Below are 121,739 nucleotides of genomic sequence, written 5' to 3'. Positions count from 1 at the left end.
AGAAAGGAGGTGCAGGGAGGAGGCGCAGGGAGGAGAAACAGGAAGGAGGCACGCAGGATGCGCAGGGAGGAGGCATGCAGGAGGCACGCATGAGGAGGCGAAGGGAGGAGGCGCAGGGAAGAGGTGCAGGGAGGAGGCACAGGGAGGAGGCGCAGGAAGGAGGCACGCAGGATGCACAGGGAGGAGGCGCAGGGAGGAGGTACAGGGAAGGACAGGTATTAGACACAGGAAGGTGGCGCTGGGATGAGGCAGAGGGAGAAGGCAGAGGAAGGAGGTGCAGGGAGGAGGCACAGGGAGGAGACGCAGGGAGGAGGGACAGGGAGGAGGCACACAGGGGGCACGCAGGAGACGCAGGGAGGAAGCGCAGGGAGGAAGCGAAGGGAGGATGCACAGTGAGGAGTCAAGCAGGAGGCGCAGGGAAGAGGTGCAGGGAGGAGGTGCAGGGAGGAGGTGCAGGGAGGAGGCACAGTGAGGAGTCAAGCAGGAGGCACAGGGAGGAGGCGCAGGGAGGAGGTGCAGGGAGGCGGTGCAGGGAGGAGGTGCAGGGAGGAGGCACAGTGAGGAGTCAAGCAGGACGCGCAGGGAGGAACCACAGGGAGGAGGTGCAGGGAGGAGGTGCAGGGAGGAGTCAAGCAGGATGCGCAGGGAGGAACCACAGGGAGGAGGCATTCAGGAGGACAAGGGAGGAAGCACGCAGGAGGGCAAATGGGGGTTTAGCCAAGCTGTGGAAATGGCCATTTTCCCTCCAAACCAACATCCAAAACCAAACAGTGATTTAGCTGTCACAGAGGGGCTGTCATGCCAGTGAACTAACGTTCTACGGCTGCTGCCTGGGGTAGGGAAATAGCAGGAAGGAGTTAATTGATGGGAGGCCCCAGTGCGTGTGTCTCATAGGTCAGGTGTTTGAGCATCCAACAGGCCCGTCTTTGTCCAGTAATCTGATACAGTCAACTCTACGAAACCGATTCTAACCTCGTTGAAGGCTCATTTCATGATTCTCCTATTAGACTAATTGCTTTCATACCGTGGTCAGCCTTGCAGGGCTGTGCACCTGTCTAGTGATGTCTCACAGTAGAACTTGCCCAGAGCGTTAGTGTGATCAGATAGCTACCTGTCATGGCTCCTCTCTGAGTGTCTATCTGTCATGGCTCCTCTCTGAGTGTCTACCTGTCATGGCTCCTCTCTGAGAGTCTATCTGTCATGGCTCCTCTCTGAGAGTCTATCTGTCATGGCTCCTCTCTGAGTGTCTATCTGTCATGGCTCCTCTCTGAGTGTCTATCTGTCATGGCTCCTCTCTGAGTGTCTACCTGTCATGGCTCCTCTCTGAGTGTCTACCTGTCATGGCTCCTCTCTGAGTGTCTATCTGTCATGGCTCTTCTCTGAGTGTCTTCCTGTCATGGCTCCTCTCTGAGTGTCTATCTGTCATGGCTCCTCTCTGAGAGTCTATCTGTCATGGCTCCTCTCTGAGTGTCTACCTGTCATGGCTCCTCTCTGAGAGTCTATCTGTCATGGCTCCTCTCTGAGTGTCTATCTGTCATGGCTCCTCTATGAGTGCCTATCTGTCATGGCTCCTCTCTGAGTGTCTACCTGTCATGGCTCCTCTCTGAGTGTCTATCTGTCATGGCTCCTCTTTGAGTGTCTACCTGTCATGGCTCCTCTATGAGTGCCTATCTGTCATGGCTCCTCTCTGAGTGTCTACCTGTCATGGCTCCTCTCTGAGTGCCTATCTGTCATGGCTCCTCTCTGAGTGTCTATCTGTCATGGCTCCTCTCTGAGTTCCTACCTGTCATGGCTCCTCTCTGAGTGTCTATCTGGCATGGCTCCTCTCTGAGTGTCTACCTGTCATGGCTCCTCTCTGAGTGTCTACCTGTCATGGCTCCTCTCTGAGTGCCTATCTGTCATGGCTCCTCTCTGAGTGTCTATCTGTCATGGCTCCTCTCTGAGTGTCTATCTGTCATGGCTCCTCTCTGAGTGTCTACCTGTCATGGCTCCTCTCTGAGTGCCTATCTGTCATGGCTCCTCTCTGAGTGTCTACCTGTCATGGCTCCTCTCTGAGAGTCTATCTGTCATGGCTCCTCTCTGAGTGTCTACCTGTCATGGCTCCTCTCTGAGAGTCTATCTGTCATGGCTCCTCTCTGAGTGCCTATCTGTCATGGCTCCTCTCTGAGTGTCTACCTGTCATGGCTCCTCTCTGAGCGTCTATCTGTCATGGCTCCTCTCTGAGTGTCTACCTGTCATGGCTCCTCTCTGAGAGTCTATCTGTCATGGCTCCTCTCTGAGTGTCTATCTGTCATGGCTCCTCTATGAGTGCCTATCTGTCATGGCTCCTCTCTGAGTGTCTATCTGTCATGGCTCCTCTTTGAGTGTCTACCTGTCATGGCTCCTCTATGAGTGTCTACCTGTCATGGCTCCTCTCTGAGTTCCTACCTGTCATGGCTCCTCTCTGAGTGTCTATCTGGCATGGCTCCTCTCTGAGTGTCTACCTGTCATGGCTCCTCTCTGAGTGTCTACCTGTCATGGCTCCTCTCTGAGTGCCTATCTGTCATGGCTCCTCTCTGAGTGTCTATCTGTCATGGCTCCTCTCTGAGTTCCTACCTGTCATGGCTCCTCTCTGAGTGTCTATCTGGCATGGCTCCTCTCTGAGTGCCTATCTGTCATGGCTCCTCTCTGAGTGTCTACCTGTCATGGCTCCTCTCTGAGTGCATATCTGTCATGGCTCCTCTCTGAGTGTCTATCTGTCATGGCTCCTCTCTGAGTTCCTACCTGTCATGGCTCCTCTCTGAGTGTCTATCTGTCATGGCTCCTCTCTGAGTGTCTACCTGTCATGGCTCCTCTCTGAGTGTCTACCTGTCATGGCTCCTCTCTGAGTGTCTATCTGTCATGGCTCCTCTCTGAGAGTCTATCTGTCATGGCTCCTCTCTGAGTGTCTACCTGTCATGGCTCCTCTCTGAGTGTCTATCTGTCATGGCTCCTCTCTGAGTGTCTATCTGTCATGGCTCCTCTCTGAGAGTCTATCTGTCATGGCTCCTCTCTGAGTGTCTATCTGTCATGGCTCCTCTCTGAGAGTCTATCTGTCATGGCTCCTCTCTGAGAGTCTATCTGTCATGGCTCCTCTCTGAGAGTCTATCTGTCATTGCTCCTCTCTGAGTGTCTATCTGTCATGGCTCCTCTCTGAGTGTCTATCTGTCATGGCTCCTTTCTGAGTGTCTTCCTGTCATGGCTCCTCTCTGAGTGTCTACCTGTCATGGCTCCTCTCTGAGTGTCTACCTGTCATGGCTCCTCTCTGAGAGTCTACCTGTCATGGCTCCTCTCTGAGAGTCTATCTGTCATGGCTCCTCTCTGAGTGTCTACCTGTCATGGCTCCTCTCTGAGTGTCTATCTGTCATTGCTCCTCTCTGAGTGTCTACCTGTCATGGCTCCTCTCTGAGAGTCTATCTGTCATGGCTCCTCTCTGAGTGTCTACCTGTCATGGCTCCTCTCTGAGTGTCTATCTGTCATTGCTCCTTTCTGAGTGTCTACCTGTCATGGCTCCTCTCTGAGAGTCTATCTGTCATGGCTCCTCTCTGAGTGTCTATCTGTCATGGCTCCTCTCTGAGTGTCTATCTGTCATTGCTCCTCTCTGAGGGTCTATCTGTCATGGCTCCTCTCTGAGAGTCTATCTGTCATGGCTCCTCTCTGAGTGTCTACCTGTCATGGCTCCTCTCTGAGAGTCTATCTGTCATGGCTCCTCTCTGAGTGTCTATCTGTCATGGCTCCTCTCTGAGTGTCTACCTGTCATGGCTCCTCTCTGAGTGTTTATCTGTCATGGCTCCTCTCTGAGTGTCTACCTGTCATGGCTCCTCTCTGAGTGTCTATCTGTCATTGCTCCTCTCTGAGTGTCTACCTGTCATGGCTCCTCTCTGAGAGTCTATCTGTCATGGCTCCTCTCTGAGTGTCTATCTGTCATGGCTCCTCTCTGAGTGTCTACCTGTCATGGCTCCTCTCTGAGAGTCTATCTGTCATGGCTCCTCTCTGAGTGTCTATCTGGCATGGCCTCCTCTCTGAGTGTCTACCTGTCATGGCTCCTCTCTGAGAGTCTACCTGTCATGGCTCCTCTCTGAGTGTCTATCTGTCATTGCTCCTCTCTGAGTGTCTACCTGTCATGGCTCCTCTCTGAGAGTCTATCTGTCATGGCTCCTCTCTGAGAGTCTATCTGTCATTGCTCCTCTCTGAGGGTCTATCTGTCATGGCTCCTCTCTGAGAGTCTATCTGTCATGGCTCCTCTCTGAGAGTCTATCTGTCATGGCTCCTCTCTGAGTGTCTATCTGTCATGGCTCCTCTCTGAGAGTTTATCTGTCATGGCTCCTCTCTGAGAGTCTATCTGTCATGGCTCCTCTCTGAGTGTCTATCTGTCATTGCTCCTCTCTGAGTGTCAACCTGTCATGGCTCCTCTCTGAGTTCCTATCTGTCATGGCTCCTCTCTGAGTGTCTATCTGTCATGGCTCCTCTCTGAGAGTCTATCTGTCATGGCTCCTCTCTGAGTGTCTATCTGTCATGGCTCCTCTCTGAGAGTCTATCTGTCATGGCTCCTGTCTGAGTGTCTACCTGTCATGGCTCCTCTCTGAGAGTCTATCTGTCATGGCTCCTCTCTGAGTGTCTACCTGTCATTGCTCCTCTCTGAGTGTCTATCTGTCATGGCTCCTCTCTGAGTGTCTACCTGTCATTGCTCCTCTCTGAGTGTCTATCTGTCATGGCTCCTCTCTGAGTGTCTACCTGTCATGGCTCCTCTCTGAGTGTCTATCTGTCATGGCTCCTCTCTGAGTGTCTATCTGTCATGGCTCCTCTCTGAGAGTTTATCCGTCATGGCTCCTCTCTGAGAGTCTATCTGTCATGGCTCCTCTCTGAGTGTCTATCTGTCATTGCTCCTCTCTGAGTGTCTACCTGTCATGGCTCCTCTCTGAGTTCCTATCTGTCATGGCTCCTCTCTGAGTGTCTACCTGTCATGGCTCCTCTCTGAGAGTCTATCTGTCATGGCTCCTCTCTGAGTGTCTATCTGTCATGGCTCCTCTCTGAGAGTCTATCTGTCATGGCTCCTGTCTGAGTGTCTACCTGTCATGGCTCCTCTCTGAGAGTCTATCTGTCATGGCTCCTCTCTGAGTGTCTACCTGTCATTGCTCCTCTCTGAGTGTCTATCTGTCATGGCTCCTCTCTGAGTGTCTACCTGTCATTGCTCCTCTCTGAGTGTCTATCTGTCATGGCTCCTCTCTGAGTGTCTACCTGTCATGGCTCCTCTCTGAGTGTCTATCTGTCATGGTTCCTGTCTGAGTGTCCGTCTCTTCCCCCTGGCAGTAAATAACACAGATTAACAGATCTGCTTTTCATTACGAGTTCACATCCCATGTTACACACACACACACAAAGCCTTTAAATTGGTGATTTCTTACAAATCCAAAACGGTATCTAACCTTGTTAACATTGTTGGTAATGTCTTAATGTAATCTAGATGTTAATGTAATCGAGATGTTAATGTAATCTAGATGTTAATGTAATCTAGATCTTAATGTAATCTAGATCTTAATGTAATCTAGATCTTAATTTAATCTAGATCTTTAATGTAATCTAGATGAACATTGTTGTTGAAATAATGTGGTTTCAACCAGACAGCACACAGAGGGAGGGATCTGCTAACAATCACTTTGATTGACAGGTGAGAAACTTTACGGGTGTGCCCCAAATTGCACCCAAATCAAATGTTATTTGTCACGAGGGAAAGGGAAAGGGGGATAGCTAGTCAGACTGCATTCAACGGAAATGTGTCTTCCGCATTTAACCCAACCCCTCAATCAGAGAGGTGCAGGGGGCTGCCTTAATCGACATCCATGTCTTCGGCATCCGGGGAACAGTGGGTTAACTGCCTTGTTCAGGGGAACAGTGGGTTAACTGCCTTGTTTAGGGGAACAGTGGGTTAACTGCCTTGTTTAGGGGAACAGTGGGTTAACTGCCTTGTTTAGGGGAACAGTGGGTTAACTGCCTTGTTTAGGGGAACAGTGGGTTAACTGCCTTGTTTAGGGGAACAGTGGGTTAACTGCCTTGTTTAGGGGAACAGTGGTTTAACTGCCTTGTTTAGGGAGAACAGTGGGTTAACTGCCTTGTTTAGGGGAACAGTGGGTTAACTGCCTTGTTTAGGGGAACAGTGGGTTAACTGCCTTGTTTAGGGGAACAGTGGGTTAACTGCCTTGTTTAGGGGAACAGTGGGTTAACTGCCTTGTTTAGGGGAACAGTGGGTTAACTGCCTTGTTTAGGGGAACAGTGGGTTAACTGCCTTGTTTAGGGGAACAGTGGGTTAACTGCCTTGTTCAGGGGAACAGTGGGTTAACTGCCTTGTTTAGGGGAACAGTGGGTTAACTGCCTTGTTTAGGGGAACAGTGGGTTAACTGCCTTGTTTAGGGGAACAGTGGGTTAACTGCCTTGTTTAGGGGAACAGTGGGTTAACTGCCTTGTTTAGGGGAACAGTGGGTTAACTGCCTTGTTTAGGGGAACAGTGGGTTAACTGCCTTGTTTAGGGGAACAGTGGGTTAACTGCCTTGTTTAGGGGAACAGTGGGTTAACTGCCTTGTTTAGGGAGAACAGTGGGTTAACTGCCTTGTTTAGGGGAACAGTGGGTTAACTGCCTTGTTTAGGGGAACAGTGGGTTAACTGCCTTGTTTAGGGGAACAGTGGGTTAACTGCCTTGTTTAGGGGAACAGTGGGTTAACTGCCTTGTTTAGGGGAACAGTGGGTTAACTGCCTTGTTTAGGGGAACAGTGGGTTAACTGCCTTGTTCAGGGGAACAGTGGGTTAACTGCCTTGTTCAGGGGGAACAGTGGGTTAACTGCCTTGTTCAGGGGAACAGTGGGTTAACTGCCTTGTTTAGGGGAACAGTGGGTTAACTGCCTTGTTCAGGGGGAACAGTGGGTTAACTGCCTTGTTCAGGGGAACAGTGGGTTAACTGCCTTGTTCAGGGGAACAGTGGGTTAACTGCCTTGTTCAGGGGAACAGTGGGTTAACTGCCTTGTTCAGGGGAACAGTGGGTTAACTGCCTTGCTCAGGGGAGCAGTGGGTTAACTGCCTTGTTTAGGGGAGCAGTGGGTTAACTGCCTTGTTTAGGGGAACAGTGGGTTAACTGCCTTGTTTAGGGGAACAGTGGGTTAACTGCCTTGTTCAGGGGAACAGTGGGTTAACTGCCTTGTTTAGGGGAACAGTGGGTTAACTGCCTTGTTCAGGGAAACAATGGGTTAACTGCCTTGTTTAGGGGAACAGTGGGTTAACTGCCTTGTTCAGGGGAACAGTGGGATAACTGCCTTGTTTAGGGGAACAGTGGGTAACTGCCTTGCTCAGGGGAGCAGTGGGTAACTGCCTTGTTTAGGGGAACAGTGGGTAACTGCCTTGCTCAGGGGAGCAGTGGGTAACTGCCTTGTTCAGGGGAACAGTGGGTAACTGCCTTGCTCAGGGGAGCAGTGGGTTAACTGCCTTGTTCAGGGGAACAGTGGGTTAACTGCCTTGTTCAGGGGAACAGTGGGTTAACTGCCTTGTTCAGGGGAGCAGTGGGTTAACTGCCTTGTTCAGGGGAGCAGTGGGTTAACTGCCTTGCTCAGGGGAGCAGTGGGTTAACTGCCTTGCTCAGGGGAGCAGTGGGTTAACTGCCTTGCTCAGGGGAGCAGTGGGTTAACTGCCTTGCTCAGGAGAACAGTGGGTTAACTGCCTTGTTCAGGGGAACAGTGGGTTAACTGCTTTTTTCAGGGAACAGTGGGTTAACTGCCTTGTTCAGGGGAGCAGTGGGTTAACTGCCTTGCTCAGGGGAACAGTGGGTTAACTGCCTTGCTCAGGGGAACAGTGGGTTAACTGCCTTGCTCAGGGGAACAGTGGGTTAACTGCCTTTCTCAGGGGCAGAACGACTGCCCAATGCTCTAAGAGCCGAATACAATTGGTGGCTAGAAAGCCGGTGACGTCGACCGCCCGAACAAGGAGAGGGACCGACTTTGGCGGAAGTCGTGACAAAGAGGACAAGTACATTAGTTTCTAGTTTGAGAAACAGACGCCTCACAAGTCCTCAACTGGCAGCTTCATTAAATAGTACCCGCAAAACACCAGTCTCAACGTCAACAGTGAAGAGAACAATGGCCTCCGGGATGCTGGCCTTCTAGGCAGAGTTCCTCTGTCCAGTGTCTGTGTTATTTTGCACATCTTAAGCTTTTGTTTTTATTGGCCAGTCTGACACTTCTTATGGCTGAAGTCCCGGTAACGGGACCGATATGACAACAGCCAGTCGAAGTGCAGGGCGCCAAATTCAAAAAAACATTCAATTCAAAAAACAGCAATCTCATAATTATAATTCCTCAGACATTCATGTGTCATATCATTTTAAAGGTAATCTTGTTGTTAATCCCACCAAAGTGTCCAATTTCAAATAGGCTTTTCAGCGAAAGCACTACAAACGATTATGTTAGGTCACCACAAAACCACAATAATCACAGCCATTTTTTCCAGCTTAAGATAGCTTCACAAAAACCAGAATAGAGATAAAATTAATCACTAACCTTCGATTATTTTCATCAGATGACACTCATAGGACTTCATGTTACACAATACATGCATGTTTTGTTTGATTAAATTCATATTTATATAAAAATATCTGAGTTTACATTGAGGCGACTAGATTCACTAAATGCAAAAACATCAAGTGACTTTGCATAGCCCAACCTCTCTGCTATCGTTTCAACATGAATACTCATCATAAATATAGATGATAATACAAGTTATACACATGGAATTATAGATATACCTCTCCTTAATGCAACCGCTGTGTCAGATTTCAAAAAAACTTTACGGAATGCACGCTATAATCTGAGACGGCGCTCAAAAATAGCATATCACAGCTGCAAAGATGGCGTAACCATAAACACAAAAATACATGATAAATATTCCATTACCTTTGATGATCTACATCAGAAAGCACACCAGGAATCCCAGGTCCACAATAAATGTTTGTTCTGTTCGAAACAATCCGTTATTTATGTCCAATTGTTAGCGCGTTTGGTAAACATGTCCAAACGCTAATTCTGGTCAGCTTTATATCGGACAAAAACTGTAAAATGTGATATTACCGGTCGAAGAAACATTTCAAACTTAGTACTGAATCAATCATTAGGATGTTTTTAAAGCTTCAATAAAGTTCCAACCGGAGTATTCGTTCTTGTCTGTGTGAGCAATGGAACGTAAGTGGCTTCCATGAGGAAAAAGCATGATCAGAAAATGGCTGCTTGATGGACACCTGACTGATTCTGCTATCATTCTCTTCCACAACATCATAGAAGTCTCATTGGAATTTCTATTGATGGTTGACATCTAGTGGAACCCCTAGGCAGTGCAACATCATTAATAGCTCAAGTGGATTTCTTTAGGGACTCTGGTGAATACACACAGGCTCAGATTTCTGACTTCCTGTTTTGATTTCAACTCAGGATTTTGCCTGCCAATATGAGTTCTGTTAATCTCACAGACATAATTCAAACAGTTTTAGAAAACTTTAGAGTGTTTTCTATCCAATACTAATAATAATATGCAGATATTAGGAACTATGACTGAGGAGCAGGCCGTTTGATATGGGCACCTTTCATCAAAGCTACTCAATACTGCCCCTTCAGCCATAAGAAGATATGGCCTTTTCTTTGCAACTCTGCCTAGAAGGCCAGCATCCTGGAGTCGCCTCTTCACTGTTGACATTGAGACTGTCATTTAAATGACAGTCTCAACGTCAACATTAACAATGTCTACACTGTATTTCTGATCAATTTGATGTTACTTTAATGGACAAAAATGGGGCTTTTCTTTCAAAAACAAGGACATTTCTAAGTGACCGCAAAAATGTTTAAACAGTAGTGTATGTATTTGTGTTTGTGTTGTGTCGGTATGCGTGTGTGTGTTATGTAGTGTATGTTGGTCCATGAAGGCCTTCCAGACACGGGAGGTGAACTGAGGACCACGGTCAGACACGCTGTCCTCCGGGATCCCGTAGTGCCGGAAGACGTAAGAGAAGAGAGCCTCCGCGGTCTGCATGGCCGTAGGGAGACCAGGAAGAGGAATCAAACGACAGGCTTTTGAAAAGCGGGCAACAACAACCTGGATGGCGTCTGTGACAAAGTCCATGGAGAGATGGGACCAGGGTTGATGTGGAACAGGGTGTCCTGGGCCAAGGTGGGCCACCAGTACTTGGCAGAGAGACAATCGATAGTACAGGCTATACCCGGGTGCCCCGACACAGATGCTGTGTGTGCCCAGGCAAGGAGACGGTCCCGCACATCAGAGGGTACGTAGATATGCCCCTCGGGCCCCTCGGGACAGTGGGCAGGTGAGGGCTGGATGTCCGCATCCACATTCCACACGACAGGAGCCACAATGCGGGACAGGGGAATAATGGGTGTCAATATCTCCCTCCGATCCTCTGTGTCATGCACCCGGGACAACGCATCGGCCTTGACGTTCTTAGATCCCAGCCGGTAGGAGAGGGTAAAGTCAAACCTGAAGGAGAATATGGCCCACCTGGCCTGATGCGGATTCAGCCTCTTTGCTGCTCAAATATACTCTAGGTTCCGGTGTTCCGTCCAAACAAGGAATGGGTGTTGAGCACCCTCCAGCCAGTGCCGCCATGTTTTCAGCGCCTTCTTGACGGCCAGCTACTCACGTTCCCCCAATTCGTAATTACGCTCCGCGGGAGACAGCTTTCGCTAGTAGAAGACGCATGGATGGAATTTAGGCGGCGATCCAGTTCGTTGGGAGAGAACAGCCCCTACTCCAACCTCAGAGGTATCCACCTCCAAGATGAAGGGAAGAGACGGGTCAGGATGAGCCAGAACAGGTGGGTTCGTAAAACATTCCTTGAGCGCACGGAAGGCTTTGTTTGCCTCCTCAGTCCAGAGAAGCTGTCGAGGACCTCCCTTCAGGAGGGATAGTTGGCAAAACAAAGGAAGCGCTGCACCGCCTTTATGTTGGATGGAACAGGCCACGACCGTACTGAACTGACCCTCTGCTCTTCCATCTCCACTCCCGTGGTGGTTATTCGATTGCCCAGGAAGGAGACTGCCTGCTGGAAGAAAAGGCACTTCTCCGCCTTGGCGTACAAGTGATGCCCTATCAGCCGCTCCAAAATATATATGACATGAGAGACATGTTGCTCACATGTAGTGGAGTACAGCAAGATGTCGTCTATGTACACACAGCAACCCAACATGTCTCTAAACACCTCGTTAATGAAGGATTGAAACACCGAGGTTGCATTTGTCAGGCCGTAGGGCATTACCCTGTATTCATAGTGCCCGGTGCTGGTGTCAGGCCGTAGGGCATTACCCTGTATTTGTAGTGTCCGGTGCTGGTGCTGAAGGCGGTCTTCCATTCACCCCCCTCTCTGATGCACACCAGGTTGTAGGCACCTCGTAAATCCAATTTGGTAAAGTACTGAGCACCGTGCATCTGTTCATCACAGTGGGTATGAGAGGCAGGGGATAACTGAATTTAACAGTTGCCTTATTCAGTGTCCGGTAATCGATACAGGGGCAGAGACGTCCGTCCTTCTTCTTCACGAAAATGAAGCTGGAGGAGGCCGGAGAGGTGGACGGACGGAGGAATCCTTGGGCCAGAACCTCCTGGACGTAGACCTCCATGGCTTCGTTCTCTGCATGCGAGAGAGGGTAGATGTGCCCCCGTGGGAGGGTAGAACCAGGCATTAGGTCGATAGTGCAGTCCCAAGGGTAATGATGGGGGCAGGCACGTGGCACGAGTCTTCGATAAAGCCACCTGTAGGTCCCGGTATTATAGATTGAGACGTGGGTAGCTTTATCAGATCTTCCACAGAGGAGGCACAGATAGACACAGAGAGACACATCCCCTGACACTCCTGCAACCAACCCAACAACATCCTCTCTGTCCACAATATCCTGGGGTTATGCAACTGTAACCAGGGGAAACCTAAAACTGCAGGTGTGCAGGAGAGTTTAAGATGAGGAAAGTGATGCGTTCATGGTGGTTGTGAGCAACTGTGAGGGAAATGAGAATCGTGGTCCGGCACACCAGTCCTGTTCCTAGGGGACGGTTGTCTAAGGACTGGGATAGGGGGTTGTAAAGGGACTAGAGGAATGCGTAATGATAAGGCCACTGACCGGTCTAGGAAATTGCCTGCAGAACCTGACTCCACTAGGGCAGGACTCAGTGGAGGGGCCAGGATAGTCCAGGAAGGTGACAGGAAGGACGACGGGCTGGGTGGACAGAGAGGAGCAAGGCACGTCCATGCCTACCTGGGAAGGTGCAGGAGCGCTCCTCGGCCTGTCACTTCTCGCCAGGTGTTCCAGGGGTGGTCCGACTCCCCGCAGTAGGAGCAGAGACCCTGTTGACTATGGCGTTGGTGTTCCTCAGGGGGAAGGTGCGTCGTGCCCACCTCCATGGACTCAGTCTCACTGGAGGTTCCTGGGAAAGACCCGAACCCCCGGGATGGGTGACGATGGGCACGCAGGAGATTATCCAGCCAGATGGCCAGGGTGATGAGCTGGTCCAGCATGCAGTCCTCATCGCGACTCGGTCTGTACGTCCGGCTGTAGCCCGCTGCGGAAATCCGTCAACATGGCCTGGTTGTTCCAGCCAGTGGACGTAGCCACTGTCCGGAAATCCAGAGCGTACTCAGATGCTGTTCTGGACCCCTGGTGTAGACAGGGTAGACGCTCACCTCCCTCTCGGCCCTCTGTAGGGTGGTCAAAAATGGCATGGAAGAGTTGGGTGAAGCGTTCATAGGACTGCACTTTTGGACCATCCCTCTCCCAGATAGCGTGCACCCACTCCAGAGCCCGGCCTGTCACCTTGTCCCTCTTGGAGGCCGTCCCGGCATGACGGGCAAGGTGGAGGTCACACTGAAGGAGAAACCCCCTACAATGAGCTCCGGGAGGGGCAGGTGGACGTTGCTGATCGGACCGGGTGATGTAGATGGGGTGGCTGGAACGAACGGGGGGAGCTGGGAAGCTGGGAAGGAGGTGGTGTATGGGCCGGAGCACCTCGTCCATGGCGGTCCCGAGTTGCTCCTATAGCAGAGAGGTTGGGATGTCCTGCTGCTTCCTGTTCCCTTGGGTCGGTCATTCTGTCACAAGTGTAGAGAGGAGTAGGCAGGAGGCAGTCGCAGGTTTAGAACTACTGAATTTATTAAAGCACTATATATACGCTGATAAAAGTGGGACGAAACCCAAAGTGCAAAATAATAAAGTACTCAGGAAATAGTAGGAGAGATCCCTCTCAGGAAAAATAAGCAACATTTACAATTACCAACAAAGACAAATGACAGAGGGAGTATATATACAGTGATAGCTTGGGAATTGGAACCTAGGTGTGTGTAATGATGACGAGACAAGTGATAAGTGAAGGGCGATTGCCAGCAGCCGGTTCGGCATCAGCTCGAAGGCCGGCGACGCCGATCACCTGAGCTGGATAGGAGGGGGAGCCAAAGCCAAGGCTGGTGTGACACCTGTAGGCTGTCTCATTGCCGTCGGTGATCAGGCCTACCACTCCCATGTTGTCAGCAAACTGGATGATGGTGTTGGAGTTGTGTGTGAACAGGGAGTACAGAAGTACAGAAGTGGACTAATCACACACCCCTGGGGGGCTCCCGTGTTGAGGGTCAGTGTGGCAGAAGTGTTGTTGCCTACCCTCAACACCTGGGGGCGGCCTGTCAGGAAGTCAAGGATCCAGTTGCAGTTGCACAGGGAGGGGTTCAATCCCAGGGTCCCTAGCTTGGTGATAAGTTTGGAGGGGACTATGATGTTGAACGCTGAGCTGTATTCTGTGAACAGCATTCTCTCATAGTTATTTCCGATCTTGTCCAGGTGGAAGAGGGCAGTGTGAAGTGCAATTTAGATTGCATCATCTGTGGATCTGTTGGGGCAAAATGCTAATTGGAGTGGTTCTAGGGTTTCTGGGATAATGGTGTTGATGTGAGCCATGACCAGCCTTTCAAAGCACTTCATGGCTACAGGGCGTGAGTGCTACGGGTCTGTAGTCATTTAGGCAGCCTACCTTGGAGCTCTTGTGAACAGGGACAATGGTGGTTTGCTCGAAACATGTTGGGATTACAGACTGGGACAAGGAGAGATTGAAAATGTAATCTGGTCTGTGCTTTGAGACACCCTGGTATTCCTCTCTGGCCCATCGGCCTTGAGATTGTTAACCTGTTTAAATGTTTTGCTCACATGGAGAGTGAGATCACACAGTTATCCGGAGAAACCGGCTTAAAAGGCATTTAGCTCGTTTGGGAGGTCTGCATTGCTGGGCAGCTCATGGCTGGGTTTTCCTTTGTAATCTGTTATCACCTGCATGCCCTGCCACATACGACGAGCGTCGTAGCCGGTGTAATAGGATTCCACCTTCCTCCTATATATTGTCCTTTTGCGTGTTTGATGTCTAGTCGGAGGTCGTTGCAGGCTTTCTTGTCCATGCCTGTGCCTTGTTCCTTCTAAGCGGTAGCTCTAGCCTTTAGCTCAGTGCAAATATTGCCTGTAACCCATGGTTTTTGGTTTGAATACGTTCTTATAGTCACTGTGGGGATGACATCGACTATGCACTAATTGATGAACATATCCCAGTCTGTACAAAACAGTCTTGTAGCCTCGCGTTTGCTTCATCCGACCACTTCCGTATTGAGTGCATCACTGGTACTTCCTGTTTGAACTTTTGTTTGTAAACAGGAAGCAGGAGAATGGAGTCATGGTCAGATTTGCCAAAGGGAGGATGAGGGAGGGCTTGTGCTGTATATGTTTCTGTGGGTAGAATTAAAGTGATCAAAACAGAAAGAAGCCTGGTGCATATAACCCGCCAATTCAGACAAACAAAAAGGTGGGTACACACACAAACAGATCTCATAAAGCTTCATTATTCCATGTTTTAAATGTTTTCTTGCATCAGGGATACCGTACACAGACGTTTTGGCTTTACAGTATGTAGGTATAATATTATTTAATTCAAAACAGCATTTGTTAAGAAAAACCTATGAGAAGCAGGTGCTTGTAATCAGTGTTGCCACTCATCTGACAATCAGTGACACTGCCCCTCTGGTCTACCTATAAACAAATTAGGCACATTATTATTTAACCTTTATTTTAACTAGGCAAGTCAGTTAAGAACAAATTCTTATTTACAATGACAGCCTAGCGGGGATCAGTGGGTTAACTGCCTTGTTCAGAGGCAGAACAACAGCTTTTTGCCTTGTCAGCTTGGGGATTTGATCCAACAACCTTTTGGTTACTGGTCCAACGCTCTAACCCCTAGGCTACCGGCCACACCAAGACAGGGTATGGGAGCATGCATGAAGGGCAACTCATAAATCAATCACCACATGGTGTCCGCTCACCTAAACACATCAATTCATGAGATAGCCCATCAGAAAGGACAAAACCGTCATAAATATGTTGGGCCATAAACTATATGATCTGATATGGACAGTGTTCTTGTTAAACAGTCTAAATGTGGCTGATAGAAAGGAGGAAAGGAAAGGAAACCTTCATTTAAACCGTTTGGAGATACAGAATTTATTTATATATCCACAGGGAATTAAAGTGGTCTATTCGCTCTGGGCAATAATCAAAAGTAGTGCACTATATAGGGAATATGGTTCCATAGGGCTCTGGTCTAAAGTAGTGCACTATATAGGGAATAGGGTTCCATAGGGCTCTGGTCTAAAGTAGTGCACTATATAGGGAATAGGGTTCCATTGACTACATGCTGCAGCAGACTGACAGAGTGTAAATATACAAGTTCCTCATTAGATTGACACGCACGCACGCACACACACACACACACACACACACACACACACACACACACACACACACACACACACACACACACACACACACACACACACACACACACACACACACACACACACACACACACACACACACACACACACACACACACACACACACACACACACACACACACACACACACAGGTCCATGCCCCATAAGCCTGTCTGTGTACAGGCTGTGTTAAAGACTGGTTAGGGTGGAAATGGACAGTGTTTTCTTTGTAACGGTTTATTTATCAGGTCTTCTTAAAAGACGTGACTGAGGAGAGCTGGAAAGATTGGTTATTAAAATTCTTGTCAATATGGGGGCGCTGTTTTCACTTTGTAAAAAATCGTGCCCAAATTAAACTGCCTCGTACTCTATTCTAGATCGTACAATATGCATATTATTATTACTATTGGATAGAAAACACTCTCAAGTTTCTAAAACGGTTTGAATTATGTCTGTGAGTAAAATAGAACTCATTTTGCAGCAAACTTCCTGACAGGAAGTGAAAAATCTGAAATCGATGCTCTGTTCCAGGGCCTTCCTATTCAATTGCTTGAAATCTATGGATATACATGCACTTCATACGCCTTCCACTAGATGTCAACAGGCAGTGGGAGGTGGAATGGGGTGACCACTGAGGTCGAACAAGAGCTCTTGGAATGACGTGACCACAATTTCCTTTGTCTAGCAAGGCGCGGGAAGGACATCATCATTGGCTTCTGAAAAGCGTTCGGTATAGACGGCTAATATCTCCGGCTTTGATTTTATTTGATACATGTGATAATATCATCGTAAAGTATGTTTTTTCAATCGAGTTTTATCAGATTATTCAAAGTTTATCGGGAGTTTTGGAGTTTTCCGTTCTCTGCGTTAGGTGAAGATGGACATCTTCGCGCCACTTGGCTAGCTAAGGTTGCTAATTCGACAGGAGAAGAGGACATTCTAAAACCAAACAACGATTTATTCTGGACAAAGGACTCCTTGTACAAGATTCTGATGGAAGCTCAGCAAAAGTAAGAACCATTTATGATGTTATTTCGTATTTCTGTGGAAAATGTTTAGTCCTATTTTCCTTCCTTTTTGCGGGCGCTGTCTCGCTATAACGTAAGCTGTTTGTTATGGTAAAGTTATTTTTAAAAATCTAACACGCCGATTGCATTAAGAACTAGTGTATCTTTCATTTGCTGTCCAACGTGTATTTTTTAGTAAAGTTTATGATGAGTTCTTTGGTCAGATTAGGTGACTGTCCAAAATATCTCCTGATAATTTGGTGAATCGATGCTACATATTCACAATGTATAACCACGGTTTGCAGCTCTAAATATGCACATTTTCGAACAAAACATAAGTGTATTGTGTAACATGATATTATAAGACTGTCATCTGATGAAGTTGGTCAAGGTTAGTGATTAATTTTATATCTTTTGCTGGTTTTTGCGAATGCTATCTATGCGGTGAATAAATGCGGTTGTGTGTTTGGCTATTGTGGTAAGCTAATATAATGCTATATTGTGTTTTCGCTGTAAAACACTTAAAAAATCTGAAATATTGGCTGGATTCACAAGATGTTTATCTTTCATTTGCTGTACACCATGTATTTTTCATAAATGTTTTATGATGAGTATTTAGTTATTTCACGTTGCTCTCTGTAATTATTCTTGCTGCTTCGGTGCTATTTGTGATTGTAGCTGCAATGTAAAACTATGATTTATACCTCAAATATGCACATTTTCGAACAAAACATAGATTTATTGTATAACATGTTATAAGACTGTCATCTGATGAAGTTGTTTCTTGGTTAGTGACTAATTATATCTCTATTTGGTCGGTTTTGTGATAGCTACCTATGCGGTAAAAAAATTGTGAAAATATGCGGTTGAGTCTTTTGCTATTGTGGTTAGCTAATAGAAATACATATTGTGTTTTCGCTGTAAAACATTTAAAAAATCGGAAATGATGGCTGGATTCACAAGATGTGTATCTTTCATTTGCTGTATTGGACTTGTGATTTCATGATATTTATATGCTAGTATTTACTTGTGGCGCTATGCTAGGCTATGCTAGTCAGCTTTTTACTGATGAGGATGCTCCCGGATCAGGGATGGTGATGAAGTAGAGGTTAAGAAGGCTTCAAACTGGTTTATAAGCATGATACTCTCTACTCTACGGTTCTCTACTATTCTCTAACATTCTATACTCTACTGTTCTCTACTGTTCTCTATTCTACTGTTCTCTACTCTACTGTTCTCTACTATTCTCTACTATTCTCTACTCTACTGTTCTCTACTGTTCTCTACTCTACTGTTCTCCACTGTTCTCTACTCTACTGTTCTCTACAATTCTCTAACATTCTCTACTCTACTGTTCTCTACTATTCTCTAACATTCTCTAACATTCTCTACTCTACTGTTCTCTACTTTACTATTCTCTAACATTCTCTACTCTACTGTTCTCTACTCTACTCTACTCCACTGTTCTCTACTGTTCTCTACTCTACTCGACTGTTCTCTAACATTCTCTACTCTACTGTTCTCTACTATACTGTTCTCTACTCTACTCTACTCTACTGTTCTCTAATGTTCTCTACTCTACTGGTATCTACTATTCTCTAACGTTCTCTACTCTACTGTTCTCTACTCTACTCTACTCTACTGTTATCTACTATTCTCTAACGTTCTCTACTATTCTCCACTCTACTGTTCTCTACTGTTCGCCACTCTACTGTTCTCTACTTTGCTCTACTGTTCTCTACTATACTGTTCTCTACTCTACTGTTCTCTACTCTACTGTTCTCTACTGTTCTCTACTCTACTGTTCTCTACTGTTCTCTACTCTACTGGTCTCTACTCTACTGTTCTCTAACATTCTATACTCTACTGTTCTCTACTCTACTGTTCTCTACTATTCTCTACTTTACTCTACTCTACTGTTCTCTACTCTACTGTTCTCTACTATACTGTTCTCTACTCTACTCTACTCTACTGTTCTCTACTATACTGTTCTCTACTGTTCTCTACTCTACTCTACTGTACTCTACTCTATTGTTCTCTACTATACTGTTCTCTACTGTTCTCTACTCTACTGTGCTCTACTGTTCTCTACTCTACTGTTCTCTACTATACTGTTCTCTACTGTTCTCTACTATACTGTTCTCTACTGTTCTCTACTCTACTGTTCTCTACTATACTGTTCTCTACTGTTCTCTACTATACTGTTCTCTACTGTTCTCTACTATACTGTTCTCTACTATACTGTTCTCTACTGTTCTCTACTATACTGTTCTCTACTATACTGTTCTCTACTGTTCTCTACTCTACTGTTCTCTACTATACTGTTCTCTACTATACTGTTCTCTACTCTACTGTTCTCTACTATACTGTTCTCTACTATACTGTTCTCTACTCTACTGTTCTCTACTATACTGTTCTCTACTGTTCTCTACTCTACTGTTCTCTACTATACTGTTCTCTACTATACTGTTCTCTACTGTTCTCTACTCTACTGTTCTCTACTATACTGTTCTCTACTGTTCTCTACTCTACTGTTCTCTACTCTCCTGTTCTCTACTCTACTGTTCTCTACTCTACTGTTCTCTACTCTACTGTTCTCTACTGTTCTCTACTCTACTGTTCTCTACTCTACTGTTCTCTACTGTTCTCTACTCTACTGTTCTCTACTATACTGTTCTCTACTATACTGTTCTCTACTATACTGTTCTCTACTATACTGTTCTCTACTCTACTGTTCTCTACTCTACTGTTCTCTACTATACTGTTCTCTACTGTTCTCTACTCTACTGTTCTCTACTCTACTGTTCTCTACTCTACTGTTCTCTACTCTACTGTTCTCTACTCTACTGTTCTCTACTGTTCTCTACTATACTGTTCTCTACTGTTCTCTACTCTACTGTTCTCTATTATACTGTTCTCTACTGTTCTCTACTCTACTGTTCTCTACTCTACTGGTCTCTACTCTACTGTAATGTTCTCTTCTACAGACCTGATGTGGATAGTACCTCATGGTGTTGATGAGACAGTAACTTGTTGTCTACAGATGTGGATAGTGTGGATAGTGTGGATAGTGGATAGTGTGGATAGTGGATAGTGTGGATAGTGGATAGTGTGGATAGTGGATAGTGTGGATAGTGGATAGTGTGGATAGTGGATAGTGTGGATAGTGGATAGTGTGGATAGTGGATAGTGTGGATAGTGTTGAGCGTTTCTAACCCAATGTTCCATCTGTGACTGGGTGTTCCGTCTAGGGCCAAGGGTTTTGTTCCGTTTAGGGTCAGAGGTGACGGGTCAAGCAGGTGTCAGTCAGGCATGTGTCCAGGGAGCAGGGGTCACGTGAGAAGGGGGGTAGGTGAGTCTGGAGGAAACTACTTTACCAGGTGGAGGTTGGTCGGGAAGGGAGGGAGAGGGGAGGATAGTGTGTGTGGCCTAGTTCCCTCCATCCTCTGTTGGGGCCTGATGTCACGTCATCCCAGCCAGGTTACTAGTGATACAAGCTGGTATTCAAAGTCCATCCATGTCTGAGAACGTCGAGAGATGGCGTGGAAACCGGCTGCTAGGGGCAACAGTGAGTGCTGTTACCGTCGAGTAAGTTTTGGATTTGCTAGGATGTTGTAGACGGGGATGGCAGATGACCTAAGCATCTGCCTCTGGAGCCAAAGGTTGCATGTTTAAATCCAGCGATAGTAAGTAGTTTTTTAAATAATTTTGCTTCAAGCCCTAACCTTAACAATGAATGCCTAAACTTAACTTTAATGACGCAAACAGCCTTCACACACACATACACAAAGTGGGTTGATAAGCCTGTCAGCACTCAGTTCTGGACCAACAAACACCCTGACCCCAGCTGTCAATCACTGCAGGGTGTGTTCTGTAACGGTTTATCATATGTAGACATACTATTCAACTGGGTTGGGGGATGAAAAAGACCAGAGAATTCTCTTTCACTCTCTCTCCTTTTCTGTATCTCTCCTCTCTCTTTCTCTCAGGAATGATAACCTGTCAAACACAGGAAGCTGGCAGAGGAGAATCCATCTGTCTGAAACAGAGAGAGATAGGAGGCTCCTAAACCGGGTATATCGGGTGTTGGATGAAGGGTGTGTGAGAGAAGGAAAAGAGAACGTGATTTAGTAGTGGCCTGTGCCCTCTTGTCCTGGATGCCCTGGTTCATTCAACTCCGGGGCCAGGGTCGCCCGGCGCATGCCCCAGATGGTGCTGTCTGTCTGGGCTGCTGGCGCAGGATGTGCCCCTCTCACCCCCACCTCCACACACACTCTCACACAGCTAATTGATTACAGGGGGTAGGCCTTCTCACTTCCATACACACACACCGCGGACTGCTGGTCACAGAGACACACACACAAACGTGGCCGGAGCTGGCCTGTCATCGCTAATTCTATTAGAGACGCAGGAGTGTGACTGACTGCAGAGCACTTTACCATCTGCACCACACACACACACACACACACACACACACACACACACACACACACACACACACACACACACAAATCCAGGTCAGAGAGAGACACACCAACTGTCCAGTTACAAACTGGTTGTGTATTCATTAAGAACAGTCCATTAAATGAAGTAATCTCTAAATTAACTTTAGTTAAAACTAAACAGCAGCAGAATGGTAAGGGACAAGGGGAGGGTCTGAGCTCTAAATTAACTTTAGTTAAAACTAAACAGCAGTGGACAAATCAGACTTGTCTGTGCTCATGGTTCTCACAGGTGAGGTGCTCTGCTATCAACCCCCTGAGGTGGGCATAAGGCGAGGGTAAGTGGACGAGGATGTGTCTTTTAAGTGTTTTGACCGCAGCCATGGTCTTGCAGTCTGGCTAGCCTCTGGGACAGATCATCCTGAGTTTGGTTTGTATTTATGTAGCATGTTGAAAGGTCAGGTGTGTGTTACCTGTTCTGTAGACACTGTGCTGATGCTCCAGTCTCTCCCTGAGGCAGCTCCATGGTCAGACCCAGTATGAAACGGCTAGCTAGTTAGCAGTGCATGCTAGTAGTGCTCAATCAGTGATGTCCCCCCCTCTGAGAAGTAGAAGTAGTTGTTTCCCTTGGAGTGACAGGTAACAACACTCTGTGGAGTGACAGGTAACAACACTCTGTGGAGTGACAGGTAACAACACTCTGTGGAGTGACAGGTGTGTGGAGTGACAGGTAACAACACTCTGTGGAGTGACAGGTAACAACACTCTGTGGAGTGACAGGTAACAACACTCTGTGGAGTGACAGGTAACAACACTCTGTGGAGTGACAGGTAACAACACTCTGTGGAGTGACAGGTAATAAGGCTCTGTGGAATGACAGGTAACAACACTCTGTGGAGTGACAGGTAACAACACTCTGTGGAGTGACAGGTAACAACACTCTGTGGAGTGACAGGTAACAACACTCTGTGGAGTGACAGGTAACAACACTCTGTGGAGTGACAGGTAACAACACTCTGTGGAGTGACAGGTAATAAGGCTCTGTGGAGTGACAGGTAACAACACTCTGTGGAGTGACAGGTAATAAGGCTCTGTGGAGTGACAGGTAATAAGGCTCTGTGGAGTGACAGGTAACAACACTCTGTGGAGTGACAGGTAACAACACTCTGTGGAGTGACAGGTAACAACACTCTGTGGAGTGACAGGTAACAACACTCTGTGGAGTGACAGGTAACAACACTCTGTGGAGTGACAGGTAATAAGGCTCTGTGGAGTGACAGGTAATAGGGCTCTGTGGAATGACAGGTAACAACACTCTGTGGAGTGACAGGTAACAACACTCTGTGGAGTGACAGGTAACAACACTCTGTGGAGTGACAGGTAACAACACTCTGTGGAGTGACAGGTAATAAGGCTCTGTGGAGTGACAGGTAACAACACTCTGTGGAGTGACAGGTAATAAGGCTCTGTGGAGTGACAGGTAATAAGGCTCTGTGGAGTGACAGGTAACAACACTCTGTGGAGTGACAGGTAACAACACTCTGTGGAGTGACAGGTAACAACACTCTGTGGAGTGACAGGTAACAACACTCTGTGGAGTGACAGGTAACAACACTCTGTGGAGTGACAGGTAACAACACTCTGTGGAGTGACAGGTAATAAGGCTCTGTGGAATGACAGGTAACAACACTCTGTGGAGTGACAGGTAACAACACTCTGTGGAGTGACAGGTAACAACACTCTGTGGAGTGACAGGTAATAAGGCTCTGTGGAGTGACAGGTAATAAGGCTCTGTGGAGTGACAGGTAACAACACTCTGTGGAGTGACAGGTAATAAGGCTCTGTGGAGTGACAGGTAACAACACTCTGTGGAGTGACAGGTAATAACACTCTGTGGAGTGACAGGTAACAACACTCTGTGGAGTGACAGGTAACAACACTCTGTGGAGTGACAGGTAATAAGGCTCTGTGGAGTGACAGGTAACAACACTCTGTGGAGTGACAGGTAATAAGGCTCTGTGGAGTGACAGGTAACAACACTCTGTGGAGTGACAGGTAATAAGGCTCTGTGGAGTGACAGGTAACAACACTCTGTGCAGTGACAGGTAATAATGCTCTGTGGAGTGACAGGTAACAACACTCTGTGGAGTGACAGGTAATAATGCTCTGTGGAGTGACAGGTAACAACACTCTGTGGAGTGACAGGTAATAAGGCTCTGTGGAGTGACAGGTAACAACACTCTGTGGAGTGGCAGGTAATAAGGCTCTGTGGAGTGACAGGTAACAACACTCTGTGGAGTGACAGGTAATAAGGCTCTGTGGAGTGACAGGTAACAACACTCTGTGGAGTGACAGGTAATAAGGCTCTGTGGAGTGACAGGTAACAACACTCTGTGGAGTGACAGGTAATAAGGCTCTGTGGAGTGACAGGTAACAACACTCTGTGGAGTGACAGGTAATAAGGCTCTGTGGAGTGACAGGTAACAACACTCTGTGGAGTGACAGGTAACAACACTCTGTGGAGTGACAGGTAATAAGGCTCTGTGGAATGACAGTTAACAACACTCTGTGGAGTAACAGGTAATACGGCTCTGTGGAATGACAGGTAACAACACTCTGTGGAGTGACAGGTAATAAGGCTCTGTGGAATGACAGGTAACAACACTCTGTGGAGTAACAGGTAATAAGGCTCTGTGGAATGACAGGTAACAACACTCTGTGGAGTGACAGGTAATAATGCTCTGTGGAGTGACAGGTAATAAGGCTCTGTGGAGTGACAGGTAATAAGGCTCTGTGGAATGACAGGTAATAAGGCTCTGTGGAGTGACAGGTAATAAGGCTCTGTGGAATGACAGGTAAGGACGTTTCGTGGGTGATTGTTTAGAGGGTAAAAGGTTATGGGATAAAGAAAGAAACAGACAAGTGTTCATATTTAATATAAGTCATATTTATTATACTTATCGATGTTATGGATGAGCTCGTTGTTTGTTTGTTCTGTTCCTCTCTCTCTCCGTCTCTGTAGCTTCCAGGTATGCTGGATAAGGACCCGAGCTAAGGGAATTGGGCTGACCTTGTAGTGCCTGTCCCAAATGGCTCATTATTCATGTAAAATGACATATTGAAAGACACCATGTCAGTAGGGATGTAATGTTGTAAATGTTATATTGGGATATTGTTTCAGAAAAAACGTGTTGCAATGTATATACTTTAGTATGTTTAGTTAAATGGAAGATGTAATTGCTTAATTAATTAGGGTAGTAATTGTTCTGAGGGGAGGGGCTAGCCCTACAAAAGGAGCCTCTCTTTCAGTTCATGAGGAAGGCATTTTGGATCGAGCTGTGGATGGGGCAGCATTGTTTTAAGCTGTGGATGGGGCAGCATTGTTTTTAGCTGTGGATGGGGCAGCATTGTGTTTAGCTGTGGATGGGGCAGCATTGTTTTAAGCTGTGGATGGGGCAGCATTGTTTTAAGCTGTGGATGGGGCAGCATTGTGTTTAGCTGTGGATGGGGCAGCATTGTTTTTAGCTGTGGATGGGGCAGCATTGTGTTTAGCTGTGGATGGGGCAGCATTGTTTTAAGCTGTGGATGGGGCAGCATTGTTTTAAGCTGTGGATGGGGCAGCATTGTGTTTAGCTGTGGATGGGGCAGCATTGTTTTAAGCTGTGGATGGGGCAGCATTGTGTTTAGCTGTGGATGGGGCAGCATTGTTTTTAGCTGTGGATGGGGCAGCATTGTTTTAAGCTGTGGATGGGGCAGCATTGTGTTTAGCTGTGGATGGGGCAGCATTGTTTTAAGCTGTGGATGGGGCAGCATTGTTTTTAGCTGGTCCATAAGGTAGACGTTTGATGGCAGTACTGTTGTTTTTGTTCTGGAATCACTTTGTAAATAAACACCTTTGCACAGAATAACTTTTGCGGCTCCGCCATCTTTTTATTTTGATAGAGGTTAGGTTTTCCAGTTTAGCCTTCTGGCCTACTCTACATGACAGGTTGTCATGTGCCTTTTACTGAGGAGTGGCTTCTATCTGGCCACTCTACCATAAAGGCCTGATTGATGGAGTGCTGCAGAAATGGTTGTCCTTCTGGAAGGTTCTCCCATCTCCATAGAGGAGCTCAGTCAGAGTGACCATCGGGTTCTTGGTCACCTCCCTGACCAAGGCCCTTCTACCCCGATTGCTCAGTTTGGCCGGGCGGCCAGCTCTAGGAAGAGTCTTGATAGTTCCAAACTTCTACCATTTAAGAATGATGGAGGCCATTGTGTTCTTGGGGACCTATAATGCAGCAGACATTTTTTGGTAACCTTCCCCAGATCTGTGCCTCGACACAATCCTGTCTCGGAGCTCTACTGACAATTTCTTCGACCTCATGGCTCAATTTTTGCTCTGACATGCATTGTCAACTGTGGGACCTTATATAGACAGGTGTGTGCCTTTCAAGCAATGGGAACCTCCCCAAAGAGGAGAAACAGGTTAAAAAGGTCAGAGATAGGCTTGGTGATGACAGGGGCAGCAACCTTAAAGAAGAAATGGTCTAAACCATCTGACCCAGATGTTTTTTTGGACTCAGTGACTCAGTGACTGTTTTCTCGGACTCAGTGACCGCCTGCAGGGAGACACTTTGTAGTGGGGCAGGGGAAAAAGAGGGAGGAGCATCGGGGCTAGTCGCATTATAAGGGGTGGGAGATGAGGAAATGTTGGACGGGCAAGGAGGCTGAGTCAAATAGGAATCCTGACTTAAGAAGGTAGAGCAGCGCTTTATTATGGACAGACTTCTCCCCATTTTAGCTACTGTTGTATCAATATGTTTTGACCATGACAGTTTACAACCCAGGGTTACTCCAAGCAGTTTAGTCACCTCAACTTGCTCCATTTCCACATTATTCATTATGAGATGTAGTTGAGGTTTAGGGTTTAGTGAATGATTTGTCCCAAATACGATGCTTTTAGTTTAGGAAACATTTAGGACTAACTTATTCCTTACTACCAATTCCGAAACTAACTGCAGCTCTTGGTTAAGTGTTGCTGTCACGTTCTGACCTGAGTTCTTTTGGTTTTTCTTTGTTTTAGTATGGTCAGGGCGTGAGTTGGTGTGGGCAGTCTATGTTTTCTGTTTCTATGTGGGATTTCTTGTTTGGCCTGATATGGTTCTCAATCAAAGGCAGGTGTTGTTCATTGTCTCTGATTGGGAACCATATTTAGGTAGCCTGTTTTGTAGTGTGTTTTGTGGGTGATTGTTCCTGTTCGTGTGTTCCTGTTTTTGTCTGTGTTCACTAGTTCGGGACTGTAGCTTCGTTGGTTTTCGTCTGTTTATTGTTTTGTTCATAATTGAAAAGTATTCTAATAAATTATGGATACGTACCACGCTGCGCATTGGTCCTCCTCTCCTTCTCGTTTCTCCTCGTCAGATGAGAAGAAAGCCGTTACAGTTGCAGTCATTTCAGTCGCTGACGTGTATAGTCATTTGCATGCATAGACACACTGTCTCGCCCTGATCTGTTTCACCTGTCTTTGTGCTTGTCTCCACCCCCCTCCAGGTATCGCCCATCTTCCCCATCATCCCCTGGGTACTTATACCTGTGTTCTCTGTTTGTACGTGGCCAGTTTGTCTGGTTTGTCAAGTCAACCAGCGTTTTGTCTCTGCTCCTGCTTTTCCCCAGTCTCTCTTTTTCTCGCTCTCTTGGTTTTGACCAGTGCCTATCCTGACTCTGAGCCCACCTGCCTGACCACTCTGCCTGAGCCTGCCTGCTGTCCTGTGCCTTTACTTCTGAATTATCGGCCCCCTGCCTGCCTTGACCTGTCGTTTGCCTGCCCCTGTTGCTGTAATAAACATTGTTACTTCAACACAGTCTGCATTTGGGTCTTACCTTGATTCCTGATACACACTGGCCTTACTCAAAGCCAGTGGTATGTCAGTAAAAATTTAAAATGGTAAGGGGCCTAGACAGCTGCCCTGGGGAATTCCTGATTCTACCTGGATTATGTTTGAGAGGCTTCCATTAAAGAACACCCTCTGTGTTCCGTTAGACAGGTAACTCTTTATCCACAATATAGCAGAGGGTGTAAAGACATAACACATACGTTTTGCCAGCAGCCGACTGTGATCAATAATGTCAAAAGCCGCACCGAAGTCTAACAAAACAGCCCCCACAATATTTTTATCATCAATTTCTCTCAACCAATCATCAGTCATTTGTGTAAGTGCTGTGCTTGTTGAATGTCCTTCTCTATAAGCGTGCTGAAAGTCTGTCAATTTGTTTACTGTAAAATAGCATTGTATCTGGTCAAACACAATTTTTTACTAACGGTTGGTAACAGGCTGATCGGTCAGCTATTTGAGCCAGTTAACTTCTTTGGGCTGCAAGCCCGAAGCCGGGCACAATATGACAACAGCCACTTCAAGTGCAGGGCGCGAAATTCAAAATATATTTTTTTGAAATATTTAACTTTCACACATTAACAAGTCCAATACAGCATATGAAAGATAAACATCTTGTGAATCCAGCCAACATGTCCGATTTTTAAAATGTTTTACAGCGAAAACACCACGTATATTTATGTTAGCTCACCACCAAATACAAAAAAGGACAGACATTTTTCACAGCACAGGTAGCATGCACAAAACCAACCTAACTAACCAAGAACCAACCAAACTAACCAAGAAACAACTTCATCAGATGACAGTCTTATAACATGTTATTCAATAAATCTATGTTTTGTTCGAAAAATGTGCATATTTGAGCTATAAATCAGTTTTACATTGCAGCTACCATCACAGCTACCGTCAGAAATAGCACCGAAGCAGCCAGAGTAATTACAGACACCAACGTCAAATACATAAATACTCATCATAAAACATTTCTGAAAAATACATGGTGTACAGCAAATGAAAGACAGGCATCTTGTGATTCCAGCCAATATTTCCGATTTATTAAGTGTTTTACAGCGAAAACACAATATAGCATTATATTAGCTTACCACGATAGCCAGAAACACAAGCCATTTACCAGCAGCGAAAGTTAGCGATCGTAACAAACCAGCAAAAGATATATAATTTTTGACTAACCTTGATAAGCTTCATCAGATGACAGTCCTATAACATCAGGTTATACATACACTTATGTTTTGTTCGATATTTTGTGCATATTTAGAGCTGAAATCAGTGGTTATACATTGTGCTAACGTAGCAGCTTTTTCCCACAACGTCCGGATATTTTTCTGACACTCACATATTCTGACCAAATAACTATTCATAAACATTACAAAAAAATACATGTTGTATAGGAAATGATAGATACACTAGTTCTTAATGCAATCGCCGTGTTAGAATTCTAAAAATAACTTCATTACGACATCCAGCTTAGTTATAGCGAGAGAGTGCCCAAAATCTGGGCGCAAACTACTAGTACAACATGTTCGACAGATATATGAAATAGCATCATAAAATGGGTCCTACTTTTGATGATCTTCCATCAGAATGTTGTACAAGGGGTCCTTTGTCCAGAACAATCGTTGTTTGGATTTAGAATGTCCTCTTCTCCAGTCAATTAGCACGGAAAGCTAGCAAAGTGGCGCAAAGCTCTCCTTCCTGAACAAAGGCACACAACGCAACACGCCTAACGTCCCGAATAAATTTCAATAATCTAATAAAACTATATTGAAAAAACATACTTTACGATGATATTGTCACATTTATCATATAAAATCAAAGCCGGAGATATTAGTGGTTTATAACGACAGCTTTCCAGAAGGCAATCCCAGGCTCCTTCTCGCGCTTTCCAGAAAACAGGAAATGGGTGACACGTCATGCCAAGAGCTTTTATTCCACCTCAGACCAAGATAAACACTCCATTTCTTCTCTCACTGCCTATTGACATCTAGTGGAAGGTGTATGACGTGCATGTATACTAATACGTATCAAGCCCATTTATAGGCAGGCCCTAGAACAGAGCATCGTTTTCAGATTTTCCACTTCCTGATCAGGAAGTTTGCTGCAAAATGAGTTCTGTTTTACTCACAGATATAATTCAAACGGTTTTAGAAACTAGAGAGTGGTTTCTATCCAATAGTAATAATAATATGCATATTGTACGAGCAAGAATTGAGTACGAGGCCGTTTAATTTGGGAACACATTTTTTACGAAATGGCCCCCCCTATTGACAAGAAGTTTTAAGGTGCTCCAAAGCTTTTTACTGTCATTCTTTATGTCATTTCTATTGGTTTCATAGTGTAGTTTCTTCTTTTTTAATTTAGTTTAGTCACATGATTTCTCAATTTGCAAAAGGTTGACCAATCGGTTGTGCAGCCAGACTTATTTGCCATGCCTTTTGCCTCATCCCTCTCAACCAAACAATTTTTCAATTCCTTATCAATCCACGGGGGTTTAACAGTTTTTACAGTCATTTTCTTAATAAGCAATTTCATAAATGTGACAAGTGCAGTGTTATAATAATATAATCAATTGAATAATTGATTAGATGTTAAAATATCTGAGTTATTCGGAAAATTATAACTTTGTAATCTGAAGATTTTCCGTGGTGCCTCGACTTCCTAGTTAATTACATTTACATTATTAGTTTAATCACGTAATAATAATTACAGGGAATTTATTTGATAAAATAACTTTTTATCACTTTTAATGATGCCAAAGACACGACACCGCTTATACACTATATTAGGCCTAGACTTTGGAATTTTGGTTTTCCTAGATATGGCTACTATATTGTGATCACTACATCCTATGGATTTGGATACTGCTTTCAAGCAAATGTCTGCAGCATTAGTAAAGATGTGATCAATACATGTTGATGATTTCATTCCTGTGCTGTTTGTAACTACCCTGGTAGGTTGACTGATAACCTGAACCAGGTAGCAGCCAATGGTTACATTTTTAAGCTTTTTATTGAGTGGGCAGCTTGATGAAAGCCAGTCAATATTTAAAGCACCCAGAAAATATACCTCTCTGTTGATTTCATATACATTATCAAGCATTTCACACGTTATCCAGATACTGACTGTTAGCACTTGGTGGTCAATAGCAGCTTCCCACCAGAATGGGCTTTAGGTGAGGCAGATGAACCTGTAGCCATATTACTTCAACAGTATTTAACATGAGATCCTCTCTAAGCTTTACAGGAATGTGGTTCTGAATATAAACAGCAACACCTCCACCATTGGCATTTCTGTCTTTTCTGTCAATGTTATAACCTTGTATTTCTACCACTGTATCATCAAAGGTATTATCTAAGGGAGTTTCAGAGATAGTCAGAATATGAATGTCATCTGTTACTAGCAAATTATTGATTTCATGAACCTTGCTTCTTAAGCTACGTATATTAACGTGGGCTATTTTAAGCACTTTTCTTCTGGGATGCTTCCTTGCTTAACTGGGAAGCTTAGCAGCAGTAGATGTGCTCATGTTATTTATGTTAGTGGAGGGTGAGCTGCTCAGTGGATTTCCTCCTAGAGGACAACAGCTTAGTGCTAAGAGTATAATTGGTTCATAGGCACATGATTACTGCATACAATAGCTGTAGGATCAGTAGAGGCATTCAGGGCAGTTAAAGGGGCATTCGGGATCGGTGTGTCCCTTCCACGAGATGGTTGAGCTAACGTAGGCTAATGCAATTAGCATGAGGTTGTAAGTAACAAGCAAAATTTCCCAGGACATAGACATATCTGATATAGTCAGAAAGTTTAAATTCTTGTTAATCTAACTGCACTGTCCAATTTATAGTAGCTATTACAATGAAAGAATACCATGCTATTGTTTGAGGAGAGTGCACAATTTTGAACATGAAAAGTTATTAATAAACAAATTAGGCACATTTGGGCAGTCTTGATACAAAACTTTGAACGGAAATGCAATGGTTTATTGAAACGTTGCACATAAACTGATGGCATCTAGTGGCCAAAATCTAAACTGCACCTGGGCTGGAATAATACATTATGGCCTTTCTCTTGCATTTCAAAGATGGAACCAAAAAAATACAAAAGAACGGTTGTTTTTTTCTTCGTATTATCTTTTACCAGATCTATTGTGTTATATTATACTACATTCCATTTCCATAAACTTCAAAGTGTTTCCTTTCAAATGGTTCCAAGAATATGCATATCGTTGCTTCAGGGCCTGAGCTACAGACAGTTAGATTTGGGTATGTCATTTTAGGTGAAAATTGAAAAAAAGGGGCAAATCCTTAAGTTAAATTGTATCTACTGATGCCCCTGGTGTAGTGTACAATTGCTGAAGCGTTATGACAACTCTGCGTCACAATGGTAGGGATTAACTGAGCTGGGCTTGGGTCACTGATAAGTCATGGTCTCAACGCAGCCGTGCTGTGAAAGGATCCAGGAACCCAAATGATTTGGGTGGATCCCATCCTCCTTATAAAACCTGTTATGTTTCCAAAAGATATCAAAATTGTCAACAAAAGTTATACCTATTGAGCTGCAATAATCACGTAGCCAGTTTTGAAGAGAAAAAATCCGGCTAAAGCGTTCAATGCCACGATTCAGAGATGGCACAGGGCCAGATATGATGGGTCTTTTGTTAGTGTTTAGCAGAGAGTCAATTAACTCTTTAAAATCCAGTTTCAACTTTTCAGAACTGCCCTTCATAATGTCATTGAAACCCAAATGGACTAAGATATAATCGATTTCCATGTCCTGGCATAGTACATTCGGAAGCAGCTTAGTAATGGTATTTACTTGAGCTCCATGATAGGACATTGTTTATGCACCAGGAACGATCACATTTCTTTCCATGGAGCTGCTCAGAATCACGGCTGCTCAGAATCACGGCTGAGAAGGACGAGGAAATCCACCCAGGATTCGGAGAACCCTTTATGGACGAGTGAGAGGCAGGATAACTTGAGCCCGTTGCCCCCGGCGCCTGTCGCAGGCCTTAGACAGATGGAGAAGACCCACTCGATCCAGAGCAGGGACAGAAGGTTGTCGACGTCGACTTCGTAGTTGTAGGCACTGCGGCCACAGACACAGGAACCCCCAGCGACGAAGGTGCAGGAAGATCAGGCTCCAGGACTGCAAAACTATTAGTTGTTTGTATCCTCTCCGGGCCTCTCGTTGGGAGTGTAGGCTGCTTTGCGGGAAGTTGCTGCCTTCAGCTTCCACGGCTCGTGACATGCGACCATCGTTGATTGTCTTGCTCCTCTTGCTGTGGTCCTTCATCAACATGATGCTGTTGATGTGAGACATGACCAGCCTTTCAAAGCACTTCATGGCTACTGACGTGAGTGCTACGGGGCGGTAATAATTTAGGCAGGTTACATTCGCTTCCTTGGGCACAGGGACTATGGTGGTCTGTGTCGTGTCTTTGGCATCATTAAACTGAAGACTTATTTTATCAAATCAATTCTCTGTAAATATTATTACGTGATTATTCTAATCATGTAAATGTAATTAACTAGGAAGTCGGGGCACCAAGGAAAATTATCAGATTACAAAGCTATAATTTTCCTAATACAACTTTTCAGATATTTTAATATCTGATCAATTAGTCTTCTAATTTATGAGTTATTCTTTACCTCACATTAGTCTCATTCCAAACGTCGTAAATTGTTGGTTATCTGCACGAACCCAGTCTTCACTATGAATCATCCATACATCAATTGTCTCAGTCATTTATTTATTAACCTCTGTGGTACAAGTGGGACGCTAGCGTCCCACCTCGACAACAGTCAGTGAAATTGCAGGGCGCCAAATTCAAAACAACAGAAATCCCATAATTTAAATTCCTCAAACATACAAGTATTATCCCCCATTTTAAAGATAAACTTCTTGTAAATCCAACCACAGTGTCCGATTTCAAAAAGGCTTTACTGCGAAAGCACACCAAACGATTATGTTAGGTCAGTACCTAGTCACAGAAAAACACAGCCATTTTCCAGCCAAAGAGGAGTCACAAAAAGCAGAAATGGAGATAAAATTAATCACTAACCTTTGATGATCTTCATCAGATGACACTCATAGGACTTCATGTTACACAATACATGTATGTTTTATTCGATAAAGTTCATATTTATATCCAAAAATCTCAGTTTACATTGGCGCTATATGGTCAGTAATGTTGTGCCTCGAAAACATCCGGCGAATTTTCAGAGAGCCACATCAATTTACAGAAATACTCATAATAAACTTTGATAAAAGATACAAGGATTATGCACAGAATTATAGATATACTTCTCCTTAACGCAACCGCTGTGTCAGAAAAAGTGCAGATACCCGCCATGTTGTGGAGTCAGTAAAAGTCAGAAATAGCGTTATAAATATTTACTTACCTTCATCAGAATGCACTCCCACGAATCCCAGTTCTACAATAAATGTTTGATTTGTTCGATAAAGTCCATCATTTATGTCCAAATACCTCCTTTTGTTAACGCGTTCAGTTCACAATCCAAACTCACGAGGCGCGGGCAAGTCAAGGCGAAAGTTCAGACGAAAAGTTCCAAAAGTTATATTACAGTCCGTAGAAACATGTCAAACGATGTATAGAATCAATCTTTAGGATGTTTTTAACATAAATCTTCAATAATGTTCCAACCGGAGAATTCCTTTGTCTTTAGAATTGCAATGGAACGCAGGTCGCTCTCACGTGTACACGCGTGATCAGCTCATGGCACTCTGGCAGGCCTCTGGTTGAGTCAGCTCTCATTTGCCCCCACTTCACAGTAGAAGCCTCAAACAAGGTTCTAAAGACTGTTGACATCTAGTGGAGGCCTTAGGAAGTGCAATATGACCCCATAGACACTGTATATTCGATAGGCAATGAGTTGAAAAACTACAAACCTCAGATTTCCCACTTCCTGTTTGGATTTGTCTCAGGTTTTCACCTGCCATATGAGTTCTGTTATACTCACAGACATCATTCAAACTGTTTTAGAAACGTCAGAGTGTTTTCTATCCAATACTACTAATAATATGCATATATTAGCTTCTGGGCTAGAGTAGCAGGAAGTTTACTCTGGGCACGCTTTTCATCCGAATTTGAAAATGCTGCCCCCTATCCCAAACAGGATAAACAGAGTTATGGTAATGTGGCTGTATTGTCTCTCATGATATTCACAAAATTGTACAAAACGGACCAGTTCGTAGCTGGATTCTCCCCCGACCATGTAAACATTTTCCAAAACATGGACATCGTTCAGTTCTCAAGTTCTATGATGAAGAATGAGGTTCCTTTGTTCTCCTGTGAAACCTTTTCTCGCTACACTGCCTGGCCATGAGGAGAGAAAGTCCTCTAGGAATTTATGACCTGCCTAACAGAGCCTTGGGTGTAGGGGGAAGAGAGAGGTGGTGAGAAAGAGAGGGATGGTGCAGAGCGAGGGGGATGGTGCAGAGAGAGGGGGATGGTGCTCGCTGTACCCAAAGAGGGCCACGTCGTGACATCTGCTTGAAACATTACCGACTCGGTCAGGGAGAGGTCGAAAATGTTAGTTTAGACACTTGCCAGTTGGTCCGCATATGCTTTAAGTACAAGTCCTGGTAATCCGTCTGGCCCCGCGGCTTTGTGGATGTTGACATGATTAAAGGTCTTGCTCACATCAGCTACCACACAGTCGTCCGGAACAGCTGGTGCTCTCATGCATGCTTTCAGTGTTGCTTGCCTCGAAACAGGCATTTGTGGGCTATACTCTGCCTTGTCTCAGGATGGTAAGTTGGTGGTTGAAGGTATCCCTCTAGTGGTGTGGGGGCTGTGCTTTGGCAAAGTGGGTGGGGTTATATCCTTCCTGTTTGGCCCTGTCCGGGGGTATCATCGGATGGGGCCACAGTGTCTCCTGACCCCTCCTGTCTCAGCCTCCAGTATTTATGCTGCAGTAGTTAATGTGTCGAGGGGCTAGGGTCAGGTTGTTATATCTGGAGTACTTCTCCTGTCTTATCCAGTGTCCTGTGTGAATTTAAGTATGCTCTCTCTAATTCTCTCTTTCTTTCTCTCTCTCGGAGGACCTGAGCCCTAGGACCATGCCTCAGGATGACCTGGCATGATGACTCCTTGCTGTCCCCAGTCCACCTGGCCGTGCTCCAGTTTCAACTGTTCTGCCTGCGGCTATGGAACCCTGACCTGTTCACCGGACGTGCTACCTGTCCCAGACCTGCTGTTTTCAACTCTCTAGAGACAGCAGGAGCGGTAGAGATACTCTTAATGATCGGCTATGAAAAGCCAACTGACATTTACTCCTGAGGTGCTGCACCCTCGATAACTACTGTGATTATTATTATTTGACCATGCTGGTCATTTATGAACATTTGAACATCTTGGTCATGTTCTGTTATAATCTCCACCCGGCACAGCCAGAAGAGGACTGGCCACCCCTCATAGCCTGGTTCCTCTCTAGGTTTCTTCCTAGGTTTTGGCCTTTCTAGGGAGTTTTTCCTAGCCACCGTGCTTCTACACCTGCATTGCTTGCTGTTTGGGGTTTTAGGCTGGGTTTCTGTACATCACTTTGAGATATCAGCTGATGTACGAAGAGCTATATAAATACATTTGATAAAAGGCATTTAGCTCATCTGGTAGGATCGCATCACTGTGCAGCTCGCGGCTGGCTTTCCCTTTGTAGTCTGTAATAGTTTTCAAGCCCTGCCACATGCGACGAGCGTATGGCGGAGTGATTTCTGCATAGCGCAACTTTAAGGGTAGCTTTAGTGTTTCTTAACTTCTTCCAGTGGGAAGTAATTGGTCAACTATACTTTCAGAGTAGGTTCACTAACTCCTATTACCTAGTAATTCTATGGTTTCCTCATTGTAACTCACCTCTGTTAGTGTGGATGCAGGATTTTGTTCCAGCCAAGCAGTCACACAACTAATATATTCCTCATTGATGAACAGGATTTGATGATTAGTTGAATCAGGTGTCATTGCTTGTTTGGCCTGCTGCCACACTAATTCTTAGCCCTCTGCAGAGAAGACTGGCACTGTTCTCACAGCTAGCTGATACAGGACAATGCTGACACCTAGTGGTCATAAACATAACTACACTCTTCAAAACCAAGAGACAAAATGGAGCCTGCTCTTCGAACAATCGTTTCCAATGCAATACTTCCTTCAGTTTCTTCTTCCTTCCCTCTTTTTATTTATTTAGTCAAAGGTATCACTTGGTAGATTTATGTCAGAGGTAGTCATGATAGAAATGTGTTGAGCCTGCGACCCAGGCTTTTCTGTGTCTATACAGTGCCGTAGAGCATTTTCCCTAACAGAGCAGCTGTGAGGAGAAATGTGGTTAACATTAAACACTGTCGGGCCTAGTCGTGGACTAAACAGCATGATCAATGGAGAATCCAGGAGTAGTATTAATGTGTTTCCTGCTGGACTGGTCAGAAGCTAGTTCCACAACAGAACTAAAACAGAACTGCAACAGCCTTCACACATAATAAAAACTAAACATTAAGACCCAACTACACCGGGGGATGTAATAATGACAACAGCCTTCACACATAATAAAAACTAAACATTAAGACCCAACTACACCGGGGACGTAATAATGACAACAGCCTTCACACATAATAAAAACTAAACATTAAGACCCAACTACACCGGGGATGTAATAATGACAACAGCCTTCACACATAATAAAAACTAAACATTAAGACCCAACTACACCGGGGACGTAATAATGACAACAGCCTTCACACATAATAAAAACTAAACATTAAGACCCAACTACACCGGGGGATGTAATAATGACAACAGCCTTCACACATAATAAAAACTAAACATTAAGACCCAACTACACCGGGGGATGTAATAATGACAACAGCCTTCACACATAATAAAAACTAAACATTAAGACCCAACTACACCGGGGACGTAATAATGACAACAGCCTTCACACATAATAAAAACTAAACATTAAGACCCAACTACACCGGGGGGTGTAATAATGACAACAGCCTTCACACATAATAAAAACTAAACATTAAGACCCAACTACACCGGGGATGTAATAATGACAACAGCCTTCACACATAATAAAAACTAAACATTAAGACCCAACTACACCGGGGATGTAATAATGACAACAGCCTTCACACATAATAAAAACTAAACATTAAGACCCAACTACACCGGGGACGTAATAATGACAACAGCCTTCACACATAATAAAAACTAAACATTAAGACCCAACTACACCGGGGATGTAATAATGACAACAGCCTTCACACATAATAAAAACTAAACATTAAGACCCAACTACACCGGGGACGTAATAATGACAACAGCCTTCACACATAATAAAAACTAAACATTAAGACCCAACTACACCGGGGACGTAATAATGACAACAGCCTTCACACATAATAAAAACTAAACATTAAGACCCAACTACACCGGGGACGTAATAATGACAACAGCCTTTTGAGGAAGATCCACAGGACTTGTTTTATTGGATAATTCCAGAACATCAGAGGGACAGACAGACACGTCAGAGAACTGCTCATCTAAAAAAAAACATGTGTTTAGAAAACCAGCAAGATGGAGAGCTGTCACACACTACTGCTGTGGTCGCCTAGGAGACACGCATGTCACTGTTACAGGGTCGCCTAGGAGACACGCATGTCACTGTTACAGGGTCGCCTAGGAGACACACGCATGTCACTGTTACAGGGTCGCCTAGGAGACACGCATGTCACTGTTACAGGGTCGCCTAGGAGACACACGCATGTCACTGTTACAGGGTCGCCTAGGAGACACACGCATGTCAATCTGTCCAGAATGTTTCTCATGATCCTCTTCCTCTTTCTTATTGGACAACACACTTAGAACATGTTTCATGTAAAAACAGGAACATTTAGACAAAGCAAGGGAACGTCAGGGAGAACCGTTAATAAACCAGGACTAAGGTAGAACCCTAGGAGACTGTGGAGGAGGGGGGCACAGGAACACAACTCACTATGGGACGGGACACGCTTTGCTTCCTACACAATCATGAAATGCTGTTTAATTAAAAAAGATTTTAGTGTGTTCCTCTTGCCTGCAGACACTTTGTTGATATGACCACTGCAGATCTGTATTGTATTACTCAGCTTTGCTTTGTGCTAAAAATCTGTACGGATAGTAGATAGTATACTTATAAAATCACTGATAAAAATATTCCTCTGTTAACAATATGCCTTGGAGGGGGACCACGAACACTGGGGCAGGCTGGGGGTTGGGGTCAGGGGTCGGCAGTGTTGCTACTCAGACTTGGCTTCCTCCTTCTCCGCCTCGGGAGCATCGTCCATCTGCAGGGTCAGAGGTTAGAGGTCAGTAGAACAACCTGACATTCCTGTTGGTAGTTTCTCATCCTAAAACAGGAGCTCATCTCTGCCATCAAGCTGACCAATGTCTTCTAATGTCCCTTTATGACCAGCCTCATGTCCTCTACAGTCCAGGACGTCTTTCTAGTTCCTCCTACTAGTGTACATAAGCAATAAGGCCCGAGGGGGTGTGATATACGGCCAATATACCACGGCTAAGGGCTGTGCATCGCGTAGTGCCTGGACACAGCCCTTAGCCGTGGTATATTGGCCATATGCCACAAACCCCCGAGGTAACTTACTGCTATTAGAAACTGGTTACCACCGTAATTAGAGTAAAAATATATGTTCTCATACCCATGGTATAGGTCTGATATACCACGGATGTCAGCCAATCAGCATTGAAAAGGTCAAAACACCCTGTTTATAAAGAAGTGTATAGTATAGTAATGTATAGTATAGTAATGTATAGTATAGTAATGTATAGTATAGTAATGTATAGTAATGTATAGCATAGTAGTGCATAGTATAGTAATGTATAGCATAGTAGTGTATAGTATAGTAATGTATAGTATAGTAGTGTATAGTATAGTATAATAGTGTATAGTATAGCAATGTATAGTATAGTAGTGTATAGCAGCGTGTAGTATAGTAATGTATAGTATAGTAGTGTATAGTATAGTAGTGTATAGTATAGTAATGTATAGTATAGTAATGTATAGCATAGTAGTGTATAGTATAGTAATGTATAGCAGCGTGTAGTATAGTAATGTATAGTATAGTAATGTATAGCATAGTCGTGTATAGTATAGTAATGTATAGCATAGTAATGTATAGTATAGTAATGTATAGTATAGTAGTGTATAGTAGTGTATAGTATAGTAATGTATAGTATAGTAATGTATAGTATAGTAATGTATAGCATAGTAGTGTATAGTATAGTAGTGTATAGCAGCGTGTAGTATAGTAATGTATAGTATAGTAATGTATAGCATAGTAGTGTATAGTATAGTAATGTATAGCATAGTAATGTATAGTATAGTAATGTATAGTATAGTAGTCTATAGTATAGTAGTGTATAGTATAGTAATGTATAGTATAGTAGTGTATAGCAGCGTGTAGTATAGTAATGTATAGTATAGTAGTGTATAGTATAGTAGTGTATAGTATAGTAATGTATAGTATAGTAGTGTATAGTATAGTAGTGTATAGTAGAGTAGTGTATAGTATAGTAGTGTATAGTATAGTAATGTATAGTATAGTAGTGTATAGCAGCGTGTAGTATAGTAATGTATAGTATAGTAGTGTATAGTATAGTAATGTATAGTATAGTAGTGTATAGTATAGTAATGTATAGTATAGTAGTGTATAGTATAGTAATGTATAGTAGTGTATAGCAGCGTGTAGTATAGTAGTGAATAGAATATATGTGTATAGTAGTGTATAGTATAGTAGTGTATAGTATAGCAGTGTATAGTATAGTAATGTATAGTATAGTAGTGTATAGCAGTGTGTAGTATAGTAGTGAATAGAATATACGTGTATAGTAGTGTATAGTATAGTAGTGTATAGTATAGTAGTGTATAGTATAGTAGTGTATAGTATAGTAGTGTATAGTAGTGTAGTGTATAGTATAGTAGTGTATAGTATAGTAATGTATAGTATAGTAGTGTATAGTATAGTAATGTATAGTATAGTAGTGTATAGTATAGTAATGTATAGTAGTGTATAGTATAGTAATGTATAGTATAGTAGTGTATAGTAGTGTAGTGTATAGTATAGTAGTGTATAGTAGTGTAGTGTATAGTATAGTAGTGTAGTGTATAGTATAGTAGTGTATAGCATAGTACTGTATAGTATAGTAATGTATAGTATAGTAGTGTATAGTATAGTAGTGTATAGTATAGTAATGTATAGTATAGTAGTGTATAGTATAGTAGTGTATAGTATAGTAATGTATAGTATAGTAATGTATAGTATAGCAGTGTATAGTATAGTAATGTATAGTATAGTAGTGTATAGCAGCGTGTAGTATAGTAATGTATAGTATAGTAGTGTATAGTATAGTAATGCATAGTATAGTAGTGTATAGTATAGTAATGTATAGTATAGTAGTGTATAGTATAGTAATGTATAGTAGTGTATAGCAGCGTGTAGTATAGTAGTGAATAGAATATACGTGTATAGTAGTGTATAGTATAGTAGTGTATAGTATAGCAGTGTATAGTATAGTAATGTATAGTATAGTAGTGTATAGCAGCGTGTAGTATAGTAGTGAATAGAATATACGTGTATAGTATAGTATAGTATAGTAGTGTATAGTATAGTAGTGTATAGTAGTGTAGTGTATAGTATAGTAGTGTATCGTATAGTAATGTATAGTATAGTAGTGTATAGTATAGTATAGTAATGTATAGTATAGTAATGTATAGTAGTGTATAGTATAGTAATGTATAGTTTAGTAATGTATAGTAGTGTATAGTAATGTAGTGTATAGTATAGTAGTGTATAGTAGTGTAGTGTATAGTATAGTAGTGTATAGTAGTGTAGTGTATAGTATAGTAGTGTATAGCATAGTACTGTATAGTATAGTACTGTATAGTATAGTAATGTATAGTATAGTAGTGTATAGTATAGTAGTGTATAGTATAGTAATGTATAGTATAGTAGTGTATAGTATAGTAATGTATAGTATAGTAATGTATAGTATAGTAATATATAGTATAGTAATGTATAGTATAGTAATGTATAGCAGCGTGTAGTATAGTAATGTATAATATAGTGGTGTGTAGTATAGTAGTGTATAGTACAGTAGTGTATAGTATAGTAGTGTATTGTATAGTAGTGTATAGTATAGTAGTGTATAGTATAGTAGTGTATAGCAGCGTGTAGTATAGTAGTGTATAGTATAGTAGTGTATAGTATAGTAGTGTATAGTATAGTAGTGTATAGCAGCGTGTAGTATAGTAGTGTATAGTAGTGAATAGAATATACGTGTATAGTAGTGTATAGAAGTGTATAGTAATGTATAGTATAGTAATGTATAGTAGTGTAGTGTATAATATAGTGGTGTGTAGTATAGTAGTGTATAATATAGTGGTGTGTAGTATAGTAGTGTATAGTACAGTAGTGTATAGTATAGTAGTGTATAGTAGTGTAGTGTATAATATAGTAGTGTATAGTAGTGTAGTGTATAATATAGTGGTGTGTAGTATAGTAGTGTATAGTATAGTAGTGTAGTGTATAGTAGTGTATAGTAGTGTACAGTACAGTAGTGTATAGTATAGTAGTGTATAGTAGTGTATAGTATAATAGTGTATAGTATAGTAGTGTATAGTAGTGTATAGTATAATAGTGTATAGTAGTGTATAGTACAGTAGTGTATAGTATAGTGGTGTATAGTATAGTAGTGTATAGTAGTGTAGTGTATAGTACAGTAGTGTACAGTATAGTAGTGTATAGTAGTGTAGTGTATAATATAGTGGTGTATAGTAGTGTATAGTACAGTAGTGTATAGTAGTGTAGTGTATAATATAGTGGTGTATAGTATAGTAGTGTATAGTACAGTAGTGTATAGTATAGTAGTGTATAGTATAATAGTGTATAGTAGTGTATAGTACAGTAGTGTATAGTATAGTAGTGTATAGTAGTGTATAGTATAATAGTGTATAGTAGTGTATAGTACAGTAGTGTATAATATAGTAGTGTATAGTATAATAGTGTATAGTAGTGTATAGTATAGTAGTGTATAATATAGTGGTGTGTAGTATAGTAGTGTATAGTACAGTAGTGTATAGTATAGTAGTGTATAGTAGTGTAGTGTATAATATAGTAGTGTATAGTATAGTAGTGTATAGTACAGTAGTGTATAGTATAGTAGTGTATAGTATAATAGTGTATAGTAGTGTAGTGTATAATATAGTGGTGTATAGTATAGTAGTGTATAGTAGTGTAGTGTATAATATAGTGGTGTGTAGTATAGTAGTGTATAGTACAGTAGTGTACAGTATGGTAGTGTATAGTATTGTAGTGTATAATATAGTGGTGTATAGTACAGTAGTGTATAGTATAGTAGTGTATAGTACAGTAGTGTATAATAGTATATAATACAGTAGTATATAGTAGTGTATAGTATAGTAGTGTATAGTTTAGCAGTGCATATAAGTGTAAAGTATAGTAGTGTACAGTATAGTAGTGTATAGTAGTGTATAGTATAGTACTGTAGTGTATAGTTTAGTAGTGTATATAAGTGTACAGTATAGCTGTGTATAGTATACAGTACAGTATAGTAGTGAATAGTATAGATGTGTATAGTATACAGTAGCGTATAGTAGCGTATAGTTTATTAGTGTATAATAGTGTATATAGTAGTGTAAATTAGTGTATAGTATTGTAGTGTATAGTATAGTACTGTATAGTAGTGTATAGTTTAGTAGTGTATATAAGTATACAGTATAGGTGTGTATAGTATAGTAGTGTACAGTATAGTACTGTATAGTAGTGTATATGAGTATACAGTATAGTTGTGTATAGTATAGTAGTGTACAGTATAGTAGTGTACAGTATAGTAGTGAATAGTATATGTGTGTATAGTATACAGTAGCGTATAGTTTATTAGTGTATAATAGTGTATATAGTAGTGTAAATTAGTGTATAGTATAGTAGTGTATAGTATGGTATAGTAGTGTATAGTATAGTAGTGTATAGTAGTGTACATTATAGAAGTGTAGAGTACAGTATAGTAAAGTACAGTATAATAGTGTATAGTACAGTAGTGTATAGTAGTGTACAGTATAGAAGTGTATAGTAGAGTACAGCATAGTAGTGTATAGTATAGTAGTGTACAGCACAGTAGTGCATAGTATAGTAGTGAATAGTATATGTGTGTATAGTATACAGTAGCGTATAGTTTATTCGTGTATAATAGTGTATATAGTAGTGTAAATTAGTGTATAGTATAGTAGTGTACAGTATAGTAGTGTACAGTATAGTAGTGAATAGTATATGTGTGTATAGTATACAGTAGGGTATAGTTTATTCGTGTATAATAGTGTATATAGTAGTGTAAATTAGTGTATAGTATAGTAGTGTACAGTAGCGTATAGGAAAGAAGTGTATAGTAGTGTACATTATAGAAGTGTAGAGTACAGCATAGTAGTGCATAGTATATTAGTGTATAGTACAGTAGTGTATAGTAGTGTATGGTATAGTAGTGTATAGTATAGCAGTGTATAGTATAGTAGAGTATAGTAGTGTATAGTATAGTAGTGCGTAGTACAGTAGTGTACAGTAGTGTACAGTATAGAAGTGTATAGTAGAGTAGTGTATAGTATAGTAGTGCATAGTACAGTAGTGTATAGCATAGTAGTGTATAGTATAGTAGTGTACAGTATAGTAGTACATATCATAGTAGTGTATAGTATATTAGTGTGTAGTATAGTAGTGTATAGTATAGTAGTGTACAGTATAGTAGTACATATCATAGTAGTGTATAGTATATTAGTGTATAGTATATTAGTGTATCGTGTAGTGGTGTATAGTATAGTCGTGTATAGTATAGTAGTGTATAGCAGTGTATAGTAGTGTATAGTATAGTAGTGTATAGTATAGTAGTGCATAGTAGTGTATAGTAGTGTATAGTACAGTATAGTAGTGTATAGTAGTGTATAGTATAGTAGTGTATAGTGTACAGTAGAGTAATACATAGAGCAGTAGTGTATAGTATATAGTATAGTCGTATATAGTACAGTAGTGTACAGTATAGTAGTGTACAGCAGTGTATAGTATAGTAGTGTATAGTATAGTAGTGCATAGTAGTGTATAGTAGTGTATAGTATAGTAGTGTACAGTATAGTAGTGTATAGTAGTGTATAGTAGTGTACAGTATAGTAGTGTATAGTGTACAGTAGAGTAATACATAGAGCAGTAGTGTATAGTATATAGTATAGTCGTATATAGTACAGTAGAGTACAGTATAGTAGTGTATAGTGTACAGTAGAGTAATACATAGAGCAGTAGTGTATAGTATATAGTATAGTCGTATATAGTACAGTAGTGTACAGTATAGTAGTGTACAGCAGTGTATAGTAGTGTATAGTATAGTAGTGTATAGTATAGTAGTGCATAGTAGTGTATAGTAGTGTATAGTACAGTATAGTAGTGTATAGTAGTGTATAGTATAGTAGTGTACAGTATAGTAGTGTACAGTATAGTCGTGTATAGTAGTGTATAGTAGTGTACAGTATAGTAGTGTACAGTATAGTAGTGTATAGTATAGTAGTGTACAGTATAGTAGTGTATAGTGTACAGTAGAGTAATACATAGAGCAGTAGTGTATAGTATATAGTATAGTCGTATATAGTACAGTAGAGTATAGTACATAGTATAGTCGTATATAGTACAGTAGTGTATAGTATAGTATGGTAGTGCACAGTATAGTAGTGTACAGTATAGTAGTGTATAGTAGTGTATAGTATAGTCGTATATAGTACAGTAGAGTACAGTATAGTAGTGTACAGTATAGTAGTGTATAGTGTACAGTAGAGTAATACATAGAGCAGTAGTGTATAGTATATAGTATAGTCGTATATAGTACAGTAGAGTACAGTATAGTAGTGTATAGTGTACAGTAGAGTAATACATAGAGCAGTAGTGTATAGTATATAGTATAGTCGTATATAGTACAGTAGAGTATAGTATATAGTATAGTCGTATATAGTACAGTAGTGTACAGTATACAGCACCAGTCAAACGTTGACACACCTGCTCATTCCAGGGTTTCTATATTTGTATTATTTTCTACATTGTAGAATAATAGTGAAGACATCAAAACTATGAAATAACACATGAAATCATGTACTAAACCCCAAAAAACATTTGATATTTGAGATTCTTCAAAGTAGCCACCCTTTGCCTTGATGACAGCACAGTCTGGAATGCATTTGAATGAACAGGTGTGCCTTGTTGAAAGTTCATTTGTGGATTTTTTTCCCTTCTTGATGTGTTTGAGCCAATCAGCATGGAACGCCGTTTGCGTCTTTACACGTCAAATAAGCTTTTAATTTGACACTTCCCAATAACACAATTATTTTCTAGAATGTTGTGTGCTTAATGTGCACGTGCCACCATTACAATCACTGAATGGGAAAACGCCCTTGTGAGCATTTGAAATGAGATCAGGATCAAACATGTTTGCTAATATCTTTGATACAGATGTTATCAGCAACTTCTGGGGTACCTAGCTAGCACCAATACAACCAGCCTGAAAACAATGACCAGTAGAAACTGCAGTCATTTTCATTATTCTTAACAATGATTTATGAATCCTTGTGAGTAAGTATTAACTAGGTTGCCACTTGTTGTTCGCCTATTGAAATAACTAGCTAACCAGCTACTTAATCCTGTTGCCCAAAACTAACGTTATAAACAGCCAGCTAGCTTCATCTGGCTACAATGGCTTTACCGGACTGGGTTATGTGTTGTGAAGCTAGCCACAATAAGGAATAGCCACAATAGTAGACTTTGCTGTTCGCCTTCAAAATAAAAGTTTATCTTTGAAAGTGATGCAGAAGGTTACAATTGGTGGAATCGTACCGTATTTATACTAGATCATGTTAAACAAGGTTGGTGTTGGAATGTGGAGCAATGAAATGGGGTATCAGTCTACTCGGTGACACCCACAGAACACAATTGTGAAGAGTTTACGCAAATATTAGCGTCATAGCTCTTATTGCGGGACTTTGACTGTGGGAAATCCCCTCCGCAGTCAGACTATTGTGCGTATTGACATTGGTACAGCCTTACCTAACGATTGGGGATGATCAATGAAATGGGGTATCAGTCTACTCTGTACCCAGGTGGTTATTTTCCCCAAAGTCCTCCTCAAGCGTTATCAGGCTCCAAAACATCCAGGTCGTATTGTTTTTCTCCTGGAAGAGTGCTCAATACACGTAGTGGGTTGACTGATACAACAAACGTGGCTCAATACACAGTGGTTTCAGAGTCGAGGCTAATGTTCTCTGGGTGTCACTGAGTAGACTGATACCCCATGTCATTGATCCACAATCCATAGGTAATGTTCTCTGGGTGTCACTGAGCAGACTGATACCCCATGTCATTGATCCACAATCCATAGGTAATGCTGTACAGTGAAATAAAGATGCCCCCTAAACTATAATACATCCAGTGGGATTTCAACAGATTTGTCAAATTATTGTCTTTTGTTGAATTTATATAAGAACATTCCCAACCTCGTTTAGCATGATCTATTCCATTATGTCATCATTCCACTATTTGTATTATTTGCATAACTTTCATTGAGAGACGTTTATTTTGAAATTAAACCGCAAATCGCACTATTGTGGGTAATCCGTATTGTGGCTAGCTTCACATTAGGTGGGTCTGACCACCATTAGTCAAATAAGAACTGTCTTATAAATTAGGTGTATTTTGGATGATGACACTTAGCTAGCTAACTACAGATGTCGTTTTGCTATGTTTTTGGGGAAGAACATTGTTTGCATCCATCAGCAAGCTAGCTTTTAATAACCAGCACTGTCCAGAGCTTGGGGAAATGTGTCTGCGCTCGTGCGGCAGCGGAAGGTGCGCGAGACAAATCTGTACTATCATCATAGCATACGTATTGGTGAATCATTGTGACATATGAAATACGAGTGAGTGTAATCAATGTGTAATAACTACGTCAAAAATGTATGAACACGTTACATTATTGTGACGTGTAGTCATATCAGGTCCTGATTGGTCAACAAGCTTATTTGACACGTCAAATAGTGTTATTTGAAGTGTATATTCTTTGACACGCAAAGACCCAAACGGCGTTAGATAAATCATTTGTGTTGTGACAAGGTAGGGGTGGTATGCAGAAGATATCTGGTAAAATATCAAGTTCATCTTATGGCAAGAACAGCTCAAATAAGCAAAGAGAAACGACAGTCCATCATTACTTTAAGACGGGGTGGGCAAACTTTTTGGCTTGAGGGCCACATCGGGATTTTGAAAGTTAACGGAAGGGACGCATTTTTTAGGGGACCAATTGTTTGTTAATATCAATATGCGGGAGCCTCCCGAGTGGTGCAGTGGTTTAAGGCACTACATCGCAGTGCTTGAGGCATCACTACAGACCCGGGTTTGATCTCAGGCTGTGTCACAGCTAGCCGTGACTGGGAGACCCATGAGGCGGCGAAAACTTGGCCCAACGTTGTCCGGGTTAGGCAGGCCGAGATTTCCTTGTCCCATCGAACTCTAGCTCCTACTGTGGTGGGCCAGGCGCATGCACACTGACACGGTCGCCAGGTGTACGGTGTTTCCCACCGACACATTGGTGCGGCTGGCTTTCGGGTTAAGCGGGCATTGTGTCAAGAAGCAGTGCGGCTGGGTCGTGTTTCGGAGGACGCATGGCTCTTGACCTTCGCCTCTCCCGAGTCCGTACGGGAGTTGCAGCAATGGGACAAGATTAACTACCAATTGGATACCATGAAAAATAAATGTTTTAAGTCTCGCGGGCCGGATTGAAGTGCCCGGCGGGACGTTCTTTGCTTTAAGACATGAAGGTCAGTCAATCCGGGAAATTTCAGAAAGTTGAAAGTTTCTTCAGGTGCAGTCGCAAAAACCATTAAGCGCTATGATGAAACTGGCTCTCATGAGGACCGCCACAGGAAAGGAAGACCCATAGTTACCTCTGCTGCAGAGGATAAGTTCATTAGAGTTACCAGCCTCAGAAAATGCAGCCCAAATAAATGCTTCACAGAGTTTAAGTAACAGACACATCTCAACATCAACTGTTCAGAGGAGACTGTGTGAATCAGGCCTTCATGGTCAAATTGCTGCAAAGAAACCACTACTAAAGGACACCAATGAGAAGAAGAGACTTGCTTGGGGCAAGAAACACAAGCAATGGACATTAGACCGGTGGAAATCTGTCCTTCGGTCTGATGAGTCCAAATTTGAGATTTTTGGTTCTAACCGCCGTGTCTTTGTGAGACGCAGAGGAGTTGAACGGATGATCTCCGCATGTCTGGTTCCCACCATGAAGCATGGAGGTGGAGGTGTGATAGTGCTTTGCTGGTGACACTGTCTGTGATTTATTTAGAATTCAAGGCACACTTAACCAGCATGGCTACCACAGCATTCTGCAGTGATACGCCATCCCATCTGGTTTGGGCTTAGTGCGACTATCATTTGTTTTTCAACAGGACTATGAGCCAACACACCTCCGGGCTATTTGACCAAGAAGGAGAGTGACGGAGTGCTGCATCACATGACCTGGCCTCCACAGTCACCCAACCTCAACCCAAATGCGATGGTTTGCGATGAGTTGGACCACAGAAGGTGGCTACTTAGAAGAATCTAAAATCTATCTTGATTTGTTTAAAACTTTTTGGGTTACTACATTATTCCATGTGTCATTTCATAGTTTTGATGTCTTCGGTATGATTCTACAATGTAGAAAATAATAAAAATAAAGAAAAACCCTTGAATGAGTAGGTGTCCAAACTTTAGTACAGTGGTGTACAGTACAGTATAGTAGTGTACAGTATATAGTACAGTAGTGTACAGTACAGTATAGTAGTGTACAGTATATAGTACAGTAGTGTACAGTATAGTAGTGTACAGTATATAGTACAGTAGTGTACAGTATAGTAGTGTACAGTATATAGTACAGTAGTGTACAGTATAGTAGTGTACAGTATATAGTACAGTAGTGTACAGTATAGTAGTGTACAGTATATAGTACAGTAGTGTACAGTACAGTATGGTAGTGTACAGTACAGTATAGCAGTGTACAGTATATAGTACAGTAGTGTACAGTATAGTAGTGTACAGTATATAGTACAGTAGTGTACAGTACAGTATGGTAGTGTACAGTATATAGTACAGCGGTGTCCAGTATAGTAATGTATATTACCTGGTTGGTCTTGGCGTCTCCGTTCTCAGAGTGGTTCTCCTCAGCGGCCTCTGCGTTCTCCTTCGCTGCTGCCTTCTTAGTTTTCTTCTCCTCCTTCTTGTCGTTCACAGCCTTCTCTTTCTGGATGGGGGGGGGTGACAGACATTATCCTTAACGTTATCCTCATCTATACTGGGCTCCCGAGTGGCACAGCGGTCTAAGGTACTGTATCTCAGTGCTTGAGGTGTCACTACAGACCCTGGTTCGATTCTAGGCTGTATCACAACTGGCCGTGATTGGGAGACCCATAGGGCGGCGCGTAATTGGTCCAGCGTTGTCCGGGTTTGGCCGGGGTAGGTCGTATTGTAAATAAGAAATTGTTCTCAACTGACTTGCCTAGTTAAACAAAGGTTACACTTAAAAATGTGAAAAAGATATACTATATGCCTGCTCTTTCTAGAGAGTGGGTTTATAGTTCTGTTTTTTCGTGATGCTTCTGGGGTTTGTAGTTCTGTAATGTGATTGCTCTGGGGTTTGTAGTTCTGTAATGTGATTGCTCTGGGGTTTGTAGTTCTGTAATGTGATTGCTCTGGGGTTTGTAGTTCTGTAATGTGATTGCTCTGGGGTTTGTAGTTCTGTAATGTGATTGCTCTGGGGTTTGTAGTTCTGTAATGTGATTGCTCTAGAGTTTTATACTGAACAAAAATATAAACACAACAAGTAAAGTGTTGGTCACATGTTTCATGAGCTAAAATGAAAGATCCTAGAAATGTTCCATAGACACAAAAAGCTTATTTCTCTCAAAACAGCATGATAATTACACAGGTGAGCCTTGTGCTGGTGACAATAAAAGGCCACCTTTTTATTTTGGTCACACAACAATGCCACAGATGTCTCAAGTTGAGGGAGCGTGCAGACTCCAGGAATGTCCAACAGAGTTGTTGCCAGAGAATTGAATGAGAATTTCTCTACCATAAGCCGCCTCCAAAGTCACTTTAGAGAATTTGGCAGTACGCCCAACCGGCCTCACAACCGCAGACCACATGTAACCACACCAGCCCAGGACCTCCACATCCGGCTTCTTCACCTGTGGGATCATCTGAGGAGTGGAAGGGGGGTGCTGAGGAGTATTTCTGTCTGTAATAAAGACCTTTTTGGGGGAAAAACTAATTCTGATTGGCTGGGCCTGACTCCCGAGTGGGTGGACCTAGCTCCCAAGTGGGTGGGCTTATGCTCTCCCAGGCCCACCCACGGCTGAGCCACTGCCCAGTCATGTGAAATCAATAGATTAGGGCATAATTAATTTATTTCAATTGACTGATTTCCTTCGATGAACTGTAACTGTAAAATCTTTGAAATTGTTGCATGTTGTGTTTATATTTTGGTTCAGTCTATTATGTGCAACCCTGGGGTTTGTAGTTCTGTTGTGTGATTGCTCTAGTGTTTGTAGTTCTATTATAGTTCTATTATGTGCAACCCTGGGGTTTGTAGTTCTGTTGTGTGATTGCTCCAGCATTTGTAGTTCTATTATAGTTATATTATGTGCAACCCTGGGGTTTGTAGTTCTGTTGTGTGATTGCTCTAGCGTTTGTAGCTCTATTATAGTTCTATTATGTGCAACCCTGGGGTTTGTAGTTCTGTTCTCTTACCTTTGCTGGTTTCTCCTTCTTGGCCTTGGGTTCAGTCTTGGCTGGGGCTGGTTTCTGGAGAGAGAACAAACATCAGTCTCATGTGTTCTACAACCACTGATCATTCCTAGTTCTACTGACCAATAGGAGCTAGGGCTTCAAATCTACTGACCAATAGGAGCTAGGGCGTCACATCTACTGACCAATAGGAGCTAGGGCTTCAGATTTACTGACCAATAGGAGCTAGGGCTTCAGATCTACTGACCAATAGGAGCTAGGGCTTCAGTGGGACTTTACTGAGAGTTATAAACTGGTTCAGAGTTCTGTAACATGTAATAAATGTGGAATTATCTGGTTTATAGATGATAAGCGTAGTGTATGATGCTTTTAGAAGGGGTTATATGTAATACACGTGGAATTAGCAGCCATGTCAAATCAAATTGTATTCGTCATATGCGCCGAATACAACAGACCTTACAGTGAAATGCTTACTTACAAGCCTTTAACCAACAATGCTTTAAGTTAAGAAAGAATTGAAAATAAAAAGTAACAAATAATTCAACAGCAGCAGTAAAATAACAATAGCGAGGCTATATACAGGGGGTACCGGTACAGAGTCAATGTGCGGTGGTACACGTTAGTGAGGTTAGTTGAGGAAATTGAGTTAATATGTACATTTAGGTAGAGTTAAGGTGATTATGCATTGATAATTAACAGAGAGTAGCAGCAGCGTAAAAGAGGGGTCTAGGTAGCCCTTTGATTAGCTGTTCAGGAGTCTTATGGCTTGAAGCTGTTAAGAAGCCTTTTGGAACTAGACTTGGCGCTCCGGTACTGCTTGCCGTGCGGTAGCAGAGAGAACAATCTATGACTGGGGTGACGAGTCTTTGAACGTTTTGGGGCCTTCCTCTGACACCGCCTGGTATAGAGGTCCTGGATGGCAGGAAGCTTGGCCCCAGTGATGTACTGGGCCGTACGTACTACCCTCTGTAGTGCCTTGCGGTCGGAAGCCGAGCAGTTGCCATACCAGGCAGTGATGCAACCAGTCAGGATGCGCTCGATGGTGCAGCTATAGAACCTTTTGAGGGTCTGAGGACCCATGCCAAATCTTTTCAGTCTCCTGATGGGAAATAGGTTTTGTCGTGCCCTCTTCATGACTGTCTTAGTGTTTTTTGGACCATGATAGTTTGTTAGTGATGTGGACACCAAGGAAAATGAAGCTCTCAATCTGCTCCACAGCAGCCCCATCGTGGACTCCTTTTCCTGTAGTCCACAATCATCTCCTTTGTCTTGCTCACATTGAGGGAGCAAGACAAAGGACGTACCATACGATCAGGTCTGGTCCCTATAGGCTATCTCGTCGTTGTCGGTTATCAGGCCTACCACTGTTGTGTTATCGGCAAACTTAATGATGTTGTGTGTTGGAGTCGTGCCTGGCCATGCAGTCATGAGTGAACAGGGAGTACAGGAGGGGACTGAGCACGCATCCCTGGGGAGCTCCAGTGTTGAGGATCAGCGTGGCGGATGTGTTGTTACCTACCCTCACCACCTGGGAGTGGCCCGTCAGGAAGTCCAGGATTCAGTTACAGAGGGAGGTGTTTAGTCCCAGGATCCTTAGCTTAGTGATGGGCTTTGAGGTCACTATGGTGTTGAATGCTGAGCTGTAGTCAATGAACAGCATTCTCACATAGGTGTTCCTTTTGTCCAGGTGGGAAAGGGCAGTGTGGAGTGCAATAGAGTTAGCATCATTTTGTGGATCTGTTGGCGCGGTATGCAAATTGGAGTGGGTCTAGGGTTTCTGGGATAATGGTGTTGATGTGAGCCATGACCAGCCTTTCAAAGCCCTTCATGGCTACAGATGTGAGTACTACGGGTCGCTAGTCATTTAGGCAGGTTACCTTTGTGTTCTTGGGCACCGGGACTATGGTGGTCTGCTTGAAACATGTTGGTATTACAGACTCAGTCAGGGAGAGGTTGAAAATGTCAATGAAGACACTTGCCAGTTGGTCAGCGCATGCTCACAGTACACGTCCTGGTAATCCGTCTGGCCTTGCGGCCTTGTGAATGTTGACCTGTTTAAAGCTCTTACATCGGCTGCGGATGCGAGTACGTACGGTCACTGTGGGGACGACGTCGTCGATGCACTTATTGATGAAGCCAGTGACTGATGTGGTGTACTCCTCAATGCCATTGGATGAATTCCAGAACATATTCCAGTCTGTACTAGCAAAACAGTCCTGTAGTTTAGCATCTGCTTCATCTGACCACTTTTTATTGACTGAGTCACTGGTGCTTCCTGTTTTTTACTTGTCAGCAGGAAGATAGAATTATGATCAGATTAGCCAAACGGAGGGCTTTGTACGCGTCTCTGTGTGTGGAGTAAAGGTGGTCCAGAGTTTTTTCCCCTCTGGTTGCACATTTAACATGCTGGTAGAAATGAGATAAAACAGATTTGAGTTTCCCTGCATTAAAGTCCCCGGCCACTAGGAGCGCCGCCTCTGGATAAGCCTTTTCCTGTTTGCTTATGGCCCTATACAGATCATAAAGCAGGTCTACAGTGATACTGTGGTTTAGTGACTGTAGCAGAGATTATAACAGTTTAGTAAAATGGATATTAGCTGGTTGTAGCTGAGTTTGGTTTATATTGATAGATGTTATGAAATTATAAATGTGTAATACCAGGGTGTAGTATAGCATCAGGTTATAAAGGTTATAAGCTAGTACATGGCTTATAGATGCATAATAAGGTATCTATCAGTATAAAATATCCTGGTGTATAGTTATAAAACATGTGTAATTCCCTGGTATATAGTTATAATACATGTGTAATTCCCTGGTATATATAGAGACAATACATGTGTAATTCCCTGGTATATATAGAGACAATACATGTGTAATTCCCTGGTATATATAGAGACAATACATGTGTAATTCCCTGGTATATATAGAGACAATACATGTGTAATTCCCTGGTATATATAGAGACAATACATGTGTAATTCCCTGGTATATATAGAGACAATACATGTGTAATTCCCTGGTATATATAGAGACAAAACATGTGTAATTCCCTGGTATATATAGAGACAAAACATGTGTAATTCCCTGGTATAGAGACAATACATGTGTAATTCCCTGGTATAGAGACAAAACATGTGTAATTACCTGGTATATATAGAGACAATACATGTGTAATTACCTGGTATATATAGAGACAATACATGTGTAATTCCCTGGTATATATAGAGACAATACATGTGTAATTCCCTGGTATATATAGAGACAATACATGTGTAATTCCCTGGTATATATAGAGACAATACATGTGTAATTCCCTGGTATATATAGAGACAATACATGTGTAATTCCCTGGTATATATAGAGACAATACATGTGTAATTCCCTGGTATATATAGAGACAATACATGTGTAATTCCCTGGTATATATAGAGACAAAACATGTGTAATTCCCTGGTATATATAGAGACAATACATGTGTAATTCCCTGGTATATATAGAGACAATACATGTGTAATACCCTGGTATATATAGAGACAATACATGTGTAATACCCTGGTATATATAGAGACAATACATGTGTAATTCCCTGGTATATATAGAGACAAAACATGTGTAATTCCCTGGTATATATAGAGACAAAACATGTGTAATTCCCTGGTATATATAGAGACAAAACATGTGTAATTCCCTGGTATATATAGAGACAAAACATGTGTAATTACCTGGTATATATAGAGACAATACATGTGCAATTCCCTGGTATATATAGAGACAATACATGTGTAATTCCCTGATATAGAGACAATACATGTGTAATTCCCTGGTATATATAGAGACAATACATGTGTAATTCCCTGGTATATATAGAGACAAAACATGTGTAATTCCCTGGTATATATAGAGACAATAGATGTGTAATTCCCTGGTATATATAGAGACAATACATGTGTAATTCCCTGGTATATATAGAGACAATACATGTGTAATTCCCTGGTATAGAGACAATACATGTGTAATTCCCTGGTATAGAGACAATACATGTGTAATTCCCTGATATAGAGACAATACATGTGTAATTCCCTGGTATATATAGAGACAATACATGTGTAATTCCCTGGTATAGAGACAATACATGTGTAATACCCTGGTATATATAGAGACAGTACATGTGTAATTCCCTGGTATATATAGAGACAATACATGTGTAATTCCCTGGTATATATAGAGACAATACATGTGTAATTCCCTGGTATATATAGAGACAAGTGTATAGGTTATATGATGCGTCATAAGGTAGTGTATAGGTTATATGATGCGTCATAAGGTAGTGTATAGGTTATATGATGCGTCATAAGGCAGTGTATAGGTTATATGATGCGTCATAAGGTAGTGTATAGGTTATATGATGCGTCATAAGGTAGTGTATAGGTTATATGATGCGTCATAAGGTAGTGTACAGGTTATATGATGCGTCATAAGGTAGTGTATAGGTTATATGATGCGTCATAAGGTAGTGTACAGGTTATATGATGCGTCATAAGGTAGTGTATAGGTTATATGATGCTTCATAAGGTAGTGTATAGGTTATATGATGCGTCATAAGGTAGTGTACAGGTTATATGATGCGTCATAAGGTAGTGTATAGGTTATATGATGCGTCATAAGGTAGTGTATAGGTTATATGATGCTTCATAAGGTAGTGTACAGGTTATATGATGCGTCATAAGGTAGTGTACAGGTTATATGATGCGTCATAAGGTAGTGTATAGGTTATATGACGCGTCATAAGGTAGTGTACAGGTTATATGATGCGTCATAAGGTAGTGTACAGGTTATATGATGCGTCATAAGGTAGTGTATAGGTTATATGATGCGTCATAAGGTAGTGTACAGGTTATATGATGCGTCATAAGGTAGTGTATAGGTTATATGATGCGTCATAAGGTAGTGTACAGGTTATATGATGCGTCATAAGGTAGTGTACAGGTTATATGATGCGTCATAAGGTAGTGTATAGGTTATATGATGCGTCATAAGGCAGTGTATAGGTTATATGATGCGTCATAAGGTAGTGTACAGGTTATATGATGCTTCATAAGGTAGTGTATAGGTTATATGATGCGTCATAAGGTAGTGTATAGGTTATATGATGCGTCATAAGGTAGTGTATAGGTTATATGATGCGTCATAAGGTAGTGTACAGGTTATATGATGCGTCATAAGGCAGTGTATAGGTTATATGATGCGTCATAAGGCAGTGTATAGGTTATATGATGCGTCATAAGGCAGTGTATAGGTTATATGATGCGTCATAAGGTAGTGTACAGGTTATATGATGCGTCATAAGGTAGTGTATAATGTCTCTATCATAGCTGGTCTCACCGCTGATAACCGGGCGGATCTCCTCTGGGGCTGCAACAGGAAGAGGAAACATGTCACCACAGGAAACACACACACTGTCAGAGATCAACTATGATGAAACTGAGCTGACAATACGAGTTCATTTATTGAATAGTAATTATAGGGGATGAGTTGTAGTCGAGGATCTCGGTCTCACCTCCTCCTTGGTGTCCCCAGCGGCTCCCTGCTGAGGACAAACACAAACAACGACAAATAAACAACTTTATCACAACAACAACACTTTATTGTCCTTTATAAGAGCAGGCAACAGTCTACGGTAGCTCAAATTACATATTTCTTCACTGTCAGGGAAGACCCCAGATAACTTTTCAATTTCAAGAAAAAAGTAAAAATGTCATAGATAATGTTAAAATAAACGTGTTTTTAGACCCATTAGATTGAAGTGTAATGTAATATTTGAGTTTTGTTAACAGTTTATATGTTTTGGGAGCAGTAACAGTGAAAGTTGGGGTCCTAAAGTATCTGTCTCTCTTTCTCCACTCTCTCCATCTCTCTCTTCTTTCTATGAGCTCAGGCAGGATTTGAAAACTCGCGCGGGACGGGATAAGCAAGAGGGAGGAGCAGAGTTACGCCTCCGCAGCGCCGCCCGCCGGTAGAGACACGACACTGCAGCCACCTGGGACTATGAACAAAGAGAAAAAATATACATTTATATCGAAATACGACGACGATTGCATCTTTTAACGATCAGAATTGAAACTAGAGATACGAACGAGAATTCTCGGGGCCATTTTGCGCGGATTGAGGGGAAAATGTCTGTAACTGAAGCGTTTCTGTTCGGTAGGTCGAAGAAGAGAGGAAGACTTGGGCTGCAAAGCATGGCTGCTGGTTGTGCTTTAACTACATGGAGACAGAGAGCGACTTCTGGCTTCCCAAAGGACAGCGACTGCCGGGGGGAAAGCAGCCTTTTAAGCCCACAAGCAATCAGAAAAATATTCATTTAAAACACACAAAAAAATACATATTATTTTTAGAAAATACCCTCCAAATAAATACCGTAAATTCTCAAAAGAAATAGGTTTATAATTAACTAATCGTTGGAGAAGGGATGGCTCTCTACATTCATTTGCACGCTATCAATAGCTACCTGGTTTTCTTATTTCACAATCCTCTCTAAATAGTCCCCAAACTACGTACCTTTCTCTTGGGCATGTTGTATTCTTGGCGATTCTCTTTCAGATGGAACTATAAAGTGTTTAGCTAGCTAGCTGTTGTGAGTTGGGTGCATGTGAAGCCAAGTGTCTGCTGCTGCGTGGTCCGTGTAGTAAACACACAGGAACAGCCACCAGACTGGCTGAATGGGGGGAGGGGTGCGGCTAAACGCATGATTGATGTGCTCTCCGCCAATTACGGAGCGCTATTCGCAGCTGCAGAACACGGAGAATTTGGGAACCGGTGATGTTCTTTACGCGCGAAGTGCTTCTAGCAAAGCGAGGGAAGAAGAGCCTTGCTAAAATCATCTCCATGAAAGAATAGCGAGCGCTTGATTAGTACGTGCGGACAGATAACATGATTTGATGGGGTCTAGAGGTTGTGTTTCATTTATGTCTTATTTCAATGGAACTCAAAGAAAATTATCTCCCTCTATTCCAAGCATCATAGAACGACTGTCTTTTTATTTATTTTATTTTTAATTAACCTTTGTTTAACTAGGCAAGTCACCATCTACTACACCATTTTAACTTCTGCCCAAAATAAGACGAAAAATACATCAACATTTGGCTTCGTGCTTGTGGCCAACATGGCGCCCTTCTTGCTCGACACATTTTTTGTTTGTCGGCTTTTCTAAATTAATCTGAGGAGAGGGATTGCATACGTCGCATCGTCCGGGCGCCTGTAGGTGGCTTCAGCTACAAAGCCCAGTGTGATGAATGGGCTGGTCTCCTTGCACCCCTGGCGGCCGAGGACAGACGGCACACCTCACTAAAACATCCTCAGTTTTCCTCTCTCTCAGACACACCGAATAGAAATAGAAAGGGCGGAATATGAATGATCACCTTCAAATGTGACCAACTAGCCTCGCATTATGTGCTTCTATTAGCTATTGTAATTCATAGCCATTATCTAACTGGACTAAAATCCCCCCAAAAGGCCAGATGTACCGGTATTGTAGTGGGGATGCAGTGTTTCATGTCTGCCACTGGAGGGCGCTCTGAGACGCCCTTTAACCGCCAGCTGGTGCGACATTGAAACCAACTGTAACTGGGTTCGATTCTGACGTCATTCTAATGGAAGCTACTTCTCGATACATTGTTGCAAAGTGGAGCTCATTAGGAATTCAATCAGACGGTGAAAATAGACATCACATTGAATGGACAGACTAGAAGGTTATATTTTTTTCTTGAAAGTTACAGTTCCTGACTCTTTACGTCCACGCATTTAGGCTGTTGAGTCTGTGGTCGACTTTTTGCCACTGATCACGGTGACATGATTCAGCGAGAAACGGACGGTGTGAAAGAATAGAAAGAGAACGAGAAGAGGGAGTGAAGAGAAGAGGGGCGGATCGTTCAGACCAGGACTGGAGGAAGTTGTTTTGTGAGTCATCGCTGTGAAACTCACAGTATTACTATTGGAACAGAGCAGAGCAAAGCATCATTCTGTCTGACTGGAGCCTCGGCGACAACGCACTCTAACATGGTGATCAAGGTCTATATAGCAACCTCCTCCGGTTCCACCTCGGTAAGAACTGAACAAACGACTTTTACACTTTTCATACGATTTGCAGGGGTCGAGGGTTCTGATGATGATGGTTTACTACATGTGGGGGGTCTGGTATAGAGAAGGTAGGCTGCTGGGCTGTTTCTTTACCAGACGGAGCGACTGTATAAAATAACGATGTGCAGATACAGTATGCATTTCCAATCAGCAATAATACATTATTCTCTGACGAGCCTCAGTTGGTCACCCAGTTTGGGTGTTTTAGCCAATAGCAGCCAGTACAGTAGGAGGGTGTAGACTATACCAGTACAGTAGTAGGGTGTAGACTATACCAGTACAGTAGTAGGGTGTAGACTATACCAGTACAGTAGTAGGGTGTAGACTATACCAGTACAGTAGGAGGGTGTAGACTATACCAGTACAGTAGGAGGGTGTAGACTATACCAGTACAGTAGGAGGGTGTAGACTATACCAGTACAGTAGGAGGGTGTAGACTATACCAGTACTATACCAGACAGTTATATGTAGACTATACCAGACAGTTATATGTAGACTATACAAGACAGTTATATGTAGACTATACCAGACAGTTATATGTAGACTATACCAGACAGTTATATGTAGACTATACCAGACAGTTATATGTAGACTATACCAGACAGTTATATGTAGACTATACCAGACAGTTATATGTAGACTATACCAGACAGTTATATGTAGACTATACCAGACAGTTATATATAGACTATACCAGACAGTTATATGTAGACTATACCAGACAGTTATATGTAGACTATACCAGACAGTTATATGTAGACTATACCAGACAGTTATATGTAGACTATACCAGACACTTATATATAGTCTATACCAGACAGTTATATGTAGACTATACCAGACAGTTATATGTAGACTATACCAGACAGTTATATGTAGACTATACCAGACAGTTATATGTAGACTATACCAGACAGTTATATGTAGACTATACCAGACAGTTATATGTAGACTATACCAGACAGTTATATGTAGACTATACCAGACTGAGTGTCATCAGTGTGTCAGTCGGGTGTCAGTAGAGTGTCAGTAGACTGTCAGCACAGTGTCAGCAGTGTGTCAGTAGAGTGTCAGTAGAGTGTTAATGGTGTCAGTAGAGTGTTAGTGGTGTCAGTAGGGTGTTAGTGGTGTCAGTAGAGTGTTAGTTGTGTCAGTAGAGTGTTAGTAGTGTCAATAGGGTGTTAGTAGAGTGTCAGTAGGGTGTTAGTAGAGTGTCAGTAGAGTGTTAGTAGAGTGTCAGTAGAGTGTTAGTGGTGTCAGTAGGGTGTTAGTAGTGTCAGTAGGGTGTTAGTAGAGTGTCAGTAGAGTGTTAGTAGAGTGTCAGTAGGGTGTTAGTGGTGTCAGTAGAGTGTTAGTGGTTTCAGTAGGGTGTTAGTAGAGTGTCAGTAGGGTGTTAGTGGTGTCATTAGAGTGTCAGCAGGGTGTCAGTAGACTGTCAGCACAGTGTCAGTAGACTGTCAGCACAGTGTCAGTAGACTGTCAGCACAGTGTCAGCAGACTGTCAGCACAGTGTCAGTAGACTGTCAGCACAGTGTCAGTAGACTGTCAGCACAGTGTCAGCAGACTGTCAGCACAGTGTCAGTAGACTGTCAGCACAGTGTCAGTAGACTGTCAGCACAGTGTCAGTAGACTGTCAGCACAGTGTCAGCAGACTGTCAGCACAGTGTCAGTAGACTGTCAGCACAGTGTCAGCAGACTGTCAGCACAGTGTCAGTAGACTGTCAGCACAGTGTCAGTAGACTGTCAGCACAGTGTCAGTAGACTGTCAGCACAGTGTCAGTAGACTGTCAGCACAGTGTCAGTAGACTGTCAGCACAGTGTCAGCAGAGTGTTTGTTGTGACAGTTAGTGTTAGCTGAGTCTCACAGCAGTGTGGTTAACAGTGTCCCTATACTGCTGACTGACTGAAGAGAGGAGGAAAGCCAGAGAGGAGTTGAACTAGAGTCACTGCAGCATGCAGGAAACCACCACGGGAAGAGAGAGAGAGAGAGAGAGATAGAGAACACCATTGTAAATACAACCAATATTTATGTTTATTTATTTTCCCTTTTGTATGTTGTTACAACACTGTATACAGCCATAATACAACATTTGAAATGCCTCTATTCCTTTGGAACTTCTGTGAGTGTGATGTTTACTGTTCATTTTTTATTGTTTATTTCACTTGTGTTTATTATCTACTTCACTTGCTTTGACAGTGTAAACATATGTTTCCCATGCCAATAAAACCCTTTGAATTTAATTAATGTGAGAGCGAGAGAGAACAGAGAGCGACTGAGAAAGAGAGCGAGGGAACAGAGAGCAGACTGACTCCCCTATTTAGAGTCACTTCCTCTAGTACAGTTCCTCTTTCTATAACTGACTGGTATAATACTGAGGGGGGGGGGTGGAGTTATAAGTCTGTTATAATACTGAGGGGGGGGGTGGAGTTATAAGTCTGTTATAATACTGAGGGGGGGGGTGGAGTTATAAGTCTGTTATAATACTGAGGGGGGGGGTGGAGTTATAAGTCTGTTATAATACTGAGGGGGGGGGTGGAGTTATAAGTCTGTTATAATACTGAGGGGGGGGGGTGGAGTTATAAGTCTGGTATAATACTGAGGGGGGGGGTGGAGTTATAAGTCTGGTATAATACTGAGGGGGGGGGGTGGAGTTATAAGTCTGGTATAATACTGAGGGGGGGGGGGTGGAGTTATAAGTCTGGTATAATACTGAGGGGGGGGGTGGAGTTATAAGTCTGGTATAATACTGAGGGGGGGGGTGGAGTTATAAGTCTGGTATAATACTGAGGGGGGGGGGGTGGAGTTATAAGTCTGGTATAATACTGAGGGGGGGGGGTGGAGTTATAAGTCTGGTATAATACTGAGGGGGGGGGGGGTGGAGTTATAAGTCTGTTATAATACTGAGGGGGGGGGGTGGAGTTATAAGTCTGGTATAATACTGAGGGGGGGGGTGGAGTTATAAGTCTGGTATAATACTGAGGGGGGGGGTGGAGTTATAAGTCTGGTATAATACTGAGGGGGGGGGGTGGAGTTATAAGTCTGGTATAATACTGAGGGGGGGGGTGGAGTTATAAGTCTGGTATAATACTGAGGGGGGGGGGGGGTGGAGTTATAAGTCTGTTATAATGCAGTGAATAGATTAGAGACCCACATTAGATGTTTGCACTCTTTTCTGTAATGTATACAGTCCACCACCTCCCCTATCTCCTCTCCTCTCCAGGCCTCTCCACACATCTCCCTCTTCAGTCCCTCCACACCTCTCCTCCCTCCACTCCTCTCCAGGCCTCTCCACACATCTCCCTCCACTCCTCTGCACAATTCTCCTCCCTGCACTCCTCTTCTCCATCCTTTCTCCACTCCTCTCCTATCTCCTCGCCTCCCTCCCTCCACTCCTCTTCTCCTCTCTCTTCCCCTTCCTCCACTCCTCTCCTATCTCCTTGCCTCCCTCCACTCTTCTCTCAACTCCTCTTCTCCTCTCCTCCCTCCACTCCTCTGGTCCTCTCATCTCTCCACTTCACTGGGCACATAGCCTAGTGGTTAGAGCGTTGGGCCAGTAACCAAAAGGATCCTGGATTGAATCCCTGAGTTGACAAGGTAAAATCTGTTGTTCTGCTCCTGAACAAGGCAGTTAACCCACTGTTTCCCGGTAGGCCGTCATTGTAAATAAGAATTTGTTCTTAACTGACTTGCCTTGTTAAATAAAGGTTAAATAAAACATTCTCTCTTCTCCTCTGTCCACTCTTTTCATCTCTCCTTCCTCCCATCTAGTTGGGGAAGATCACCCCCCTTTTCTACCCTGACTGATTGTTTAGCTGGCTGGCTGGCTGACTGACTGACTGTTTAACTGACCGGCTGGCTTGCTGACTGACTGACTGTTTAACTGACCGGCTAGCTGCCTGGCTGACTGACTATTTAACTGACAGGCTGGCTGACTGCCTGACGGACTAGGCTTTGGCAGTATACCGTAAATACTGTGTGCTGGGGTATTTTGAAATACAGCCGATATGATTTATTCACAAAAATGTAATAGATCCAGTCACATGGTAAGTTTGTTTAAAAAGAGCACATGGAGCAAACAGAAGATTTTTAACCTGACAATCTACTGTTGAGCAGCACAAGAGAGGTTATCAAGTTACACTTGAAATTCACTACTGTTTTCCAGCAAAATATTCTATAACTATAAGTTAACTATTTAATGTTCCAAATACATTTGCTCCAGCTATGATTTTGGTTTGCTAACTTGCTAGCTATAGATGGCTAGCTTTCAATATCAAGCTCCCTTGTTTACAGCAGAGACAATCCATCCCCTCCTGGATCAAGCTCCCTTGTTTACAGCAGAGACAATCAATCCCCTCCTGGATCAAGCTCCCTTGTTTACAGCAGAGACAATCAATCCCCTCCTGGATCAAGTGCGTTTAGTTTATGTTCACTTGCCTTGTTATTATTTAGCCAGCATCCACTATGAGAATTCACCAGTAGTTGTTATTATTTAGCCAGCATCCACTATGAGAATTCACCAGTAGTTGTTATTATTTAGCCAGCATCCACTATGAGAATTCACCAGTAGTTGTTATTATTTAGCCAGCATCCACTATGAGAATTCACCAGTAGTTGTTATTATTTAGCCAGCATCCACTATGAGAATTCACCAGTAGTTGTTATTATTTAGCCAGCATCCACTATGAGAATTCACCAGTAGTTGTTATTATTTAGCCAGCATCCAAATCAAATCAAATCAAATGTATTTATATAGCCCTTCTTACATCAGCTGATATCTCAAAGTGCTGTACAGAAACCCAGCCTAAAACCCCAAACAGCAAACAATGCAGGTGTAGAACCACGGTGGCTAGGAAAAACTCAGTAGAAAGGCCATAACCTAGGAAGAAACCTAGAGAGGAACCAGGCTATGAGGGGTGGCCACTATGGGAATTCACTAGTACTTTGTTGGCATTTGTTAGCTTATTAAAGTCATTCCGCTCCTTGTTTGCACTGCCGGTAATACCTTACACCCCAGTATGGTACAGAAACGGTATGATGGTATGGAAATCTGGATACAGCCCAGCCCTATGACTGGCTGACTGACTGACTGGCTGATTGGCTGGCTGGCTGGCTGGCTGACCGGCTGGCTGGATGACTGACTGGCTGACTGACCGGCTGGCTGACCGGCTGGCTGACTGGCTGGCCCGACTGAACGGCTGGTTGGCTGACTGGCAGGCTGACTGACTGGCTGGCTGACTGGCTGACCAGCTGACTGGCTGGCTGACTGACAGGCTGGCTGGCTGACTTGGTGGCTGACTGACTGACCAGCTGGCTGGCTGACTGGCTGGCTGACTGACTGACCAGCTGGCTGACTGGCAGGCTGACTGTCTGGCTGACTGGCTGGCTGACTGGCTGACCGGCTGGCTGGCTGGCTGACTTGCTGGCTGACTGACTGACTGGCTGGCTAGCTGACTGACCGGCTGACTGGCTGGCTGGCTGACTGGCTGGCTGGCTGACTGACTGACTGGCTGGCTGGCTGACCAGCTGACTGGCTGGCTGACTGACAGGCTGGCTGGCTGACTTGGTGGCTGACTGACTGACCAGCTGGCTGGCTGACTGGCTGGCTGACTGACTGACCAGCTGGCTGACTGACAGGCTGACTGTCTGGCTGACTGGCTGACTGACTGACTGGCTGGCTGGCTGACTGACCGGCTGACTGGCTGGCTGGCTGACTGACTGGCTGGCTGGCTGGCTGGCTGGCTGGCTGGCTGGCTGGCTGGCTGGCTGACTGACTGGCTGGCTGGCTGGCTGGCTGACTGACCGGCTGACTGACCGGCTTGCTGTCTGCAGCTGGAACTCTTTTAGGCCATCTTTAGACTAGTTTGAGACATTATTATTACTACTATTTTACTACATGACGTACTACAGGCCACAGTAGAGACTTCAGATCCATTCTGTCTGTCTGGTATATTACTGCTCAGTGGTTAGTTAGGTAATAACAGACCCAGTCTGTCTGTCTGGTATATTACTGCTCAGTGGTTAGTTAGGTAATAACAGACACAGTCTGTCTGTCTGGTATACTACTGCTCAGTGGTTAGTTAGGTAATAACAGACCCAGTCTGTCTGTCTGGTATATTACTGCTCAGTGGTTAGTTAGGTAATAACAGACCCAGTCTGTCTGTCTGGTATATTACTGCTCAGTGGTTAGTTAGGTAATAACAGACCCAGTCTGTCTGTCTGGTATATTACTGCTCAGTGGTTAGTTAGGTAATAACAGACCCAGTCTGTCTGTCTGGTATATTACTGCTCAGTGGTTAGTTAGGTAATAACAGACCCAGTCTGTCTGTCTGGTATATTACTGCTCAGTGGTTAGTTAGGTAATAACAGACCCAGTCTGTCTGTCTGGTATATTACTGCTCAGTGGTTAGTTAGGTAATAACAGACCCAGTCTGTCTGTCTGGTATATTACTGCTCAGTGGTTAGTTAGGTAATAACAGACCCAGTCTGTCTGTCTGGTATATTACTGCTCAGTGGTTAGTTAGGTAATAACAGACCCATTCTGTCTGTCTGGTATATTACTGCTCAGTGGTTAGTTAGGTAATAACAGACCCAGTCTGTCTGTCTGGTATATTACTGCTCAGTGGTTAGTTAGGTAATAACAGACCCAGTCTGTCTGTCTGGTATATTACTGCTCAGTGGTTAGTTAGGTAATAACAGACCCAGTCTGTCTGTCTGGTATATTACTGCTCAGTGGTTAGTTAGGTAATAACAGACCCAGTCTGTCTGGTATATTACTGCTCAGTGGTTAGTTAGGTAATAACAGACCCAGTCTGTCTGTCTGGTATATTACTGCTCAGTGGTTAGTTAGGTAATAACAGACCCAGTCTGCCTGTCTGGTATATTACTGCTCAGTGGTTAGTTAGGTAATAACAGACCCAGTCTGTCTGTCTGGTATATTACTGCTCAGTGGTTAGTTAGGTAATAACAGACCCAGTCTGTCTGTCTGGTATATTACTGCTCAGTGGTTAGTTAGGTAATAACAGACCCAGTCTGTCTGTCTGGTATATTACTGCTCAGTGGTTAGTTAGGTAATAACAGACCCAGTCTGTCTGTCTGGTATATTACTGCTCAGTGGTTAGTTAGGTAATAACAGACCCAGTCTGTCTGGTATATTACTGCTCAGTGGTTAGTTAGGTAATAACAGACCCAGTCTGTCTGTCTGGTATATTACTGCTCAGTGGTTAGTTAGGTAATAACAGACCCAGTCTGCCTGTCTGGTATATTACTGCTCAGTGGTTAGTTAGGTAATAACAGACCCAGTCTGTCTGTCTGGTATATTACTGCTCAGTGGTTAGTTAGGTAATAACAGACCCAGTCTGTCTGTCTGGTATATTACTGCTCAGTGGTTAGTTAGGTAATAACAGACCCAGTCTGTCTGTCTGGTATATTACTGCTCAGTGGTTAGTTAGGTAATAACAGACCCAGTCTGTCTGTCTGGTATATTACTGCTCAGTGGTTAGTTAGGTAATAACAGACCCAGTCTGTCTGTCTGGTATATTACTGCTCAGTGGTTAGTTAGGTAATAACAGACCCAGTCTGTCTGTCTGGTATATTACTGCTCAGTGGTTAGTTAGGTAATAACAGACCCAGTCTGTCTGTCTGGTATATTACTGCTCAGTGGTTAGTTAGGTAATAACAGACCCAGTCTGTCTGTCTGGTATATTACTGCTCAGTGGTTAGTTAGGTAATAACAGACCCAGTCTGTCTGTCTGGTATATTACTGCTCAGTGGTTAGTTAGGTAATAACAGACCCAGTCTGTCTGTCTGGTATATTACTGCTCAGTGGTTAGTTAGGTAATAACAGACCCAGTCTGTCTGTCTGGTATATTACTGCTCAGTGGTTAGTTAGGTAATAACAGACCCAGTCTGTCTGTCTGGTATATTACTGCTCAGTGGTTAGTTAGGTAATAACAGACCCAGTCTGTCTGTCTGGTATATTACTGCTCAGTGGTTAGTTAGGTAATATCAGACCCAGTCTGTCTGTCTGGTATATTACTGCTCAGTGGTTAGTTAGGTAATAACAGACCCAGTCTGTCTGTCTGGTATATTACTGCTCAGTGGTTAGTTAGGTAATAACAGACCCAGTCTGTCTGTCTGGTATATTACTGCTCAGTGGTTAGTTAGGTAATAACAGACCCAGTCTGTCTGTCTGGTATATTACTGCTCAGTGGTTAGTTAGGTAATAACAGACCCAGTCTGTCTGTCTGGTATATTACTGCTCAGTGGTTAGTTAGGTAATAACAGACCCAGTCTGTCTGTCTGGTATATTACTGCTCAGTGGTTAGTTAGGTAATAACAGACCCAGTCTGCCTGTCTGGTATATTACTGCTCAGTGGTTAGTTAGGTAATAACAGACACAGTCTGTCTGTCTGGTATATTACTGCTCAGTGGTTAGTTAGGTAATAACAGACCCAGTCTGTCTGTCTATCTGTCTGTCTGTCTGCCTGCTCAGTGGTTAGTTAGGTAATAACCGACCCAGTCTGTCTGTCTGTCTGTCTGCTCAGTGGTTAGTATCTATCAGTTTGTTGAGTAGACAACGGTATTATATTATTTAATACATCTAATCATACCTCCTGTTAGTCTGATTGACTGTGATTGGCTATGAGTCCTCATATCAGAGATGATTGACCCAGAGTTAACCCAAGCCAGAGTTGTAATGCCTACACACAGTGTTTCTCCAGAGTTAACCCAAGCCAGAGTTGTAATGCCTACACACAGTGTTTCTCCAGAGTTAACCCAAGCCAGAGTTGTAATGCCTACACACAGTGTTTCTCCAGAGTTAACCCAAGCCAGAGTTGTAATGCCTACACACAGTGTTTCTCCAGAGTTAACCCAAGCCAGAGTTGTAATGCCTACACACAGTGTTTCTCCAGAGTTAACCCAAGCCAGAGTTGTAATGCCTACACACAGTGTTTCTCCAGAGTTAACCCAAGCCAGAGTTGTAATGCCTACACACAGTGTTTCTCCAGAGTTAACCCAAGCCAGAGTTGTAATGCCTACACACAGTGTTTCTCCAGAGTTAACCCAAGCCAGAGTTGTAATGCCTACACACAGTGTTTCTCCAGAGTTGTAATGCCTACACACAGTGTTTCTCCAGAGTTAACCCAAGCCAGAGTTGTAATGCCTACACACAGTGTTTCTCCAGAGTTAACCCAAGCCAGAGTTGTAATGCCTACACACAGTGTTTCTCCAGAGTTAACCCAAGCCAGAGTTGTAATGCCTACACACAGTGTTTCTCCAGAGTTAACCCAAGCCAGAGTTGTAATGCCTACACACAGTGTTTCTCCAGAGTTAACCCAAGCCAGAGTTGTAATGCCTACACACAGTGTTTCTCCAGAGTTAACCCAAGCCAGAGTTGTAATGCCTACACACAGTGTTTCTCCAGAGTTAACCCAAGCCAGAGTTGTAATGCCTACACACAGTGTTTCTCCAGAGTTAACCCAAGCCAGAGTTGTAATTCCTACACACAGTGTTTCTCCAGAGTTAACCCAAGCCAGAGTTGTAATGCCTACACACAGTGTTTCTCCAGAGTTAACCCAAGCCAGAGTTGTAATGCCTACACACAGTGTTTCTCCAGAGTTAACCCAAGCCAGAGTTGTAATGCCTACACACAGTGTTTCTCCAGAGTTAACCCAAGCCAGAGTTGTAATGCCTACACACAGTGTTTCTCCAGAGTTAACCCAAGCCAGAGTTGTAATGCCTACACACAGTGTTTCTCCAGAGTTAACCCAAGCCAGAGTTGTAATGCCTACACACAGTGTTTCTCCAGAGTTAACCCAAGCCAGAGTTGTAATGCCTACACACAGTGTTTCTCCAGAGTTAACCCAAGCCAGAGTTGTAATGCCTACACACAGTGTTTCTCCAGAGTTAACCCAAGCCAGAGTTGTAATGCCTACACACAGTGTTTCTCCAGAGTTAACCCAAGCCAGAGTTGTAATGCCTACACACAGTGTTTCTCCAGAGTTAACCCAAGCCAGAGTTGTAATGCCTACACACAGTGTTTCTCCAGAGTTAACCCAAGCCAGAGTTGTAATGCCTACACACAGTGTTTCTCCAGAGTTAACCCAAGCCAGAGTTGTAATGCCTACACACAGTGTTTCTCCAGAGTTAACCCAAGCCAGAGTTGTAATGCCTACACACAGTGTTTCTCCAGAGTTAACCCAAGCCAGAGTTGTAATGCCTACACACAGTGTTTCTCCAGAGTTAACCCAAGCCAGAGTTGTAATGCCTACACACAGTGTTTCTCCAGAGTTAACCCAAGCCAGAGTTGTAATGCCTACACACAGTGTTTCTCCAGAGTTAACCCAAGCCAGAGTTGTAATGCCTACACACAGTGTTTCTCCAGAGTTAACCCAAGCCAGAGTTGTAATGCCTACACACAGTGTTTCTCCAGAGTTAACCCAAGCCAGAGTTGTAATGCCTACACACAGTGTTTCTCCAGAGTTAACCCAAGCCAGAGTTGTAATGCCTACACACAGTGTTTCTCCAGAGTTAACCCAAGCCAGAGTTGTAATGCCTACACACAGTGTTTCTCCAGAGTTAACCCAAGCCAGAGTTGTAATGCCTACACACAGTGTTTCTCCAGAGTTAACCCAAGCCAGAGTTGTAATGCCTACACACAGTGTTTCTCCAGAGTTAACCCAAGCCAGAGTTGTAATGCCTACACACAGTGTTTCTCCAGAGTTAACCCAAGCCAGAGTTGTAATGCCTACACACAGTGTTTCTCCAGAGTTAACCCAAGCCAGAGTTGTAATGCCTACACACAGTGTTTCTCCAGAGTTAACCCAAGCCAGAGTTGTAATGCCTACACACAGTGTTTCTCCAGAGTTAACCCAAGCCAGAGTTGTAATGCCTACACACAGTGTTTCTCCAGAGTTAACCCAAGCCAGAGTTGTAATGCCTACACACAGTGTTTCTCCAGAGTTAACCCAAGCCAGAGTTGTAATGCCTACACACAGTGTTTCTCCAGAGTTAACCCAAGCCAGAGTTGTAATGCCTACACACAGTGTTTCTCCAGAGTTAACCCAAGCCAGAGTTGTAATGCCTACACACAGTGTTTCTCCAGAGTTAACCCAAGCCAGAGTTGTAATGCCTACACACAGTGTTTCTCCAGAGTTAACCCAAGCCAGAGTTGTAATGCCTACACACAGTGTTTCTCCAGAGTTAACCCAAGCCAGAGTTGTAATGCCTACACACAGTGTTTCTCCAGAGTTAACCCAAGCCAGAGTTGTAATGCCTACACACAGTGTTTCTCCAGAGTTAACCCAAGCCAGAGTTGTAATGCCTACACACAGTGTTTCTCCAGAGTTAACCCAAGCCAGAGTTGTAATGCCTACACACAGTGTTTCTCCAGAGTTAACCCAAGCCAGAGTTGTAATGCCTACACACAGTGTTTCTCCAGAGTTAACCCAAGCCAGAGTTGTAATGCCTACACACAGTGTTTCTCCAGAGTTAACCCAAGCCAGAGTTGTAATGCCTACACACAGTGTTTCTCCAGAGTTAACCCAAGCCAGAGTTGTAATGCCTACACACAGTGTTTCTCCAGAGTTAACCCAAGCCAGAGTTGTAATGCCTACACACAGTGTTTCTCCAGAGTTAACCCAAGCCAGAGTTGTAATGCCTACACACAGTGTTTCTCCAGAGTTAACCCAAGCCAGAGTTGTAATGCCTACACACAGTGTTTCTCCAGAGTTAACCCAAGCCAGAGTTGTAATGCCTACACACAGTGTTTCTCCAGAGTTAACCCAAGCCAGAGTTGTAATGCCTACACACAGTGTTTCTCCAGAGTTAACCCAAGCCAGAGTTGTAATGCCTACACACAGTGTTTCTCCAGAGTTAACCCAAGCCAGAGTTGTAATGCCTACACACAGTGTTTCTCCAGAGTTAACCCAAGCCAGAGTTGTAATGCCTACACACAGTGTTTCTCCAGAGTTAACCCAAGCCAGAGTTGTAATGCCTACACACAGTGTTTCTCCAGAGTTAACCCAAGCCAGAGTTGTAATGCCTACACACAGTGTTTCTCCAGAGTTAACCCAAGCCAGAGTTGTAATGCCTACACACAGTGTTTCTCCAGAGTTAACCCAAGCCAGAGTTGTAATGCCTACACACAGTGTTTCTCCAGAGTTAACCCAAGCCAGAGTTGTAATGCCTACACACAGTGTTTCTCCAGAGTTAACCCAAGCCAGAGTTGTAATGCCTACACACAGTGTTTCTCCAGAGTTAACCCAAGCCAGAGTTGTAATGCCTACACACAGTGTTTCTCCAGAGTTAACCCAAGCCAGAGTTGTAATGCCTACACACAGTGTTTCTCCAGAGAACCCAAGCCAGAGTTGTAATGCCTACACACAGTGTTTCTCCAGAGTTAACCCAAGTCAGAGTTGTAATGCCTACACACAGTGTTTCTCCAGAGTTAACCCAAGCCAGAGTTGTAATGCCTACACACAGTGTTTCTCCAGAGTTAACCCAAGCCAGAGTTGTAATGCCTACACACAGTGTTTCTCCAGAGTTAACCCAAGCCAGAGTTGTAAGGCCTACACACAGTGTTTCTCCAGAGTTAACCCAAGCCAGAATTGTAATGCCTACACACAGTGTTTCTCCAGAGTTAACCCAAGCCAGAGTTGTAATGCCTACACACAGTGTTTCTCCAGAGTTAACCCAAGCCAGAGTTGTAATGCCTACACACAGTGTTTCTCCAGAGTTAACCCAAGCCAGAGTTGTAATGCCTACACACAGTGTTTCTCCAGAGTTAACCCAAGCCAGAGTTGTAATGCCTACACACAGTGTTTCTCCAGAGTTAACCCAAGCCAGAGTTGTAATGCCTACACACAGTGTTTCTCCAGAGTTAACCCAAGCCAGAGTTGTAATGCCTACACACAGTGTTTCTCCAGAGTTAACCCAAGCCAGAGTTGTAATGCCTACACACAGTGTTTCTCCAGAGTTAACCCAAGCCAGAGTTGTAATGCCTACACACAGTGTTTCTCCAGAGTTAACCCAAGCCAGAGTTGTAATGCCTACACACAGTGTTTCTCCAGAGTTAACCCAAGCCAGAGTTGTAATGCCTACACACAGTGTTTCTCCAGAGTTAACCCAAGCCAGAGTTGTAATGCCTACACACAGTGTTTCTCCAGAGTTAACCCAAGCCAGAGTTGTAATGCCTACACACAGTGTTTCTCCAGAGTTAACCCAAGCCAGAGTTGTAATGCCTACACACAGTGTTTCTCCAGAGTTAACCCAAGCCAGAGTTGTAATGCCTACACACAGTGTTTCTCCAGAGTTAACCCAAGCCAGAGTTGTAATGCCTACACACAGTGTTTCTCCAGAGTTAACCCAAGCCAGAGTTGTAATGCCTACACACAGTGTTTCTCCAGAGTTAACCCAAGCCAGAGTTGTAATGCCTACACACAGTGTTTCTCCAGAGTTAACCCAAGCCAGAGTTGTAATGCCTACACACAGTGTTTCTCCAGAGTTAACCCAAGCCAGAGTTGTAATGCCTACACACAGTGTTTCTCCAGAGAACCCAAGCCAGAGTTGTAATGCCTACACACAGTGTTTCTCCAGAGTTAACCCAAGTCAGAGTTGTAATGCCTACACACAGTGTTTCTCCAGAGTTAACCCAAGCCAGAGTTGTAATGCCTACACACAGTGTTTCTCCAGAGTTAACCCAAGCCAGAGTTGTAATGCCTACACACAGTGTTTCTCCAGAGTTAACCCAAGCCAGAGTTGTAAGGCCTACACACAGTGTTTCTCCAGAGTTAACCCAAGCCAGAATTGTAATGCCTACACACAGTGTTTCTCCAGAGTTAACCCAAGCCAGAGTTGTAATGCCTACACACAGTGTTTCTCCAGAGTTAACCCAAGCCAGAGTTGTAATGCCTACACACAGTGTTTCTCCAGAGTTAACCCAAGCCAGAGTTGTAATGCCTACACACAGTGTTTCTCCAGAGTTAACCCAAGCCAGAGTTGTAATGCCTACACACAGTGTTTCTCCAGAGTTAACCCAAGCCAGAGTTGTAATGCCTACACACAGTGTTTCTCCAGAGTTAACCCAAGCCAGAGTTGTAATGCCTACACACAGTGTTTCTCCAGAGTTAACCCAAGCCAGAGTTGTAATGCCTACACACAGTGTTTCTCCAGAGTTAACCCAAGCCAGAGTTGTAATGCCTACACACAGTGTTTCTCCAGAGTTAACCCAAGCCAGAGTTGTAATGCCTACACACAGTGTTTCTCCAGAGTTAACCCAAGCCAGAGTTGTAATGCCTACACACAGTGTTTCTCCAGAGTTAACCCAAGCCAGAGTTGTAATGCCTACACACAGTGTTTCTCCAGAGTTAACCCAAGCCAGAGTTGTAATGCCTACACACAGTGTTTCTCCAGAGTTAACCCAAGCCAGAGTTGTAATGCCTACACACAGTGTTTCTCCAGAGTTAACCCAAGCCAGAGTTGTAATGCCTACACACAGTGTTTCTCCAGAGTTAACCCAAGCCAGAGTTGTAATGCCTACACACAGTGTTTCTCCAGAGTTAACCCAAGCCAGAGTTGTAATGCCTACACACAGTGTTTCTCCAGAGTTAACCCAAGCCAGAGTTGTAATGCCTACACACAGTGTTTCTCCAGAGTTAACCCAAGCCAGAGTTGTAATGCCTACACACAGTGTTTCTCCAGAGTTAACCCAAGCCAGAGTTGTAATGCCTACACACAGTGTTTCTCCAGAGTTAACCCAAGCCAGAGTTGTAATGCCTACACACAGTGTTTCTCCAGAGTTAACCCAAGCCAGAGTTGTAATGCCTACACACAGTGTTTCTCCAGAGTTAACCCAAGCCAGAGTTGTAATGCCTACACACAGTGTTTCTCCAGAGTTAACCCAAGCCAGAGTTGTAATGCCTACACACAGTGTTTCTCCAGAGTTAACCCAAGCCAGAGTTGTAATGCCTACACACAGTGTTTCTCCAGAGTTAACCCAAGCCAGAGTTGTAATGCCTACACACAGTGTTTCTCCAGAGTTAACCCAAGCCAGAGTTGTAATGCCTACACACAGTGTTTCTCCAGAGTTAACCCAAGCCAGAGTTGTAATGCCTACACACAGTGTTTCTCCAGAGTTAACCCAAGCCAGAGTTGTAATGCCTACACACAGTGTTTCTCCAGAGTTAACCCAAGCCAGAGTTGTAATGCCTACACACAGTGTTTCTCCAGAGTTAACCCAAGCCAGAGTTGTAATGCCTACACACAGTGTTTCTCCAGAGTTAACCCAAGTCAGAGTTGTAATGCCTACACACAGTGTTTCTCCAGAGTTAACCCAAGCCAGAGTTGTAATGCCTACACACAGTGTTTCTCCAGAGTTAACCCAAGCCAGAGTTGTAATGCCTACACACAGTGTTTCTCCAGAGTTAACCCAAGCCAGAGTTGTAAGGCCTACACACAGTGTTTCTCCAGAGTTAACCCAAGCCAGAATTGTAATGCCTACACACAGTGTTTCTCCAGAGTTAACCCAAGCCAGAGTTGTAATGCCTACACACAGTGTTTCTCCAGAGTTAACCCAAGCCAGAGTTGTAATGCCTACACACAGTGTATCTCCAGAGTTAACCCAAGCCAGAGTTGTAATGCCTACACACAGTGTTTCTCCAGAGTTAACCCAAGCCAGAGTTGTAATGCCTACACACAGTGTTTCTCCAGAGTTAACCCAAGCCAGAGTTGTAATGCCTACACACAGTGTTTCTCCAGAGTTAACCCAAGCCAGAGTTGTAATGCCTACACACAGTGTTTCTCCAGAGTTAACCCAAGCCAGAGTTGTAATGCCTACACACAGTGTTTCTCCAGAGTTAACCCAAGCCAGAGTTGTAATGCCTACACACAGTGTTTCTCCAGAGTTAACCCAAGCCAGAGTTGTAATGCCTACACACAGTGTTTCTCCAGAGTTAACCCAAGCCAGAGTTGTAATGCCTACACACAGTGTTTCTCCAGAGTTAACCCAAGCCAGAGTTGTAATGCCTACACACAGTGTTTCTCCAGAGTTAACCCAAGCCAGAGTTGTAATGCCTACACACAGTGTTTCTCCAGAGTTAACCCAAGCCAGAGTTGTAATGCCTACACACAGTGTTTCTCCAGAGTTAACCCAAGCCAGAGTTGTAATGCCTACACACAGTGTTTCTCCAGAGTTAACCCAAGCCAGAGTTGTAATGCCTACACACAGTGTTTCTCCAGAGTTAACCCAAGCCAGAGTTGTAATGCCTACACACAGTGTTTCTCCAGAGTTAACCCAAGCCAGAGTTGTAATGCCTACACACAGTGTTTCTCCAGAGTTAACCCAAGCCAGAGTTGTAATGCCTACACACAGTGTTTCTCCAGAGTTAACCCAAGCCAGAGTTGTAATGCCTACACACAGTGTTTCTCCAGAGTTAACCCAAGCCAGAGTTGTAATGCCTACACACAGTGTTTCTCCAGAGTTAACCCAAGCCAGAGTTGTAATGCCTACACACAGTGTTTCTCCAGAGTTAACCCAAGCCAGAGTTGTAATGCCTACACACAGTGTTTCTCCAGAGTTAACCCAAGCCAGAGTTGTAATGCCTACACACAGTGTTTCTCCAGAGTTAACCCAAGCCAGAGTTGTAATGCCTACACACAGTGTTTCTCCAGAGTTAACCCAAGCCAGAGTTGTAATGCCTACACACAGTGTTTCTCCAGAGTTAACCCAAGCCAGAGTTGTAATGCCTACACACAGTGTTTCTCCAGAGTTAACCCAAGCCAGAGTTGTAATGCCTACACACAGTGTTTCTCCAGAGTTAACCCAAGCCAGAGTTGTAATGCCTACACACAGTGTTTCTCCAGAGTTAACCCAAGTCAGAGTTGTAATGCCTACACACAGTGTTTCTCCAGAGTTAACCCAAGCCAGAGTTGTAATGCCTACACACAGTGTTTCTCCAGAGTTAACCCAAGCCAGAGTTGTAATGCCTACACACAGTGTTTCTCCAGAGTTAACCCAAGCCAGAGTTGTAAGGCCTACACACAGTGTTTCTCCAGAGTTAACCCAAGCCAGAATTGTAATGCCTACACACAGTGTTTCTCCAGAGTTAACCCAAGCCAGAGTTGTAATGCCTACACACAGTGTTTCTCCAGAGTTAACCCAAGCCAGAGTTGTAATGCCTACACACAGTGTTTCTCCAGAGTTAACCCAAGCCAGAGTTGTAATGCCTACACACAGTGTTTCTCCAGAGTTAACCCAAGCCAGAGTTGTAATGCCTACACACAGTGTTTCTCCAGAGTTAACCCAAGTCAGAGTTGTAATGCCTACACACAGTGTTTCTCCAGAGTTAACCCAAGCCAGAGTTGTAATGCCTACACACAGTGTTTCTCCAGAGTTAACCCAAGCCAGAGTTGTAATGCCTACACACAGTGTTTCTCCAGAGTTAACCCAAGCCAGAGTTGTAAGGCCTACACACAGTGTTTCTCCAGAGTTAACCCAAGCCAGAATTGTAATGCCTACACACAGTGTTTCTCCAGAGTTAACCCAAGCCAGAGTTGTAATGCCTACACACAGTGTTTCTCCAGAGTTAACCCAAGCCAGAGTTGTAATGCCTACACACAGTGTTTCTCCAGAGTTAACCCAAGCCAGAGTTGTAATGCCTACACACAGTGTTTCTCCAGAGTTAACCCAAGCCAGAGTTGTAATGCCTACACACAGCCACAGTGTTTCTACGTCTGTTCTGAGCTGCCTTATCATGGGACCTGTGTGGAATAACAGCCAATCAGAGTGGCCCTCCCTGCAGACTGATTAAATCGTCTTAGAAAATGGAAAGTTCACTTTATACTGCCATGGTAACACACCCTGTTTACCTATCCTGCCCTAACCCTAACCCTAACCTGTCCTAACCCTAACCCTATTATGACTATAATATCATCTACAGTTGAAGTCGGAAGTTTACATATACCTTAGCCAAATACATTTAATCTCAGTTTTTCACAATTCCTGACATTTAATCCTAGTAAAAAGTCCCTGTTTTAGGTCAGTTAGGATCACCACTTTATTTTAAGAATGTGAAATGTCAGAATAATAGTAGAGATAATGATTTATTTCAGCTTTTATTTCTTTCATCACATTCCCAGTGGCTCAGAAGTTAACATATAGTCGTTGCCAAAAGGTTTGAGACACAAATATTAAGTTCCACAAAGTTTGCTGCTTCAATGTCTTTAGATATTTTTGTCAGATGTTACTATGGAATACTGAAGTATAATTACAAGCATTTCATAAGTGTCAAAAGCTTTTATTGACAATTACATGAAGTTGATGCAAAGAGTCAATATTTGCAGTGTTGACCCTTCTTTTTCAAGACCTCTGCAATCTGTCCTGGTATGCTGTCAATTAACTTCTGGACCACATCCTGACTGATGGCAGCCCATTCTTGCATAATCAATGCTTGGAGTTTGTCAGAATTTGTGGGGTTTTGTTTGTCCACCCACCTCTTGAGGATTGACCACAAGTTCTCAATGCGATTAAGGTCTGGGGAGTTTCCTGGCCATGGACCCAAAATATCGATGTTTTGTTCGCCCGAGCCACTTAGTTATCACTTTTGCCTTATGGCAAGGTGCTCCATCATGCTGGAAAAGGCATTGTTTGTCACCAAACTGTTCCTGGATGGTTGGGAGAAGTTTCTCTCGGAGGATGTGTTGGTACCATTCTTTATTCATGGCTGTGTTCATAGGCAGAATTGTGAGTGAGCCCACTCCCTTGGCCGAGAAGCAACCCCACACATGAATGGTCTCAGGATGCTTTACTGTTGGCATGACCCAGGACTCATTGTCTTCTCCGGACAAGCTTTTTTCCGGATGCCCCAAACAATCGGAAAGGGGATTCATCAGAGAAAATGACTTTACCCCAGTCCTCAGCAGTCCAATCCCTGTACCTTTTGCAGAATATCAGTCTGTCCCTGATGTTTTTCCTGGAGAGAAGTGGCTTCTTTGCTACTCTTCTTGAAACCAGGCCATCCTCCAAAAGTCTTCACCTCACTGTGCGTGCAGATGCACTCACACCTGCCTGCTGCCATTCCTGAGCAAGCTCTGTACTGGTGGTGGCCCGATCCCACAGCTGAATCAACTTTAGGAGACGGTCCTGGCGCTTGCCTGACTTTCTTGGGCGCCCTGAAGCCTTCTTCACAACAATTGAACCGCTCTCCTTGAAGTTCTTGATGATCCGATAAATGGTTGATTTAGGTGCAATCTTACTGGCAGCAATATCCTTGCCCGTGATGCCCTTTTTGTGCAACACAATGATGACGGCACGTGTTTCCTTGCAGAAAACCATGGTTGACAGAGGAAGAACAATGATTCCAAGCACCACCCTCATTTTGAAGCTTCCAGTCTGTTATTCGAACTCAATCAGCATGACAGAGTGATCTCCAGCCTTGTCCTCGTCAGCACTCACACCTGTGTTAACAAGAGAATAACTGACATGATGTCAGCTGGTCCTTCTGTGGCAGGGCTGAAATGCAGTGGAAATGTTTTGGGGGGGATTCAGTTCATTTGGATGGCAAAGAGGAACTTTGCAATTAATTGCAATTCATCTGATCACTCTTCATAACATTCTGGAGTATATGCAAATTACCATCATACAAACTGAGGCAGCAGACTTTGTGAAAATGTATATTTGTGTCATTCTCAAAAATGTTGGCCACGACTGTACACTCAATTAGTATTTGGTAGCATTGCCTTTAAATTGTTTAACTTGGCTCAAACGTTTTGGGTAGCCTTCCACAAGCTTGGCGAATTTTGGCCCATTCCTCCTGACAGAGCTGGTGTAACTGAGTCAGGTTTGTAGGCCTCCTTGCTCGCAGACGCTTTTTCAGTTCTGGCCACACATTTTCTATAGGATTGAGGTCAGGGCTTTGTGATGACCACTCCAATACCTTCACTTTGTTGTCCTTAGGCCATTTGCCACAACTTTGGAAGTATGCTTGGGGTCATTGTCCATTTGCGACCAAGCTTTAACTTCCTGACTGATGTCTTGAGATGTTGCTTCAATATTTCCACATCATTTTCCTGCCATCTGTTTTGTGAAGTACACCAGTCCCTCCTGCAGCAAAGCACCCCCACAACATGATGCTGCCACCCCCGTGCTTCACGGTTGGGATGGTGTTCTTCGGCTTGCAAGCCTCCCCTTTTTCCTCCGAACATAATGATGACCAGAGGACATTTCTCCAAAAAGTATGATCTTTGTCCCCATGTGCAGTTGCAAACCGTAGTCTGGCTTTTTTATGACAGTTTTGGAGCAGTGACTTCTTCCTTGCTGAGCGGCCTTTCAGGTTATGTCGATATAGGACTTGTTTTATTGTGGATATAGATACTTTTGTACCTGTTTTGTACCTGTTTCACAAGGTCCTTTGCTGTTTTTCTGGGATTGATTTGCACTTTTCGCACCAAAGTATGTTCATCTCTAAGAGACAGAACGCATCTCCTTCCTGAGCGGTATGACGGCTGCGTGGTCCCATGGTGTTTATACTTGAGTACTATTGTTTGTACAGATGAACGTGACACCTTCAGGCATTTGGAAATTGCTCCCAAGGATGAACCAGACTTGTGGAGGTCTACAATGTATTTTCTTGGCTGATTTATTTTGATTTTTCCATGATGTCAAGCAAAGAGGCACTGAGTTTGAAGGTAGGCCTTGAAAGACATCCACAGGGACACCTCCAATTGGCTCAAATGATGTCAATTAGCCTATGAGAAGCTTCTAAAGCAATGACATAATTTTCTGGAATTTCCATGCTGTTTAAAGGCACAGTCAACTTAGTGTATGTAAACTTCTGACCCACTGGAATTGTGATACCGTGAATTATAGTGAAATAATCTGTCTGTACACAATTGTTGGAAAAATGACTTGCGTCATGCACAAAGTAGATGTCCTAACTGACTTGCCAAAACTATAGTTTGTTAACAAGAAATTTGTGGAGTGGTTGAAAAACGAGTTTTAATGACTCTAACCTAAGTGTATGTAAACTTCCGACTTCAACTGTATAAAACCTGGTAACAACCTGTTTACCTAACCTACCCTAACCCTAACCTGCCCTAACCCTAACCCTAACCTGCCCTAACCCTAACCCTATCACGACTATAATGTCATCTATAAAACCTGGTAACAACCTGTTTACCTAACCTTCCCTAACCCTAACCTGCCCTAACCCTAACCCTATCACGACTATAATGTCATCTATAAAACCTGGTAACAACCTGTTTACCCTAACCTGCCCTAACCCTAACCTGCCCTAACCCTAACCCTATCACGACTATAATGTCATCTATAAAACCTGGTAACAACCTGTTTACCTAACCTACCCTAACCCTAACCTGCCCTAACCCTAACCCTATCACGACTATAATGTCATCTATAAAACCTGGTAACAACCTGTTTACCTAACCTACCCTAACCCTAACCTGCCCTAACCCTAACCCTAACCTGCCCTAAACTACCCTAACCCTAACCTGCCCTAACCCTAACCTGCCCTAACCCTAACCCTAACCTGCCCTAAACTACCCTAACCCTAACCTGCCCTAACCCTATCAGGACTATAATCTAATCTACTGGATAATAGGACATTCTGCAGGGAGGGAGTGTGGTAAAAAAAATAGAGCAGAAAAAGAGTGAATGTTCAGTCTTCTCTCCCCAGGGCTCTGAACAGGAAGCTTATCCCAGGGCTCTGAACAGGAAGTGATCACAAGTCTTCAAGGTTTAGGGAGAGAGTGGGAGAGGAGGGGCAGATAGGAAAGAAGGAGAGAGGTGAGGGAGAGAGGGAGAGGGAGAGAGGTGAGGGAGAGAGGGAGAGAGGGAGATAGGTGAGGGAGATAGGTGAGGGAGAGAGGGAGAGGGAAGGGAGAGAGGGAGATGAGGGGGAGAGGGAGATAGGTGAGGGAGAGAGGGAGAGGGAGAGAGGGAGAGGGAGAGAGGTGAGGGAGAGAGGTGAGGGAGAGAGGGAGAGAGGGAGAGAGGTGAGGGAGAGAGGGAGAGAGGGAGAGAGGGAGATAGAGAGGGAGAGAGGGAGAGGGAGAGAGGTGAGGGAGAGAGGTGAGGGAGAGAGGGAGAGAGGGAGATAGGTGAGGGAGAGAGGGAGCGAGAGAGAGAGAGAGGTGAGGGAGAGAGGGAGAGGGAGAGAGGTGAGGGAGAGAGGGAGAGAGGAGAGAGGGCGAGCGAGAAGGAGAGAGAGAGAGGGGGGAGGTGTGGTTGGTAATGGAATAATGAACCTATAGAGAAAGAGTACGTCATCTTGGTAACCACGACAACCAGCCTGTGAAAATATGGGACAAAGTCCTTCACAACATCACTACTTTACTGCCTCATTTACCTATAATAAAATGTGTGTCTGTGTTAAGGGAGGGGTATGTGTTGTCTGAGTCAGCTCTAAGGCTGCTGATTGGTCTGACAATCTGTTCAGTACACTGGTCCTGTGTTAGAAGAGACCATGTGTGTCTCTCTGTGTGTGTTATGGGTTTTAAGAGATACGGTTAAAACAAACAAGTGTCCACCACTCGGATTGAACACACGACCTTCCCCTAACCCTTGAATAACTAGTACGGTGGGTCACACGACCTTCCCCTAACCCTTGAATAACTAGTATGGTGGGTCACACGACCTTCCCCTAACCCTTGAATAACTAGTACGGTGGGTCACACGACCTTCCCCTAACCCTTGAATAACTAGTATGGTGGGTCACACAACCTTCCCCTAACCCTTGAATAACTAGTACGGTGGGTCACACGACCTTCCCCTAACCCTTGAATAACTAGTATGGTGGGTCACACGACCTTCCCCTAACCCTTGAATAACTAATACGGTGGGTCACACGACCTTCCCCTAACCCTTGAATAACTAGTACGGTGGGTGACACGACCTTCCCCTAACCCTTGAATAACTAGTATGGTGGGTCACACGACCTTCCCCTAACCCTTGAATAACTAGTACGGTGGGTCACACGACCTTCCCCTAACCCTTGAATAACTAGTACGGTGGGTCACACAACCTTCCCCTAACATAACAGGATAACATAAAGGATTTACGGCGAAAGCACACCTTGCGATTATGTTAGGTCAGTACATAGCCACAGAAAAACACAGACATTTTTCCAGCCAAAGAGAGGAATAACAAAAAGCAGAAATAGAGATAAAATTAATCACTAACCTTTGATGATCTTCATCAGATGACACTCATAGGACTTCATGTTACACAATACATGTATGTTTTGTTCGGTAAAGTTCATATTTATATCCAAAAACCTGAGTTTAGGCGGGACGCTACTGTCTCACTTGGCCAAAAGCCAGAGAAAATGCAGAGCGCCAAATTCAAATAAATTACTAAAAAAATCTAACTTTCATTAAATCACACATGAAAGATACCAAATTAAAGCTACACTGGTTGTGAATCCAGCTAACATGTCAGAATTCAAATAGGCTTTTCGGCGAAAGCATACGATGCTATTATCTGAGGATAGCACCATTGTAAACAAAGAGAGAGAAGCATATTTCAACCCTGCAGGCGCGACACAAAACGCAGAAATAAAAATATAATTCATACCTTACCTTTTACGATCTTCTGTTGTTGGCACTCCAATAAGTCCCATAAACAACACAAATGGTCCTTTTGTTTGATTAATTCCATCGATATATATCCATAATGTCAATTTATTTGGCGCATTTGATCCAGAAAAACATTGGTTCCATTTTGTGCAAAATATCTCAAAAGTTACCTGTAAACTTTGCCAAAACATTTCAAACTACTTTTGAAATACAACTTTATGTATTTTTTAGCGTCAATAATCGATAAAATTGAAGACGGGATGATCTGTGTTCAATACAGGATTAAAACAAACTGTAGCTAGCTTTCTGGTCACGCGCCTCTATCTAATAGTACTCTTCAAGTGACCCTCGTTCAAGATGGCCGTACTTCTTCATTACACAAAGGAAAAACCCTCAACCAATTTCTAAAGACTGTTGACATCCAGTGGAAGCAGTAGGAACTGCAAGAAGATCAATTAGAAATCTGTATTCCCAATGAAAATCCATTGAAAAGAGAGTGACCTCCAAACAAAAATATCTGAATGGTTTGTCCTCGGGGTTTCGCCTGCTAAATAAGTTCTGGTATACTCACAGACATGATTCAAACAGTTTTAGAAACTTCAGAGTGTTTTCTATCCAAATCTAATAATATGCATATCTTATCTTCTGGGGATGAGTAGCTGGCAGTTGAATTTGGGTATGTTTTTCATCCAAACGTGAAAATGCTGCCCCCTATCCTAGAGAAGTTAAAAGGTAATTTACCACCTTCACGAGTAGAGTCTCAGTGCTATGATGGGGTCTTAAACCAGACTGAAGCATTACGTATATGTTGTTTATCTTCAGGAAGACAGTGAGTTGCTGCGCTACAGCTTTTTCTAAAATGTTTGAGAGGAATGGAAGATTTGATATTGGCCGATAGTATTTTATATTTTCTGGGTCAATGTTTGGCTTTTTCAAGAGAGGCTTTGTCTGGTAACAGGACATACCTCAGACCTTACCCTTCTGTTATGTTACAGTCTGGTAACAGGACATACCTCAGACCTCACCCTTCTGTTATGTTTCAGTCTAGTTACAGGACATACCTCAGACCTTACACTTCTGTTACAATCTGGTAACAGGACATACCTCAGACCTTACCCTTATGTTACAGTCTGGTTACAGGACATACCTCAGACCTTACCCTTCTGTTATGTTACAGTCTGGTAACAGGACATACCTCAGACCTTACTCTACTGTTATGTTTCAGTCTGGTTACAGGACATACCTCAGACCTTACCCTTCTGTTATGTTTCAGTCTGGTTACAGGACATACCTCAGACCTTACCCTTCTGTTATGTTACAGTCTGGTAACAGGACATACCTCAGACCTTACCCTTATGTTACAGTCTGGTTACAGGACATACCTCAGACCTTACCCTTCTGTTATGTTACAGTCTGGTAACAGGACATACCTCAGACCTTACCTTTATGTTACAGTCTGGTAACAGGACATACCTCAGACCTTACCCTTCTGTTATGTTTCAGTCTGGTTACAGGACATACCTCAGACCTTACCCTTCTGTTACAGTCTGGTTACAGGAAATACCGCAGACCTTACCCTTCTGTTATGTTACAGTCTGGTAACAGGACAAACCTCAGACCTTACCCTTCTGGTTACAGGACATACCTCAGACCTTACCCTTCTCTTACAGTCTGGTAACAGGACATACCTCAGACCTTACCCTTCTGTTACAATCTGGTTACAGGACATACCTCAGACCTTACCCTTCTGTTATGTTACAGTCTGGTAACAGGACATACCTCAGACCTTACCCTTCTGTTATGTTACAGTCTGGTTACAGGACATACCTCAGACCTTACCCTTCTGTTTCAGTCTGGTAACAGGACATACCTCAGACTTTACCCTTCTGTTACAGTCTGGTTACAGGACATACCTCAGACCTTACCCTTCTGTTATGTTACAGTCTGGTAACAGGACATACCTCAGACCTTACCCTTCTGTTACAGTCTGGTAACAGGACATACCTCAGACCTTACCCTTCTGTTATGTTACAGTCTGGTAACAGGACATACCTCAGACCTTACCCTTCTGTTTCAGTCTGGTTACAGGACATACCTCAGACCTTACCCTTCTGTTATGTTACAGTCTGGTTACAGAACATACCTCAGACCTTACCCTTCTGTTATGTTTCAGTCTGGTTACAGGACATACCTCAGACCTTACCCTTCTGTTACAGTCTGGTTACAGGACATACCTCAGACCTTACCCTTCTGTTATGTTACAGTCTGGTTACAGAACATACCTCAGACCTTACCCTTCTGTTATGTTTCAGTCTGGTAACAGGACATACCTCAGACCTTACCCTTCTGTTATGTTTCAGTCTGGTAACAGGACATACCTCAGACCTTACCCTTCTGTTATGTTTCAGTCTGGTAACAGGACATACCTCAGACCTTACCCTTCTGTTATGTTTCAGTCTGGTTACAGGACATACCTCAGACCTTACCCTTCTGTTATGTTTCAGTCTGGTAACAGGACATACCTCAGACCTTACCCTTCTGTTATGTTACAGTCTGGTTACAGGACATACCTCAGACCTTACTCTTCTCTTATGTTACAGTCTGGTAACAGGACATACCTCAGACCTTACCCTTCTGTTATGTTTCAGTCTGGTTACAGGACCTACCTCAGACCTTACCCTTCTGTTATGTTTCAGTCTGGTAACAGGACATACCTCAGACCTTACCCTTCTGTTTCAGTCTGGTAACAGGACATACCTCAGACCTTACCCTTCTGTTATGTTTCAGTCTGGTAACAGGACATACCTCAGACCTTACCCTTCTGTTTCAGTCTGGTTACAGGACATACCTCAGACCTTACCCTTCTGTTTCAGTCTGGTTACAGGACATACCTCAGACCTTACCCTTCTGTTATGTTTCAGTCTGGTAACAGGACATACCTCAGACCTTACCCTTCTGTTATGTTTCAGTCTGGTAACAGGACATACCTCAGACCTTACCCTTATGTTACAGTCTGGTAACAGGACATACCTCAGACCTTACCCTTCTGTTATGTTACAGTCTGGTTACAGGACATACCTCAGACCTTACACTTCTGTTATGTTTCAGTCTAGTAACAGGACATACCTCAGACCTTACCCTTCTGTTTCAGTCTGGTAACAGGACATACCTCAGACCTTACCCTTCTGTTATGTTTCAGTCTGGTAACAGGACATACCTCAGACCTTACCCTTCTGTTTCAGTCTGGTAACAGGACATACCTCAGACCTTACCCTTCTGTTATGTTTCAGTCTGGTTACAGGACATACCTCAGACCTTACCCTTCTGTTATGTTTCAGTCTGGTAAAAGGACATACCTCAGACCTTACCCTTCTGTTTCAGTCTGGTAACAGGACATACCTCAGACTTTACTCGTCTGTTACAGTCTGGTTACAGGACATACCTCAGACCTTACCCTTCTGTTATGTTACAGTCTGGTAACAGGACATACCTCAGACCTTACCCTTCTGTTACAGTCTGGTAACAGGACATACCTCAGACCTTACCCTTCTGTTATGTTACAGTCTGGTAACAGGACATACCTCAGACCTTACCCTTCTGTTATGTTTCAGTCTGGTAACAGGACATACCTCAGACCTTACCCTTCTGTTTCAGTCTGGTAACAGGACATACCTCAGACCTTACCTTTCTGTTATGTTACAGTCTGGTTACAGGACATACCTCAGACCTTACCCTTCTGTTACAGTCTGGTAACAGGCCATACCTCAGACCTTACCCTTCTGTTACAGTCTGGTAACAGGACATACCTCAGACCTTACCCTTCTGTTATGTTTCAGTCTGGTTACAGGACATACCTCAGACCTTACCCTTCTGTTATGTTTCAGTCTGGTAACAGGACATACCTCAGACCTTACCCTTCTGTTATGTTACAGTCTGGTTACAGGACATACCTCAGACCTTACCCTTCTGTTTCAGTCTGGTAACAGGACATACCTCAGACCTTAACCTTCTGTTTCAGTCTGGTAACAGGACATACCTCAGACCTTACCCTTCTGTTATGTTTCAGTCTGGTTACAGGACATACCTCAGACCTTACCCTTCTGTTACAGTCTGGTTACAGGACATACCTCAGACCTTACCCTTCTGTTATGTTTCAGTCTGGTTACAGGACATACCTCAGACCTTACCCTTCTGTTATGTTACAGTCTGGTAACAGGACATACCTCAGACCTTACCCTTCTGTAATGTTTCAGTCTGGTAACAGGACATACCTCAGACCTTACCCTTCTGTTATGTTACAGTCTGGTAACAGGACATACCTCAGACCTTACCCTTCTGTTACAGTCTGGTAACAGGACATACAGTGGGGAGAACAAGTATTTGATACACTGCCGATTTTGCAGGTTTTCCTACTTACAAAGCATGTAGAGGTCTGTCATTTTTATCATAGGTACACTTCAAATGTGAAAGACGGAATCTAAAACAAAAATCCAGAAAATCACATTGTATGATTTTTAAGTAATTAATTTGCATTTTATTGCATGACATAAGTATTTGATCACCTACCAACCAGTAAGAATTCTGGCTCTCACAGACCTGTTAGTTTTTCTTTAAGAAGCCCTCCTGTTCTCCACTCATTACCTGTATTAACTGCACCTGTTTGAACTCGTTACCTGTATAAAAGACACCTGTCCACACACTCAATCAAACAGACTCCAACCTCTCCACAATGGTCAAGACCAGAGAGCTGTGTAAGGACATCAGGGATAAAATTGTAGACCTGCACAAGGCTGGGATGGGCTACAGGACAATAGGCAAGCAGCTTGGTGAGAAGGCAACAACTGTTGGCGCAATTATTAGAAAATGGAAGTTCAAGATGGCGGTCAATCCCCCTCGGTCTGGGGCTCCATGCAAGATCTCACCTCGTGGGGAATCAATGATCATGAGGAAGGTGAGGGATCAGCCCAGAAATACACGGCAGGACCTGGTCAATGACCTGAAGAGAGCTGGGACCACAGTCTCAAAGAAAACCTTTAGTAACACACTACGCCGTCATGGATTAAAATCCTGCAGCGCACGCAAGGTCCCCCTGCTCAAGCCAGCGCATGTCCAGGCCCGTCTGAAGTTTGCCAATGACCATCTGGATGATCCAGAGGAGGAATGGGAGAAGGTCATGTGGTCTGATGAGACAGAAATAGAGCTTTTTGGTCTAAACTCCACTCGCCGTGTTTGGAGGAAGAAGAAGGATGAGTACAACCCCAAGAACACCATCCCAACCGTGAAGCATGGATGTGGAAACATCATTCTTTGGGGATGCTTTTCTGCAAAGGGGACAGGACGACTGCACCGTATTGAGGGGAGGATGGATGGGGCCATGTATCGCGAGATCTTGGCCAACAACCTCCTTCCCTCAGTAAGAGCATTGAAGATGGGTCGTGGCTGGGTCTTCCAGCATGACAACGACCCGAAACACACAGCCAGGGCAACTAAGGAGTGGCTCCGTAAGAAGCATCTCAAGGTCCTGGAGTGGCCTAGCCAGTCTCCAGACCTGAACCCAATAGAAAATCTTTGGAGGGAGCTGAAAGTCCGTATTGCCCAGCGACAGCCCCGAAACCTGAAGCATCCGGAGAAGGTCTGTATGGAGGAGTGGACCAAAATCCCTGCTGCAGTGTGTGCAAACCTGGTCAAGAACTACAGGAAACGTATGATCTCTGTAATTGCAAACAAAGGGTTCTGTACCAAATATTATGTTCTGCTTTTCTGATGTATCAAATACTTATGTCATGCAATAAAATGCAAATTAATTACTTAAAAATCATACAATGTGATTTTCTGGATTTTTGTTTTAGATTCCGTCTCTCACAGTTGAAGTGTACCTATGATAGAAATGACAGACCTCTACATGCTTTGTAAGTAGTAAAACCTGCAAAATCGGCAGTGTATCAAATACTTGTTCTCCCCACTGTACCTCAGACCTTACCCTTCTGTTATGTTACAGTCTGGTAACAGGACATACCTCAGACCTTACCCTTCTGTTATGTTTCAGTCTGGTAACAGGACATACCTCAGACCTTACCCTTCTGTTTCAGTCTGGTAACAGGACATACCTCAGACCTTACCTTTCTGTTATGTTACAGTCTGGTTACAGGACATACCTCAGACCTTACCCTTCTGTTACAGTCTGGTAACAGGACATACCTCAGACCTTACCCTTCTGTTACAGTCTGGTAACAGGACATACCTCAGACCTTACCCTTCTGTTATGTTTCAGTCTGGTTACAGGACATACCTCAGACCTTACCCTTCTGTTATGTTTCAGTCTGGTAACAGGACATACCTCAGACCTTACCCTTCTGTTATGTTACAGTCTGGTTACAGGACATACCTCAGACCTTACCCTTCTGTTTCAGTCTGGTAACAGGACATACCTCAGACCTTAACCTTCTGTTTCAGTCTGGTAACAGGACATACCTCAGACCTTACCCTTCTGTTATGTTTCAGTCTGGTTACAGGACATACCTCAGACCTTACCCTTCTGTTACAGTCTGGTTACAGGACATACCTCAGACCTTACCCTTCTGTTATGTTTCAGTCTGGTTACAGGACATACCTCAGACCTTACCCTTCTGTTATGTTACAGTCTGGTAACAGGACATACCTCAGACCTTACCCTTCTGTAATGTTTCAGTCTGGTAACAGGACATACCTCAGACCTTACCCTTCTGTTATGTTACAGTCTGGTAACAGGACATACCTCAGACCTTACCCTTCTGTTTCAGTCTGGTAACAGGACATGCCTCAGACCTTAACCTTCTGTTACAGTCTGGTAACAGGACATACCTCAGACCTTACCCTCTGTTATGTTACAGTCTGGTTACAGGACATACCTCAGACCTTACCCTTATGTTACAGTCTGGTTACAGGACATACCTCAGACCTTACCCTTCTGTTATGTTACAGTCTGGTAACAGGACATACCTCAGACCTTACCCTTCTGTTTCAGTCTGGTTACAGGACATACCTCAGACCTTACTCTTCTGTTACAGTCTGGTAACAGGACATACCTCAGACCTTACCCTTCTGTTACAGTCTGGTTACAGGACATACCTCAGACCTTACCCTTCTGTTATGTTTCAGTCTGGTTACAGGACATACCTCAGACCTTACCCTTCTGTTTCAGTCTGGTTACAGGACATACCTCAGACCTTACCCTTCTGTTTCAGTCTGGTTACAGGACATACCTCAGACCTTACCCTTCTGTTATGTTTCAGTCTGGTAACAGGACATACCTCAGACCTTACCCTTCTGTTATGTTTCAGTCTGGTAACAGGACATACCTCAGACCTTACCCTTATGTTACAGTCTGGTAACAGGACATACCTTACCCTTCTGTTATGTTACAGTCTGGTTACAGGACATACCTCAGTTACCCTTCTGTTATGTTTCAGTCTAGTAACAGGACATACCTCAGACCTTACCCTTCTGTTTCAGTCTGGTAACAGGACATACCTCAGACCTTACCCTTCTGTTATGTTTCAGTGTGGTAACAGGACATACCTCAGACCTTACCCTTCTGTTTCAGTCTGGTAACAGGACATACCTCAGACCTTACCCGTCTGTTATGTTTCAGTCTGGTTACAGGACATACCTCAGACCTTACCCTTCTGTTATGTTTCAGTCTGGTTACAGGACATACCTCAGACCTTACCCTTCTGTTATGTTTCAGTCTGGTAAAAGGTCATACCTCAGACCTTACCCTTCTGTTTCAGTCTGGTAACAGGACATACCTCAGACTTTACCCTTCTGTTATGTTTCAGTCTGGTTACAGGACATACCTCAGACCTTACCCTTCTGTTTCAGTCTGGTTACAGGACATACCTCAGACCTTACCCTTCTGTTTCAGTCTGGTTACAGGACATACCTCAGACCTTACCCTTCTGTTATGTTTCAGTCTGGTAACAGGACATACCTCAGACCTTACCCTTCTGTTATGTTTCAGTCTGGTAACAGGACATACCTCAGACCTTACCCTTATGTTACAGTCTGGTAACAGGACATACCTCAGACCTTACCCTTCTGTTATGTTACAGTCTGGTTACAGGACATACCTCAGACCTTACCCTTCTGTTATGTTTCAGTCTAGTAACAGGACATACCTCAGACCTTACCCTTCTGTTTCAGTCTGGTAACAGGACATACCTCAGACCTTACCCTTCTGTTATGTTTCAGTGTGGTAACAGGACATACCTCAGACCTTACCCTTCTGTTTCAGTCTGGTAACAGGACATACCTCAGACCTTACCCGTCTGTTATGTTTCAGTCTGGTTACAGGACATACCTCAGACCTTACCCTTCTGTTATGTTTCAGTCTGGTTACAGGACATACCTCAGACCTTACCCTTCTGTTATGTTTCAGTCTGGTAAAAGGACATACCTCAGACCTTACCCTTCTGTTTCAGTCTGGTAACAGGACATACCTCAGACTTTACCCGTCTGTTACAGTCTGGTTACAGGACATACCTCAGACCTTACCCTTCTGTTATGTTACAGTCTGGTAACAGGACATACCTCAGACCTTACCCTTCTGTTACAGTCTGGTAACAGGACATACCTCAGACCTTACCCTTCTGTTATGTTACAGTCTGGTAACAGGACATACCTCAGACCTTACCCTTCTGTTATGTTTCAGTCTGGTAAGAGGACATACCTCAGACCTTACCCTTCTGTTTCAGTCTGGTAACAGGACATACCTCAGACCTTACCTTTCTGTTATGTTACAGTCTGGTTACAGGACATACCTCAGACCTTACCCTTCTGTTACAGTCTGGTAACAGGACATACCTCAGACCTTACCCTTCTGTTACAGTCTGGTAACAGGACATACCTCAGACCTTACCCTTCTGTTATGTTTCAGTCTGGTTACAGGACATACCTCAGACCTTACCCTTCTGTTATGTTTCAGTCTGGTAACAGGACATACCTCAGACCTTACCCTTCTGTTATGTTACAGTCTGGTTACAGGACATACCTCAGACCTTACCCTTCTGTTTCAGTCTGGTAACAGGACATACCTCAGACCTTAACCTTCTGTTTCAGTCTGGTAACAGGACATACCTCAGACCTTACCCTTCTGTTATGTTTCAGTCTGGTTACAGGACATACCTCAGACCTTACCCTTCTGTTACAGTCTGGTTACAGGACATACCTCAGACCTTACCCTTCTGTTATGTTTCAGTCTGGTTACAGGACATACCTCAGACCTTACCCTTCTGTTATGTTACAGTCTGGTAACAGGACATACCTCAGACCTTACCCTTCTGTAATGTTTCAGTCTGGTAACAGGACATACCTCAGACCTTACCCTTCTGTTATGTTACAGTCTGGTAACAGGACATACCTCAGACCTTACCCTTCTGTTTCAGTTTGGTAACAGGACATGCCTCAGACCTTACCCTTCTGTTACAGTCTGGTAACAGGACATACCTCAGACCTTACCCTTCTGTTATGTTACAGTCTGGTTACAGGACATACCTCAGACCTTACCCTTATGTTACAGTCTGGTTACAGGACATACCTCAGACCTTACCCTTCTGTTATGTTACAGTCTGGTAACAGGACATACCTCAGACCTTACCCTTCTGTTTCAGTCTGGTTACAGGACATACCTCAGACCTTACTCTTCTGTTACAGTCTGGTAACAGGACATACCTCAGACCTTACCCTTCTGTTACAGTCTGGTTACAGGACATACCTCAGACCTTACCCTTCTGTTATGTTTCAGTCTGGTTACAGGACATACCTCAGACCTTACCCTTCTGTTTCAGTCTGGTTACAGGACATACCTCAGACCTTACCCTTCTGTTTCAGTCTGGTTACAGGACATACCTCAGACCTTACCCTTCTGTTATGTTTCAGTCTGGTAACAGGACATACCTCAGACCTTACCCGTCTGTTATGTTTCAGTCTGGTAACAGGACATACCTCAGACCTTACCCTTATGTTACAGTCTGGTAACAGGACATACCTCAGACCTTACCCTTCTGTTATGTTACAGTCTGGTTACAGGACATACCTCAGACCTTACCCTTCTGTTATGTTTCAGTCTAGTAACAGGACATACCTCAGACCTTACCCTTCTGTTTCAGTCTGGTAACAGGACATACCTCAGACCTTACCCTTCTGTTATGTTTCAGTCTGGTAACAGGACATACCTCAGACCTTACCCTTCTGTTTCAGTCTGGTAACAGGACATACCTCAGACCTTACCCGTCTGTTATGTTTCAGTCTGGTTACAGGACATACCTCAGACCTTACCCTTCTGTTATGTTTCAGTCTGGTTACAGGACATACCTCAGACCTTACCCTTCTGTTATGTTTCAGTCTGGTAAAAGGACATACCTCAGACCTTACCCTTCTGTTTCAGTCTGGTAACAGGACATACCTCAGACTTTACCCGTCTGTTACAGTCTGGTTACAGGACATACCTCAGACCTTACCCTTCTGTTATGTTACAGTCTGGTAACAGGACATACCTCAGCCCTTACCCTTCTGTTACAGTCTGGTAACAGGACATACCTCAGACCTTACCCTTCTGTTATGTTACAGTCTGGTAACAGGACATACCTCAGACCTTACCCTTCTGTTATGTTTCAGTCTGGTAACAGGACATACCTCAGACCTTACCCTTCTGTTTCAGTCTGGTAACAGGACATACCTCAGACCTTACCTTTCTGTTATTTTACAGTCTGGTTACAGGACATACCTCAGACCTTACCCTTCTGTTATGTTACAGTCTGGTAACAGGACATACCTCAGACCTTACCCTTCTGTTACAGTCTGGTAACAGGACATACCTCAGACCTTACCCTTCTGTTATGTTTCAGTCTGGTTACAGGACATACCTCAGACCTTACCCTTCTGTTATGTTTCAGTCTGGTAACAGGACATACCTCAGACCTTACCCTTCTGTTATGTTACAGTCTGGTTACAGGACATACCTCAGACCTTACCCTTCTGTTTCAGTCTGGTAACAGGACATACCTCAGACCTTAACCTTCTGTTTCAGTCTGGTAACAGGACATACCTCAGACCTTACCCTTCTGTTATGTTTCAGTCTGGTTACAGGACATACCTCAGACCTTACCCTTCTGTTACAGTCTGGTTACAGGACATACCTCAGACCTTACCCTTCTGTTATGTTTCAGTCTGGTTACAGGACATACCTCAGACCTTACCCTTCTGTTATGTTACAGTCTGGTAACAGGACATACCTCAGACCTTACCCTTCTGTAATGTTTCAGTCTGGTAACAGGACATACCTCAGACCTTACCCTTCTGTTATGTTACAGTCTGGTAACAGGACATACCTCAGACCTTACCCTTCTGTTTCAGTCTGGTAACAGGACATACCTCAGACCTTACCCTTCTGTTACAGTCTGGTTACAGGACATACCTCAGACCTTACCCTTCTGTTATGTTTCAGTCTGGTTACAGGACATACCTCAGACCTTACCCTTCTGTTATGTTACAGTCTGGTAACAGGACATACCTCAGACCTTACCCTTCTGTAATGTTTCAGTCTGGTAACAGGACATACCTCAGACCTTACCCTTCTGTTATGTTACAGTCTGGTAACAGGACATACCTCAGACCTTACCCTTCTGTTATGTTACAGTCTGGTTACAGGACATACCTCAGACCTTACCCTTATGTTACAGTCTGGTTACAGGACATACCTCAGACCTTACCCTTCTGTTATGTTACAGTCTGGTAACAGGACATACCTCAGACCTTACCCTTCTGTTTCAGTCTGGTTACAGGACATACCTCAGACCTTACTCTTCTGTTACAGTCTGGTAACAGGACATACCTCAGACCTTACCCTTCTGTTACAGTCTGGTTACAGGACATACCTCAGACCTTACCCTTCTGTTATGTTTCAGTCTGGTTACAGGACATACCTCAGACCTTACCCTTCTGTTTCAGTCTGGTTACAGGACATACCTCAGACCTTACCCTTCTGTTTCAGTCTGGTAACAGCGAGAATGTTCCAGTTGTAGGTGTGTAATTAGTGTAGTGGAGCAGATGGAGGCTGGAGATCTCATCTAACTTAATTTAGTTTGTCGTCTGCACAATAGAGCTCTGTTAACATGGAGAGGAGAAGAGAGAGGGAAGAGGAGAGGAAAAAAGAAAGAAAGGGGAGGAAGGGAAAGGAGGAAGTGTGGGAGTTTGTTTGGTGTTACTGCTGAGCAGGTTTTCCCAGCATGCTCTCTGGTTGTGGAGGTTGTTCCACATGACTGCTATCTCTCTCTCTCTCTCTCTCTCTCTCTCTCTCTCTCTCTCTCTCTCTCTCTCTCTCTCTCTCTCTCTCTCTCTCTCTCTCTCTCTCTCTCTCTCTCTCTCTCTCTCTCTCTCTCTCTCTCTCTCTCTCTCTCTCTCTCTCTCTCTCTCTCTCTCTCCTCTGTCCTCTCTCTCTCCATCTCCCCTCCCTCAACTCTCTCCCCTGCCCTCCCTCAACTCTCTCTCCCCCTGTCCTCCTTCACCCTTTCCTCACTCCATCTCCCCTCCCTCTCCTTCTGCCCTCCCTCAACTCTCTCTCCCCCCTGTCCTCCCTCCCTCCATCTCCCCTCCCTCTCCTTCTGCCCTCCCTCAACTCTCTCTCTCCCCCTGTCCTCCTTCAATCTCCCCTCCCTCTGCCCTCCCCCAACTCTCTCTCCCCCTGTCCTCCTTCAATCTCCCCTCCCTCTCCCTCTGCCCTCCCCCAACTCTCTCTCCCCCTGTCCTCCTTCAATCTCCCCTCCCTCTCCCTCTGCCCTCCCCCAACTCTCTCTCTCCCCCTGGACTGGCTTTGGCCCAACAATTCGAACAATCATGTAATGATTCAAACAGCAGAAGTGTTCATTTAGAACTCACTCAGCTGAACCAATACTGGAGGGAGAGACAGTAGCTGTTATTCTCCTGGTGTGTGGTTTGTGTGTGTGGGAGTCTCTATGTATGTGTGTGTGTGTGTGTGTGTGTGTGTGTGTGTGTGTGTGTGTGTGTGTGTGTGTGTGTGTGTGTGTGTGTGTGTGTGTGTGTGTGTGTGTGTGTGCATGCCTGTGTTTTTTTGTGTGCATGTGTGAGTGTTGCAGTAGAGTATCAGTGTTTATCAGTGTGTAACAGCTGTACCAGGCCATATATGGTGTGTGTCTGAACGACAAACTGGTTCCTCTAAAGCCCTTAGCTTCCTGACTCCTTATAGGGCCATCCTTTCTCCCTAGCCCCACCTACACCGCCCAGGGCTGCTCTGATAGGACCACAGCCTCAGGACCAGCCACTAACCGCACCCCCAAAAACACACGTGTTTCTCAACTGGGATGTTGAAGTGTGGCTTGTTACAGTCTAACCCAGTCAATACAGTACTAACCCAGTCAATACAGTACTAACCCAGTCAATACAGTACTAACCCAGTCAATACAGTACTAACCCAGTCAATACAGTACTAACCCAGTCAATACAGTACTAACCCAGTCAATACAGTACTAACCCAGTCAATACAGTACTAACCCAGTCAATACAGTACTAACCCAGTCAATACAGTACTAACCCAGTCAATACAGTACTAACCCAGTCAATACAGTACTAACCCAGTCAATACAGTACTAACCCAGTCAATACAGTACTAACCCAGTCAATACAGTACTAACCCAGTCAATACAGTACTAACCCAGTCAATACAGTACTAACCCAGTCAATACAGTACTAACCCAGTCAATACAGTACTAACCCAGTCAATACAGTACTAACACTAACCCAGTCAATACAGTACTAACCCAGTCAATACAGTACTAACCCAGTCAATACAGTACTAACCCAGTCAATACAGTACTAACCCAGTCAATACAGTACTAACCCAGTCAATACAGTACTAACCCAGTCAATACAGTACTAACCCAGTCAATACAGTACTAACCCAGTCAATACAGTACTAACCCAGTCAATACAGTACTAACACTAACCCAGTCAATACAGTACTAACACTAACCCAGTCAATACAACACTAACCCAGTCAATACAGTACTAACCCAGTCAATACAGTACTAACCCAGTCAATACAGTACTAACCCAGTCAATACAGTACTAACCCAGTCAATACAGTACTAACCCAGTCAATACAGTACTAACCCAGTCAATACAGCACTAACCCAGTCAATACAGCACTAACCCAGTCAATACAGCACTAACCCAGTCAATACAGCACTAACCCAGTCAATACAGTACTAACCCAGTCAATACAGTACTAACCCAGTCAATACAGTACTAACCCAGTCAATACAGTACTAACCCAGTCAATACAGTACTAACCCAGTCAATACAGTACTAACCCAGTCAATACAGTACTAACCCAGTCAATACAGTACTAACCCAGTCAATACAGTACTAACCCAGTCAATACAGTACTAACCCAGTCAATACAGTACTAACCCAGTCAATACAGCACTAACCCAGTCAATACAGCACTAACCCAGTCAATACAGTACTAACCCAGTCAATACAGTACTAACCCAGTCAATACAGTACTAACCCAGTCAATACAGTACTAACCCAGTCAATACAGTACTAACCCAGTCAATACAGTACTAACCCAGTCAATACAGTACTAACCCAGTCAATACAGTACTAACCCAGTCAATACAGTACTAACCCAGTCAATACAGTACTAACACTAACCCAGTCAATACAGTACTAACCCAGTCAATACAGTACTAACACTAACCCAGTCAATACAGTACTAACACTAACCCAGTCAATACAACACTAACCCAGTCAATACAGTACTAACCCAGTCAATACAGTACTAACCCAGTCAATACAGTACTAACCCAGTCAATACAGTACTAACCCAGTCAATACAGTACTAACCCAGTCAATACAGCACTAACCCAGTCAATACAGCACTAACCCAGTCAATACAGTACTAACCCAGTCAATACAGTACTAACCCAGTCAATACAGTACTAACCCAGTCAATACAGTACTAACCCAGTCAATACAGTACTAACCCAGTCAATACAGTACTAACCCAGTCAATACAGTACTAACCCAGTCAATACAGTACTAACCCAGTCAATACAGTACTAACCCAGTCAATACAGTTCTAACCCAGTCAATACAGTACTAACCCAGTCAATACAGTACTAACACTAACCCAGTCAATACAGTACTAACCCAGTCAATACAGTACTAACACTAACCCAGTCAATACAGTACTAACACTAACCCAGTCAATACAGTACTAACCCAGTCAATACAGTACTAACCCAGTCAATACAGTACTAACCCAGTCAATACAGTACTAACCCAGTCAATACAGTACTAACCCAGTCAATACAGTACTAACCCAGTCAATACAGTACTAACACTAACCCAGTCAATACAGTACTAACACTAACCCAGTCAATACAGCACTAACCCAGTCAATACAGCACTAACCCAGTCAATACAGTACTAACCCAGTCAATACAGTACTAACCCAGTCAATACAGTACTAACCCAGTCAATACAGTACTAACCCAGTCAATACAGCACTAACCCAGTCAATACAGCACTAACCCAGTCAATACAGCACTAACCCAGTCAATACAGTACTAACCCAGTCAATACAGTTCTAACCCAGTCAATACAGTACTAACCCAGTCAATACAGTACTAACACTAACCCAGTCAATACAGTACTAACCCAGTCAATACAGTACTAACACTAACCCAGTCAATACAGTACTAACACTAACCCAGTCAATACAGTACTAACCCAGTCAATACAGTACTAACCCAGTCAATACAGTACTAACCCAATACAGTACTAACCCAGTCAATACAGTACTAACCCAGTCAATACAGTACTAACCCAGTCAATACAGTACTAACCCAGTCAATACAGTACTAACCCAGTCAATACAGCACTAACCCAGTCAATACAGCACTAACCCAGTCAATACAGTACTAACCCAGTCAATACAGTACTAACCCAGTCAATACAGTACTAACCCAGTCAATACAGTACTAACCCAGTCAATACAGTACTAACCCAGTCAATACAGTACTAACCCAGTCAATACAGTACTAACCCAGTCAATACAGTACTAACCCAGTCAATACAGTACTAACCCAGTCAATACAGTACTAACACTAACCCAGTCAATACAGTACTAACCCAGTCAATACAGTACTAACACTAACCCAGTCAATACAGTACTAACCCAGTCAATACAGTACTAACCCAGTCAATACAGTACTAACCCAGTCAATACAGTACTAACCCAGTCAATACAGTACTAACCCAGTCAATACAGTACTAACCCAGTCAATACAGTACTAACCCAGTCAATACAGTTCTAACCCAGTCAATACAGTACTAACCCAGTCAATACAGTACTAACACTAACCCAGTCAATACAGTACTAACCCAGTCAATACAGTACTAACACTAACCCAGTCAATACAGTACTAACACTAACCCAGTCAATACAGTACTAACCCAGTCAATACAGTACTAACCCAGTCAATACAGTACTAACCCAGTCAATACAGTACTAACCCAGTCAATACAGTACTAACCCAGTCAATACAGTACTAACCCAGTCAATACAGTACTAACCCAGCCAATACAGTACTAACACTAACCCAGTCAATACAGTACTAACCCAGTCAATACAGTACTAACCCAGTCAATACAGTACTAACACTAACCCAGTCAATACAGTACTAACCCAGTCAATACAGTACTAACCCAGTCAATACAGTACTAACCCAGTCAATACAGTACTAACCCAGTCAATACAGTACTAACCCAGTCAATACAGTACTAACCCAGTCAATACAGTACTAACCCAGTCAATACAGCACTAACCCAGTCAATACAGTACTAACCCAGTCAATACAGCACTAACCCAGTCAATACAGCACTAACCCAGTCAATACAGTACTAACCCAGTCAATACAGTACTAACCCAGTCAATACAGTACTAACCCAGTCAATACAGTACTAACCCAGTCAATACAGCACTAACCCAGTCAATACAGTACTAACCCAGTCAATACAGTACTAACCCAGTCAATACAGTGGTAATAATAATAATTAATAATTATAATTAATATAATAATTATAACAATTATAATAATTGGTATGTTGAATTTGATGTTCATTTTATGTTCCATCTGACTCTAGACAGCTCTCAGTACATCTGACTCTACACAGTTCTCAGTACAGCTGACTCTAGACAGTTCTCAGTACATCTGACTCTACACAGTTCTCAGTACAGCTGACTCTAGACAGCTCTCAGTACAGCTGACTCTACACAGCTCTCAGTACAGCTGACTCTAGACAGTTCTCAGTACAGCTGACTCTAGACAGTTCTCAGTACAGCTGACTCTACACAGTTCTCAGTACAGCTGACTCTACACAGCTCTCAGTACAGCTGACTCTACACAGCTCTCAGTACAGCTGACTCTACACAGTTCTCAGTACAGCTGACTCTAGACAGCTCTCAGTACAGCTGACTCTACACAGTTCTCAGTACAGCTGACTCTACACAGTTCTCAGTACAGCTGACTCTACACAGTTCTCAGTACAGCTGACTCTACACAGTTCTCAGTACAGCTGACTCTACACAGTTCTCAGTACAGCTGACTCTACACAGTTCTCAGTACAGCTGACTCTACACAGTTCTCAGTACAGCTGACTCTACACAGTTCTCAGTACAGCTGACTCTACACAGTTCTCAGTACAGCTGACTCTACACAGTTCTCAGTACAGCTGACTCTAGACAGTTCTCAGTACAGCTGACTCTACACAGTTCTCAGTACAGCTGACTCTACAAAGTTCTCAGTACATCTGACTCTACACAGTTCTCAGTACAGCTGACTCTACAAAGTTCTCAGTACATCTGACTCTACACAGTTCTCAGTACAGCTGACTCTACACAGTTCTCAGTACAGCTGACTCTACACAGCTCTCAGTACAGCTGACTCTAGACAGTTCTCAGTACATCTGACTCTAGACAGGTCTCAGTACAGCTGACTCTAGACAGCTCTCAGTACATCTGACTCTACACAGCTCTCAGTACAGCTGACTCTACACAGTTCTCAGTACAGCTGACTCTACACAGCTCTCAGTACATCTGACTCTAGACAGTTCTCAGTACAGCTGACTCTACACAGTTCTCAGTACAGCTGACTCTAGACAGTTCTCAGTACAGCTGACTATACACAGTTCTCAGTACAGCTGACTATACACAGTTCTCAGTACAGCTGACTCTACACAGTTCTCAGTACAGCTGACTCTACACAGTTCTCAGTACAGCTGACTCTACACAGTTCTCAGTACAGCTGACTCTAGACAGGTCTCAGTACATCTGACTCTACACAGTTCTCAGTACATCTGACTCTACACAGTTCTCAGTACATCTGACTCTAGACAGTTCTCAGTACAGCTGACTCTAGACAGTTCTCAGTACATCTGACTCTACACAGTTCTCAGTACATCTGACTCTACACAGTTCTCAGTACAGCTGACTCTACACAGTTCTCAGTACAGCTGACTCTAGACAGCTCTCAGTACAGCTGACTCTACACAGTTCTCAGTACAGCTGACTCTAGACAGCTCTCAGTACAGCTGACTACACAGTTCTCAGTACAGCTGACTCTACACAGCTCTCAGTACATCTGACTCTACACAGTTCTCAGTACAGCTGACTCTACACAGTTCTCAGTACAGCTGACTCTACACAGTTCTCAGTACATCTGACTCTAGACAGTTCTCAGTACAGCTGACTCTAGACAGTTCTCAGTACAGCTGACTTCCGTTCCTCACAGAAGAGATAACAAAAAGAAAGACAATATGAATATGAAATAAACACATCCCTCCTCCCCTTCTGACAGATAAAGAAACAGCAGCAGGATGTGATGGGCTTCCTGTCAGCCAATAAGATTGAGTTTGAGGAGTGTGACATCGCTGCCAATGAGGACAACAGGAAGTGGATGAGAGAGAATGTTCCGGAGGAGGCTCGACCCGCTGCAGGGAACCCTCTACCTCCACAGATCTTCAACCAGGACAGATACTGCGGGGTGGGTGCACGATAATGAGCGATAGTGAATTATAATGGATTGGTATCATGTATTGACTTATTCAGCAGGTGTACCAGCACCATTCTGTTTCTAAGTCAGTCTGTAACAGCCCTACTAGAATAGCTTTCATTAGGTTGACCCAGTGTTTCTGTCCAGGTTTAGAGAGTTGAATGTTGGTTCTGCTCAGTCAGTCAGGCATCATGTTGACTAATACAGGTTGTAGTAGAGGGTTGAGGAGGTTATGGTACTAATACAGGTTGTAGTAGAGGGTTGAGGAGGTTATGGTACTAATACAGGTTGTAGTAGAGGGTTGAGGAGGTTATGGTACTAATACAGGTTGTAGTAGAGGGTTGAGGAGGTTATGGTACTAATACAGGTTGTAGTAGAGGGTTGAGGAGGTTATGGTACTAATACAGGTTGTACTAGAGGGTTGAGGAGGTTATGGTACTAATACAGGTTGTAGTAGAGGGTTGAGGAGGTTATGGTACTAATACAGGTTGTAGTAGAGGGTTGAGGAGGTTATGGTACTAATACAGGTTGTACTAGAGGGTTGAGGAGGTTATGGTACTAATACAGGTTGTACTAGAGTATGAGTAACACAAAGACAGAGGAGGTGGGTTTCTCTCCTTCAGAACTACGAGGCTGTAGGGTTTATCAGGGTTTATCGCTCTCTCCTTCAGAACTACGAGGCTATAGGGTTTATCAGGGTTTTATCTCTCTCTCCTTCAGAACTACGAGGCTGTAGGGTTTATCAGGGTTTATCTCTCTCTCCTTCAGAACTACGAGGCTGTAGGGTTTATCAGGGTTTATCTCTCTCTCCTTCAGAACTACGAGGCTGTGGGGTTTATCAGGGTTTATCTCTCTCTCCTTCAGAACTACGAGGCTGTAGGGTTTATCAGGGTTTATCTCTCTGCTTCAGAACTACGAGGCTGTGGGGTTCATCAGGGTTTATCTCTCTCTCCTTCAGAACTACGAGGCTGTAGGGTTTATCAGGGTTTATCTCTCTCTCCTTCAGAACCACGAGGCTGTAGGGTTTATCTCTCTCTCCTTCAGAACTACGAGGCTGTAGGGTTTATCAGGGTTTATCTCTCTCTGCTTCAGAACTACGAGAATGTAGGGTTTATCAGGGTTTATCTCTCTCTCCTTCAGAACCACGAGGCTGTAGGGTTTATCTCTCTCTCCTTCAGAACTACGAGGCTGTAGGGTTTATCAGGGTTTATCTCTCTCTCCTTCAGAACTATGTAGGGTTTATCAGGGTTTTATCTCTCTCTCCTTCAGAGCTACGAGGCTGTAGGGTTTATCAGGGTTTTATCTCTCTCTCCTTCAGAACTACGAGGCTGTAGGGTTTATCAGGGTTTTATCTCTCTCTCCTTCAGAACTACGAGGCTGTGGGGTTTATCAGGGTTTATCTCTCTCTCCTTCAGAACTACGAGGCTGTAGGGTTTATCAGGGTTTATCTCTCTCCTTCATAACTACGAGGCTGTAGGGTTTATCAGGTTTTATCTCTCTCTCCTTCAGAACTACGAGGCTGTAGGGTTTATCTCTCTTTCCTTCAGAACTACGAGGCTGTAGGGTTTATCAGGGTTTATCTCTCTCTCCTTCAGAACTACGAGGCTGTAGGATTTATCAGGGTTTTATCTCTCTCTCCTTCAGAACTACGAGGCTGTAGGGTTTATCAGGGTTTTATCTCTCTCTCCTTCAGAACTACGAGGCGTTCTTTGAGGCCAGAGAAGACAATGTTGTCTACGCTTTCCTGGGTCTCACCGCTCCTCCTGGATCTAAGGTACCCTAACCCTTAATACAAACACATCCCTAACCCCTACACCTTAATACGTAGTCCCTAACCCCTACACCTTAATACGTAGTCCCTAACCCCTACACCTTAATACGTAGTCCCTAACCCCTACACCTTAATACGTAATCCCTAATCCCTACACATTAATACGTAGTCCCTAACCCCTACACCTTAATATGTAGTCCCTACCCCCTACACCTTAATACGTAGTCCCTAATCCCTACACCTTAATACGTAGTCCCTAACCCCTACACCTCAATACGTAGTCCCTAACCCCTACACCTTAATACGTAGTCCCTAACCCCTACACCTTAATACGTAGTCCCTAACCCCTACACCTTAATACGTAGTCCCCAACCCCTACACCTTAACCTGTCTAGGATGAGAGTGGCGCTAGCGGCACTCCCCCCCCACCCCCACTGAAAAACCAGTGCCGCGAAATTCAAAAAAAATATTTTTTTTAAATATTTAACTTTCACACATTAAAGTCCAATACAGCTAATGAAAGACACAGATCTTGTGAATCCAGTCAACATGTCCGATTTTTTAAATGTTTTACAGGGAAGACACAATATGTAAAGATGTACATCTATTACCTAAAAACACATTAGCATAATCCACCATCTTTTATTTGTCCACCAACACCAGTAGCTATCACCAATTCGGCTAAACTAAGATATTTATAGCCCCTAACCAATAAAAAAACTCATCAGATGACAGTCTGATAACATATTTATGGTATGGGATAGGTTTTGTTAGAAAAAAGTGCATATTTCAGGTAGATGGCATAGGTTACAACTGCACCCACCGTCACAAATGGAATAGAAAAACTACTTAGAGCAACGTGTTTACCTACTTACTAATCATCAAACATTTCGTAAAAATACACAGCATACACGAATCGAAAGACACAGATCCTGTGAATACAGACAATATTTCAGATTTTCTAAGTGTCTTACAGCGAAAACACAATAAATCGTTATATTAGCATAGCACATAGCACATAGCAGCCCAGCATTGATTCTAGCCAAAGTGAGCGATAAAAGTAAACATCGCCAAAATATATTAATTTTTTCACTAACCTTCTCAGAATTCTTCAGATGACACTCCTGTAACATCATATTACACAATCCATATAGAGTTTGATCGAAAATGTTTATATTTAGCCACCAAAATCATGGTTAGACAATGTGGAATGTAGCTCAGCTGGTCAGAAAAAGTCTGTGCGCCACTTAGACAGTGATCTACTCTTATACATAAATACTCATAAACGTGACTAAAAAATATAGGGTGGACAGGGATTGATAGACAATTTAATTCTTAATACAATCGCGGAATTACATTTTTTAAATTATCCTTACTTTTCAATACAGCTTGCGCCAAGCGAAGCTACGTCAAAAAACATGGCGTCCGAAGCCACTAAAACTTTTCGACAGAAACACGATTTATCATAATAAAAATGTCCTACTTTGAGCTGTTCTTCCATCGGTATCTTGGGCAAAGGATCCTTTCTTGGGTCCAATCGTATTTTGGTGGAAAGCTGTCCTCTTGCCATGTGGAAATGCCAACTGCGTTCGGGATGAACTGGAAGCGTGCCCAGCAATTCACAGCCTTTCAGAAATAAATGTCCCAAAATCGCACTAAACGGATATAAATTGCTATAAAACGCTTTAAATTAACTACCTTATGATGTTTTTAACTCCCATAACGAGTAGAAACATGACCCGAGTAATATTACTCCCTCCACTAATGCTTGGAACAGGTGCGGGTCGGTGCCCTCTATGCGCATGACGCAGCTCCAAAAGACTGACTAGCCTCAGGGTTTTTTAATTTATAGTGCCTGTGTTAATTTATAGTGCAGTCAGAGCCAGGACCTGTAGGGCTCTCAGTACCAGGACCTGTAGGGCTCTCAGTACCAGGACCTGTAGGGCTCTCAGTACCAGAACCTCTAGGGCTCTCAGTACCAGGACCTGTAGGACTCTCAGTACCAGGACTTGTAGGGCTCTCAGTACCAGGATGTGTAGGGCTCTCAGTACCAGGACCTGTAGGGCTCTCAGTACCAGGACCTGTAGGGCTCTCAGTAACAGGACCTGTAGGGCTCTCAGAGCAAAAACGTGTAGGGCTCTCAGAGCAAAAACGTGTAGGGCTCTCAGAGCCAGGGTAGGTAGGGCTCTCAGAGCCAGGACCTGTAGGGCTCTCAGTAACAGGACCTGTAGGACTCTCAGTACCAGGACTTGTAGGGCTCTCAGTACCAGGATGTGTAGGGCTCTCAGTACCAGGACCTGTAGGGCTCTCAGTACCAGGACCTGTAGGGCTCTCAGTAACAGGACCTGTAGGGCTCTCAGAGCAAAAACGTGTAGGGCTCTCAGAGCCAGGATAGGTAGGGCTCTCAGAGCCAGGATAGGTAGGGCTCTCAGAGCCAGGACATGTTGGGCTCTCAGTGCCAGGACTTGTAGAGCTCTCAGAGCCAGGACCTGTTGCCTTATGATTAACGACTCATGGTGTAATCACAACAACATACAGGAACTCAAGTCCTTTTGTTTACCTGACATAGAATTCCTTACAATCAAATGCCGACCTCATTATCTTCCAAGAGAATTCTCTTTGATTATAGTCACAGCCGTGTATATCCCCCCCAAGCAGATATCTCGTCAGCCCTGAAAGAACTTCACTGGACTCTGTAAACTGGAAACCATACATCCTGAGGTTGCATTTATTGTGGCTGGGGATTTTAACAAAACTAACCTAAGATCAATACTCTCTAAATTCTATCAGCATATCGAATCCGCGACACGAGCTGGCAGAAATCTGGATCATTGCTACTCAAACTTCTGTGATGCATACAAAGCCCTCCCGCACCCTGCCTTCAGCAAATCTGACCATGAATCCATTTTATTACTCCCAGGCTATAGACAGAAACTAAAACAGGAAACGCCCGTGCTCAGGTCAATACAATGCTTGTCTGACCAATCGGATTCCACCCTTCAAGATTGCTTCGATCACGTGCACTGGGATATGTTCCGGATAGCCTCAGACAACAACAATAATGTATACTCTGACTTGGTGAGCGAGTTTATTAGCAAGTGCATCAGAGATGTCGTACCCGCTGTGACTATTAAAACCCTAACCAGAATCTGTGGATTAATGGCGGCATTCGCGCAAAACTGAAAGCGCAAACCACAGCTTTTAGTCATTGCAAGGCGACTGGAAACATGACCGAATACAAACAGTGCAGCTATTCCCCCCACAAGGCAATCAAACAGGCAAAGCGTCAGTATAGAGACAAGAAGAGTCGCAATTCAACGGCAAACACGAGACGTATGTGGCAGGGTCTACAGTGAATCACGGATAAATAACTTCTTTGCTCGCTTTGAGGACAATACAGTGCCACTGACACGGCCTGCTACCAAAACCTGTGGGCTCTCCTTCTCCGTGGCCAACGTGAGTAAAACATTTAAACGTGTTAACCCTCGCAAGGCTGCCGGCCCAGACGGCATCTCTAGCCGCATCCTCAGAGCATTCGCAGACCAGCTGGCTGGTGTTTACGGACATATTCAACCAATCCCTATCCCAGTCTGCTGTCCCCACATGCTTCAAATGGCCACCATTGTTCCTCTTCCCAAGAAATCTAAGGAAACTGAACTAAATGACTTATCGCCCCATTGCACTCATGTCTGTCATCATGAAATGCTTTGAGAGACTAGTCAAGGATCATATCACCTCCACCCTACCTGATACCCTAGACCCACTCCAATTTGCTTACCGCCCCAATAGGTCCACTGACGATGCAATCGCCATCTCACTGCACACTGCCCTATCCCATCTGGATAAGAGGAATACCTATGTGAGATTGCTGTGTATCGACTACAGCTCAGCATTCAACACCATAGTACCCTCCAAACTCGTCATTGTGCAACTGGGTTCTGGACTTTCTGACGGCCCTCCCCCAGGTGGTGAAGGTTGGAAACAACATCTCCACCCCGGAGATCCTCAACACTGGGGCCTCACTCTCAGCCCTCTCCTGTACTCCCTGTTCACCCATGACTGTGTCATGACGTTGCCCTCTTTGGGTATAGCGAGCACCATCCCCCTCTCTCTGTCTCCTACACTCAGGCTTCTGCGACCTCAGGTTGTAAATTCCTGGAGGAGATTATCTCCTCATGGCCAGAGTATAGAGAGAGTGAGTTTTCATAGAGAGAACAAAGGAATTTCTTCCACCTCACAGAACTGGAGAACCAAACAACATTTATGTTCTGGAGAAGGTATAAAAGATTGGTGAAGAATCCAGCTACGAACTGGTCCGTTTGGTACAATTTTGTGAAACTCATGGGAGACAATACGGCCACATTACCATAACGCTGTTTATACAATAGCCTCAGATATGAGGCTTACATCTAATTGTTGTATAAAATGAATGCGTGAGGATGGAACTGTTTGTGAAATTGTGTAATGTGATTTTGGACTGTTTAATGAAGGGAACTCCAATTCCCTTTGGAGTTGAACTAAATCAGAGGACCGCCCATGAGCACAGTTATGGTCTTGCGTCCTGGGACAGGCCCTTTTCTGCTCTTCTGAATAAAACCCCCACCTGGGTTTTCTATCACCAGACCAGCTTACCTCGATAACGAGAAGGCCAAGGTTCGAGAGGAGACCATTAACTTAAGGTTTGAGTAGATGGCTGAATCTTTGAATCTTTTTTAACCATGTGGTTAAACTCTTAGACTATTGATACCGACAGAATAAGAACACGTCTTTGATATTAATTACTAGTCTGCAGCTAGGAATTCGGTATCATTGAACGCGAAGACCGACAACCGCCGAAACATCTATCCTATAACGACATGAATGAATGTCACTCTGAACTATCCATTCTAACCAAGACAGAGACAGAGAGAGGGCGGACAAACTCTCCAACAGAAACTAACTTTTCAACAGAGATCCCGACGACAAACTGAGCGTAAATATATATATTGATTGCAATTATTCCCGAATGAGTGAGCGTTCATGTGCAAAGGATTAGCATTTCAATTGTTATAATTATCAACTCTGTAGTGTCTCATCTCAGTTGACCCCCACTTCCCTTTTGTCCACCAAGCCGCGATACCGGTTTATCCCACTAGGGAAACTCCGTTATCATTTCCTTGTAACTATCTACTGTTTGTTTATGCATTTCTGGGAATTACTTAGTTAGTAAATAAATATTTTAAGACAATTAATGTATGAATGACTCATAGTGAAGACTGGGTTCTTGCAGATAACCAACAATTTACGACGTTTGGAATGAGACTAACATGAGGTAAATAACTCATTAATTTGAAGACTAAGTGATCAGATATTCAAATATCTGAAAGTTATATTAGGAAAATTATAACTTTGTAATCTGAATATTTTCCTTGGTGCCCCGACTTCCTAGTTAATTACAGTTACATGATTAATCAGTTTAATCGCGTAATAATAATTACATAGAGTTATTTGATAATTAAGTCTTCAGTTTAATGATGCCAAAGACACGACAACTGCGTGGCCATGAACGCTTCCAACTCAATCATCAAGTTTGCAGACGACACTGCAGTGGTAGGCCTGATTACCAACAACAACGAGACGGCCTACAGGGAGGAGGTGAGGGACCTCGGAGTGTGGTGTCAGGAAAATAACCTCAACACAATGTCAACAAAACAAAGGAGATTATCGTGGACTACAGGAAACAGCAGAGGGAGCAGCCCCCCATCCACATCGACGGGACAGTAGTGGAGAAGGTGGAAAGATTTAAATTCCTCGGCTTCCACATCACAGCCAAACTGAAATGGTCCACCCACACAGACAGCGTGGTGAAGAAGGCGCAACAGAGGCTATTCAAGCTCAGGAGGCTGAAGAAATTTGGCTTGTCATCTAAAACACTCACAAACTTTTACAGATGCACGATCGAGGGCATCCTATCGGGCTGTATCACCGCCTGGTATGGCAATTGCACCACCCTCACAGGAAGGCCAAAAAGATCATCAAGGACAACAACCACCCGAGCCACTGTCTGTTTACCTCGCTATAATCCAAAAGGCGAGGTCAGTACAGGTGCATCAAAGTAGGGACCGAGAGACTGAAAAACAGCTTCTATCTCAAGGCCCTCAGACTGTTAAACAGCCATCACTAACATAGACTGCTGCCAACATACAGACTCAAATCTCTGGCCACTTAAATAAATGGACTTAATAAAGGTATCACTAGTCACTTTAAATAACGCCACTTTAACCTTTCTCGCCCCGGGGTTCCGCTAGCGGAACACCCACAACATTCCTTCGCAGCGCGCGAAATTCAAAAATATTTTTTTTAAATATTTAACTTCCACACATTAACAAGTCCAATACAGCAAATGAAAGATAAACATCTTGTGAATCCAGCCAACATGTCCGGTTTTTAAAATGTTTTACAGCAAAAACACAATATATATTTATGTTAGCTCACCACAATAGCCAAACACACAATGCCATGTTTTCACCGCAAAGATAGCTTTCACAAAACCCACAAATAGAGATAAAATTAATCACTAACCTTTGAACAACTTCATCAGATGACAGTCTTATAACATCATGTTATACAATACATTTATGTTTTGTTCGAAAATGTGCATATTTATAGCTACAAATCCTGGTTTTACATTGTGAATACGGCGCCATAATGCACCAAAAAACTCATCATAAACTTTACTAAAAAATACATGTTGCAAATGAAAGATACATCTAGTGGAAGGCGTATGAAGTGCATACAGATCCTTAAATAAAAGGCAATTGAATAGGCAAGGCCTTACACAGACCCACATTTTCAGAATTTTCACTTCCTGTTTGGAAGTTTGCTGCCAAATGAGTTATATTTTACTCACAGATATAATTCAAACAGTTTTAGAAACTTCAGAGTGTTTTCTATCCAATAGTAATAATAATATGCATATCGTATGATCTAGAACAGAGTACGAGGCCGTTTAATTTTGGCAGGATTTTTTCCCAAAGTGAAAACAGCGCCCCCCTATTCACTAAGAGGTTAATAATGTTTACATATCCTACATTACTCGTCTCATATCTATATACTGTATTCTATACCATCTATTGCATCTTGCCTATGCTGCACGTCCATCGCTCATCCATATATTTATATGTACATCTTATTCACCACTTTACATTTGTGTGTATTTGTGTGTATAAGGTAGTTGTTGTGAATTTGTTAGATTACTGTTAGATTTTATTGCATAGTCGGAACTAGAAGCACAAGCATTTCGCTACACTCGCATTAACATCTGCTAACTATGTGTATGCGACCAATACATTTGATTTGATTTGAGACTGATGTGACTGCTACACTTAACAAAGAGCTGCAGTTAGTTTCAGAATGGGTGACAAGGAATATTTAGACCTAAATATTTCAAAATTGTATTTTATTTGATTGAAAATGTCAGTGAAGACCCTACACGTCCTTGCACTGAGAGCCCTACAGTTTGTCTGCGCATGCTCTTAGTACACGTCCTGGTAATCCGTCTGGCCCCGCGGCCTTCTGAATGTTGACCTGTTTAAAGGTCTTGCTCACATCGGCTACGGAGAGCGTGATCACACAGTTGTCCGGAACATCTGGTGCTCTCATGTATGCTTCAGTGTTGCTTGCATCTAAACGAGCATAAACGGAATTTAGCCAGTCTGGTAGGCTCGCGTCACTGGGCACCTTGCGGCTGGGTTTCCCTTTGTAGTCCGTAATAGTTTGCAAGCCCTGCCACATCCTATGAGTATCAGAGCCGGTGTAGTAGGATTCAATCTTAGTTCGGTATTGACGCTTTGCCTGTTTGATGGTTCGTCTGAGGGCATAACGAGATTTTTTTAAATCGTCTGGAATAGTGTCCCACTCCTTAAAAGCGGCAGCTCTAGCCTTTAGCTCGGTGCAGATGTTGCCTGTAATCCATGGCTTCTGGTTGGGATATGTACGTACGGTCACTGTGGGGACGACGTCGATGCACTTATTGATGAAGCCGATGACTGAGGTGGTGTACTCCTCAATGCCATTGGATGAATCCCGGAACATATTCCAGTCTGTGCTAGCAAAACAGTCCTGTAACGTAGCATCCGCGTCAGCTGACCACTTCTGTATAGAGCGAGTCACTGGTACTTCCTGCTTTAGTTTTTGCTTGTAAGCAGGAATCAGGAGGATATAATTATGGTCAGATTTTTCAAATGGAGGGCGAAGGAGAGCTTTGTACGTGTCTATGTGTGTGGAGTAAAGATGGTCTAGGTTTTTTTCCCCTCTAGTTGCACGTGACATGCTGGTAGAAATGAGGTAAAACGGATTTAAGTTTGCCTGCACTAAAGTCCCCGGCCACTAGGAGTGCCACTTCTGGATGAGCGTTTTCCTGTTTGCTTATGGCCTTATATAGCTCGTTGAGTGCGGTCTTAGTGCCAGCTTCGGTTTGTGATGGTAAATAGACGGCTACAAAAAATATAGATAAAACTCTCTTGATAGATAGTGTGGTCTACAGCTTATCATGAGGTACTCTACCTCAGGCTAGCAATACCTCGAGACTTCCTTAATATTAGATATCGCTGTTCTGTCCTGCCGATGCACAGAAAACCCAGCCAACTGTATATTATCCGTGTCGTCGTTCAGCCACGACTCGCTGAAACAAAAGATATTACTGTTTTTAATGTCCCGTTGGTAGGATAGTCTCGAACGGAGTTCATCCAGTTTATTCTCCAGTGACTGCACGTTGGCTAATAGAATGGATGGTAGAGGCAGATAACCCACTCACCGCCCAATTCTCGCAAGGCACCTTAATCTTCGCCCCCTGTAGTTCCTTATATTCTTCATGTGAATGGTGGGGATTTGGGCCTTGTCTGGGAGCAACGTTATATCCTTCCTGTCAGACTCATTAAAGAAAAAATCTTTGTCCAGTTCGAGCTGAGTAATCGCTGTTCTGAAATCCAGAAGCTTTTTTTGGTCATACGAGGCGGTAGCATCAACATTATGTACAAAATAAGTTACAAACAATGTGAAAAAACACAAAAAATAGCGCAATTGGTTAGGAGCCAGTAAAACGGCAGCCATCCCCTCTGGCGCCATTCTGTATTACATTACTATTATATTAGGCTACATGAGCGTTCCCGGCCTACAGTCAGTTACTATAGTAGGCTAATACCTCAGAGGATTGGCAGTCCCACCCACAAGGCTCTAAGGTAACACTAACTTTAGTCATCAACTTTAGTCCAAGGTACACTTAACAAAGAGCTGCAGTTAGTTTCAGAATGGGTTAGAACTAAATATTTCAAAAACTAAAAGCATTGTATTTGGGACAAATCATTTACTGGCGACATTCATAATAAAAAGAAATGTACGCCCCCCCCCACGCTGCACCTTGGTCCGGTCATTTCCACCCTGAAGACGATCGTGACAGCTGCTCTAGCTTCTTAACAACACTAACAACAAGGCAGGTCCTACAGGCCCTAGTTTCTACCTTCTTAACAACACTATCAACAAGGCAGGTCCTACAGGCCCTAGTTTCTACCTTCTTAACAACACTATCAACAAGGCAGGTCCTACAGGCCCTAGTTTCTACCTTCTTAACAACACTATCAACAAGGCAGGTCCTACAGGCCCTAGTTTCTACCTTCTTAACAACACTATCAACAAGGCAGGTCCTACAGGCCCTAGTTTCTACCTTCTTAACAACACTATCAACAAGGCAGGTCCTACAGGCCCTAGTTTCTACCTTCTTAACAACACTATCAACAAGGCAGGTCTTACAGGCCCTAGTTTCTACCTTCTTAACAACACTATCAACAAGGCAGGTCCTACAGGCCCTAGTTTCTACCTTCATAACAACACTATCAACAAGGCAGGTCCTACAGGCCCTAGTTTCTACCTTCTTAACAACACTATCAACAAGGCAGATGCTACAGGCCCTAGTTTCTACCTTCTTAACAACACTATCAACAAGGCAGATGCTACAGGCCCTAGTATTGTCACACCTGGACTAATGTTCAGTCATCTGGTCAAGTGCCACAATTGGTTCAGAACAGGGCAGCACAGCTGACCCTTGGATGTACACAGAGAGCTAATATTAATAATATGCATGTCAATCTCTCCTGGCTCAAAGTGGAGGAGAGATTGACTTCATCACTATTTGTATTTGTCAGAGACATGTGACCAAAGGTCTCTTCACAGTCCCCAAGTTCAGAACAGACTATGGGAGGTGCACAGTACTACATAGAGCCATGACTACAACATTAAGACAGTTACTTTACAATACATTCAGAACAGATTTCACAACACATTAAATGTGTGCCCTCAGGCCACTACTCTACTACCACATATCTACAACACAAAATCCATGTGTACGTGTGTGTATTCTGCGTATGTTATCATGTGTGTGTATGCATGTGTCTGTGCCTATGTTTGTGTTGCTTCACAGTCCTTGGTGTTCCATAAGGTGTGTTTTTACCTGCTTTTTAAATCTGATTCTACTGCTGCATCAGTTACCTGATGTGGAATAGAGTTCCATGTCGTTCCTGTAATGTTGCTGGACCCCAGGAAGAGTAGCTGCTGACTTGGCAGGAACTAATGGGGATCCATAATAAACCTCAGGAAGAGTAGCTGCTGACTTGGCAGGAACTAATGGGGATCCATAATAAACCCCAGGAAGAGTAGCTGCTGACTTGGCAGGAACTAATGGGGATCCATAATAAACCCCAGGAAGAGTAGCTGCTGACTTGGCAGGAACTAATGGGGATCCATAATAAACCACAGGAAGAGTAGCTGCTGACTTGGCAGGAACTAATGGGGATCCATAATAAACCCCAGGAAGAGTAGCTGCTGACTTGGCAGGAACTAATGGGGATCCATAATAAACCACAGGAAGAGTAGCTGCTGACTTGGCAGGAACTAATGGGGATCCATAATAAATCCCAGGAAGAGTAGCTGCTGACTTGGCAGGAACTAATGGGGATCCATAATAAACCACAGGAAGAGTAGCTGCTGACTTGGCAGGAACTAATGGGGATCCATAATAAACCCCAGGAAGAGTAGCTGCTGACTTGGCAGGAACTAATGGGGATCCATAATAAACCCCAGGAAGAGTAGCTGCTGCCTTGGCAGGGACTAATGGGGATCCATAATAAACCCCAGGAAGAGTAGCTGCTGCCTTGGCAGGAACTAATGGGGATCCATAATAAACCCCAGGAAGAGTAGCTGCTGCCTTGGCAGGAACTAATGGGGATCCATAATAAACCCCAGGAAGAGTAGCTGCTGCCTTGGCAGGGACTAATGGGGATCCATAATAAACCCCAGGAAGAGTAGCTGCTGCCTTGGCAGGAACTAATGGGGATCCATAATAAACCACAGGAAGAGTAGCTGCTGACTTGGCAGGAACTAATGGGGATCCATAATAAACCCCAGGAAGAGTAGCTGCTGACTTGGCAGGAACTAATGGGGATCCATAATAAACCCCAGGAAGAGTAGCTGCTGCCTTGGCAGGGCCTAATGGGGATCCATAATAAACCCCAGGAAGAGTAGCTGCTGACTTGGCAGGAACTAATGGGGATCCATAATAAACCACAGGAAGAGTAGCTGCTGACTTGGCAGGAACTAATGGGGATCCATAATAAACCCCAGGAAGAGTAGCTGCTGACTTGGCAGGAACTAATGGGGATCCATAATAAACCCCAGGAAGAGTAGCTGCTGCCTTGGCAGGGACTAATGGGGATCCATAATAAACCCCAGGAAGAGTAGCTGCTGACTTGGCAGGAACTAATGGGGATCCATAATAAACCACAGGAAGAGTAGCTGCTGACTTGGCAGGAACTAATGGGGATCCATAATAAACCCCAGGAAGAGTAGCTGCTGACTTGGCAGGAACTAATGGGGATCCATAATAAACCCCAGGAAGAGTAGCTGCTGCCTTGGCAGGGACTAATGGGGATCCATAATAAACCCCAGGAAGAGTAGCTGCTGACTTGGCAGGAACGAATGGAGATCCATAATAAACCCCAGGAAGAGTAGCTGCTGCCTTGGCAGGGACTAATGGGGATCCATAATAAACCCCAGGAAGAGTAGCTGCTGACTTGGCAGGAACTAATGGGGATCCATAATAAACCACAGGAAGAGTAGCTGCTGACTTGGCAGGAACTAATGGGGATCCATAATAAACCCCAGGAAGAGTAGCTGCTGACTTGGCAGGAACTAATGGGGATCCATAATAAACCCCAGGAAGAGTAGCTGCTGCCTTGGCAGGAACTAATGGGGATCCATAATAAACCACAGGAAGAGTAGCTGCTGACTTGGCAGGAACTAATGGGGATCCATAATAAACCCCAGGAAGAGTAGCTGCTGCCTTGACAGGAACTAACGGGGATCCATAATAAACCCCAGGAAGAGTAGCTGCTGCCTTGGTAGGAACTAATGGGGATCCATAATAAACCGCAGGAAGAGTAGCTGCTGCCTTGACAGGAACTAACGGGGATCCATAATAAACCCCAGGAAGAGTAGCTGCTGCCTTAACAGGAACTAACGGGAATCCATAATAAACCCCAGGAAGAGTAGCTGCTGCCTTGGCAGGAACGAATGGGTATCCATAATAAACCCCAGGAAGAGTAACTGCTGCCTTGGCAGGAACTAATGAGGATCCATAATAAACCCAGGAAGAGTAGCTGCTGCCTTGACAGGAACTAATGGGGATCCATAATAAACCCCAGGAAGAGTAGCTGCTGCCTTGGCAGGAACTAATGAGGATCCATAATAAACCTCAGGAAGAGTAGCTGCTGCCTTGGCAGGAACTAATGGGGATCCATAATAAACCTCAGGAAGAGTAGCTGCTGACTTGGCAGGAACTAATGGGGATCCATAATAAACCACAGGAAGAGTAGCTGCTGACTTGGCAGGAACTAATGGGGATCCATAATAAACCCCAGGAAGAGTAGCTGCTGACTTGGCAGGAACTAATGGGGATCCATAATAAACCCCAGGAAGAGTAGCTGCTGCCTTGGCAGGGACTAATGGGGATCCATAATAAACCCCAGGAAGAGTAGCTGCTGACTTGGCAGGAACTAATGGGGATCCATAATAAACCACAGGAAGAGTAGCTGCTGACTTGGCAGGAACTAATGGGGATCCATAATAAACCCCAGGAAGAGTAGCTGCTGACTTGGCAGGAACTAATGGGGATCCATAATAAACCCCAGGAAGAGTAGCTGCTGCCTTGGCAGGGACTAATGGGGATCCATAATAAACCCCAGGAAGAGTAGCTGCTGACTTGGCAGGAACTAATGGGGATCCATAATAAACCACAGGAAGAGTAGCTGCTGACTTGGCAGGAACTAATGGGGATCCATAATAAACCCCAGGAAGAGTAGCTGCTGACTTGGCAGGAACTAATGGGGATCCATAATAAACCCCAGGAAGAGTAGCTGCTGCCTTGGCAGGGACTAATGGGGATCCATAATAAACCCCAGGAAGAGTAGCTGCTGACTTGGCAGGAACGAATGGAGATCCATAATAAACCCCAGGAAGAGTAGCTGCTGCCTTGGCAGGGACTAATGGGGATCCATAATAAACCCCAGGAAGAGTAGCTGCTGACTTGGCAGGAACTAATGGGGATCCATAATAAACCACAGGAAGAGTAGCTGCTGACTTGGCAGGAACTAATGGGGATCCATAATAAACCCCAGGAAGAGTAGCTGCTGACTTGGCAGGAACTAATGGGGATCCATAATAAACCCCAGGAAGAGTAGCTGCTGCCTTGGCAGGAACTAATGGGGATCCATAATAAACCACAGGAAGAGTAGCTGCTGACTTGGCAGGAACTAATGGGGATCCATAATAAACCCCAGGAAGAGTAGCTGCTGCCTTGACAGGAACTAACGGGGATCCATAATAAACCCCAGGAAGAGTAGCTGCTGCCTTGGTAGGAACTAATGGGGATCCATAATAAACCGCAGGAAGAGTAGCTGCTGCCTTGACAGGAACTAACGGGGATCCATAATAAACCCCAGGAAGAGTAGCTGCTGCCTTAACAGGAACTAACGGGAATCCATAATAAACCCCAGGAAGAGTAGCTGCTGCCTTGGCAGGAACGAATGGGTATCCATAATAAACCCCAGGAAGAGTAACTGCTGCCTTGGCAGGAACTAATGAGGATCCATAATAAACCCAGGAAGAGTAGCTGCTGCCTTGACAGGAACTAATGGGGATCCATAATAAACCCCAGGAAGAGTAGCTGCTGCCTTGGCAGGAACTAATGAGGATCCATAATAAACCTCAGGAAGAGTAGCTGCTGCCTTGGCAGGAACTAATGGGGATCCATAATAAACCCCAGGAAGAGTAGCTGCTGCCTTGGCAGGAACGAATGGAGATCCATAATAAACCCCAGGAAGAGTAGCTGCTGCCTTGGCAGGAACTAATGGGGATCCATAATAAACCACAGGAAGAGTAGCTGCTGACTTGGCAGGAACTAATGGGGATCCATAATAAACCCCAGGAAGAGTAGCTGCTGCCTTGACAGGAACTAACGGGGATCCATAATAAACCCCAGGAAGAGTAGCTGCTGCCTTAACAGGAACTAACGGGGATCCATAATAAACCCCAGGAAGAGTAGCTGCTGCCTTGGCAGGAACGAATGGGTATCCATAATAAACCCCAGGAAGAGTAACTGCTGCCTTGGCAGGAACTAATGAGGATCCATAATAAACCCCAGGAAGAGTAGCTGCTGCCTTGACAGGAACTAATGGGGATCCATAATAAACCCCAGGAAGAGTAGCTGCTGCCTTGGCAGGAACTAATGGGGATCCATAATAAACCCCAGGAAGAGTAGCTGCTGCCTTGGCCGGAACTAATGGGGATCCATAATAAACCCCAGGAAGAGTAGCTGCTGCCTTGGCAGGAACGAATGGAGATCCATAATAAACCCCAGGAAGAGTAGCTGCTGCCTTGGCAGGAACTAATGGGGATCCATAATAAACCCCAGGAAGAGTAGCTGCTGCCTTGACAGGAACTAATGGGGATCCATAATAAACCCCAGGAAGAGTAGCTGCTGCCTTGGCAGGAACTAATGAGGATCCATAATAAACCTCAGGAAGAGTAGCTGCTGCCTTGGCAGGAACGAATGGAGATCCATAATAAACCCCAGGAAGAGTAGCTGCTGCCTTGGCAGGAACTAATGGGGATCCATAATAAACCCCAGGAAGAGTAGCTGCTGCCTTGGCAGGAACGAATGGAGATCTATAATAAACCCCAGGAAGAGTAGCTGCTGCCTTGGCAGGAACTAATGGGGATCCATAATAAACCCCAGGAAGAGTAGCTGCTGCCTTGGCAGGAACTAATGGGGATCCATAATAAACCCCAGGAAGAGTAGCTGCTGCCTTGGCAGGAACTAATGGGGATCCATAATAAACCCCAGGAAGAGTAGCTGCTGCCTTGGCAGGAACTAATGAGGATCCATAATAAACCTCAGGAAGAGTAGCTGCTGACTTGGCAGGAACTAATGGGGATCCATAATAAACCACAGGAAGAGTAGCTGCTGACTTGGCAGGAACTAATGGGGATCCATAATAAACCCCAGGAAGAGTAGCTGCTGCCTTGGCAGGAACTAATGAGGATCCATAATAAATGCAAATACCACACCCCCTCACATGAATTAACACTTAACCATAACCACACACCCCTCACATGAATTAACACTTCACCATATCCACACCAGTCACATTCAGTCTTCTATCAGTCACACATCTGTATATTATCAAACCCAACTTCATCCTGTATACACCTACCCCAGCCCTCCTCTCTTTGTCTGTCTGTCTCTGCACCCTGGCTCCCCCTCTCTGCCGCTCAGGGAACTTCAGGTGTCTATCACCATGGAGATACAGGGGCTTTCTTTGGTCACACTGAAGCTGTTAAAACCAACAGACTTTACTACTCAAATTCACCACACCTCTTTCACCCTCCCCACTCTCTCTCTCCCCCTCCCACCTCTCTCTCTCTCCCTCCCATTCCCCACTCTCTCCACCTCTCTCTCCCTCTCTCTCTCTCTTTCCCCCTCCCCACTCTCTCTGTCTCTGTCCCACCCCACTCTCTCTCTCCCCTTCCCCATTCCATATACCTCTCTCTTTCCCCCTCCCCACTCTCTCTCTCCCATTCCCCACTCTCTCTCCCTCTCTCTCTCTCTGTCCCGCCCCACTCTCTCTCTCCCCTTTTCCACTCTACACCTGTCTCTCTCTCTCCCCCTCCCTCTCTCTCACTCTCCTTTCCCCCACCTCTCTCCATATTTCTGTAGGAGGCTTTAGCCAAGAGAGAGCAGCAATAGTTCCACAGTGCTCCTTCCTCCAACCCCAGACCAGACCAGACCAAACCAGACCAGACCGGACCAGACCAGCCCAGACCAGCCCGGACCAGCCCGGACCAGACCAGCCCAGACCAGCCCGGACCAGACCAGCCCGGACCAGACCACACCAGACCAGCCCGGACCAGACCAAACCAGACCAGCCCGGACCAGACCAGCCCGGACCAGACCACACCAGACCAGCCCGGACCAGACCGGACCAGACCAGACCATGACCAAGCCAGAGCCTGCTGGGCAGACCAGCCCGGACCAGACCACACCAGACCGGCCCGGACCAGCCCAGACCAGCCCGGACCAGACCAGACCAGACCAGCCCGGACCAGACCGGACCAGACCAGACCATGACCAAGCCAGAGCCTGCTGGGCAGACCATACATATCATTCTCACTTTGTTAGAGGTCAGGGGGTTCTTTCCAGATGTTTAGTTTAGTTTTGTTGCTGTGTCTCATGCTTCAGCTGTGCCTTATCAGCTGGGTGTGAGGAGGTACTGAAGCAGAGCATGCTGGGTACCCATGAGTCCCTCCGCTGGCCTTAAAGCCTGTTGTCTGAATGTCTCCACACCTGATGTCATGATGTCCCAGTCAGTCTGAATGCATGTCCTCTAGAAGACAGGATGTACTATCAGAGTAGCACTTCTCTCTAATGTTAAACAACAACAATGTTGCCTTCCTCCTCTCTCCAAATGTCCCAGCTGTCCTCCTGTCTTCCTCTCCCTCCCCTCTTCTCAGCAATCTGACCATCTTCTCCTTCTACAGGCACCTAGATGCTACTTGTTTTATGCCTGAGGCCCTGTGATTTAATGTTTTGATCTGCTTGTTTTGATAAAGATAACATGAAGTAATACAAATATAACATGCCAAAATATACATCTGTAATGGAAGCAGAGAAGTGATGTATTATTGTAAACATGTCTGTATACCGCTAACTACTCTATTCAGATTCACACATATACTGGTCAGAATGTTCAGCTTGGTGCCATAGTATGAATATAATCCATATGATCAGAAATCTCTCTTCTCCTCTCTTCTCTGCCTCACCATAATAGTCTTATTTTTATGTACAATAAAGATCTGAGAGTTGTTTTACTGGTTATAACAGCGTTGTGCGTTGATGTTATCCCTCACTTTGACTGTCTAGAGACTGTATGGGCTAGTGGCAAGGCCTCCACATTTTTTTAGATACCCTACCCGAGGTGGAACAAAACACAACCATGTCTTTTCACATCTCTAATGTCTCCCATTTGTCAAATGGATGGTTGATGTTGTGACACTAATAATGCCTGGCTGGAAGGGGATGGCTACAGAAACTCATGGAACCCAATATTGCAAAAAGGTGATATACAAGTAATCCGCTGTCTTACATACTTTTAATGCATCTTGTAAATATAGACCTGTAAACACATTTACAATAGGCGTAAATATCAACTATGAATTTTTATGATGAATTTAAGTTTTTGGTAGCTGATTAATAGACAAGTCAAATGTTCTCTCATTCAGTGCTGTATGGTCCTGTCTGATAACAATACACACAGTTACACATGTATTTGTGTAGTGGCTATTGTAATCATCTCTAAGGAAAACAAGTGTGCTCAGAGATCGAAATTACATTTTTTGGGGGCCAAGGCTCCTTTTGGGGTCCATATAGGCTGGTCCAGCATAGGACCTGGTTTGGC

At 43.8% G+C, this 121,739-nt stretch overlaps 2 protein-coding genes across 3 annotated transcripts; one reads left to right on the top strand and one right to left on the bottom strand.

Annotated features, from left to right (window-relative positions):
* Window positions 1–37,657: 37,657 nt before the first annotated feature.
* Window positions 37,658–57,803, bottom strand: LOC139581798 (non-histone chromosomal protein HMG-14A-like). 2 transcript variants are annotated; one of them, XM_071411976.1, is made up of 6 exons: window positions 57,648–57,803; window positions 56,647–56,676; window positions 56,472–56,501; window positions 51,093–51,146; window positions 49,465–49,584; window positions 37,658–38,525 (listed from the first exon to the last, which is right to left on the bottom strand). In XM_071411976.1, exons 1-6 carry the CDS (start codon window positions 57,660–57,662, stop codon window positions 38,478–38,480), a joined length of 297 nt encoding a protein of 98 aa, XP_071268077.1. In that variant the 5' UTR covers window positions 57,663–57,803; the 3' UTR covers window positions 37,658–38,477. The 2 variants fall into 2 exon arrangements, with proteins under 2 accessions (XP_071268077.1, XP_071268078.1); XM_071411977.1 differs by having other exon boundaries at window positions 56,647–56,673; window positions 57,648–57,802.
* Window positions 57,804–58,732: 929 nt separating this feature from the next.
* sh3bgrl (SH3 domain binding glutamate-rich protein like) lies at window positions 58,733–121,162 on the top strand. The gene is made up of 4 exons (XM_071411975.1): window positions 58,733–59,189; window positions 101,733–101,918; window positions 103,621–103,701; window positions 120,002–121,162. The coding sequence occupies exons 1-4, from the start codon at window positions 59,145–59,147 to the stop codon at window positions 120,029–120,031; spliced, it is 342 nt and encodes a 113-aa protein (XP_071268076.1). The 5' UTR covers window positions 58,733–59,144; the 3' UTR covers window positions 120,032–121,162.
* The last annotated feature ends 577 nt before the right edge of the window (window positions 121,163–121,739 follow it).

Source organism: Salvelinus alpinus, chromosome 7, assembly GCF_045679555.1.
Source record: "Salvelinus alpinus chromosome 7, SLU_Salpinus.1, whole genome shotgun sequence".
NCBI classification, from domain to species: domain Eukaryota; kingdom Metazoa; phylum Chordata; class Actinopteri; order Salmoniformes; family Salmonidae; genus Salvelinus; species Salvelinus alpinus.
The sequence above is the reverse complement of the archived record's forward strand: the minus strand, read 5'-3'. Positions and strand labels throughout refer to the sequence as shown.

What these genes read in the sequence shown, in the direction of transcription:
- LOC139581798 (XM_071411976.1), bottom strand. An exon ending in AGAAGGAGAAACCAGCAAAG is followed by an intron (nt 49,585 to 51,092) that starts GTAAGAGAACAG and finishes CCCCCCATCCAG; the next exon opens with AAAGAGAAGGCTGTGAACGA. An exon ending in GAGACGCCAAGACCAACCAG is followed by an intron (nt 38,526 to 49,464) that starts GTAATATACATT and finishes CTGACCCTGCAG; the next exon opens with ATGGACGATGCTCCCGAGGC.
- sh3bgrl (XM_071411975.1), top strand. Translation starts at nt 59,145, where the DNA reads ATGGTGATCAAGGTCTATATAGCAACCTCCTCCGGTTCCACCTCG. An exon ending in ACCAGGACAGATACTGCGGG is followed by an intron (nt 101,919 to 103,620) that starts GTGGGTGCACGA and finishes TCTCTCCTTCAG; the next exon opens with AACTACGAGGCGTTCTTTGA. An exon ending in CCGCTCCTCCTGGATCTAAG is followed by an intron (nt 103,702 to 120,001) that starts GTACCCTAACCC and finishes ATATTTCTGTAG; the next exon opens with GAGGCTTTAGCCAAGAGAGA.